Here is a 144,179-nt window from a genome sequence, read left to right as displayed (position 1 = left end):
AACAACAACAAATCCCTCTGTAGCTCCGAGACTCACAAACGGATTAAAGCGCGCACAGAGCACATACAGACCGGCTGTGAAGCGATCCGGGAGCAACTTTGGCACCTGGTCTCCGTGTGGGGTGGTCGTGGTTTTTGTTTTGTTTGTTTTTTTGGCGCAGATGTTCAGTCAGCTCCTGCTTGTGTCTTCAGCATCTTCAGGCTTTCAGCACCAAAGAGGATCCGCACACGGTCAGTAAACGGTGACTAGAATTTGGTTTGCTTTTCCCTGAAGCTAACATGCTTTAATATAGAAACAGCTCCTCTTTGCCTTTTATCCACTTAGGATTATAATTATGTAGGATATGTTTGGGGTGGACATTTCTAAGTTTCCATATTGCATCTGCTGCCTTTTCTTTTTAATGTTAATAATTTAATATTGGCTGTGAATGATGCTGCTGATTGTCTCTTCTGTTTAATCGCAAAATGACACTGATTTTCCCAGAGTGACATCCTGCTGTCTGTACTTAATAAATGAATAATTAATAATAAAGCTGTGCTGCAATCCGTGTTTCCTAAAATTACAGCAAACCTCAAGTAATTTCCTCACTTCCCCCTCACCCCTGAAATGTTTAAAACTGGAAGCAGCTGTGATCTAAATGCACTGTGAGGAGATGTTAAAAGCTTTTCAATGTTTCTCTCTTCAGCAATGTGTCATGTGCTGTTGTTTGGTCCGCTACAGTGCTGTTAATACAGCTGCAGGTGGTTCCAGCCGCTGATATCTGTGCCGTTTCTCTAAACAGATCTGATTGCATGCCTGTGATGAACTGAAGGTGTGAGGATAAAGACAGTGAGGAGTGAGGAGGAGGAGGAGGAAGAGGAGGAGGGAGGTCTGCATGAGGTTTGCTTTCCTTGAAGGTGAGAAAGTCTATTAACAGTTGGTGCGCGGATGATCAGGTTCAGACAGCCACTCCCTGGAGGAGGGAATGTACATGTGTTACATAAAGACTGCACTGGGACCAGTGCTGAACCGCATCATGACTCCAGCTGACTCTCAGGATGTGGCATAAGATGGGGGACTATGATTTACTTTTGCCCACACAAAACAGAAGGAGCTTGCAGACCACAAGACTGGAGCGAGGAACTTGACGTGATGTTTGTGGTGAGGATTTCTTGCCATTTTGGATTCTGATGTTGGATTTTGGTCTATGAATGGGTTTTAATGAGGACCAAAGGAAACCAGTTCAGTAAGCCTTACAGTCAAGGGATTTTCATACCTCTCTGTTGCCTCTCTTGCTGTGGTTTTGCTCCCACCGGGAAAGCAGCATGGACCCGCACCAGGACCAGCTGTCAGACTGGAGCTCAGTTCAGCCCAGCTTCTCCACCATGCTGCAGTATGATGGCTCTCAGGGAAGACAAAACCACACCTACAGCTTCCGTGGCTCCATAATGCTGCCCTCCACCTTCAGCACACCCACTGCCTCCCTCCATCAACCTCTGCCCTCTCTGCTGCCCTCCTCCCTCATCTCCTCCCCTTTATTCTCCACTATCTCGACCTCATCCTTTCCACCTACTTATGCTTACCAACCCTCCTCCTTTCCTTTGTCCCTGTCGCCCTTTTCTACTAATGACTTGGCAGACCTGGAGAGCATGCTGCTCTGGACTCTCCACGAGCCCAGCACTATCACTCTGACCATCATGTACTGTCTGTCTTTCATTCTGGGTTTCGTTGGCAATTTGATGTCCCTGCGCGTCCTCACCAACAGGCGGAGCAGGCGGCTAGTTGGCGTCAGCGCCACGCGCAGCCTCCTGGTGAACCTGGCGGTGTGTGATCTGGCTGTGGTGTGTGTCTGCATGCCCATCACCCTGGGAAGCCAGATCTACACGGCCTGGGTCTACGGCGACCTCCTGTGTCGAACAGTACCCTTCACACAGGCCGTGTCGGTCTCAGCCAGCGTGTTGACGCTGACGGTGATCAGTGTGAATCGCTACTACAGTGTTCGATCACCGCTGCGAGCTCGCTCCATGTTTACCCGCCGTCGAATCTTGGCGACCGTCGCCGTGGTGTGGACGGTGTCTTCTATCATGTGCGCTCCTATTGCGGTGATGAACAGGCGACGGGAGATCAGCTTTGGGACATTCGCCATCTTGGTGTGTCAGGAAGAGTGGCCTCAGCATCGCCTTAAACAGGGGTAGGTACTTTGACTAGACTACCAGGGTTGATCTAATCCAGGTGTTTTTGAGGTCTGAGACTGTGGGCGTCCCCTCATACAAAGCTTGCAAAAAAGGCGCCTTCACAGCTCACCTCACAATTCCTGGATGCCTGTGATGATTATGTTGTTTGACTGAGGCAAGATCACCTAATATTACCGTTTGTCACAACTTCAGACGACACCAAATACTTAAAAAGCTCTGTCCTGAGGCATTCAATAGTTTCTGAGTCTGGGAAAACTGAAAACAATTCCCCCACACTCCTGTGTCTTTTTCCTAACTCTTTAACCAAATGGCACACATTTAGAATATTCGATGTGATCTCGTTTTGCTAACTGATTTCAGATTTTTCACTTGTGTTCTCTGAGCCTCCCTCAAGCAGCCCAAACTGTTTGGATTCCCCCTTGGGAGGTCTTCCCCCCGCTTTGGAAAACTCCTGTGCAGATCGTCTGCTCTCTAGCTCATTTTCAGATCTTTTGTCCACTTCCAAACCACAAGGTTTAGACTGAGGGTTCTGACACGCCAAGAGGTGAGCTGTTGGTTGGGCCATAATTATGCTTCTCGACCATCCATCATTAGTGGTTTTTGTCCAACTCCATTAGCAGTAATTGGCTCTCAATGGCCAGCTGAGCGTGTGGACTGTGGATTTGCTGTTCAACTCAGCGAATCTGTCATACAATACCACGGCAAAACACAGTGAAACTTTATTGTGCTTGTTAAAACGTCTCCCAGATGTAGCCGCAGTTGTGAGAATTGTGTTTTCCAGTGGCATAAAGACGTACTCTGTCTGCCTGTGATGTTTTTTAGATCACAATCAGGCGCGTAATTTACAAGCAGGTCACTTTCTTCTTTTTATCTGATTTTCAAGAACACATTTGTTATTGAGACCTGTAAGGGTCTTTGGGGTGTTTGGGGTGCTCAGACTTTCAAATTCAACACTATTTTATACTTAACTATTAAACACCGGTTTAGAGACAGACTTTTTTTAACTTTTCATTTTTTTGTCCATTTTTAGAATTTCACTGCTTTGTTTTTGCTTAATCGTAGGCTGTCAAATGGCTCGTAACGACTTCTGCTGTGTACACCCTGTACTTCTATTTTGACTGACAATGTATGCCATTACTGCTTCATTGGCTGTTCAATGACTTTGCAACGATATGTGCAAAGTGTCAGTACATTATGTTTATTATTCCATCAAATTGAATTTTATCAAGAGTTCTAATACATATAATATTATAAAATTATCAGAGCATGAGTTTGAGCAAGCAAGTGTTTCACCACACATATAGATGTATATATTAAATATATTTCACTTAAAAACATGCCATGAGTTTATCTTGTGGTAGTGCACATAGTTCATGAGGGAATTAAATCAGTGTCTCATTTTAAATTCTTCCGCAGATACAACGTGCTGCTGTTTGTGATGCTCTACTGCCTGCCAGTGACCTTTAACCTCACCATAGGTTTCCTAACTGGCAGGCGGCTTTGGGGAGGGAAGAAATCCACTTTTGCTGATCTTGACCCTCGCAGCCAAGCTCTGCACGTCTCGCGCCTCAAGACGCGCCAGAAGATAGCCAAGATGGTTGTGTGTCTGGTGCTGTTGTTTGCTGTGTCCTGGCTGCCGCTCTACTTGGCTGACCTTTGGATCGACTGCGAGCAAAGGCCACCATCTTGGCTCTTGCAGACACGACCATTTGCCCAGTGGCTGGGCCTGACAAATTCCAGCCTTAACCCCATCTGTTACTGTTTCATAGGGGATCTGTACCGCTCAGCAAAGGTGATAAGGACGCGATACTACCAGAAAGTCGCCGCTCTCTTCGGCAGCTCCTCGTTCTCCAGCTCAGCTGCAGTGGCGAATCCTGTCGCAGTGATTACAGACACCAAAGTGACTGCTGCTGAGCGCCACCATATTGCTGCTGCTGCTGTGGCAGCATCTGCATCCATTGTTACAATCCCCAGATTCTTGAACTTGGGTAGGAGCCAGGGCCTGGGGCAGAAGGTCAGAGACAGTTCAGACGGACGAGCAGGATCAGACCACAGTATCTCAGACTGGTGTCGGTCCAGTCCCAGTGTTTGTGACAACTCCATGTTCCCCTGCCAGCTCCACACAAGCCAGGATACCACACAAAAGGCAGACCTCCTGCCCACAAGAAGACACTCTTTTAATGAGAATGCTGGACCATTACCTTTAAGAATCAAGTCTGTGGAAATAGACATGCTGCCTCTGAGGAGGCATTCAGGGGACAGAATATATGGTCTGTCAGCCAATAAGACAGACATCGTTACCATGGGCAGAGATGCTCTCTGTTTCCCTGGGCAGCACAGAAGCAAGACATCACAAGCCTACTCTCTGGTGGGAGACAGGGAGGATGAAACAACAGATACGACCAGCCTGTAAAACCTGCAGATGATCTGATCTATCAGCAGGGAGGAATGCTTTCTTTTTTGTGACATAGAGCTCCTGATTCACAGTTTGCAGTTGACAGCGTGAGTTAATCCTTTGCAAAAACCATTGTTTGTCTTGAGGCTAATCTGACTTGGTCCGCACTCTCCGTCCTTCTCTGTGTAGTGTCCTCTCTGTATCATTTGGAAGCATGGTATTCAGGACCAATGATTGCAACAACGGGATCAGGCTTTCGAATGCAAGGGAGAGGGAGCCATGATGGAGTGAGCCCTGCAGGGGCTTGCAGGGGAGTGTTATTTAGCCCCGGGCTAGAAAGCCAGTTATCTGTAAGAAGGATGGATGGCAACAAAGCGGCATCCCATGCGGGTCACATCATAAGCGATTTGTTTGCTAGTCACGGCTGCGTCAAATGTTTGCTTCAGACAGGAACCCAACAAGACGGAAATGCGTGATGAATTCTTTCGTTTCGATTCTTCGTTCTTTTTTCATTGCTTTGCTAATGGTTTCGATTGTATTTGTCGCTCAGAGAAAAGGTCAGACCGCCTGTTACGGTGCAATGTACCCAACACAGATAGAGTGTGTGTAAAGACCTTCTGACAGATCTTCACGGGGTAATGACACCATCTCTGTGTGCAGTCTGCGAACGAAACAGACAGTAGCAGATGCTGTTCACGTGTGCAGTGATACAGGTAATTTGCAGGGAATGTGAAACACACTGTGTATGAGGCAGAAAATGAGAAATCACAATAGAATGACTGGTTTTGTTTTGCGCATAATAACTTTGCAGGTTCGTTAGGCTTTTGAAGGCAGGTCATGTGAAATGAGCCCAAAGCAAGTTCATTCAGAGGAACTTTAAAGGGTCAGTTCACCCACTAAACAGAGATTCCCCCAAGTAGGATATCAGTGTTTTTCTAACTCTGGATAACCCTGTCAACAGTTTTAAGAGGGAATTTTTCTTTAGTTGAAAGTAGTTCTAGTGAAAATAAGATTATTAAATTACATCCACTCCCAGCACAAATTAAACCAAAACTGCATGTCCACATATGACCAAAGATGAGAGAAAATGCTTTTTGCTTCATGATGAACTGACCCTTCAAACATTTCATGTATTGCTAATATCGCATTAACTGTACTGTGAACAGCTATTAAAAAATAAACAAAGAGTTATCAGCTCTAATACTTGATAACAGGAGAGTTTTGGTTCAATCATAAACACTGCCTGTTTAAACCAGCACATGTGCTGCTGTGTAAAGAACTGAAACAAGGTGCCGAAATAGCTTGAAAGGTTAAAGAAATAACACACTTACACAGACACACACACACATTCACACATACACAGATGCATGCACACGGACAACAAAATCTAATCTACCCTCAGGCTGCTTCCAGTTGTGTGCAGGACAGAGGTGGTGAATAGCATGAACTGCTGTGACATCAAGCTGCTAATCACACTTGTCCTTGTAGGAAAAGTGAAGTGGTGAAACATCCAAGACATCAAACTGTGTTGAAACTGTTCTATTTATGTCATTAGATAAGGTTGCTTTGTACCTTGGTGCCATTATGCTGTGACTGTGTCTTTCATACCTCCTTTTGCTTTCATCTACCTCTCTATCCGTCACATTTTCGCACTGTGTTAAGGTATGTGTGCTAAATAACGTGCATTTTGGTGTTTCATTAAAAAAAAACAAAAAACAAAGAGATTGTCGGTGGTCACCTGTGACTGTGACTGAAACGCACTCATTTTTAAAGAGCCTTAACAAGAGCTTCAGTTTGAGCATTATGTAAGTTCTATTTGGATAATGGGGATGTAATAAATGGTGGGAGGTCTGGAAAAGAAAGATATAAGGTCTGCACGGTTCTCTGATCCTTTGTCCATTCTTCTCTCGTTCCCTGCAGGCTTGATTAAATCTTAATGGGATCTGAATTTAGTTATGAGTAGCTCTCATTTCTTTTTCAAATGAGTTACAAAGAAGTTGAAGGGGGGGGGAGTGACGCAAATACAGTCTCATCAAACTTGTGGAATGGACATCACTGCACCTCGAATTTGATTAGTGATTGCAGAAAAATTGTGCACGCTAATTTTACCTTTTCGTCACACAGAAAAGTAGATTTCAGACGCCAGAACCTCTTTGGTTCAGGCTCATATGCAAGCAACCCGGTCTAGTTTAACCGGGTTATACTCGATATACACTATAGAGACAAATTGATTATTGACATACCTCTTTATAATTGGATTCAGGTGTGGTATGGGGCTGCTTTTCAGGGGTTGGGCTCAGCCCCTTCCAACTTTGTGGCGACTTAGTTTGTTGAAGGCTCTTTTCTATTCCAGCATGACTGTGTCTCAGTGCACAAAGCAAAGCTCCATAAAGACATGGTTGGATGAGTTTGGTGTGGAAGAACTTGACTGGCCCACACAGAGTCCTGACCTCAACCCCATCCAACACCTTTGGGATGAACTGGAACAGAGATTGTGAGCCAGGCCTTTTGGTCCAACATCAGTGTGTGGCCTCACAAATGCTCTACTGTATGAATGGACAAAAATTCCCACAGAAACACTCCAACATCTTGTGGAAAGCCTCCCCAGAAGAATGTTTCCCTGCCAGCTCCACACAAGTGTAGCTGCAAGGTATTTAGAATGCAAAGCTGTTAAAGCCCCTGTTGGTGTAATGGTCAGCTGTCCCAATCATTTTGTTTTTAAACAAAGGTCCATTAACATTCACTGTTTTTCACTTAAAGGTGCGCATCCTTTTGAATGCATTTCGTCTTTCTGCATAAAGCATTGGCTTTATGTTTGACGTTTTAGTAAAATTTAAAAATATGAAACCCTTATCAATTGCTTTTACTTGTGCACTGGTATTTGTCTTGCTGTGCTACTTCAACTGGTTAACCTGAGTATGAAGCCACTGGGAGCCATGTGCATCACATCACCCATGTTCTGAATACATAAAGAGGGACCTTCTCATCAAAACATTACTCCAAGGCCTTGTGGTCGAGAACTTCACTGGGTGCCTTTAACAAGTCGAGAGTTCTTTCACCATAAGAAGGATGCTGTCATATGAGCGTGCATACGGTCTGAGATTGACTGATAATATTGCAATTTTCTGAAATAATCTAATTTTCAAACCTTGTGAGGTAAAGAGCTACTGTGGTCACACTAAAATATGTCACTATCTGAATGAATGGAGACCTATGACAAATGCTGATGTTTCCATATAGCTGTGTTGCACGATCTTTAATACCGGACACGTATAGAAATGCTGAACTCGGCATTCACTTATGATTGTAGGAGGCAACGATCCAAGTCAGTTAGAAAGTGGATTTGGGCACAGATGGCAGGAGCTTTAGTCTCAAAAGGGAAAGAAAAAGTCTTATTGTCAGCTGAGTCAGTTTTCACCATAACCTTGCCAGGTGGGTGAGCATGTGTGTGTTCAACAAGTTGTCCAAATTAGATGAACTCTAGACTTACAATGGTGCTCTGATTGGATGCTCTCGCGGGTCATCATGTGACATAACCATAACTATCTGTAGCTTTAAAAACTGTTACAAATCGCAGCTGCAGAAATAATTCTTACACTGCTTTGGTTAAGTTACACATACTCACACTCAGTCACTCATGGATGCCAGTCTTTATGGAGCTTTGCTTTGTGCACTGGGGCACAGTCATGCTGGAATAGAAAAGGGCCTTCAACAAACTGTTGCCACAAAGTTGGAAGCACAGCATTGTCTAAAATGTCTTGGTATGCTGAAGCATTAAGATTTCCCTTCAGTGGAAGTCAGGGGCCGAGCCCAACCCCTGTGAAACAGCCCCATCCTGATACTTTTGCCTGTGTAGTGTAGTTTTAGGTTCCACCATCTGCACCATTTTTATATCAGTACTTACATCAATAAGTATGAAATGGAGGCAGGATCAGGTGGAACTCATGCTAAATTATTCAGTGTAAATGAGACTGCATTCTATTATAATAATATCTTCCATCCCTCCTGTCAGAGCCTGTCTATGACATGGAGCACTGAACTCATCATAGATGAAGAGGTTTTATAATAATGTCATATTATCCACAAATTACATTTATTTTACTATGAGACGAAATGATTAAATAGTTAAATTTCGCGATACCCGTTTCTGATTGGGTGCAATGTGTGTGTTGTAATAGTACTTAGAAATAAACTTTATTTGTGTGGCTCCTCTCACACAAGGTCTGTAGCTCAAGGTGCTTCACAATGAAGAAATCACAAGTGCTTTACATAAAAAGACATAATGAACATGAAAACAGGGATAGAATTTTTAGCTTTCTTTCAACTACATCCAGTGACCTGACTTACCTGATCTCTGCAGTCTGTTGCAAAGCTTTGGGGCGTATTTGACAAAGGCTTAATATCTCCGATTTTCTTCCAGGCTGGTAGAGTTCACTGCAGACATCCTTGTTTGTGAACTGTCGTCTGATTCTTGAAGCACTCACAAGGATGTGATGAGCGCACGCACTCACATAAACACACACACACACAATTTCATTCCACAATTTCAGATATCCCCCAGACTTATGATGAGATACTTCAACCCTTGATTGCTTTCATTTCTCCAGCCATTTTGATTCTCTCAGATCTTTTTACCACATCCTGTCATCACTCTCTGTTTTTCTTTGTACACTCGGGCCCTTTCCCCCTCCTCCTCTCCACCTCCCCTTTTCTCATTTTTCCATCTCTTTTTTGGCCATCTCCTTTGTCCTTGCGCCACTGCTGCACCAGTGTCAGAAACCTGTGGTAACACTAGCCTGTCTCTTTCTCTTCCACTTCCTTCATTACCATCTCCATATTTCTTTTTCTGGCAACAAGACAAGGACCATTTAACACTGAAGAGCATAGCTGTAGGGGTGCATTGCGCACTTACAGCACAGAAACAGTGAACAGAAAATGCCGTGCAACAGTAACACATGATTATGAGGCCTATGCTGCAAATCCAAAAACAGCACTTATATTTTATTGACGAGGTTGATTACAGTGGCCACAGGATTCACAGTGTTTTTAATGTTGCCTTAAAAGGATAGTTTGGCTTTTTTGAAAGTGGTGTTATGTGTGGCTCTTATCTGTAGTCGGTGCATTACCGACATGGCAGTCGACACGCCCCCAGTTTGGACAAACAACATTTGTAGGAAGCTAAGCAACATACTGTTGAGGATGGAGACAGCAGCAAATTGTTTTTAAGTCGCCTAAAAAAATAATTAAAAAAAATATTCATTGCTTTATTTTGCTGTCAGAGAGCCGTTTCAGATGGTGGAACCTGAAGGTTTTATTGCTCTCTCTGAATCCATCACGCTCCTTTTGACACGAACAGTAATTTGCTGCGACTCCCTTTTTCTGCAATCTATAACTTCAGCTTTTGTCAAATGAGTCTGGTGGCTTCTGCAAACTAAATGGAAATCAGGCATCATTAATTTCATGGCTTATATTTGTGCTTTTCCTGCTGTATGTCAAATGGCCGAATGGATGTTCAACATTGATGTCTCACATGTGGGTTGGACACACCTGAGATGATATCATCTCTTTACTTTAGCAGTGATGATTGGTCAAAATGCTACAGCATACTAAACAATTAATGTCCAGCCTGCGCTTTGACTGTATATTACAATTCCAATGCGCTCCTTCACCTGCGGTCCTGCAAATAATCTGGACCCTTACAGTATCTGATTGCAGGACCTGCAGGAGGGTTTGCTCCATGCAGACCTTTACAATTTCACCGTCTAGTTTTTGCTGTAGTCCACTGAACTTGCAACATTTTCTCTCTTTTTGCTGTTTGTTTTTGGGGCGTTTCATTCCTCTATCAATGAGGGAAATGACATGCGACAGACTCAAACCAAGCAAGGTGTGGTTCATGATCTTCACTAATTGTTGATGGTTTTAAAGAACTTAAATTTCTTAAGATATTGCAGCATCTGAGGATTGTTTTAGTCAACTAATCTTTTGAGTTCTTTTCATTTTTCTGCTTTGTTCTTTTACATATCAAAAAAAAAAAAAAAAAAAAAAAAATGCCCATCACAATTCCCTACAGTGACATCAAGGTTTTCAGGTCTTTACAGTCTTAAACCACAAGGTAGTTTTTTGCAGTCTACTCACTCATCACTTGTTTAATTTGTTTCAGCTCCGCTTAAGTCCCAAAATACTGGGATTTGGGGCGCTATAAAAAAACAGAAATTGTGCTAATAATAAGGTATCAGATATTTAAATATGAGTGTTTCTGCCCGAAGCAGAATGCTCTTCTCAAACATAAACCTTTCAGGGTTGTGCTTTGTCATTCACGGCTCACTTGCTCTGAGCAACTGGATATGGACTGCTGTCAATCAATCAATTTTTTTTCTTTTTTTGTCTTCTGTTGTCCCTGTTGGTTTTAGTTGTTTGTATTCTCACTCTTAAACCAAACACTGCTGTGATATTGATGCACTCCACTGCAAAACAAAAGCAGCAGCACTGATGCTGACTGGCAAACCGCTGAGGCACCTGATTTGAAGAGCACTTCGTCGTATTTTGAGAGGTTTAAACCTGGCAGGACACCGAAGATGTCCTAGGAGGTGTGAACTGAGTAAAGGCTGAAAGATCTTTATAAATACATTTTCAAAAGGAATGAACCCTGGTCTTTCTTGAATCACATTATCTCCAAAAAATAGACTTAATAAGCTACTACCGAGACACTAGAGATCAGACCAGACGAGCAGGAGGTTCATTGTTCTACCAAATGTAATTTAGCCAAATAAACAGACGACATTATCCTGTTAAATTTAGGATGTCAATATAAGTCTGTCACTGCTGAACTCTTTAACTTTGTCTATAACCATTTTATTTGCCTGTTTGTTGAACCTGAGCCAAATCCCCTTTGTGTGTTTTTGTGCAGAAGCCAGAAAATGTGAAATGTGGTTAACCAAATAAATCACTTGTACATCACTGAAAAATGGGTTCTAATTACACAGCACTGTTGTAATTGTAATCGATTCAAAATGTGGGAATCATTCAGAGAGCTTTGGCCAGATGCCAGTGCTGCAGCCAGCTCTACGCCACACTCAGTTGCAGCTTGTGATAATGGCTTCAGTCAGTTGGCAGCTTCGCATGTAGTCTGTCATTCTCAAAAAATGGATTGTTGTATTTAAAGCAATGGTAAACTCAGGATCCTTTTATTTATCTTCTAATACATACGTTAGCTGTGTTGGTGATCTGTCCAACACAAACTGCACTTCTCAGCTGTTCCTTTCATTTTTTTCATCCTTGAATGACTGACAAGTTCAGCAATTAGCTAATTGGACTTTGCTTACTGCAGCTGGCAACACAGCTGCAGCAAGCAAAAGTTGAGCCAACCTTGTTAGTTTCCTTCGATGCCTTTAATCTGACATAAATCGCCAACTTTAGAAAGTCTTGGAGTTTAAGAGCTTTGATGGAATTAAAGTGAGTGAACTTGACAGTCTTGGAAGGAAATTCATCTGAACGTTAGGGAGTCAGGGGTCGGCACCACATGGTCAGCAGCCCATCAGCTAAGTGAATCCCTACTGTGTGTAACTAAATGATGACAGGTGAGGATAGATACATCGAGAACACTAAGAGCCTGCTGCCATGCTGCCAGCACTGCGAGGCTGAGCGGTGAGCTTAATGCAAATGTCAGCATTCCAACATGCTCACAATGCCAGTGCTAACGTGCTGATGTGTGGCAGGTAGAATGTTTAGTATAATCTTATTTTAGCATGCCAACATTTGCTATTTGGTAAAAACCGGTTGAGGATGATCAGTTTTGCAGGCCATTGACCAAAAAAATTTCATGGCAAGCTGTCCAGGAGTTATATTTCACAATATAAAACAAAAACCAACCTCATGGTGGTGGCAGAGCACACGTCAGAGGATCACCACAGTAATTAGCACTGGGCACCATGAATATCTGTAGCAGATGTCATGGCATTCGTTCCAATAGCTGCAGAGATATTTCAGTCTGGAACAACATGGTGGTAGCATGCTGATATCATCAGATCTCTCTTTAACATTTTGTTTAAAATCCTTGCTTTTCTTAGTTTTTTCATTCTGTCTGTATTTACCTGAGGAAAAGTGTAACAGCAAAAGTATTATAGAGCCGCTAACAGATGTGCTGGAATGATGCGTCCTCAACTAAATGAAGTTTATTGTCCCATTATAAGGTTTTATGGGTTTGTTTGGCTTTAGGCCCGAGAAGGTGGCCATTTCTAGTTTTATTCTATGTGAGGAAAGTGATTCACAAGCTGCTTTAAGTTTGCTGGGCCTTGCAGTTTTCTGCTCTGGTTCTAAGGCGTCTTTGCAAATGTAATGTGACTGAGCAAATTAAGCAGAACTCTCAATATATTCATTAAATGACGAACGCACACTGACGCCACCACAGCCGCATCGCTCATCTCTACCTCCACCTTATGACATAAAATCGTCTCGCCGATACATCACGCTAACCACATCTGAAAGCAGAAGTACTGCGAGAATATCCACTGCTACACTGAACAGATAGTTTGAATGACTTTAATGGGATGAAAGGCTCAATTGACATTTTCAATATTCAAACAAGATAATGATTTTTTCCTATAATAACTACATCAGTGTAAAATGCATTGCGTCAATCACTCAGTCATTCACTCATGAATACTTACTATGGTATATTCATTAAAAAACTGAACTGAATGTCCTTGAAAATGTATTTGCTTTTAAAAATTAACAGTATGTAAATAGATTTTCTAGGAGACCAGTTTACTCTGTGAATGTTCCCTCCACCTCTTCTTCACTTCCACTGAATCAACAAACTCAGCTGGAACTCGATCATGTCAGAATTCAGCTGCTAAATCACATGGTTTGATGTGACTTTTAGTTAATAATAGGGGAGCCACTGATTCCAGCGACGTTCAGTCACCCTGTTTTGTATAATATTGCACTGCAGCAATTCTCTGCTCAGTGTTTCCTGATCACCTGTGTCCAAGCTATGAATTATCTTCCTGTTTGGGTGCAGTCATTTGACTGTAGGCAAATCTGACCACAGTTTAAGTGGTTTGAACTTCCCCTGCGACCAACCAAACCAGCAACTGACTGACACTGCTGTGCTCATTTTTCACTTTGGAAGCCAAAAAAGCACATTAAATGTGAGGACTGTGGACTGTTTTGTCTTTCCTTCGGCTGTCTTATTGATTGAAAAGAGCCTCTGCAGTGAAAACTGTGAGTGAAAAGCATCACCCGGGGCTTTGCAAACACACAAACTGCAGTTTACTGCAGCCACTTAAGAGGTGTTTCAAAGATGCACTTGAAATTCTGTAACTTCTGACCCTGAAAATGCTTGTTTATTAAAGAGGTGATGGGTATGCAATCACCTGAATTATCGTCTGTATCACCTATACGTGCACACACAAGCTGTGATCTTCTGATTCATTTTCAGCAGGGCAAACAAGCAACCTTTCATCCATCGCTCTTGCTCTTCCTAATTTATAGAGTGGACAAACACACACGAACCCTGAGTGGACTTTGTGAGTGTGAAATGATAAAAAAAAACATGTTTGTACAAAGACGACATAAGTGGTCTAAACAGCACACACACACACACACACACACAGACACACACTCACACATTTCTCATTGAGCATGTGCTTATTACCACATTATTATCTTATTACAATGAACCTTTGATGAACCTGAATGAACCTAAATTTATTTCTAGTAGACCACAGAAAGTTCTGAGAGAAGCAGATAACGTTTTCTTATTTTCCCAAACACAATAACCAGAATATGCATTTATCTGTGTGTGTGTGTGTGTGTGTGTGTGGTGTGTGTGTGTGTGTGCGTGCCTATGATTGTCTGTATCTGAGGATTCAGGGGCTACGGTACTATGGCTGATAAAAATCATGAGTTTTTCCTTTTCCAGCATTTCACAGATTTGCCTTGTTGATGGACTCACTGTAGCCTGAAGTGAAGGCAGTGCTCCCCAGATGGCAGAGGCTCTGTCAGTACGCTGTTGTGTGTCGCCTCCACCACCGATTTCCAATACTCAATGTCCAAATCAAGTGAAGCAGAAACCATAAGATTTTCTGACTTGGCGCCAAAAGGAAGACCACAACCTGCAGAGATTGGCTTGCCCATAAAGTTGCAGTCAACAGTAATGAAGACTAATGAGCTCCAAAAATAGCAGTTTCCTGTTTTTCCAGCTAAAAAGTGAGGAATATCTTCCTGCAGCAGGAAGTCAGCAACATTGACTTTCTTGGAAAAATCCTCAAAAATGCGATTCAAGGACGATGACGATAAATGAGCATATGTTAAGCTTTAATGTAAGATTTATTGATTCTTTCGGTTGTTGGAGGCTGTAAGAACACAAAGCAAAGCACAAGACACCAGCACCACACAATAATGAATCCCACCAACTCTGGGTCCTTCAAAGTGTCTTGAACAGACATCAAAATGACATGAAAATAAATCAAAATTAAGGCATAGTTCCAAGTAGACACTATATGGACAAAAGTATTGAGACACACCACTTTATTAGTGAATTAAGGGGTAGTATGGGGCTGTTTCTCAGGGGTGACCCAGCATGACCCACTGAGGGTGGGAGAGGCACACCCTCTTCAACACTGACGTCACAGGGTCCTGCAGTACATCAGTACATCTCTGTGTACCACCTCTGAAAGGAAAATAGAGTGAGAGTGAATGTGTTTCTCCACAAGTTTGGTAGTCCTGAGTTGCAGCAGTGACATATTGTTCTGTGTATTTTGGAACTGGTTCAAGCCCCCCGTGAGTCTGAATAGCATGAGCAGTTTAAAAGATGGATTAATGAATTTAAAAGAAAGAGTCCAGGGAGCTGGCTGGTCCTCAAGTTGTTATTTACATCGGCTCCGTGCTGTCGAGAAGCTGAATAGATTCCCGACGCCATTGTTCAATGTATAGAATTTCTTTACTTGCCAAAAAACATCCCAAATGTCTGCCAAAGTGTCTGAGTGAATAGAAGGAAGTCTGGTTTATTAAATCACCCGTCCTTGCTCATAAACAGGAGGACCAAACTGTCATGAAAATGCAACAACAGGATGCAGATGCCTCCTGAAGAAACTGCACCAACAGAGAATAGGTGTTCAGCAATCGTGCCTTTTGTCGTCTGTGCTCTTCCTGCAGAATATGATCATGTAAGAAAAATCTGAAATTGTCATTTGTTAGAAAGAGCAGGTTGTAGCTTACAGTTTAATGACAACTGTCATATTTGCTGCTGTCATTTTTAGTCTTGTGGTAGGAGAAAGTGAATCTGAACAGACTTGAAGCCCTGACCCCTCTATTAAAAGCTCTATATTTTTACACTGTGGCTGTAGCCAACTTGTTAAGTTAGTTAACTTAGTTATTTATACATGTATGAAATCAGTACAGAAATCATAAGAAATCAAATGAAATTCATTAAGTGATTAGACTTTTTTACGAGACAAGAAGTCTGATAGCTTGTGTTGTCTCTCCGATGAGACGGTGGAAATACACCAACACTCCAGTGCCAGCTGGACCAATCAGCTACTCAGTCAATCACAGACAACTCCATCTGTTAGGGTGGTGCCTGTGGCACAGCCAAAAAACAAAAAGGCAAACTCATATACTGCCAGTGTGAAAGGAGCCAGTCATCTATTTTTTTTATTTAAAAAACTTATGTATTTGTCTTTATTGTAGTGTTAAAAATGCTTTAGAATAATCCCGGCCCGGGTCAGTGACACAAGCCTTCTGGTTTAGCTGCAGAAGTGACGCCATAGTAGAGAGTTATCCATCCAAACAACAATCTGCTGTTCAGAACACTGATGACAGCTGCCAGTTTCTGTCTCCCTCCTCCAGCCCTCCAGTCCTTCTCCCCAAGGCTGCCATCAGAACAGAAATAGTGCCATTAAAAAACAGTCTGTGCAGGTGTGGGCGTATTGCCACGAGTGAGAAAATGACACACAAAGGAGGAAGTCCTGTTTGAAGTTTATTTGTACTCCTTATGGCAGTATTTTACAACAGAGGTGACAAAATGCTGCATGATGCGCATCTAACTGAAATTTCAATAACTTTTTGTCTGGCAAAAGTTCAGGCAAGTTCAGCTGCTTTGCAAGACAAACCTGCGTTGTGTTCGAGCCTTCTGTGTTGGCTCTCAGGCAGGATTTTGTTGGCTCTTGTTTTTGTGCCATTTGTCTGAACACAGCTTTAATGTCTTCCGTCTTGCTCTTGTTTCTAATCCTCGCTGGTCGTGCACAGCTGAGCTGACACTACAGCCAGTGCAGCCAGCAGATCTGTCTGCTGATGGAGGCAGTCAGGTTGTTTGGGTGGCCTGTGTATCGGCGCTTTTTCCTAGTAAAACTTAGACCAGGGCTGTAACACAGATTTGAAGAGTGTGGGGGTGCACAATAAAGAGTGTGTGTGTGTGTGTGTGTGTTTGTGGGGGGGGGTCTGTGGGGGTCTGATTATGATCAGACGTCCTCACTATAACTCCCTTTTTAAAACATATGAAACTAAAAAAGCACTACATAGCCGCTGTATGACTGTCTTAAATTTAGTGGCTTATACAGGCACATAAGAAGTCTTACCTTCATGTATCGCTACTTAATCTTCACATTTTCATTTTAAGACGTAAACAACATTAATTAATGAGCTGCAGACAGAATACAATTCATCAATCATCATTTTACTTCTCTTCGTCAATCTCGCCTTCTGAATACAATTAATTGTAATGAATCTAACACAGTCCCTTCAGACCATCCTTTCTATCTTCTCTCTGAAAACTACGGTGGCTGAGAGAGCTTGGCAACCTAAGAAAAGACACACAAAGGGAAAAAACACAAGCAACTTCAGAAAACATCATCAGTTTGACAGCACGTGGCACTGATATCTTTTCTTTGGATGTCGAATGAATGGCCCTGCCCTACTCTGCCTCTAATTGGCTTTCTCTAATATTCTCACCCCAACCAATCATCTCTTTTCCTGCCTAAACCTGAGCAACCCAGCCAATGAATGCGATGGTTATTACCCAATCAGAGCCAGAGTAGAGTAGGTCACAAAATTGTCACATGGCGAGCAACCACCCGTCTTCAATAAATACATTAGTCACCAACCGTAGCCACAATCAGTCACAGCTGTGTTCAGCACTACTGTCCTCTGGAAACACCCCTGTTGTCATTTCCTGTATTTGTATTGCAACGTGTTGTGTGTATCTGCTCTTTTGGCAAATGCTCCAGTCGAGAACTCACAGATCAAGAGTGGGTTCGCTTGATTACCGTCCCAGCGTACTCTGGTGTTGCATCAGCTCCACTGAGTTTCCTGTCAAATTGATGTAAAATAAGAACATCAGTGACTTGGCATTTTGGCTGGATTTCAGAAAAAAAAAAAAAAAAAAAGTCAGAGTAACACACACACACACACACACACACACACACACACACACACACTCTTTTCCCACCTGTGGTAGATGCAGACTGTGTCATCTCACCTTGAGCACAGCGTTCCTGACCAGACACTGAATCTCGGATGCTTTATCCTGTTCGTCATGCACCCCTCACTTTTTCATTGTCACAGAGTCCGTCTCATGCCTTATTGCAATTTACCTTGCTTTTATAATAAAGAAAATGTCATTATAAAAACCATATTATTATCTTATTACAAGCTCTTACAAAACTGCTCAATCATCCTCCCATTTACTCTCTTTGTTACAAAGATATTTTTTGTATGCATGTACGAAGGTGTAAACACGCTTGGTGTGAAAGATATTGAACCATATCTCAACATTAAAAACCTCTCAGTGCGATAAACAAAACACTTTAATATACAAAGATCACTATTACAGGATGTAGTTTATATTTGTATTGTACCAGATTTTTTTTCTTTTTTTCTGAGCTCTTTTCAGTGACTTATCCTCAAGCTAAAGCTTTTTGTTCACACACTGAATGGTAAGAAAAGACATATAATTGTATAATTGTGAACTCCTGCTGTCTGGGCGGGAGTATGAATAGCTGAGTGTACCGAGGTAGACATGAGCATTGAATCACAAACACAAATCAAAAAGAAAACCTTCAAATCTTCACCTTTACATTTCCTGGAGGGGATAAAATGTGTGACATGCTGAAGCAAGACTGTAACATTTGAGAAAGGAAATAACGTTTGAATTCATTGGCCATAATCCATCTTTTTACTCAGTTAAATACACTTAACTGCTATAGATGGTATGTGTTAGCTCAGCCGCTCCTAAACTTTTTCATTTCAAGGACTCCAAGACCGAAATTATACCTGGAAGATGCTGTTCCAGTGTCCCCCACCTGGTGTGAATGTTGCTGTCAGATTATTCATTACAGAAAGTTTATGAATTCATGAGCAAAACAGTTAAATGTTCTGTCTTTAGGTGACGACCACTGGACCCTACTCAAGGACCTCTGAGGGTCCCCAGACCCCATTTTGAAACCACTACCTTAAATCCCAGATGCCCGTTGTAAATGAGAAGGTTGTTTCAACCATTCACAGTGAGTTATAATTGAGTTTTCTCCTGTGTTATCATTTGAAAGACTCACATTAAAGAAAGAAAGAAATCACAGGTTTTAACGTGAAAATAATCAAGCCTCGTTTACATTTTTAGTTTATAACACTGATGTAATTTCACGCTCCAGTGGGCCTCTGCATTAATCATCCCATGTGTTTCCTGTCCCCATGTGAGCATACTGTGAGTCCTTGTAATCCTAGAATGTTTAGCAGCATTTCGAAGTGAGGAAAACACACAATATGAGAAGGAAGAGCAGAAACAGTTCAGAAGGAGCAGAACAAATCTCACAGTGATCTTAAATTAATTTAGACAATGACCGTCAGGAATCTCTTCATTGTAGCCAGTGTGCCTGTCACTATGTCATCTCCTCGTTATTTATTTAGAAATAAAAGCCCTGTTAGTAAAACTGTGTTTAAATGTTCGTCCACTGAGTTCTTGCTCCTCAAAAAGGTCCATAACATTTTTTTTAATGTTAGTTGTTAATGATGAAATAGTATTTTAAAAATCACTCACAGTATTTCAAGAATAATAAATTATTTTTTTGATATATTGCAAATTAACAACAATAAAAAAAGAAGATTATCATGGTTGCAAACTGAATTATAAAGTAAAATACCAAAATTATAAGCCGTGTGGCTGCACATCTGGCAGGCATGAACTAATGTTGCCATTCATCTAATTTCATTTCTCTGGCCACCTCATGAACATGAGGCCAATATTCACTTTTGTTTTTGTTCTGTTTTGGTCTCCACCCATTCCAGGTTCTTCAGCTGCTGAATGCGCCTCCATCTATTTGCTGTTTGTGTCTGCTGTGTGGTGCTGGACCTGTAGCACAGTTAATTGGTTTATTAGAACCGTTTTGCTCAAAATATGCCTTCTGTGGCGATTACAGTGCTGAGAGTGAAGCAGACAGTAAAATTGCAGGCCAGAATCATCCAAAAACACTCAGCAAAGCTCAGGGGAAAATGCAGAGTCTAATTATAGTTCTCGCTTGGTTCGTTACTCCGAGTGACCCCTTTCACATCGTACACATTTGATTCATTGTTGATGGCATGTTAATTGATAAAAATATTAATTAGTGCAGATTTTATTTGCACAGTTTAAATGCCTAAAGTTTAAAAGTCAGACAAGTGGAGGCCAGTTTATACATCAGTGGCTGTTTTTTTCTGGTTCTTCCACTGAATGAATGGTGGTGGTGTTTTTCGATAACATCATGAAGCTTATGAAGACTATAAAGATCACTGTGTTTCCGCTGCCTGCTGCTATGGCTTTTCTGTCTGTTTCTGAATTAAGCAACCTCTCTCTGCTACATCATTTCACCAGGCGAGACACATCTGTTTCACCAGGTTGGAGCCTGCTGTGACCTGCTCCTATCAGGTAATAAAACCATGTTACTCGCTGCAGGCTTGATCTAGTGGGAGAATTTATAAATTGCCAAATTCGCCACTATAAATCATCATCATACAGCTTCTCTCTGCAGCTGTACCCAGGAAATCAGATTTGTCTTATGAACTTTGTGAAGACTGAGCCGTTTGTTGCACCTAAGAAAAACTGTAAGTAAGTGTAATGCTTAAAGTCATGCTGAAATGAAAATCTCTTTAGATCACATCCGTGGTCATGTTGTGCTCATATTACACAATATAGCCATAAATGACAGAAAATAAAGTTCATTATATTTTTATATCAAAATCTGATTGTGCTTTCTCCGGTAAAACAAAATATAAAGTGTTCTTACTTAAGCTGACACCAAACTTTGAGAGGCACCGAGCTTATGTTGACGTATTAGAGGAGTGTTTCTGGGCCGTTGGGGATCACTGATTCCTGTACAAAAGCACAACTGCTGAAAGGAGATGATATTTTATGAGACTGCCTGATCTCCCATAGATCTCAGAGTTAGTTGTCGCTGAAGTAAATGCTAATGCTGCTAATGTACCGTGCTCAGGAGCCTGTGTAAGGAAACACATTGAAAAGGTTGAAACAGACTTGCACCCTATGCACGTACCTGCCACAGGTAGAGCTTATCCAAAGTATGAATCCAGCTTAACACTAATTGCAGATGGTGAGACAGCCTCAATAAAACAATGAAACGTTAAATCTTTTACAGACACATTTTTGTTACATTTAATTGGCAGTACCTTTCCAGCAGTAGTGTGACTGAGACTCACAAGATTGTTCTGTGTCAAACTTGAAGGTTAGATTGCTCTCTGGTCTGCTGCACTCAAGCCATAGGAAGCTGATTGGCTGAGAGAACACACAATTTAAAAAGGGCTGTGTCACAAATGGTCCATGCAATCTGCTCTTCTGAGGCCCTGCACATTAAGAACAATGATAAGGTGATAGAGAAGGCTCCAAAAGTCATGTTGGTCTCCTTCGGGGCCTGGAGCTGCGGGGAAGCTGAGCAGGAGATGAGCAGGGGCAGAGCTGATGGAACCGGTGACCCTCCGTGATAGAGTTTCTGAACCACTCTATAACAGGGACTGTCCCCATTATAGAAGATTAATTTTACTTCTCTCAAAACTCTTAGCCCTGGTCACCTTCCTGGCTGTCTGTGCCCTCAGAGATCTCTAATACACAAGCTTCCCCCATCTTTCAGAACTCCAGACTCATGGCGGCTGCAGGCGTCTGGAAAAGGCTTTTCGTTCCCCTGCTTGATTCCAGGCTCTTTTATCTGCTGACTTTGAGGCTGACAAAGCTCGGTTAATGACCAAACCAACCACCCAGACCCCCTGGTTTACTGCTTTTCGTTTGTTTTTGGTAATTTAATTAAATGCTAATTTGTCAGGCAATTTGTACCACATAATAATTGGCCTCCATCGAATTACTGAGGCTAAACGCTTCTCCTGTTATCTACTGGTTAGCACTGGGCATGTAGTGCTTTCAGCTGAAAACATCTGATTGGGTTTGAAAAGCTAAAACATACTAAGAAACAGTCAGTAGAGGCAGTAGGTTTGTCACAATGAGCAACCTCCTTTGCATGCATATAGTCATTTCACCCATTTTTAATATTAAGATACTGATTTATAGCAGCCTTATTTATTTTATTTGCTAATAATTCCTACATTTATGTGCTTAATCAGTCACCAGGACATAAATGGCTCAACATTATTAGTACATTATTATTTTTAGTGTCCTGTTTACTTTGATTTTTGAAATGTTCTGAGAAACATTTTTGAATGTTTTGTTCACCTCACTGAATTGGTTTCATAACTTTGCAGAATTTAAGGCAAACATCTGTCAGCCACAATATTTTTTCACCTTCATTCTGAATTTCTCGAGAAACTGATTGCCTTGCTGTCTGTGTGTACTGACTTGCTGATGTACGCCACCGGTTTACAGCACAGCTAGAGTGAAGACAACAGAATTGCACTAAGCGTATGGACTGATGGAGTGACACCAGTTAGTGCCAGTATGTCCATTAGCACTGACTATTTGTCCCGACTGAGACAAGAACCAGTTGCTATTGTTGTGAATAACATCGCTGAATGGAAAAAAGATGAATCTGTAGTTCCGACTACACAGATGGCAGCTTGTATGAAATTAACACTGGGAATAAAACACATTTATACATGGTGGTCATTGTACCATAAAGACTTTGTTGGAAATTGTTTCTGACTGCTGTTGAACATGACAAAACGGAGCTGGGAATAATTAGGGTATCTATTCACTTTTCCTCTTTCTGCCATATATGACAGATATAACAGTACATGCTGCAGCAGTCTCAATGACCTTTCAAAGGCGCTCTGTATGACACTGCACCACGTTTTCTCCACTGGAAGAGCACCCTGAAGGGCATTTCATTTTCTTGCGTGCTGAGTCACTGTAGTGGACACTTTCAGTCATATTTTTTCTGCCACAGGGGAATTCTAGAGGGTGTATTTATCGTACTTATTTCAAACATGGTGTGAGAAAGCTGCTCGTAGTGATGAGCCATACTAAAGCTATTATCCCATCCCGCAGTTCTACCCAGATTATTAGGACATTTTAGCATCCTTCAGCTTGTTGTTTTGGTTTGGTTTGGTCCTTGTTTTCAGCCATGGAAGGCTGCAAACAGGCCCTAATACACCCTGCTTTGCACCACCTGACCAGCTCCAACAATGTCATAGACACAGTTAATGACTAGCTGGTGAACCCAGTTGAGCATTTACAGGCTAAATGACCAGATATTTCAATCAGACGTTGAGGGAGAGTAAAATCGGGCTGATAAGACCAGATTTACCAGAGTGACAGAAATATGACTCCAGTTGAATGCTAGAACTGCTCTGCATCTGCTGGATGTGTAAATTGAGGGCTAACATAAACTAATAATCAAACGATGCCGCTTTGTCATAAATTTTATTGTTGTGCAAGTGATATGAGATGGTAATACTCAGGTAAAGCACCTCTCGCACAAATGTCTACTTGAAAACTGTATCTCTGTGTGAACGCCCTTAGTTTCATGCCACAATTATCTTGTCCTTGTCAAACAGTATTTACACTCTTGGAGAGATTTCAAATAGCCCTGACTCACCTAGTTTAAATGAATAGCTCAGAGAGATGGACCGACAGACAGAATAGGCGATGCATTGTATATCAAAAGTTACTTCTTTTATAGGGAAACTCTTTAATGCTGATCATTTTCACCTTACCTGCCACACTTTGTTGTTTGTACATTGAATATTTTTGTTTGAAGTACAGAGAGCAACTGCTGACAGGACCACAGAAGAGAGAAAGACTTCAAAAGCCGGCTGCTAGTTATAATCTGTGAGGAAATGATCGGCTGGACCTTTTGGTTATGGAGAACACAGAGAAGCTGCATGTGGGTGCATGTTTGATAATAACAGAGAATAATCAAAATGAAACGAACACTAGCGACAAAAAAAGGAAAAAATTCTGTCAGAACATTTTATGGGAGACATTTGGCAGAGATAAAATCCACATTTAGACAGGGACATGAAAGTCACTGACACACACACACACACACACACACACTCACCTCTGCTAATGTCAGAGGACGTTTATGTGACGTAGGCCAATCTATTAGACAAGGCTTTTTATGTTTCCCTGATTTATTTTTCCTTTTTCTCTGTCTGAGGGCAGAGTATTTAAAGCTACAAAATCAGCAAACAATTTTTGGCACCGGACTGATTCTGATGTTTTATATTTGTAGTCTTAGCAATAGACTATAAATATAAATGCAAATATATCTGTTGTCACCTGTAATTCCTTTACGGATGAATTTGTGAAATTATGACATATAATGTGCGAGAATTTTGTATTTGTATTTGTTTATGAGCTGAAAAGTTTGAGCACACAGTCTATCTATGATGTGCATGAATGTTTTTTCTTTATAAATCTCAAGTATATCACTTAATTATAAAGCAATGAGACAAACACATGAAGCTTGTGTATTCACACTGCAATGTCCTGATAGATAGTAATTAATTCTCAACAGGCATGACTGCTCTGTGTGGATTCATGGTCGAGTGAGAAGGGTATAAATGTACTAAACCTGAATAAGCAAACAAATCAATGTTAGACGTGAAACTTTTCCAAATGTGCAGATATGTGAAGCTTGTGTTTGATCCAGACTAGAAAGTATTTGATTTTTTTATCTAATGGTTAATAAAAATTATTACATCATAAAAATATGAATGTATAATGTTACATTTTCTATGTTACAGTGTTAAAGGAGATGTGATAGATGATTGATTGGTTTACGTTTCCAATATATAAATAATCTTAGATGGACTTTTACCGATAACTAAGGTGTCATCAGTGTGTTTCGTAACAACAAGACTAAAGGGTTTTTCACAATGCACTTAGCTAAGGGCTGAAAATATTCTTAGAAACTTCTTAGCCGCAGGCTAAGGGAGCCTTTAGTCTCAGTTATGAACGCTTTCACCCTGGCACAATCCTGGCACATTTCAAAGTGGGCTGACCCCAACCTAAGTCGAGGTCTTGAACACAGTTAACGTGGAATTTGCCAGTTACTAAACACGGGGCTAAATGGTGCCAATGAGAAACAGGGCTAAAATTGAACGCTAGCAGTTGTGCATAATTCCAAAATGTGAATCATGTGTTTAGACGGACTTTTAAAACGCAACTAGTAGAAGTGCAGTGTGAATCATACAGTGCTGGGCTTAGGCTGACCCTGGGTGAACAATCTGTGTATAAAAAGGGGTAAAATTATCCCAAGATTGGCTCTTAATCTGGATTTGCCTAAATCAAGCTAATTCAAGTAATGATGTTCAGCAGGCGGAATGTTTACCGTTTTGTTAGCACGCTAGCATTTGTTGATTAGTGCGAAACACAAAGCACAGCCGAGGCTAAAGGGAATTTTGTAGGTCTCTAACAACAATGGAAGGAATATGTCTGTCTGTCCACCTGGGCGTACAGACGCTTCAAAGCAAGCTACCACCTGGGGCTCTGCAAATGTTTTCTCAAAAGCCCCAGATGTTTCTGGCTTTTAAATTAACTTCAGCTTTGTCTGATTTTCCCTCCAGTGTCTGTAACTAGACTGACTAATTAATGGAGTAAAAGTTCTTACACTGGGGAAATATCTCCATCTGTAGGTCTGCTCAGACATTGTCGTGTGTGTGTATCTGTGTGTGTGTGTGTGTGGGGGCACTAAGGTATGTTACCTTAGTGGGCAAGCTAGCTAGGAGCTTATGGGCTGTGGCAAAGCGACAAAATCTCTCATCCATATCTGTCAGTGAAGTGCAGACACAAGCGTGAAAGAGAGAGTGAGGAAAATAATGAAGGAGAGAATCGTAAATGAGAAGTGAAAACTTGTGGAGGAAGCAGGCGACCAGGTTTAAGAGATAAGGATGTGTAGAGAAGAACGGAGTGCGAAACAAAGGAGTAAAGGAGAGCAGGTGTGCCGGGAGCACATGAAAGGATAAGGAATAAGGATAAGATATGAATTCATGCTAATCATTCATTATCCAATTAAATGTGTGCTAATGTGAATAAATCTAATCAGATCATCTCAACTGAAATGAACACCTAAATATGTTTTGGGCATTTTCTTTCTACTAGTTTAATAGGATAGAAAGCACACATGGTGACATGAAAACAAAACAGTCCAAAATCTCAAAATTAACCAGCACATGAAAAACATGTTCGCCTGTCGTGTGTGAAGAGGGGAGCTTAGAGAGTGAGTGGATTTTAAAGGCTGAGAGGGGAGAGTCAAAGAAACTATCATAAGATGATAATATATGCCAGTGTTGTTTACCTGACTATGCTATTCCTTAAAGAAACATAACATAAATATGAGTAAAGTTATTGGCACAATGTTTAATTCAGTCTATTGAAGTCCACATTATTTGTCTTTGTTGAGGAGTTAGATCAGCCCTGATTGTTGTTGCATGGATTCAAATACAGCAGATCTGTCAGCTAATCATTAATTCAGTGAGCTCTGGTTCTGCATAGCAGGTTTCCAGATTGCTGTCATAATAATAATCATAATAATAACTCTGTTTTTGTTAAAACCCTACCTGTGTTATGTAATGTAAAACTAGTAACATCAGACAGTTTTTACCTCATTAGCATTAGCATCCTCAGCATTTGTTATATTCTGGTTTCAGAATGATGAAAACAGTTGAAGAACAATTAAACACCAAAACAAAAACCACAAAAGGATGATTTGCCCCACTGGGTAGCTATCATTCCCAAATGATGCATAGATTTTTGGACATTAAGTGGCTTGAAAAATAGGGCATATAGTGGCCATAAATTGGGAAAGAAATCTTGCCAGGCACCTCTTTCTGGACACACACACACACACAGAAAAACACACCTTACAATTGTTGAACTGACCTATATCTGATCACCCAAAAACATTAATTTAAAAGCACACGCTCAAGTCGTGGTTGAAAGTCTGACCCATTATTTTTTTTTTCCAAATGAGCCTTCAGATAGTGCAGAACTATCACCACTTATCACTGACAAGGAAGGTAATGAGAAAAGTCAGAAATTACCATGGTATGGAAGGGGAGGGGAATCTGGGGCTATGAAAAGGAAATATGTCATTTGTCGAGGTTTCAGATAATATCTCATGCTGTTTCTTTCACCTTCGGGTGTGTAAATGAGCCTGAAGAGAAACTGTTGTCCGCTGAAGCTTCTGAATCTCCTCAGCGCAGGAGCAGGATGATGATAAATCGACCCACCGTTTGCCCTTAAATGTGGTGCATTTCTTTGAAATAAATCACCACACATACACAAGCACAAAATGATAGCGACATTCACAATAACAACAGTGAATCAGAAAATACATATCTGTCAATACCTGTTAGACACACGCTGTGGACAAACTGTGGAGAACTTTTCCGAATTTTCTTTGAGAATAAACGCTGCACACACACAATATTTTGGGGTCAGATGACTTCAGCTCACAGTGAATGTTGATCCAACTCCACAGCTTCCATCAGCACTGACGTGTTTCAGCAGCTTTCAGGCCCTCGCTTCACGATTCAGTGATTGATTAATATGTCTTGTACCTTGCTGTTTGACATGTATGCCAGCACAGAATAAAATTACAGGACAAGATAATAGAGGGAACAGTATTGCTACAAGTAGGAATGAAGGAATAATAATGTTCTCAGTTTATCTTTTTGATTTGTTCCTATGTGTTTTATGAGCTGCAATACTTTACTACTTCTTGCACAGACAAAACCATCCAAGCAAATATTTATTCATTTCAAATAAACTGCTGAAACAGCTGCTGGATCATTGCAATGTGCATCCAGTTCCAGATGTTCCTGGGGACCAGTGACATTATGATCATTCTTTCTTCTTCATTGCTTTTGTAGGGACTTTAACCATGGCAGCTGTTTCTTTTTCTGTGCAAGTAAAGCTCACCCACATGTGAAGTTTAACCACAAATGACACTGTTGTCCTGAAGGTCTCTGGTTGGACGAAAGAAGGAAGAGAGAAAATCAATAGGGCTAAAGTGTTGATTGATGAACTAACTGCCTGAGGTATGAGGGACCTCACTTCTATTAGAAACTGGTCCCTCATACAGTAGCCCAGTCCTCTTCCCTGTTGTGAGACTGTGAGGCTTGCACCTAATCCAGCCAAAGCTTTCAGATCCGTAAAGGTCGCTGAGGTAAGTGTCATTTTCTACACGGGGTCACACTGATCACACAGCACAGCGGACTCAATTGTTGAAGCTTCACTGATTACCAAGGACAGTCCTCTCCAGTCTCTTTTAAGTACAGGAACATCAGTATTCCTTGTGAAGCTACGCGCTGTGAGACAGAAGAGAGGAATGTAAATTAAAGGAAGAGGTTGTATCAGTTTATTACATTTTGAGGTACAGTTGCTTGTCAGATGCTTCTTATTGCTTGGTATATATATATACGTGTATATATATTTTCAACACAGAATATCTGACCATACACAAGCATCTTCCAAAGCTACTACTACTGTGAAAAAGGATTTACATGTGTGACGCCACCACTGATCAGACAAACACACTACTGGGTCTTTACTGTGAACAAACAAAGCGATATCTTCCAAAAGTAAAGGTCATAAATCAAAATCTGAAATGTGGCCGGAAATTATATTTCCTGACGCATACGGTATGTGCATATGTGAAACCTGAGATATGGGAAATACCGCGGTGACTTTCATATACAGAACAGTGTATTTTCCTAACTGACAATTTTTCTGCCTCAGCCAAGTTCTTCACACAAAAAAGCAATAATGTGTTGGGGTCTTAGTAGCCTGAAAGCTGCATATCATATAACGGCAATGTCCCTTATTCAGTCCTGGTCAGTGCTGTTTGTTGCATGTCAGGCTCCTCAGATAACGTCCCGTCCATCCGTCCGTCCGTCCGTCCGTCCATCCATCCATCCATCCATCCATCCATCCATCCAGCCATCCATCCATCCATCCATGCTTGGCTGGAGGTAGTCCAGATGTCCTTCTGCCCAGCCATGTTTTCCAGCTCCTCTTGGGGGACCCGGAGACATGATGAGATACAGAGTCCTTCACGAGTCTTCTGTGTCTATGGTTTGGGTTAAACCTGCTATCTCCTGCTTGTCCTACCTGTTCTATCCCTGCTTCAGATGAGGTGATGAGACAAACAGGATTAAAACATGCAGGCAAGGCTCATTTTCATGTTATGCAATCAGAATTAATTTTTATGTTGTAGTGGACAGGGAGGCTTCAGATAATGGATATTGACTAATATGACTTTGAAACTGACTGACGAGAATAGAAAAATAAAACCCTTTATTTATTCCCCAACTGAATAAGTGGGGAAGCGGGGTTACGACTGATAACATTTGAGGTGGACCTCATTTTTATGTTATGCAATCAGAATTAATTTTTATGTTGTAGTGGACAGGGAGGCTTCAGATAATGGATATTGACTAATATGACTTTGAAACTGACTGACGAGAATAGAAAAATAAAACCCTTTATTTATTCCCTAACTGAATAAGTGGGGAAGCGGGGTTACGACTGATAACATTTGAGGTGGATCACTGGACCATAATCAGGTGCTAACCTTGAAGAATTTCATTACCCTGGGGTTATTGATGATGATATCATCCATTATTGACTCTGCAGTTATTGACATTCGTATCAGCCTTAAAAATCCAATATAAGTGGAAGTGCAGTATCAGCACACTACATTCACAACACACGTCACTCCATACAGACTTAATTCTCGTCTGCTGCCTATTGGACTGTTGGGGACAGCTGTCCTTCCGCATCTCACTCTCAGTCCCCGCCACAGCTTGTCTTCCACCTCGTTGGCCCTTCCTTACCTCCTCTGTGTATTCCCCTCCATCTCACGTTCTTGGTACAGCACAGCACGTCTACTCCCTCTCTTCCCACTCCGTGTGTTTTATTATTATTTTTTTATTATTGTTATTCTCCTTCCAATTCAGCAACTCACCTGCAGCACAGCGTTGGTGATTTTTATTTTCGGGTGTCAATCAAGCCACCCAGCGGATAAAAGGCATCTTTGTGATTGGTCGTGTTCTGGCTGATGGCTCACAGTGGACACACACTTTCACACAGCTACACACACCATCGCAATACACACATGGTCCTATCTGTCACAACACAGAAAGCAAGTGATTCCCAGTGGCCTGCTGTTGGGTTGACTGATGAATGAAAAACAGGTGAGTGACAGCAGTTCGTGGAAATATAATGCAGACCACACATAAACAAAACACTCCCACAGTCGTACAGAATATAATACATATTTTAATGAAATGACCGTGCATTTCATTTGCATTTAGGCGGCGTGCAGATGAAGATGAACGGCCATAGTTCTGTCATGTATTCTGCAGCGCTGATATTGCTGCTGTCTGGAGGGCTGCCCTGCGGACTGCAGAAAGGCTGTGAATGCTGGAAATCCCTGGGGCGAAGAATTCAGAAAGTCATGTGATGCACACATCCACCCCATCTTGACTGCTCCACTGAGTTTGCTTATTTTATTAATTAGTAAGCGCGATTTATTTTTAATTCCTCCTCCGATTATGGTTTCTTTATGCATCATCGGGTGCTTGTGTGTGTGTGTGTGTGTGTGTGTGTATGTGTGTATGTATGTGTGCATGTGTGCATGAGCATATGAGCATGCACGTCACCCATAAGCTAATATTGTTAAAGTATTCCCTGGGGCTCGAGAACACAGGAAGCCTGAATCAGCTATTGACTCTGTCCTCCTTCATTAGAAGAGTATAAAATCACTACTTTATTGATTCCTCTCTTTAACCTTTGCCTCATTTGATCTCTAACATTGTTTTCTGTCCCTCACTCTGCTTTTATCTCCAGTTTCCTTCCTTTTTTTTTGCCCCCTTTGCTTCTTTCACTTTATGGACACATCGTGAGCAAAAATTCCCATTTGTCTGTCCTCACCTTCTGCTCCCCCTAACGTATTTAATATCCTTTTTTTCTCCGAAATGTCCATTTCCCACATCTGTCTTCCCCTCATCGATTTACAGTTACAATAGTCACTGACGCAACACGCAGTATATTGGTGACCTTGATTTGACCTTTCCTTCCCTGTCTGCTGCACAATTCGTCTAATTTCTATTTCAGGTCAGCACTCAGCAGTTCCCATTAGGGGTATTTTCTAGATCAAGATGACGTCGTTACTCAAAAATGGAGGGTAATTTTACTAAACATGAAGCTTCCCAGTTTACAGTGACAAGACTTGAATATGAGAGTAGTTTGGAAATAAAAAGACTATTCAAATGCACTGAAGCAACAAGATATGTTAAAAAAACAACCAAAAAACAAACAAAAAAAAACAACCCTTAATAGTCTGTAGTAATTACCTTACACCTCTTCATATGACTGGAGAAGCTAAAAGCTATTTGAATCATGATTATTAATTCTCACCATTCTGCACTGAATTAAGATGTAAAAGTCAGTATTGATATAAAAAAGACAAGAAAACAATACGACATCTTTTTTCTAGATGTCAGCTGCCTAATAGTTTACAGTTTAACACTGGGGTGTTTACATCTGTGGTGATGTTGACATGCTGTGCATGGAAAAGCCACATAAATGTAAGATGACTCTTTGCTTTCATATTTTTCACAACAGATGGCAATGAAGGGCACATCTGCAGGCACTTCTGCTGATTTACTTCCTAGGGCGTATGTGTGGGAGTGTGAGTGTGCGCACAAGTGTATGCACATCTGAATATGTGTGTCTTTTTTTGTGCATTTACGTCATCTTACGGAGATCAGTGCATTCAGGCTGACCTCAGGTGGGCGAGGGCAGGTGGAGACCGTGAGGAGGGCGATAGAATACCCGGGAGAGGAGGGGGGGAGGGGGCGGGGTCAGACTGTGACGGATAAAGAAAGACAGTGAGGAAAGAAGTGTTATTAGTCAGTAAGCAAGGGAGACAGAGTGTCCAAGAAAAGAATACAAGAGAGGCGGTAGGGACAAGGGGTGTGAGGACAGCGGACCGAAACAGGCACAATACTCTTGGGGGTGAGAGGATGAGAAAGAAAGAGACAGTGACAGAGAGAACGATAGCTCCCGTGTCACTCTGAAGAGGACACGTCTTCTGTCTGACCTTTTCAGACGAATTCACACCCCCTCCATCCTCTCCCATTTGGAGTGCACCCAACTTGAACAGAAAAAAACCAAAAACTGCCTTCTGTGGCTCCCCCTAGCGTTTCTCTCATGCACTCCAGCTCTTTTATTGGATAAATATCTGATGAGCGAGGGCAGCCGCTCTGACCTCTCTGTAGCTGCTCCTCCACTCCACTGGGAACCTGGTGTGGCAATTTAGCAATTAAAGCTTATTCTGCTGTTGCTGCAAACCACTCTGGATTAGACCCTTATCTAATGGCCAAGATGTGAAAGTGTTGCTTCCCTCCAGCGACAACCCTTTCCCTCATTCATCACAAGCACTGTGCTGGAAGGTGATTTATCTGTTTGTTTTGTTTACATTTATGTGAGGGTAAATCCTCTGAGACTTGCAGCTTCTTCACACATTAAATAATCATGATAATAATAATACAATAAAGAAAGAATAAAAAAAATTAAAATAAAATAATGTGTGCTAAGTATAAGGAATAATCTGGTCATTGCTTCAGACCACAGTGCTTGTCACACAACTAGAATCGGTCCTTGGGTGATATAGCTGTGGCTGTCATATGAAGAGGATGAATTTCCTCAAGGTCCATAAGGTCCTGACCATAACATTGCAGCAAAAATGGTCTTATTGCATGGTACAAACTGTGCTATTAGTGCCAGACCTGGGCCATTATGTCTTTTGTCAGTGCCAAATAAGAGCTTGATCATGTAGTCATGTGGGTACAGTATCCATATTGATACATATATTCACACTGAAGAATAGCAGGTGTTTATTTTTATTTTTATTTGTTTATTTATAATAAAGTAGCAGTCACAACCTGCTATTGACCAGTTCACTCATTCTGTTGTGTAAAATACAGACTGATTAATATGGCAGTGCTGCTCTCTATGGGACAAACTACGCAACTACAAGTCACACACCTTCACATACACGTGCCAACCTAATTGAAAATACAACAGTAGACCTGAACTATACTTTTTCAGAGTTCGTTTTTTATTTTCTCATCTTTTGAGACCAAAGCCCTACCCAACAGGCTAACAGCTTTGGTGATAATTATGTTGCTGGTGATCTTCATTACTTTGGTGAACTGTTTGCTGGTCTTCCCATTCATTTCTCCTGAAGTGGAATCGCAAAACGGTCTTAATGGGCTCATAGGTTCCCTCCTCATTAAAATGTATAAAACTGCCCCAACAGCTGCTCGACTAAGGTCAAAGGTCTAAAAAAGCGTGAAGGCTTTTACCTGAATAATCTTTAACGAACCACTAACGAAGAAAAATGTGTTACTTGGGTATAATGACTTCGGCCGCTCAACAGCTGACATTCTCGCGATGCATTAAGAAGCATCGCGATATCACACGCATCTCATTCGAGATACACTGGAGGGATTTCTCCGTGTGTGCAGTGAGCTAAGCTAACGCGCTATCGTAGTAAAGATAACCTATCTAACTGCACCACTAACCTCTTCTTGGCAAACAAGTCAGCTCCGAGGTGAGGACATATGCTTCTAGTCGAGACCTTATGAAAGCTCCGGTTCTTTTTAGAGTGTTAGCTTGCTAGCACCCTCTGAATAGCTGAAGAAACTAGTTAGCCCTCGCTGTAAATCTAACTTAATCTTAGCGGGAGCTAACTTAAACACAAACACGAACGTTTGAAGAATAACTTTACGTAATGCAACGACCCAATGTTAGCTTTAACCTTTGACTGGTAGTGCTAGTTTAGTTTGGATATCTTTTGTTACTCTGCAAGGACAGTAATATCTATCTATCTACCCATATGTCCTTTATTTCAAACTCATATTTGGACTTAATATTAGCTGCTGGAATAGTGAACTAGCTGTGTCTAATACTGATGCATAACTTCACTGACTTTTGCTCTTTCTCTGATCCATCCATTTGTACACTGCAACACCAGAGAGAGTCAAAATGGATTTAGAAGATGACACTACTGTTTTAACAACCTTGAAGTCCTTCAATTCCTTCATCAGCTGCACTGAACCTCCACAGCGGCTGTCAGAGCACTCAGTGGGGACTGGAAACCTGCAGAGTCAGTACAAACGCAGCATGGAGGTATACAGAAACTGACGGCATCAACAGCACCGTTAAGGTGCCTAATGACGGTATTAACATGCAGCCTCTGCACTTACTGACTTGTCTTTTCTTTTAGTTGCTGGAGGCTGCGGAGAGGCTTCACTCTAAGAATCGCTACCTTCAGTTGGACCAGGAGAAGAAGCAGATGGAGCTGAGTCACAAGCGAGCTCGATTTGAACTGGAGAAGGCTGCTTCTGACAGCGCACGAGACTTGGAGGTACAGCTCACACAGCCTCTCACATTCATATAACACAAATGAATACATGATTGAGGTTATAGTCGTAGAAGAAAGTTGTCTTCAAGGGATTCGGCGGATGTATGCATCTGAAACCAAACATCATATTAAAGTAAAAATGAAAACTCTTGCAGACATTAGCCTGCAATACAACAACCAAGCAGAGTAGTTACAACACAATTAAGTCTGTTAAATTTCCCAAAAGTTTGAAGGTGTCCATTTTAAAACATAAACACATTAGTACACACATTAGTACACTATTGAATTTCCCTCGGGATCAATAAGTATCTTTCTATCTATCTAGCTATCTCTACATTACAAGCCATCAAACACATGATCATGATCATTGACAGGGCTGAAGTGCCTCCTGTCCTGTCTGTTCTCCAGGGGTGGCCCAACAAAAGTTTAAGTTTAATTGACGGAGAAGAAGAGAAGTTCACCGCAAACAAATGTGGTTGGAAGCTGACACAATGATTTGTATACAGAGTAAACAAAAAGGGTGAATTCATTCATCATTATGTACTTAGTGAATTGATTGCTACAGTACTGCATTGGGGAGTGCTTCACTTTTTATGGCCTGTTAGATAGAAGATAAAATAATACTACCACTAAAGACAGCGGATTCTTCCTGATCTCAATATGTTGACGTGAACATAATAAGTGTGAAAAGAAGAACAAAAATGAGTAAAAAATACTGGCATATGCAGCAGAACTGCTTCAAGACAAAGTGCAGTGTTGTGGAATTAATGCAGTTTGTGCACAGACTTGGAATTCAGATTTTTTTCCTCTTATCAAGAAAGTTTCATGTCAGTTAATCAGCGTCAGTGCAGACACTGGGTGAAACTTGTTTTTTATTTTTTTTATTTTTTTTATGATGCAGCATGAGGTTGACCGGAACCAAGAACTCTTGGGGCGAATAAAGAAATTGGAGGAGAGGGAAACTGTGGCAGCCAAAAACCTCTCGGAGCAGGTGGAGGCAAATCGTGCTCTCCGCAAGAACCTGGAGAGCCTGAACAAGAAACTGGAGGAGCGAGATATTAGACTGAACGCTTCTAACCAGGTAAACGCACACACACACACATGATGTGTTTGTACGCTGCTCATGTCTCTTATCTTATGTTGGCTTACACTGATCTGTTCCCAGACCATCAGTTCTTTGAAGGATGAGATCAGAGAGCTGAAGCAGCGGATTCACAATCAAGACTCGACAATTTCGACTCAAACTCTTGAAAACCAAGAACTACAGGAACAGTTAGATTTACAACGCAGGTACAGACACATACAGAGACTACATTGTAGCTAACTCTGTTTCATGCCATTGGAGAATGGGCTGTGCTGCATGAGATAAAAGCTGACCCCAAGCTTCTGTCTGATTGTTATCAGGAAGTATCAGGAAGTCTCTGAGCTTTGCCAGAATCTCCAAGCTGCACAGTCCACCTGCTCAGAGCACATCGTGAAGATTAAGGTATATTACACATAGTGGTTTAGCCATGGTGGACCAACTCGTCTGCTGTGTACACACTGAGAGCTGAATATGCTCTTGTCCACAATTCAGATTCAGAAATGCACTAGATGAAATTGTTAGTCAGTAAAACAAAACGTGATGATGATGAAAACTAAATTATTGATCTGCAGTATGAATTGAGCGCCCAGCGACGTGCTGTATTTTTACGTGGTTAATAATTATGCTTGTAAGCTAGTTAAATACTTTCGATATTCAAGGATGTATTTGACCAGTATGTGCACTGAATACGTACTGTGGCTATTTCTATTGTATGATTTCTCTCCTCGGCTTACAAGGAGTTGGAGAGGCGTCTTGCCCTCCAGGAACAAGACGTCGCCATCGTGAAGACTGTGAAGTCAGAAGTGGCGAAGGTGCCAGAGCTGGAAAAGGAGTTGAAGCGCCTCAGAGAAGATAATGCCTTTCTCAGGTCAAATACATTTTTAAGTTTTTCATGCCTTCTAAAGTGTTTTCATCTTCCAATAGAATAGACAGGTTTTCATTTTTTAACACTGTAGCCTAACGCGACCCCACAATGCTCAAAATTTTTGCTTTTAACGTTTTGACATTTCAGTGTGACTTTGGGTCATCATACCACACTATGAAGCATTAGGTGACGAGTGACTTTCCTCACTGTTTTTTGAATAATGCTACTAAAACGACTATAATTCCGGTGAAGATACTGTAACTTACTGCTTGGTCATGTCAACCCTTTGCTACATTTAGGACCATCTCTCTTAGGGAAATGTGCATGAAAAAGAAGGAGAATGTCAGGTCAGAAGTAACCTGTTAATATCTGTTGGCTGTCCTCTGCAGTTATAAAGGATCACGTCAAAGTGTAAATATAGCCATTGATTCAAAAGCAAAACAAACAAAAACATGCCACTCCTTCATCAGGTACAGGGTCTGAAGCGTTCACCTTACTTTTGTGTTTTGTTTTTGTGCTTTTTCCAGGGAGAGCAGAGAGAATTGCAGCCTGTTGAAAGAGGAGGTGGAGGGGCTAACGAAGAAGCTGGAGAGGATGGCGAAAACAAAAGAAGAGCTGGTCAATATAGAACTGGAGAAGGAGGTAAACGGCATATAGATTGTATGTTGTCTCTCTGTAACTTATTGATGTTGGCATTGTTATCATATCCCACTAACTATGAAACAAAGAGAGAAGTGTTTTTAAGGTTTATCTATGTATATCATGGACTTCCTACACATGTGACCTATTGTTTCTTGAATCCTCAGAGGTTGGCAGAGAAACTCCAAGCCTGGGAAAACCTGGGCCAATCTACAGGACTCAACATCAGGTCAGACGCTGTGTCAAAATGTGCCTGCATGTGATTATGAGACAGAAAACCTGAGGCAGACAAAAGCTTTTCCATTACATTGTCGAAATTATGAAACATGATTAAGCACCACTAGGTGGAGCTGTGGTCATTCCAAATAAATGTCCCTCATCACCGTGGCTGGATTCCACCGGTGTGTATAGGTGTGTGTGTGTTTGTTTAATACCTGCTTGCGTGTGTGCTGACTGTGTCTCAACGCATCCAGTCAAAACTGGTAATGAGAGAATGATTTCATGTTTCTCTGTGAGTAGTGGAGCAGATCTGAATATAAACACTGTAGCCTTGTCCTATTGCTTGCATGCATGCAATCATGCACGCACACACACACATGCACACGCACACCGCATTTTCTCTCTGATTAATTCTGACTGTGATGTAAACAGAATGTTAAATGAACACATCCACACAGCAACTCTGGTTTGTCTTACACTATGTGTGAGTGTGTTGGAGTGACTGTGTGTATGAGTGTGTAGTATGTGGTACACCTTCAGGCAGGGCAAGGTACTTAAAAAATATTAAGTGAAATGAAATCTTTCCCCATATATGATTTAATTTTAGTCTTATGTAATATGTTATGGGATCAGATTGGATTTGTAAAATTTGCTGTTATTAAAAGACCCGAGAGGATCACAGGAATGCAATACCACCCTCATTTTAATATACACAATATTTGGTCGGGCTGTCCATCATTTTTCTGAAAATTTAAGCCAGTCTAGACTGTCATCCTAAATTGAGCTGGAAAGTTGGAACTTTTAAAATTCAGGTGTTCTGCCATGTCATTGGCTGTCTGAGTGCTTTTTCCACTGGAAAAAAAAAAAAGAACTGCGTTGAACATACGGCTTCTAAAGGGCAACCATATGTGTGAGGCTCATAGTGATCAAAAGTAAAGGTTAATGCAGCTTGCAAATCAACAGTTAGAAACTCCTTCAAGCTGTTTTTACTGTTCACTAAATGGCCAAGTTAATTGTCAGGATGTTGTTTTCCCGCCGCAGTCCTGTGATGTGGAAAACACAAGTGTTTCATTGAACAGCCTGTTCACCTTTTTTTCACTCGAGGCGACAGTGTCGTGTGAAAATTAGTATTGATTTGCATTCATTCCGTTAGTGGCATATTTTGATTGCCTCTTAGACTGTTAAGCAGTCATTATCTCATAATTTGCTTGCTGAATCTTTGCAGGTATGCAATTTTGAACTTAAATGTGAAAGTTAAAGAATGATAAAACTAAGTCTGGATTCATTTCATTGTGCTTTTTTTTGTAGTATCATCAGCAAATTTGAATGCAAAAGAAAACTGATGACACTTCAGTGACAGAATGATAATATCACAGTGCCATCAGAGGAAACGAAGCCTCCTGTCCGACGCCGTTTTTAGGCTGCTTCTTGATTTGTCAGTAAATATGAAATGCCTCATAAGGACTGTTCTGTTTTGGCACTCTACTGTGTATTTGTATTGTTGATTTGTTAATGTTGCTGTCCTGCCAGCTGCTGATACTAACTGATTCATTGTTCATTGTTTTGCTTTGGTTGACATATTGTAACTCCTTTTGTGACCAGACATTTCGGGGTGGTCATTAGTGGTGTGAAAAGAATATGTTGTAGAGCTGTTGTTAATGAGGAGTAAACACATTGGCGCTTTAGTTGAGGAGTCTGTCTCCTACAATCCAAGATTTGGTTTCTTACCAGCTGTCTGTGGTGATTTGCCAGGTGAAAATAACTTTTGGACAGAAGTTAACACTCCCCAGCAACAGTCAGTGTGTCTGCCTGGTGGAGAAGACAAGCCCCACAGCCCCAGCCTGCAGTTGGCTGGTTGCTGGTGTTTATTTCCGTTCCTTCTGTTGCACAGTCTGATAACATTGTGCTTGCTTATGTGTGTAACCATGTGGTTGACAATTGCAAATAAGATTGACAGAAACTGAATGAAAATATTTTCACTGTGGACAGGACAGACGATGAAAATATACGGGCTGGTTTTCTGAAAATGGATTTCTTTTCCAGTGTTTTCGCTGGCTGTAGAGAGAGCTGAGACCATTTGATGCATGTGTGTCTCAACAAGAATAAAAGGAAATTTGAAATACAGTTTGAGGTGTTTAAGTGGTGTGTGTGTGTGTGTGTGTGTGTGTGTGTGTGTGTGTGTGTGTGTGTGTGTGTTTGTTATCTGTGTATAGATTATCTTCTCCACGATGATTGATTGTCTTTTCTTTGTCTCCTAATCTGCTCACAATTCTCCATGTTGAAAAAGTTTTAAAAAGTTTTTGAAATAGTTTTTTTTTCTCATATTTTGTGAGATATATGTAATGTTTTATTCTGCTATTTTAGACAAATTTTCATACCACTAAATGATATAAAATCAAAGTTTCTCCCAGAAAAGAGCCAGTGGCAAGTGGACTGAGCTTTGAGTTATACCATACAGACAAAAGTATTAGGATGGGGCTGTGTTTCAGGGGTTGGGCTCGGCCCCTGACTTCCAGTGAAGGGAAATCTTAATGCTTCAGCATACCAAGACATTTTGGACAATGCTATGGTTCCAACTTTGTGGCAACAGTTTGTTGAAGGCCCTTTTCTATTCCAGCATGACTGTGTCCCCGTGCACAAAGCAAAGCTCCATAAAGACATGGTTGGATGAGTTTGGTGTGGATCAACTTGACTGGCCCACACAGAGTCCTGACCTCAACCCCATCCAACACCTTTGGGATGAACTGGAATGGGGATTGTGAGCCAGGCCTTTTGGTCCAACATCAGTGTGTGACCTCACAAATGCTCTACTGCATGAATGGGCAAAAATTCCCACAGAAACACTCCAACATGTTGTGGAAATCCTTCCCAGAAGAGTGGAAGCTGTTGTAGCTGCAAAGCTGTTTGTGTGTTTAGAATGTGATGTCATTAAAGTCCCTGTTGGTGTGATGGTCAGACATCCCAATATTTTTGTCTATATCGTGGGCTTCCTTCGCCATAGGGTTCAGTAAGTTGTTTAATGCTACTGCGTGTGTCTACTGGTCTGCTGCTATGCTAAAGTCTGTGGGTGATGATGTTGAATGCTCACAATGTACTTGTGAGTACTACACTCTGTTCTTGGAAGTATAATTATTTGGACATAACTAAAAACATGCTCACAACCACTGCCTTATGTAGTATTATGTAGTATAGCTGTGCTATAGACTGTTTGAACTGCGCTGTCCTTCTGCAGTTGAGTTCCACCTTTTTTGTTCTGTCAATGTCCCATTATTCACTAACATTTACAAAATGAATTTTCACATAATTCCCTATGCTTAGCACCCACAGGCTGCTGGGCTTGCGATGCACTACTGGAACCAGTATTAATATCAACAATATCAATACTTAGTTTGTCATTAAAGAAAAAGCGCAAAAAGTGTTTCTATGTCTTTGTAAATTGAATGTCTTTGTGTTGGGCAGGAAAAAGCAAGCAATTTGAACACATCCCTTAGGCTGTGGGAAATTGTGATGAGCATTTTCAGTGCAATCATAAATGAGTATATTTATAATGAAAATAAGTTTAATTGTATGGTTGAGAAATATTCGCTGAAAATGTAGCGTCCTTTGCTGCTCCCAACAAAGCTGATCTTAGTGTCCATCTGAATGGACTATTAAATAATTTTAGATAACTTACATATAATATATAAATTGTGGTTTACTTAAGGTTGGCTTTGAACTTTCAAAGGTAAAAAATAATTAGCTGAAGTGTCTGAAAACACATGTTGGTTTGCCTTCGGGTTTGTTGAGTGGATTCCTTGTGACCGATATTTTCTGAAACTGAACCCACAACACTTTAACCAGGCTGTGGATTGAATTCTGGTGTTAGAAATATTTCTCCCAAAGTGCTCAAAACTTGACTCACAGTAGATTTTCACCACCCTACCACTGCATTTGCTCACTGTTACCTCGTAGTAGTTCACGACATCTCACCTGATAATATGCAACCCGCCTGTTATTTGCAACATCAGCAGAGATGTCTGGCTCATGACCTGTGAAAAACCTCCAAAAACCAGGCAAATACAGAAAAAGAGCCTCTCAGATAAGCTTAGGAGAAGGCTAATCCCTCTGTGCTCCTGGCAATGTGGAATTACCCACTTTGGGTACAATAGTTATTCCATCATATGATTCATGAACTCATATTTTAGTCATGAGATTAATTCCACCCCTCAGGCTCCACCTAGTGAAAGTGGAAGGGGTGATAAATCTACGCCACCCAACTTTCACGTGGCGCATTCTGGCTTTCCAGCCTTGATGTTCACCTCAACTGCTCAGCCTTTTTAAGTTGTCATGTGACTGAGCGGATTGCCTAACACTGGACCACAGTACCAGATCTCAGGCTACCGCTGTCGGTCTCTAGTGAGACCTAAAGTTCTGTTACATGCTTGATTTTTGTTATGGACAAAAAGCAGCATCACACTGACCTCTTATGGGCTAAAGATTTCAAGTTTTTTGCTCTCAAGACCACATCTAACCTCGCGATGTGGAGTTGCATTACTTTTCCGTTGTGCAATTTTTAACTGCTTGGTGGCAGCTAAATTAAGATTTTGAGCTTAACTCCCATAATATACCGCTCCTCCCATTTCACAAGAGATAAAGAGATAATGGCTCTCATTTCGGTGGACAGATCCATAGTTTCATAGCTTCTCTGCCAGAATATTTGACCTTCTGCATTGTTACCTTTCCAGTGAGTGCGTGTGTGTGTGTGTGTGTTTTAGTAATCTGTCAATCTCTCCCACGGAGTGAGTTTGTTTTGTAGAACTGTGACCAGTATTTAGCCCACTATCCTCCTCTCATCTCTCCCTCTGCTGCTCATGCCATTTTATTTCACAGCTCCCCACTGGCCGACGAACAAAAGAATATGGAAAAGCCGTCGTTTTTATCTATTCTCTGTCCTTTCTGCTCTCTTAGTCGCATTGATTTTTCATTGTGTGTGTCTGGGAGTGTGTGTGTACATGTGTGTAAGCTAACTGTTCTCTGTGTGTGTGTGTCTATAGGAAACCAGAGGATCTGTCCAGGGAGGTGATTCAGATCCAGCAGAGAGAATTTGCTCTGAAAGAGCAGAACTACACACTCAACAGCCGGTAACAGACTTCTTCACATGTACACAAAATCCCTCTCTCTGCCTTCAGACCTTTTTTCTCTCATTCTGTCTGCCGGCATGCCTCTTTCCCCCCATGTATCTATTAGAGCGTATCTCTGAGTAGTCCTTAATTGTCACAAAGTTAATTAAACTGGTCCTGATTCTGATAGCACTCCTGACAGTAACCACTGGTATATATGTGTATGTGTGTGTGCATGCAAGAGATTGCGATTGAGAGAGAGGGAATTCACTAATTAAACTTGTCCTGTTTAGGCAGAGGTGATGTCTGTAGGGAGGGAGCTGTGCGCATGCTCTGGTATATTCATGGTGCAGCTCAGTCCAGCTAAGAAAGCTTTCATTAGCTAACAAGCATCTCTCCTCTCCTGAGCATATTGGGCTCATTATGAAATATTAGAGACTGCAGAATGGGAGAGTGCTGAGTGTGAAGGGTGGTGTGATTGTTGTCCTCTGGTATAATTATTGTCCTATTGATCAGACCTGGCTGCCACAAATAAATTCTGGACATTTGTCTAGGAATTATTTGAGCTCAGTTAGAGTTGTCTGGCAGAGGGTGTTATTGTAAACTGACTGATTTTTTTTTTGTTTTTCTCAGAGTCAACGTTCAGCACTAATCAACCTGTTTCCCCCTCCCCCTGCCCTTTTCTCTCCCCTGTAATTAACCTATGCACACACACACACACTTGCTGTCCTCCTATTCATTTATACCGGTCCGTCAGTGTGAGGAGTGCCGAGCGTTCGCAGGCTGAGATCCATGCAGAGCTTTCCCAGCAGCGCAGCAAGGCTCTGGAGGAGCAGAAGAAGAGGGAGACACAGGACGCTCTCGTCCGTCGACTGCAGAAGAGGCTGCTGTTACTAACCAAGGTGTGCCCCCAACAGTCAGCAGCACACACAAAAACAAACCCATACATGCAGAAATTTGAGCAAAGTATTCATACCCTCAAAACAAGACCTCTCTATGCACCGTGATCCAGTGTCAGACATGTGCTGTAAACACTCGGAGAACACAGTACATACTTGACTCTCAGGGCCAGCACAGAATTCCTAATCTGTCCTTCTTCTCCTCTCCCTCTCTCTGATTGGTCGATGGATGTCATGTGACTCCTCAATCTGTCTGGCTTGCTTCCCCCTGCTCTGCAGTTCCTGACTGGACCTCCCTGTGATATCGATTTCTCAGTGTGTGTAATTCCCTAGGTCAACATGTTCAGTCTCTTAGTACACAAATCACACACACACACACACACACACACACACACACACCATAACTAAGCGGCGCTACAGTCATACTGAAAATATGCTTTGACCCAAGACTGCAGAGACCAAAGACCAGACTGTTTTATTTAGTTATTTACTTATTCATTCATTCATGACTGCTTAGCTGGCTCTAACCAAGTTATTATAAAACTTAATGACTATGGTTGAGTCGAGTGATGCCTCTCATCCAACATGCACCTGCACCTGCTCAACCATATTCACTGAGTCTTTTAGTCGTCATTATTCTTTCATTCATTTAGTGTATTTACAGGAAAATTAGAGCGTATTGATTAATACATATGCCAGGGCTGCCACCAGTGGTTTTATTATTAATATTTTGTGGTATTGTGCATGGTTTAATTTAACTTGATTTTCAAGATGTAGACATTTTATACATCGTGCATTAGCACAAAATTGTTATGTTTAAGGAGCTGGAACCGATGACGTGTGCGACATTTTTGGTTGAGAAACGAATTCATCTATTAATCGCTAAATCAAAATTGCTGTCAATTTGTTTTGCATCTATAAAGTATTGATTTGAGCACTGAGGTATACGGCTCTGCAGTTCCCGCTCCAACTGTGGGAATGACTGTAGCCACATACGAGGGCACAAATCAATGATGATTAAGTGCCTTGCTCAGCTGCACCTTGACAGCAGTTATTAAGGAAGTGGAGAGGAGAACAAATTTCAGCCTTTCCTCTCCTCCACAAGGCTACGTATCCTCTGTGATGCTGTTGCCCTGCTTAGATGTTTTCTTTCTCACAGCCTTTTGTGGGACAGACTCATTGACCCATTAGATTCACAGTCACATCTTTACACACTAGATAAAACAGTTGAAACAAAAGCAATTTTTAAAAAAACACATGATGAAAAGAGTAATGATTTTTTGTTATCACTCTGTCCTCACGCTCCCCTGTTTGTGTGTTTTCTAAAATGAGAATTTTTATCAAAGAAATGAAGTCAGATTTTTGATTTAGATTGAGTGAATTTCATTGCACGTTAATAGCCAATAAATAGCCAAAGGGCTTTCTGGTTAGGATCGGCAGCGGACACGTACACGCTGACCTCTAAATGTGTTTCTGCCTTTTGTGTTTTCTGTTTACTTCTGTTAAGTCTGTCCTCCTGTGGGTCTTCTTCTTCTCTCCTTTCCACGTTCCTCACAGGATATACGAGTATTAGACAGTTGTGTAATGGTGCATGACAAATGATGCCATTTCTGTGCCAAAACAAATAAAGTTAAATTAAGGATGATTTCACGTATAGTGTCTTTTTAAAGGAACCAGGCACAGTCATCTTTAACTGGATTATGCTGGTTTTGATCTGGCTAATTACAGGCTGCATCTGATTAGGTTAATCATGGTTTGTTTTCAGATACTAGCCTATGAGCTAATCTGACAGGGCAACTGCAGCCTGTTATTCACAGAATTTTACATGCAGGAATTACAAGGTGCATTTAAGCCACTCACAAAAAAAAAAAAGTAAATAAAAGAACAGCGCTTAGGAATCAACATATACATGCAGTTATCTGAACTGGTGTTTACTATTTATCACCCGACTTCAGCCTGAATTCGCCCGGTTAATAATAGACTGTTGAGCTTTCAATGACCCACAAAATTCAAGGATGGTCCTAAGCAGCCTGGCTGTCTGTGAGATGTTTATTTAATGCCTGATTGCCACAAAACGCTGCCTGCTTTGCTTTATAATACAGAGCAGACCGGCGCGGTGAAGGGAGGGGAGGAGCCGCATCATTTCAACAGTCTTGGTTGACAGTGAATTTGCATTAATAGCCGGGTTGTTTGCCAGTTTTGAAACAGCTTGTATTGTTCTCGCTCATCATGTTGCTTGGCAGTCAGTGCAGATTTACTTTGTTAATGCATGAATTACATGTAGTAATCATTCATTACTGTTACAACTTTAAATGTGGTCGCAAGTAAAATGTTCATATTTGTTGTGGATTATTAAGTGGTCTTCTTATAGCGTCACATGTACCTAACTAGTGGCTGATGATTTTGTTGCTCTTGTAAGATGTTATACTTTGACTCATTGACAGTATTGGCAACAAATAAAAAATGCAGTTTGGTTTTGTTCACTTGCTGCAGTTAAGATGACTGCATATCCTTTCTCTTCAAACATCCTGGGTAAACTGAGCATGCACTGCAAAGAAGAACTTAACTTTGTTAAGATTAAGATTATCTAAATTTTCATGCAGACTAGTTAGTCGTTTAGTTAGCAGTTTAGCTCGACTAACTGGCTGATTTCTACTACTTTTACCTTTTTTTGTTAATTCAAATGGCTGAAATTGACCATTGGTTTCGTACGCATTCCTTCTTTTGACACTTGTCATTCATCTCGTAGATGACTGGCTTCTCTATCCATGCATTTTTGTTAGTGGTTATTTTGGAAACCGTTCAAACACACACATGTTCTCGTGTGTGTGTGTGTGTGTGTGTGTAAACGAACATACAGTCTCAAAAATCAAGCAGACAGGCACACTCTGATGGAGACCCGTGAGCTATTTGGAGACGACACGTCAGTCTGAGTGACACTTGAGAAGACGCTGGCTTGAAGAGGTTTTTATCCTCTCTTTTCTAAGAGAAGCCACTGCTTGGCGTGTTGATTTGCTGGACAGAGTACAGCGAGGACACATCTTCTGTTCCAGTATTATGGAGGAAAAAATGATGGAAAAAAAAAATCATTTGAGTTTTTAAAGCATCACATCTCAGCTAAGAGAGATGAGACAGCATAGTATTATATGCTTAATTTCCAAAGACATTTCTCTGTCACGACTCCCTGATTTAATTTTTTGATTTACTCTTTATCCTTTGTCTACAAAGGAATTTTCTTTGATTTGATTAGTATATAAGAAGAAATGCTGACGAGCATGACCATAACCTTAAGCCTCTCTTTTCACAGATAGGATGAGGAAGGCACAGCTGCCTTGTACTTTGTTCCTGATTTACAAAGACAATTGCCTGTCATATTACTGTACTGCACAGGCATATAGACAGATCATAAAAACATCAAAGAGCTGTGAGATTCTCAGTTAATTCCCTCTCATGCAAACAAACTTTGCATATCTGATAGCACAGCAATTCTGTAAGGTTGAGGTGTTTTTTTTTCTTTGGCTACATGGACATTTGTCGCATGTATAGCAGGATTTTTCTTTTGTAGTGTTATGTCAGTGGGTGGTTATGTATGTAATGTGTGTTACAGGAGCGTGATGGAATGCGTGCCATACTCGAGTCCTATGACAGCGAGCTGGCACCTACTGAGTACTCTCCTCAACTCAACAAACGGCTCAGAGAGGCGGAGGACGTACTTCAGAAGACACAGAGCCACAATGCGGAGATAGAGGTGCGTGTGCTGTCGTGTGTGCGTGTGTGCATTTAGAGTATCCTACTTTAGTGTGCGTATAACCAAGTGATTTGTTTTCTAAACAAAATTTGAATATAAAAGTGCTTATTAACGCTCCTCTCCGATGATGGCCAATTTAGTACGCATGTTGATGAGTGACACTTTTCTCATCGCTAAAGGTGCTGTAAATGTGTGCTGCTCAGCTTCTATTTGTCAGCACGCGCTGTACTCTTGCGTAGTGAACAAACTGACAGATATCTGCTCTGTTTTGTACTTTGTATCTGTAACTTTTTACTCTTTGTCATGTTCTTGATTCAGGCCCAGCTGAGCAAAGCACAGGAAGAGACGGGAACCCTGAAATTGCAGCTGCAAACAGTAAGTTTTCATGTACACTGACACACAATGGTGTTTTTTTTATTATTGTGATGTACAAACAAAACATATTTTTACATTGTTTAACATATTTAAACCTAATTCACTTCTGTTTGTACTCCACCCATAACTACAAACAAAAAGCAGATATAAAATACTATTACACTATACACTATTTGGACATAAGTATGCGGACACTTGTCTTTACACAAACAGGGACTTAAGCAGGGACATACCATTCTTAACACAGGCAACTATGCAGTTATAACAGCTTCCACTCTTCTGGAACGGATTTCCACAAGGTTGTTTCTGTGGGAATTTGTGCCCATTCATACAGCAGAGCATTTGTGAGGTCAGACACTGATGTTGGACCAAAAGGTCTGGCTCACAATCTCTGTTCCAGTTCATCCCAAAGGTGTTGGATGGGGTTGAGGTCAGGACTCTGTGTGGGCCAGTCAAGTTCTTCCACACCAAACTCATCCAACCATGTCTTTATGGAGCTTTGCTTTGTGCACTGGGGCACAGTCATGCTGGAATAGAAAAGGGCCTTCAACAAACTGTTGCCACGAAGTTGGAAGCATAGCATTGTCCAAAATGTGTTGGTATGCTGAAGCATTAAGATTTCCCTTCACTGGAAGTCAGGAGTCCTCACAGACTCAGCCATGAGCATTTAAGCTGTCTCAGGTGCCATTTTAGTCATGACTGTTAACCGTGCAGGTGTACAGTTCCTTTCTGGGAATTAAAGATTCTCTGATGCATCTGTAATTAACATGATGATGGATTTCTTTTCTTTTTCACCGGTGTGCTCAGCAGTGACGTTGGTTCTGTAGACCTCTTTTAAGGAATGCTCTTATCTTGTCTTGGCATTTATGGTAAAATTACTGCAGTTTGCTGTTGTTGAGTAATATTCTAATAAAGGAATTCTGATTCTGATTCCCTCCTGTTTTCTTGTTGCCAGGTTGCACAGAAAAGAAAGCACAGGTTGTGAATAACATTGACCAGGCTAACCTGTGACACAGGAAAGTTACAAAAAAGCTGATAGTTTTAAAAGCTGTATGAAGCTGTATGAATCCAGAATGAAGCCGGGAATTGGCAAGTGTGACCTAAACTCTCTTCCACGCTATGTGTATCTGTCTTTGTGTCTTCACTTGTTTTATGATCTCCCCTCTTTTCATGGCTCCGTGTTACCGAGGAGACATCAGCATAGCCATGGCGATGAGTATTGACGCGTGAAATCCACCTGTCTGGTATAGCTGTAATTACTTATCCGTCTTGGGAAGGCTGAGGGAGAGGAAGAGCTGAGAGACAGACAGATGCCGTCAGAAAAAGAGGAAAATGGGTGTGCAAATGGAAATGAGGGATAATTGCAGACAGGAGTGAGAGATCAGAGAGGTGCTAACCAAGACACAGACAGACTGAAAAGTACTCAGGGAAAAAAAAAGATTGTGAAAAGTAAAATGAGTCTGTGGACTAATGGTGCATAAAAGATGCACTTGTTTGTCTCAACAGGTAGCAGCAGATTTGAATAGAGTACTCAAGATTTATCTGTAGCCAAAAGGTTTCTACCTGGCACATTGCCAAGGGTGGTCTGATGTTCCTGCACCAGGCCCATTTTCTGCTCTGTCTGTCCCAGATGGAGCTGGAGCTGGAGTCTCTAAAGAAGCAGCAGGCCTCTGTTGCTGACAGCAGTTCTTTAGTGACCAAAGAAGAGGTCAGCGTACTCAGGTAGGTAGCACACATACACATCCAACCTGTTGCAAATACCAATTCGAAACTGGGAACATAAAAGATTCATGAATATACCGAGGGTGGATTAACTCACATACATTGTCTGTGAACAGAGCTATACCTCTGGGATTAACCTATCGGGCCGACCATGTGGATGGTTGTTATTCTGCATGGTTGATATGGGTAAACAAGCAAGTGTGTGTGTCTGTGTGTGTGTGTGTGTGCATGTGCATGCATGCATTTTTCAGACAGAAAATTGAAGATTTAGAGGCAGAGCGGCAGCGTTTGGAGGAGCAGAACAACAACCTGGAGATGAGACTGGAGAGACACAACCTTCAGGTAGGCACCAAGACTTTCCTCCAACTGTTTTCGGTGATGGATTTACTCGTCTGGCACAAAGGAACCAATTTAATAACCCCAGTGGCAGCAGCCTAGCCCATGTGACATCGCAGATTGATTCACACAAACGTTTCCCATATCTGACAGTTTTTCAAGCACAATTGGACCCAGGTGTGATTCCAGCACTGCCCAATGGAAAAGTTGTAGAACCTGTGGCTGACTTAAAGTCCTTCTTTATTGGTTGAAGGGATTAGAGGGGACAGAGCGCAGTGGGGAGAGAAATATCGTCAGAATAAATGTGGACCTTTCCTGGTGTCAGCTGGGAATGAAACTGGCTGAAATGAAATGAGTCCTGGTTGGGAGCCACCTTGATAATACTCTCACACACAAACACACACACATGCACGAATTTGTGCATCTAATCCAGATACTTTCATCTTGAAAAGTTACTTAACTAACTCCCTGTGTTATACCTGATCCCTTCTCCTTTTTAAATTGGCTGTATGTGTGCACGTGTGAGTGTGTATGTCTGTGTGTGTGTGTGTGTGTGTGTGTGTGTGTGTATGTGTGTGTGTCCGTGTTTCATCACAATCAGGTCCTCTTACTCCCCTGACTCATACTGTGCCAAACTAAGCCTACCAGGGCACTTTAATGAAACGTGTGTGGGCAAGCGTGTTGGTTCCATTTAGCCAAGGGCTGAATGAAATTCATGTGTTCTCAAGCATGACTACCACTTTTAAGGCAATTGACAAGTGAGTGTGTGTAGGAGTTGTGTGTGTGTGCACAGGTTTCAAGGTTGCACGGTCAATGGATCAGCTCTTAGGAGTTAATTCTTATGACTGCTCCATGGTCTAATGCACACCAAGAGACCTCTACATCAGACCGAGTGAGGAGATGAGTGACTGAATGGAGAAGCATTTGAAAGGGGATATGAATGGCTGAATCAGTAGTATGAATGACTTACAGAACCGAATGCTTGAATAAATTGACATTGGGATTTTTCTTTTTATCAATTTGCACGTCACATTCTTGTGGCCTAATCCATCATTTCAACCCTGTCTTTATATTTAGATCAAACTGACTGGGGTGACTGGCAACCATTCAGATTACCAGTGTCATTAGACGGCTTTTCATGGACTCAGGCTCAATCATCCCCACCAGTAATCTGTCAGGAGGCACTCCTGTATATATGTATTAACAATAAGCACATTTAAAGACCAGGCAACATTTTCTTGTGAAATTGCAATAAGTGCAGCTAATAAAATCTTCTTGCGATTTACCCACTAAAGATGGAGCAGAATAAAATTTTGCTATGATTATTGTCACCAAAAGTAAGACAATCACATTACATTACAACAAACTTTCCAAGATTTATTTTTGTGTGTTACAAAGCTGACATGTAACCTTTATCATGGGCAGAGATCATTTTCTCTGCACCAGTCATGTAAAATACATGCTCTCGTTGTTCTGCTGGCGTTGTCATGGTGGCTAAAGTCACACATTCACTTGGAGCCTAATTTGCAACATGCGTGCTGCGATTTGGAACATGAGATAATTTCCTCTGGTAATTTACTTTGATCGAAGTAAAATTACTAAACATTGTGCTGTGTTCACAGTACCTCCGGAAATTACATAGTCGTGGCTGTGGGTGCAATAGATAAATATATTTTATCAGCTGTTTTTTTTCTTTATTTTGTTTCTGTTGTTGATCATGTTAATGAATGTGTCCTCTCCTTGAGAACAGAGAAAGCTAAAATGTCAGCTTGAAGGTTATGTTTGGAAACAAGCACAACTGCCAAGCTTTCATGTTTTTATTTTCAGAACTACTAGATTCTTTATTTATTCCAGACATTCATTATTGATGACGACAGAAACGTCAACATGTTACATCCTGTGTATCTGACCGCTCCCCACCTGCTCAGTTGTTCAGCATATGAAATGTAGGGGCTGTATGAATTGGTTATAGGTGTTACCAGTTATCATTTGGCACCAAGAGAAAGATATTATTGCTTTGTAGACTGAAACTGTAACAAAGTAGATTTGAGGAGAGTGAGCTGGATGTTTTCTGTATTGCATCTTTAAGGGTAATTTCAAGGATATTTGCTCCAAATTTGTCTGACAAGACCATCTCAAAGGACTGTCGGTATTCAATTCATTCTTATTATGAAGAACAATAATTGCATTTGCGAACATGTTTTCAGAACCTGTCATGGTCAGCTCTCTTCCATGTTTCCCCTGTCCTAAGTAGCCCCTCTGTGCTTTGAACCCCGTTTTTTTTCTGATGAGGAATCATGTTCATTAGCATGGAGGTGAAAGACCTCACCATCATGGCTACAGCAAGTGAAGCGTAATTACAGCCATTTGGAATTTAACTGCTAACAGATGGACAACTTTATATTAATCCATTTCTCAAAATTTCTTGTTTTGTTTTGGGTTTTCATTGATTGCGCTATAGACTGCAGCTGCAATAGTGGTAGACATAATACTGGAGTACTATGCTTTTGCTGTCATGCCGGTGTCTGGGGCAGATAATTGTGCCATTGCAAGAGGTTGCATCAACGTAGTCGCCCATTGTATAATATTCAGCCACAGCTACATTATGTTTAGACGTTGTTCTCAGATAGAAAGAGACATCATACCAGATGAAAAAGCTGATGATATGTTTTCTTGACTTTGACATGCTTGTAGCCCAGGTAAGGTGTTTCCAGTCTAAATGTATGTCTTAATCTGTGCCCCTGCTGTAGTAGTGATGTGGGTTGAAGGTTTGTGTGTTTTACCTACGTAAAAGTTTGACCAAATAAATGTTTAAGTCCTACAACCAATCCTTTGAGGCTGCAGTGTTGACATAGTTAATGCTGATTTTTATTTTGGCAATGTGGCAAGTAGTTTTTGCCTTCCATTTATTACTCTGAAGCTTGTGTTCCAGTGTTGTTGGCTGAGTTTTCTTTCCCACCAGACATTTGGTCTTTCCATCGGAAGATAAAATGTCCCTGAATAAGACTGATATCAGCAATCTGACTCTTGAGCTGAAGAGATGATGGCATTGCTGCTCTGTTTTTAAGGAGTAAATCAGTGAAATGAGTCAAGAGGAAAAATGATTCAAGATGTCAGAAAAGAGTGCCTCATCCCCCTTCAGCCTGCTCAATGTAAGATGCAGTTTGAGAGAGAGGTGTCAGAAATGACAGTTATGGTGAAGCACATTTGATTGAACATTTGAGTACTTTTTTGCATCTTTTTCAAGACTTCCAAAAGGAAAAGGGAAAGAAAAAAGCATTTCCCTGTGGGAGAAGTTTCTAAATATTGACAGAAATGATCCCGTTACCTTATTTCCCTTAAAGGCTATTACGCAAGTATATTCTGTCTGACAGATAAATACAGTAGTTTTATTGATAAAACAGATAAAACCAAGTGGTTGTCCAGTGGTTGGCAACTGCACCAAGCAACTGTGAGAGTCCACTTATCAGCCCAAAAACCAAGAAATGTCGCTCCAGCACTTCACGTGAGATGTTTCAACATGACCAAATTGTCTGAGGTAGAGGATGGCATATTGCTCAGTCCATCTTTTCCTGAGGGAATATTTGGCACTGTTCTTGTCTCCATGTTGAAAACCGGCTATACAAAGAAGGTAGAGGAAAGACCTTGTAGCTCAGTCCTCCATGGAAGATGCTGCAGCTCTGCTGATCTTTGCCTTCAGGCTTTCTAGGCACAACGCCAAGTTCTTTTGCTTAGAAATAAAGTCCCAAAGGTTTCAGTCCCTGTGGCAGAGCCTACCAGAGATTCTGATGGTAATACCACATGGTCTAAACAGCTCAAACTTCATCTCCACATATGCTGCTGAGCAAGTGCTGTACCCCAGTTGGTATGCAAGGAGGAGGAAGTTGTCTTAGCAGTCCACACAAATTTGTACTTGGCAGCTCGATCGTCTTGCCATCTTGTCTTTGGAAGGAAGCTGATCTGCTTTTTTTGCTATTTTATATTGACTCTAACCTGTCAGCAGACCTTTTTCTACCTCTTGGGATTTAGCAGTCACTCTGTGGACCCTCAAAAAATCCAACCGAAGGCAATAATGTCAGTGTGTTGTTGTCTTTCAAGATATCTCTGCTGTTGGCTCTAGCCATAGGGAGGCAAGTTTAGCGGTAGTGGTAGTGCTCTTCCTGTGCAACTTGCCAGTAGGTTGTTTCCAACAGGAAATCTGAAGGCAGCATTGTTAGAACTCCAGGATACACACAATGCCTTTTGAGAGTATAGCACTGAATGTAAACTAAACTTGGTTGTTTACCAGCAAATTCAGAGGGCCTTTTTTAATTTGAGATTTTATCAAACTGCACCAGATAGTTGTGCCCCAGCACAAGCCTTATGGGGATAAGCCCCTAACTAAACAAACCTTGCTTAGTGCATAGTAGATGCTGTTGCACATCTACTACCACTCCACCTTGAGCTGTCAGGCTCCAATCGGTTTAGGTCTACCTTCCACCAGGGACCCAGTAACCTCCCTGGGTGCTTTTTAAGAGACTCCATCTGTGCTATAGCCAGCTGGTTAGGCTCAAATTTTACCCGTGCAGGAAAAACCACTGAAGCGTAACCTCCTTTTAGGTTCAACCATGGGTCCTTCATTGCCTTTGGGATGGAGGTACAGTACCTGCTCAACAACTCATCTGGGAGCCCATATAATAAAAAAAAGCTACTGGAGGGTTTGAGCATGATTTTCTTTTTGCCATTGCCATTGTCAAGTAGCAGTTCAGTAGGCTGTTTCTCCACATATAAAGGTTGATGCACTTTTGCTGTAGTTAAACCCAGGGACAATTTGGACTGAATTTTAGGACAAAGATTGGAATACTCTTCGTGCATTAGCGCCAATAGCTACTATACAGAACAATTTATTCATGCAGTTTTTGCTCAAAGAATGGGTCCATAAGATTTCAGTTACTACCATAATCCAGTTTTTGTTTGTGGCACTTGCAAACTTAAATTTTTTTCAATTTTTGTTATGAATTATAGGATGTGACCCGTAGATATGTAAAATCTTACACGACACTTTTTTTCATTATCTTTTGTAACATGTCTTTAGATTGTTGTTACCAAAAATTACAGTTACATTTCATCCAGAAATGGTCTGCTGGATAGAGGACTGGTTTTCTGCAAAATCCACAGAATTTGCTTCCAATAAATTTTTCAATGAAAAAATGCAGACAGCGATTTTTGTTTATTATTCAGACCAGAGCTCTCTTTCTGGAAAGTCTGGATGATGATGTTGAAGATGTGTTGCTGTTCATTCGTAATTTATTTATTTTTAAAACCGCATTTTAGAGGGGTTTGCGCTCCACAAATGAGATTCCTAGCACCATAAATCCTACGGATGAACGTCTGTATCTATGGTCAGTATCATTAAGTCAGTTGTGTTCTTTTCTTTGTACTAATTTACAAGAAGTGATCCTTTTAAATGCATCTGTGATTTCCTCTGGACATTTTAGTTCATTTGTAAGGGAAAGTGGGTAAAACGGCCAGCATCATGAAAGGAGCTCCGGTCCTGTTTGTCTCTGCAGTGTCTCAGCTGCCTGTCCATTCAGCCGCACTCCTTCAATTCATGTGCTTCAAGGCTGTGTGCGTTTTCCCTTCATTATTTTTTGATCGTACCCCTCCGCCCTCACACTCGCTCACCATTAGTGTGTCACCTGTTCCATCGGTGACTCGTGTCCCTCGTGGTCGATGCTGTATTTAGTATATAAGTGGATGTTTCAGAGTGATTTGTGCAGCTGTGTTAAAAACAGACATTGTTCCCTGGACTTCCATGCCCTTCTCTCTCTCTCTCTCTCTCTCTCTCTCTCTCTCTCTCTCTCTCTCTCTCTCTCTCTCTCTCTCTCTCTCTCTCTCTCTCTTTTGATCTCCTGCTCTGTTGCTCTCTCTCCCAGCCTCTTACTCTTTTTTAAAACAGACTCTGCTCCCTGGTATTAGATGTGTTGTTATTGTTGTTCTATGAATAAGAGATATGTAGCCTCGGGCTCTTAAAATGGCACTCCACCTTGCTGCACTGTAAATACTGTGTGGAAGAGTAGGCTGTATATATGCAACACACACACACACACACACAAATAGGCCAACCGAATTACTGTAATATTAAGTAGTTTTCTAACATTCACTTTGAAACTCAGGCAATTTGTCATTTTTCTGTTATTGCAGCGGCAAACTGAATTATAATTTACAAACACATGCATCACTTTTCCTTTTTCTCAAATGCAGACCTACCTGGTCCATGAACGGATTTTATTCCTGTCTCCATTTTAGACATGATCTGTGCTTTAGACTTTTTTGAAGATTTCATGTTTTTCATTTCAGTGGTTCATACTCATTCACTTGCTTTTGTTTTGTCTCCTGCACAGAAGCTAAAATTTATGAAGACTAAAGATGGCCTTTTTCCATTTTTCCCACTTTACTCTGATATATGAGGAGAGTTCAGCCAATTAAAAAATGATTATGCTATTTTTTGGCTTACTCTGAAAGTGATGTACTTTAATGCCAAAGAGAAATAAATTTCTTTTGTTTTTGCTGCTGAGCAGTCAATTAAAACTTTGCCCCTTGGCTCAGTCCAGACTTTCAAAAAGCTAAAATATGAATTGCACTGCAAAATCATTTTAATTTTCTTTTGCTTGACCTAATTTTTAGGAAGTATGTTTGAAAGAGTTTTGCTTTTTGACAGCATGTAGCTGTTGGCATTTTGAGGACTTTTCCTCTCCTTATTTGTGCTGGGTTTACAGCTCTAATCTACATATCTGTCTTATTCTATCTGGCTCTTCCTTCCATTTCCTCCTGCTGTTTATCACAACACATATACAGATACGTCCTTGACTAAACCCTCTGTATACAGATGTAGAACTTCAAAAAAATATATGCAAGAAGAAAATAAGGAAAGACTCTACTCGGCTGTGACGTCTGTGTAGTCCAGTTGAAAATGTTTTGATATAAATAAACACATTCTCTGCTCCTCGTTTTTGGAAAGCTCAACACACACCATTACTTTTAAATTATACAAAGCGATAAATGTGTGTGAGGCTTTTTTTTTCCCTCCTCCACTCGTGTTACTGCTCCTCTACGCCGGAGGCAGTGATACCCCAGCCCTCTTTGTTTTCACCGTGTTTTTTCCATGTCCTTCACCGTTTCCCATCCCCTTTTCTTTTGTCTGCCTCTTGCTCTCCCACACACCTGTAGTTTATTTGGAATCTGTCACTTGAGGGCATATGAAATCTAATTTAGGCAGTAATCAAGAGCTCAGATAGCTGTGTGTGTGTGTGTGTGTTTTCCTATATTGGCATTAAGCTAAGATAGACTCTTCTCATTTGCCCAGGCTTCATAGAGTCAGAAGAAAACAAAGTAAGAAAAGAAGAAAATCATGTTTGCCACAAGCAACATTTCTATTTTTGCTTTATTGGCTTCTCATTCGTTGTATTTTCTCTTGTAGCTAACGTCCGTCTGTATTTGCTGCTCATTGTATGTTATGTAATTATGTGTTAGTCTGTTTGATGGATAAACTGTACTGTTAAATAATGTAATAATGAAATCAAGATGCAGTAAAACATTTACTAAAACACATAGTTCACAGTGTATGAAACATTCAGTAAAACTATTTTACTGCATTCATATTTTATGTTGCAGTATACGTATGTAGAGTTTGAGTTTCACTATTGATTTTTGAGATTAAAACACAGCACAACAGCTCACTGATACATAAAATAATAAAAATAACTTGAATTATTTCACTTTGCTGGTAAGAGTTTTTACTTGATCGTCTTACTCTTAGTAAGACTTAGTAAGACTACAGTTTTGTTCACACGTGAAAGCCAGAACTCTCTGCCTACAGCAGGGTATTGTGTTAAGGTGGTCTGTGCTGCTCTGCTGAGGACAAAGAGTAGCACACTGGGAAATAAAGCAGGTAGGCAGTCTGATGTTCATAACTCCACTCCTTCCTTCCTTCGCTCTTGTAGCCTCTGTAGAAAAATTTTTGGCAGGCTAGGTAGAGCAGAGCATTCAGAGGTTCCACAAAATAAATATCTTTAGAAACATAAAGTTGGAAATAAAGCTGTTGGTTTGAATTCCAAATTCCCCGTCTCCCACGCAAGCATTTAGTAGCAGACTTGCTTCACCCATGCAGTGCTGGCATATCTAGTTCCCCCGAATAAACGTGAACTCAGGCTACAGCTTGTGGTTGCATGTGTGAGGTATTTCATGTGTGCTTGTATGTATATGTGCATGTTTCTGAACTTATCACTTAAAGCAGTCCAGTCAAGAGCTCCAAACTCTTCAGCAGCACTTGAGTAGAAAATCTTCTCTTCATCTGATGTTTTCCATAGAAAAATGTCCCTGGCCTTTTAATTGTGAATGTCTGTTCAAGCTTTTCTGTGATGTCCACGTTTTTATCACATCTTGCGGAACAAAGAATTCAATTCTTGTACAAACATATGGGGTTTATTGTGCAGGAACCCTGAGCAGCACACTTATTCTGAAAGCCTGCTGGCTATTATGAGTGAGAACATTAAATGTTGTTTACTGGATAAATAGTGAAAAAAAAGGTCCGTGGGGAAGGACATTCTCCTGGATGCAAATACTTTGGGGCTTTTTTTCCCATTCAAACGAAGAACAGACGGACCTGAACTGATTGTGTGATCTGAGGACTACCACGTAAATTTGAGATCTTAATGTAACACAAGATGCGTCTCAGTCCAAAGTACAATGGCAGCTGAAGACTAATCTGTCGTTTACACCTTATACAACTAACTTATGTCCATCAATAGAAAATGAATCAATGATAACCGGTTAATTGTCTAAATAATATGTATGATCAAAAGTGTCAATTGTCTGGAATTTATTTTCTGTTTGGTAATTTATCGTATTGCCAATAACACCATGTAATAACCGTATATCCTTAATTAAAGAGCATTCATAAAAGAGAACTCAAGAATTTATTTTACTTAAGTCAAAGAACTAAAAAGAAAAGCCGTAGTTGATGGACGTTTGATCTTTGTCTCTATCCCTCTTTCTGCCTCAGGGAGACTATGATCCAGTTAAAACCCGAGTTCTGCACTTCAGAATGAACCCCACCACTGTTGCCAAGCAACAGCGGCAGCAGGAAGTTGAGTCCCTTCGAGAGGAAGTGACACGTCTCAGGGAACTTGTGCACTCGTTGCAGGACGGAGGTGCTGGGGTCCGTTCACAAGACGACTCCAGTATGCACACTCCCAGCCTCGGTCTCAGTTTGCCGCCATCGAAGGAGGTGCTGGGTAAGATCCACAACACAGACTCACTTGTACTAAACTGACTCGTTGGCTTGCGCTCGTCTTGTAATAAATGAACAGGGTTTGGGCAGTTTCATTGACTTTTTCATTGTCTCTCACAATTCCATTACCATAAATTTTTATAGAGCTGAACATATGTGCCACAGCTGAGATAAGTGGCCGAGCAAACAGGAGAAATAAATCTTCTCCAGCAATGTGTACATTAATGCAGGTCACAGTGGGTGCATGTACATAAAGTGCTTAACTTTAGCTGTAATTTGTTGTCACCAGTCATTGAGTAGTGCAATGCATGTAACATATAAATTCTCTGTTCAGTACAATTGGATAACTGAAACTGACTTGTGTAACAGCACATTATGTTTGGACGATTATTATACTGTTAGCTGCCGAGGTTAAGAAGACCTTCTACCTAAGGTTCATTTATTTATCATTCTATTGGTGCAGGGTTGTGTAATGAAATGCTGTTTACTCAGAAAATAACAATGACATAAAGAGATGACTAAATAATAAGTCATAGAAATACACTACCGTAATTTCCAGACTATAAGCAGCTACTTTTTTCACACGCTTTGAACCCTGCAGCTTAAACAATGATGCGTCTAATTTATGGATTTTGCCTCAAGATGAAAGTGACATTGAGAGCGACAACGAAAGAGAGACTGACAACGTGGACACCTGCGGCTTATAGACAATTGCGGCCTATATATGTACTAGTTTTTTTTTTTTTCTTTTTAAATTTAGTGGGTGCGCTCAATAGTACGGAAATTACGGTACTTTTTAGGGTGAATCACAGAGGTTGAACTGAGAAGTCTCACAGCTCGAAGAAGGAAGCTGGTCAGTAGTCCGGTGGTACGGCAGTGAATACTTCTGTATCCCTTGTCAGATGACAGCAGGGTAAACAGGCCATTGCTGTGGTTGCCTTTTAGCATTGTTTGAGCTCTCCACAAATGACGTGGGTGGTTTGAATCACCGCGCTCACTGAGTCCTTCTGCCCTTGCACATCTCAATTATTGATCCTTTTAGTCGCAAAGATCTCCCAGTGCTTTCTATTGTCCCTCTGTACAAGCTCACAAGAACCTGGCATGGAAATTTAGCATTTTTAAGTTTCGTTAAGAAATGCATTTGTGGGACTGGGTTGGAGATCTGTCATGACTGATTGTGATTTTAGTTTTAGTTAGTTTAGTTTAGGTTTTGTTCCCTTTTAGACTAATGAAAAGAAAACAAAGGAGAGAAACCTGCGCCTTCTACTGGCTGAGTCCTGAAACAAAGTAAAGAGGGAAATTGCTCCATTGATATTTAAATTTGAGCCCACTGAGGCTTTTCTCTTCCAAGGTGTAAGTATGAGACAGACAGTTAGAGAGGGAAGCTTAGTTATGACAGGGTTAAATATTTAATTGGAGTTCAGGCCAGTTCAGCGCTGGACGTCTGTTGGCTAATTTGTCTTCTGGGGACCACAGTGCTCGCTCTCTCCCTGTCTTCCTCTCTCTCTCTCTCTCTCTCTCTCTCTCTCTCTCCCTGTCTTCCTCTCTCTCTCTCTCTCATTCACTCTTCTTCTGTCTCTTGCTAACCAACACTCTTCACCTTTGCCAGCTTCCATGCTTTTTTTCCCACTTTCTGTAGCTTTTGTCTTCATTATTTTCCCTGTCCTTCATTTCCATATGTTCCTGACCCATTGTCTTCCTGCTTTTTTTTTTTTTTGTCCTTCATGTGAAATGATAAGAGTTTCTCACCATTGTGCTCAAAGCCCTGGAAGATAATGTAGATCTCATGTGTGAGATCTGTTATCTTCACACCAGGTCAATGGGCTGTCTGAAAAAGTATCAATTAAATAATTTTCATGTCTTTGAGATTGGCACAGATTTATTAAAAAAAAAACTTACTGCTTCCTACACTAGCTATGGAATCACTGGCCCTGAGTAATGGGAACCTCACCATGAAATAAGAAATTACAAAGCTTTTTGCTCTCAACGGTGGGAAGACTTTTAATGGCAGCTAAAAAGTTACAATAGGCAGACACTGTTGTTGACACTGTGTGTGTGTGTGTGGATGAGCAGAGCTACCAGTGACCTGTAGAACTGCACTTAAGATTTTAATTAAATTATAAACAATAATGATGGCAAAGAATGTTAAATGAAGCTTTGGTTTAAATTATTCCTTAATCTGTCTCAGTTTTTCACTGCATTACTTTTCTATTACATTCATTAAGCACTTAAAAGAAATAAACCAGTGGATTGAGGTGTTGTTAGTATTATTAAGCAAATATTGTCTTTAGTTTTACACATGACTGCGTTTTGGGAATTGAGGATTATTTTTGCTCCTTTTTGGAAACATCCTAGGAGTTACTTTGGGTGGAAAGTTCCATCTCTACTTTATTATCTCTATTCTTTATTATCTCTATATTATCTGTTTCAAATGCGACAGTTCTTTACTTACTCATTTATGTTGTAATTTTTTTTCATACAGTCTTAGTGTAAAATAATTGTACTTTCTTCAGCTCTTCCTTTCAACTTGAATCGTCTTTAGAAGTCATGACAAGCAAAGTCAGAAGCACATTTCACTTGTGATGGGTTTCCCGGGTAGTTTCCTTGGCTGTAGTTCACATTGAAAATGAGCAGGCAAAAATATACAAGTAAGAAACTTCTTCAGCAGTGGAATTTTTTTGACAGCTTTTAAGAGACAGCATGCCCAGACCCGTCGAGACCAATTAAGTGCAAAAGTCAGATGTCACAAACTTTCTCAAAATTTGACAGTTGGTGTAAAAATCTTCTAACCCTGAATACTTTGATCTAGTACCAACTGAACGCACACATCGGCACATTTGTGTGTGCACATCAGTTTTTTTGATTGCATAGGCAGTAATATGCTCGTGCCCCTGCGTACATGTTTATTTGTTTGCGTGTTGCACTAAATTTAAACACCGTCTGCTTCATGCTGTCACTTGAGAATTAACAGCCATTTTCAGGGCACTCTGATAGCTGTCAAATAATGACAGTTTTGTCACAATGCTGAAGTTTTGAATCATTATTTATCAGCAGTGACTGACGCTTAAGAGGAGTCCAGTCATTCAGGAGACTTACTGGCACACTCACAGACTCTTGAATTTATAATTTTTAGCCATTTACTTCTGTGATAACGACAGATTAAAATGTAATAGGTTGAGATTTATGGAGAGAAGACTGACGGGTAGAAATAATTATCAGTCAAAGCAGGGTTGGAGGCCTGGACTCTTAAAATGCACCACTGTCACTACCAACTGCTCTGGCAAGAATATAAAATATATGTGTGAGTTTTAGCACAAGAAAATTGAGATCTTGTGACTGGTTAATGTTGGCTGTTAGAAGGTGAACAGATAAGTAGATGCTTTTTACTGTAAAAAAAAAAAAAAATCATCATTGCAAGATAAGCTTTTAAGGGGTGTTAAATAAGTCTTTTATCTTGGTCAAATCATTTTTTCATGTTTTTAGTTCTCTTCCTCATGCTCTTGCCTGTTTTTTGTGAGTGTGTTTCTGCTCTGCTGTGGCAGGACACATTGTGCTATTGTGCCTTTGGGTTATGCTAACATCTGTACGTCCGTCTCATTCTTGTGACTGCGATGTCTCAGGAACGCCTTGAAGGAATTCCTCAGATCTTCAAATTTGGCACAGATGTCCACTAGGACTCAAGGATGAACTCATCTGAATTTGGTCATCTGGTGTTTTCTTTTTGTTTGTTTGGGGTTTTTTGGGCCTTAACTCATGAATTCAGACCTTGATTATGACAAAATTTCATCCAAGTAGGATGAAATCATGAAATAATGACTTTTTATATCTCAAAGGTCAAAACTCAGCTTCACTGTGACATCATAATGTTATGCAAAAGAGATTTTCTGTCCATTATTCAACACCATAACTATTTCACATTCATCTGCTGACCAGCTTCAGATCTGATTGTGTAGCTGTTGAAGGAGAGGGTAAAAACATCCACGTTTGAGAATTTGGAGTTTTTTTACGTTCTGTGAAAATCAGCTTTACTGGTCAATTATGTGAACAGATAGGACAAGGAAAGATATACAAAGGTAATAATTCTAGTGTTACCCATGTATTAATATTTATTTTTCTTTAACCTTAATGAAACAGAGATAAAACAGCCAAGAGAAGAATTTTATGTGGTGCAAATAGCCATACCAAAATTGAGGAAAATTGTCTATGATTTATGAGGAAGTCCAAAAAGCTTTCTGTCAGTTTTTATCCTGTGTGGACCTTTTGACAAAGGTAGAGCATACAATCCCATTAAATATGTCTGGGTTGAGATAAAAGCTCCAGCAATCAGATGGTGGTGACTTTTGATGACTGTATCAATGGAAGCCACACTGTGTGGATAAAATTATCCTGCTGTCTCTGGTTGCATGTTTTAATATCACATGCACAGACATCGAGAATAAGAAAATCAGCAAATGTGTACGTTAACATCACGCAAGCGTTTACCTCTTTGTGGTTGTTCTGTTCTCCGCACTCCTTTCACCATTTCTAATTTCACATTGCATTCATGCACGGCCACACACGCTCACTTTTAACATTGTAAATAATTCCCCTCATAATGGCTCATTTTAGCGCAGACAAACTAATTTCTCTGCCTTCTCAAATCAAGTCCTCAAATTAAAGTAATTATTGCAAATTGACTTTCGACAAATTAAATTCGAGCCCCATCCTGGATCTTTTCTCCATGAATCTCTGCTCGCAGCCAGGAGACGCAGCTCACTAGTCAACGCTGAGCTCTATGCATCATAGTGTTTTGTAGACCCTGAGTGAGCAGATGGAGTGCCTCGGGGAGTGTATTTCTGATAAGGAGTCGTCCATCTATGCTTCTTTAGCTAAATGGGTTGAGGATGTGCTTGTGGAGCTCCATGGACTAGACATTTTCCACATGCAGCTTGGTCTTGTAGGGGAACGCCTGAGTTGCTCATGTAAATAAAGAGTGATGTTTCAAAAATATAATTTTATACCATACTTCCTTACGTTCCAGACCAGTAAAAGCATGTGACCGATGTATTCTGCCATCTTTTGTGTGTGTGTTGCAGATTTACGTAAGCAGATGGAGAGCTCAGAGCTGAGGAACCAGAGGCTGAAGGAGGTGTTTCAGAGGAAAATTCAGGAGTTCCGCACAGTCTGCTACGTGCTGACCGGCTATCAGATAGATATCACCACTGAGAACCAATACAGGCTCACTTCAGTCTACGCAGAGCACATGGACGACTCCTTGCTCTTCAAAAAGGTACGCTTCATGCTTCGCATTTAGGGCAAACAGCATCGTGTTGATGTTGCAACTTGCTTTTAAAGACAGCACTGACACACGAAGAGTTAAAAGTTAGGAGAAAAAATTAAGAAATGGCAGATTTGCGGTCTCCTGTACTGATATCAATATTACTGATTAGCTTCACATGCATCTGTTCCTCCAGACATGCTGAGATTAGATATGAATGCAGGTGGCTATGAGCCACCTGCAGTGTGTATTTCTGTAAGCATATGCACATTATCGTTAACATTAGCACGGAAGTGTGAAGCTTAAAGGGAAACGCTGTCAACATCACAGTTCCTACAGGCTGTGGCATCTGTGTGAGTGCTGATATCTTTCTCTGTGAGATGTTTAACGAATGCTTCAGGAAGTGCAAATTTGACCTTGTGAGGTGCTGCCCCCCCCCTTCCCTTTTTTTTTTTTTAAACTGTATCTTCCATATCCATGTTTAATGCACCATTACGCCACGTTATAGCTTTGTGCCGAACTCGGCCGTGCAGGGAGAGGAATGCTATGCCACAGAGACTCTCCTCTGCTGTGTATATTGAATGTGTGCGTATCTTGTGAGTGGAGGAATGATTGTGTGTGTGTGTGTGTGAGAGAGCGGGTGACGACTGGGCAATGTCACAGGGATGGGCTGCATTAATCGATCAACGCTCCCCATGCGCTCATTGAGTGGGCTAAATAAAAGTTGTATGTGTGTCTGTCCCTTAGCTGTTGAGCAAATCCTTTTTCTTAAGTAGCTTTACAGTGAAAACATCCTGTTGTACTCCCATCGCACTTACCTCTTTGTCTCTTCCCTCCCCCCACCCCCCATCGTGCCCTGCCACACTTTCCCCTCTCTTTATCTCTCCCTTGTTGTTTATCTCTCACCCTCTCTCTGCTCCTCTCTGATCTGAGTGTGTAACAGTAGCTAATCGCCGTGTTGTTGCTGTGTTGTGGAATGATAGTGGGGCCTCTAGCTAGAACAGGAACCGTGGAGAATCCGTACTGGCAAGGTGGAGGGCAGCTTTATTATCTTGGCAGGGTAATTACTGTGGTCAAATGCAAGACGACTGCACCTGTGCATTAATGCCTTGCTCAAAGACCCGCTCAGATGCTAGCAAGGAAGAGAATAATATGAGAATAAGAAATATTTGAACGTGCTCGTGCGCGTCCATGTGCTCTTTTTTTTTTTTTTTCTTGCTGGTGTGTCAAATCTGCTCCATCGAACCCACCTGCGACCCTGCCAGAAGAGATAATTCACTGTCAATATTGATTAACCTCAGACTGCGTCCATAGAACACACACACGCACACACACATGCATACACACACAGTCGTAATACCCTCATAGTACGCACTGTCACACTCAAGTGCACACATACTCCAATCTCAACAGTCTCCGTCACACCACACTTCACCACACTGCTCCCACCCCACCCCTTGCCTACCCCTCCACCTCCTCTGCTGGGTGCACATGCATACAGATGTACAGAGACAAACACACACCAAACAGATGCTAACACCTCCTATATTAGTATTCAGGGTGTTCTCCACTGTTTGAGTGTGTATGACACACACGCCTGGTGGCCTGTGGGAGCAGAGAGGCCTGTACTACTAATGGAATCCGACACTCACAAAACACACACACAAGCACACATGCAAGAACACACGCGAAAATACACATGAATACAATATACATAACGTGCGTAACTTGCTCTTTAAGTATGTGAGTGTAATCTGGGTTATGGAAATGTAAAATGGACTAATTGTAGGATGAAGCAGGACTAAGTGGAGAGAAAATGGGGGATTTTGGACAGGAAGCACAGAAGTCTTTACAAATAGGATTCTAATGTTATTCACCTCAGCAACAGGGTTGCCAGATAATCCTGCTAATATCCCCCTGTAGCAGTGGCACCCAAATCCCCCCTGTGGTGTAAGCTGTTAAACCTGCAAGTGTCTTCACCCACCCAATGCCCCCCCCCCAAATTTCTTTTCTCAAGCATTCATTATTTCACGCGCTCTTTCAAATGATTTCTTCACCCTTTATTCATGTTTATTTTTCAGCTTGGTAACACTGCTGTAATTTTGGTAATTGAAACATTTCAAGTTGAATTGTCAAATGAGATTCTTTTCTGACTCTGTGTGATTCTCAACAGGGATGGTAGAGAGACACAGTGATGGCGGTAATTATGACTGCAAGAAATGTTTTGTTTATTCAGTCTTTGTTACTAACTTCTCTCAGATGCTGTAATTGAAAGTACTTTATCCCCATTTCATCTGTGAGTGGCGTCAGCACAATTGAGGGTTTGGGGAAAGAAGAATACTGAAACAAAACTTCAGTGACTTTGTCTGTATGGTGTACTGATGGCCTGGCTTCAGCGTCCGTGATGTTTGTCGGTTGTCAATCAGTCAATTTGCCCAACTTCAACTGAATACTGAAATTTCCCTTTAAAATGACTTAAGCAGTACATGTGAAACATTAAAACATTAAGGTTGAGTATGGGGCATTTAAGACTAGGACAACATGTGCCATATCAACATCACCAGGATGTGAGTGATTGAATCTAAATGTTCAACCAAACAAATGATGTCGAACTTCAGATACTCCTGAAAATAATGACTGAATTCCTACCAGCTTCAGTCCTTAATGCTAAATGTTTGCATGTTATTGTATGCATACTAATACAATGCTGTGCCAAAGATCAGTCCTGTTAGTCCTCCTTGAAGTTTATTTTATTACTTTTTTTTTGTTGTTGTTGCATTAGCTTTATCTGCCGCACACCTCCCCAGCATTTACCACAGACTTCAAAGTCAAAAGGAATCTCATTATGTCAACACTGAAGTGCTGTCGTACAGAACAGAGTCAGAAGTTAGAAAGTGTGTTTTTGTTCAGTCTGTATTAGAGTGGTGGGAGATCAAAAGTTGTGTTTGTTAAAGTCGACTGTGAATGTATGGTCCTTGCTCAGTGTTGCAAACAGGAACCAGTATGGTGCAAAATCCACTTAGTCATAGCTAGTTTATGTGTGGAAATTCTGTTTGTCAGTTAATAATGGATTAATGCAGTGTTGTGTTAAAATGGCTGTGATGCCAGAATTGTTTTGATGGGGAAAAGTGTGCGTAAAACATTTGTGTGTATTAGCCTGACTTGAGCATGTGTGTGACTTATATTTTTAGCTCACCCCTAGGTGAGAGGGCTGATTAGCATCAGTGATTAGGTATTTATGAGGCCCTGCTAATCAGCGAGATAAACACCTTAGCTGTGCAAGCAAGTCAGCCATTTGAACATTTTTCATCCAGAAGTTTCAAGGAGGCACTTTTTGCATTTTACAACTTTAACATTTGCCTATTTAAAGGTTCAGATTTTCTGAGATAGTCTGATATTACAGGATATATACTTTGTTGGCAGCTTTTACTCATACAGTGATTAGTCGGCCATCACAAATCACAGACTTTGTTGCTTTTCTTGTTTTAATTTCCTCAGACGTATTTATTTCCCTCATTTGATCACAAAGGCTTGATGCATGTAGTACCGATACGTATAGCGGCGTGTGGTTCAAATGAAGGAGATGCATTTGTCAGATGAAGACTTGAAATTGGCTCATGGTGTTCCTGGTGTTCTACTTTGTATGTGGGAAACTCAAGTTTAGCACCTTGAGGTGAGTCAGAGCAGTTAAAAAAAAAAAATCAAGAGGCACATTGTAGACAAACAAGTCTTACAAGTTGTGTGTCTCTGTAAGTAATCTCCCAAAGCAGACCCACTGCCGGGCTTACACACCTCTGCTATTGATTAGCTCATTAACAAATAAACAGACATGCACCGAGCTGTGAAACCCGCAGCAGTGACTAAAAACTTCTACGATGTTCTCTATCGACCTGACTCTTCCATCTCTTTCTTTCTTTCCTTCCCTCTCATGCTCTCTCTTCGCTCCTTCCTTCACTTCCTTGACACCCTCTCCCCTGTCTTCCCTTCCTAATGAAAGGAGAAGATAGGATCTCATGGCCAGCTCATTAAAACCTACTCCCAATTAACTGTCAGCCCCCTCACCAGAGAGAGATGGAGGGAAAGAAAAGATGCATGTATGGGGGGAATGGTGGAAGGGAGGTGATGCGTAGATGGAGCAGAAAGTTTAAAAAAGAAAAGGCAATGGTTTCCACAAGTAATGAAAGGGGCCCTTTTGAAAAAGCTTAAAAAATTGTGTCTGTGTGTGAGAGTGGGCGAAGGAAGAGGACAGTTAATAAAGCACAGTTTATGAACACTGTGGAGCCTTAATGACCTGTCTCTGTTTTATCAGCCACTTGGGAATGATTAACGCCATACAAATGTGTGTTTGCCTGTGTGTATGTGTGTGAGACAGATTGTAAGCCATCACTGCTTGAATGATTCAGTCATTTGTCTGTTATAGCTTAATTTTAAAATAACTTTGAAGCACAGCCCGACTGTCAGGGAAGCTGCTGGCTGGAGCTCCAGTAAGACTCGAGTCTCTGGAGCTGGTGCAGGGGGGTCCAGCTGGGCCAGTGGCCAGAAACGTTTCAGGTGTCGCTCTTTCTCACCCAGTGATAAGACTGCTATCTCGGCCTCTCTCATTTTCTAACCAACCACATTTAGTTCCACCTGAGCGTTACCATTACTTCCAACAGGCATTGTGGCAGCTACTTAAAACGATAAGGACAGATAAAGGTGTTGCATTTTCTTTTTTGTAACCTTTTTTTTTTATTATTGACTAGAGTGTAAAGTGAAATGAGCGTCACTTATTGCACATTCATTAACCACAACAACACTATTGACAGCAGCCAGCAGGGTGTAAAAACACCAATACAACTGATTTTCTTTAAAAGGAGGATAGTTAGAGAACCGTTCCATGTATAATCAGGAGCAAGCCAATGTTTTCCTTTTCCTGTCGAGTGTCACTCTCACTCTCTCAACCACCTCCATCCCATATGTGCATCTGATGTATCTCCCGTTATCCCATAGTAGCGGCAGGTCCAACAACGGGTAACATAATGAGCCTTTCTTGTAATCGATAATTACCCAGTGAACACGCTGGCATGCGGTACTTTTTTTTGTTTTGTTTTTCTGCTGTTAAGGTATACCATTGCTCTATTTTACGATTCATTTTATTTTCACATTTATTATGCAGTCATTCATAGAGACCTTTACAATGGTTCTAAAAGCCTAAAATTTCAGTTCAAAAATAATCATAAATCCAGTTGCCAAGATATGGTCTGTTATGTACATGCATGCTGCTTGCTGAGTTATTTGCCAAAGCCTAATATAATTTAATATAGGAGACAGCAAGTAAAGAATGCAAAAAAAAATGTTGGTGTGCTTTGTATTGTATGATATGAATGTAATATTTTGTGATCATGCTTGAGAGATATGCAAAGACTGGAAATAATGTTCTGGTGTACATGTGGCAGGTTATCTAATCAGGCCATGCAGACTTAGTGTATGTTCACTTCTTTTCCTTTGCCTGTGCAAAATGGGTCTTGTATTACTTACTGAAACAAGATTAGTCTTGCATTCCCATCATACATTGGTTATAGTCATCCAAAATGTCTGTATGTGTGTTTGTGTGTGTGTGTGCGCGCGCACATGCATGAGCTCTTGTTCGCGTGTGCAAGACGGAGAGCAGTGGAATGAATATGAGACTAAAAAGGATACATGAGTGGGTGTTTGGGAATAGAAAGAACACTCGCTGTGACTGAATTTCACTTTGCTCGCTGACTGAAACAAAACACTTACTGATGTATCGCTGATAGCTATGAAGATAAACATGAGCAAAGCACTAATAAACAGTAAACACAAAGGCAGATGGGAATACAAGAGTGAATAAATTAACTGCATTTTCGGTGGATATGACTTAATGTGCTTAAACCTTCAGAGAGAAATCTTCAGAGTTGAAATCCCTGAGAACGAAGAGGATGTTGACTCTGATTTCTCCTGACAGTTTCCTGTCCTGCTTGCCCTCGGGGTGTGTATGCGTATGTGTGCGTGTGCGCGCGCACGTGCTTGTTGGCGTCACTAGCTCCTCTGGTCGATGTTGGGAACATATGTCTGCTGTCTCCATGGTAACGTGATACATCAGAACCACACATAAGTCCACCTGAGGTCATGAATATTCCTGAGCGGGAGAAGGTCTCTCCAGCTCAGTGCAGACTCCGTGGTTCACACGTCAATGCTGTCTCCATAACTCTGTGGTTATTACTTCACCCAGTCGGTCGCATGAATTCGGGAAAAGGAAGTGATTGAATTTTTATCTATTATTTATCAAGATTATATACAGTCCAATGGGTCTTGATGCTAATTAACGCACACAGAGAGAATCATAACTGTATTCATGTAAGCTCCTCAAAATATTTTCTGTGCACGTTGCAGTATTTTTTGTTGTAGTAAATATAAGAAAAAACATCTTGTTTTAGATAAATGTAATTGTAATCCATACAAACTCCGGTGAGTAAGTAGTAGTTAGTAAGAAGCTAGCCTGCCACACATCAGCTTACTCCTCATCACTGATTGAGGCTAGCAGCTCAGGTTACATTAGCCGCTGCTAGCATAGCGTAGCCGAATCCTTAGCCCAGATGTTGGCGAGTTTTACTGTGGATAATGAGGGAAGGTTTTGACGAGGACGAAGAATGTGTGAGATAAAAAGGACAAACTAACGTCACAGGATTGTCGTGCTAAGTTGAAGGAGTTCTTTTTGTTTGTCTTCACGTTACACTCAACAAGTGAAGATAAGAGAGCTGCTGAGGGTGAACTCTAGCACCATATTAGCTGCAGTGTATGTTGTAAATGTTCTCTGTGCTGCTGTTGGGCAGTTAAAGTTCTTATCTTATGAGGTTCCTCTTGAAATTTTGCATTTGCTACCAAGACCTGTAATTAGCCACCTAATCTCATTGCCTCCCAAAAATAACACTTTACGTAGGGTTTACAGAAGACTATTTAAATTCATTTGATTTAGAAAACTCTCTTTATAGCTACATATAAATGATTTATGACAATTTGAAGATTTCTGATTTAATTCTTCTGAGCACTATTGTGATTATCACTTCACCTGTATATATACACAGTTTTATTAACATCATTTCAACTTCAAACTTGACCTTTCATATAAACTTGGCGAATTTGCTAGTGGAAAAGCTTCTAGGTTATCTCACACTTCACATGCTGGAAAAAGCTTTTAAAATGTGATCTTCAACTTCACCAGCAATATCATCAATCATATTATTAGTTGTTGTGCCATTACATTAGTAGTGTGCTCCCACTGGTGTAATGTGGGAGTAAAGTGGTGTAAGTTATAATTTAAAAACTGTGGAGCCAGTGATGAACTCTCACAGCCACAAAGTTTAGGAAAAACCCAGACGAGCCTTTAATAACCAAAACCAAAAATGTTAGAGTAGCCTTGCCACATCCCAATATGTAGCCAAATGAAAGTTTCCTGAAGCTTAAGTTATAGTATCTTGAGATAAAAGGCACATTTAGATGTGTCAGATACACCAAGTTACTGAATAAATAGCCAAACAAGGTCTGCACAATGCTTCACTGTGTGTGTGTTTTTGAGGCAAAGTGAGGGATGCTTTATCTTAGCGATTCCAACAAGCTGCTTTACACATTTGGCCAAAACCGCACCAGTAACAGTAAATATGTCCAGGAAACAAACATGGTATCACTGCAAATTCATAGTTAATTCAGAAAAACTGGCCTGTTGCACAGCTTCCAACAGCTAAATCTTGTTTACCAGCCCGGTTTGTTTTGTTTTGTTTGAGCCCTATCTGAAATGCATGCTGCCTCTCACGTTTTGTATCGAGTCCTGGCTGAAATTCACAGTGCATATAAATACCCTTTTCCCTCCTCACTTGGAACACAATGCATGGAATTTTAATGGTTAGAAATCCAGCCCAACAGATGAGTTTCTTCGACAATACTCCCAGCTTTGTTAAATACTACACGGAGGTCAGCACAGTGTCATTCGCTCATCTCGCTGACTAGCTAATTAATGACCTGTCACACATCGAGGGTGACGCCCAGGGCAAAGCAGTTTTGCATTATTTGGAGTGTTTTCCTCTCTGCAATAAAATGATTCACAACTGTTGAAAATCAGACATTTGGACCAAAGGATATTGAAGTTAAGAACCAGCAGGGAAGCGGTTACGGATTACTTTTCTGGAAGCTTCCAATACCACTACACTTAACAGCTATTAAGTTATGAATGCAGGAGTTTTTGAGTTTCCGCTTAGCTTTGAAATGCTCAGAGAATGAAGTTAAGGCGAAGATAAGAGAAATCCCAAATAAACAACACAACAAAGAGCTATGATGTCTCTGAAAATCTAGACACATGTTTGGTTTTAATGTGTCTTGTATTGACAACTGTGACTAATTCCATGTTTAATGTATTTATGCTAGTGAGCTTCAGGTTGATCAGTGGTTCGACTAATGGTGTTTACTCCTCACAAAATAGTTTTCTGTGAGATGTATGTAGTCATTAGTTATTTATTGCTCAGACACATGAACAGTGCTTTAAAAACAGTAAACAAAAAGCTGATTAGAATATAAATATGGATAGAATTGCTGCTGATTTAATTGTTTTGGTGGGAGCTTTATTCCGTCTCCTTCTCTCTTTTGCTCTCTGCTCTTCTCTGTGACATCCTCCTCGCGATGGCAGAAAAATGCCAAAATCTGCATTTAAATTGAAAGCTATTCATCTGCATATTTTTGATTATTCAATTAATTTGCCTTCTGTTTTTTCGCCCCCACCAATCAGCAGCTATACACTGCACTGGAATTGTTTATCGGCAGTGATGATGATGCTTTCAGAGGGCTAGTGGTGTGTTTACGTGCCAACACTCTGTGTGTGTGTGTGTGTGTGTGTGTGTGTGTGTGGAGCAGAGGTGGGCGAAGGTGGAATCTGAAAAGAGGCAAAAGGTGCAAATGAGAGTTGAATAAAATGGAATTTGAGAGAGATCTGTGCAGCGGAGGGAGGAGAGAACAAGATGGAGACGGAGAAGAAAAGTCCCCTCATTAGCAGTGGAGAGCAGTGACGGAGGTCAACTGATTTGTGACCTGCATGTCATCACCTCAATAAAGACCCATCTGTCACATCCATGCAGGAGCACACAGGCTGAGGACTCTATTTTAACTGTACAGTGGCAAAAACCAGCTCAGAGCAGAATGTCACGACTCTAAGGCCTCGTTTAGGCCTTGTTCAGCACAGACCCGTTTGGTCCACGTCTCCTGGCAGCACGATGTTGTCCGAGGCACCAAGCAGCATGATAGAAACTCATTTTGGGCAATCTGGCTGACCTCTGAAGTTTGGCGAAGATAGTTAAGGCGAAGATACATGTGGGGTTTTTTGTTGTTTTTGTTTTTTGTTTTTTGTGTTGGTCTGCTCAATCAAACGTATCATCTCAGTCGGCGCTTATAATTAAACAGAAAACTTCCATTGTAAGTATTATATTAGTGGGATTATGTGTTGTGTTATTTATATATTTTGCAGAAATGGCTGCAACAACAAAGTTTACTTGCTGGTCTGATCTCCAGTTCATGTGATTGGCTTTTTTTTTTTTTTTTTCCCCCTTCATTCTCTTTGATGTATTGACTTGCAACCCCAGAGGTCCACACCACTGCAGCCTAAACCCACTGACCCTCACTCAGAGTGAATGGCAGGACTGGTGTTTTCACCACAACGCCTGATCCGATCTGCCTGAGGCCTAAACACAGTGAAACGATCTCTAAGCATTTAACATGGGCGCAAACAGCTCTGCGAATATTAATGTAGATTGTAGGAGAGTGTCGATTGATTGATTATCTTTTCTTTTACATTACTTGTCTTGCCAGTCACGCTTACACATAATGGAAGCAGCTCTTAAAATGGAAATGGAAATTCAGAGAGCTTTTCAAAATACAAAAATACTCCCAATAAGTTGGCAACAAAAGCAAGGACATAATGAAAATATGCTTTCAAATGCAGATGCACATTTACAGTAGTTTACGTCTGAGGAGATGCCACATTTTCTGTGGTTGATGTGAGGCTAAGAGCTTCTTTAATGTGAGGATTTTCTGCTTTCCAGAAAAGTATCATAACACAGTGCATCACAGTCTGTTGTGTATAGGGCTGCGTAGCTGCAGACTGGTCATGGTTCCCCATGCTGACACCAAAAGTGCCTACAATGGACGCGTGAGCATGGAGCAATGGAAGAAGATGGCTTGGTCTGAGGAATCACATTTTCTTTTCCATCGGGTGGATAGCCGGGTGCATGTGTCTGTTGCTTACCTGAGGAAGCCATGGCACCAGGAATGCACTATGGGAAGAGGGCAAGGCAAAGGAGACAGTGTGATGCTTTGGTCAGTGTTCTGCTGGGAAACCTTGGGTCCTGCCATTCATTTGGGTCTTACTTTAACACGTACCTTCTACCTGCTCGGGATAATGGGCCCTGCCACACTGCAAAAATGGTTCAAGAATGGTTTGAGGAACACAGGAAGGAGTTTGGGGTCTTGACTTGGCCTCCAAATTGTCCAGATCTCATTCCAAGGGTCTGTGGGATGTGCTGGAAAAACGTGTCCTACCCATGGAGGCCCCACTTCGCAGTTTACAGGACATAATGATACTGATCACTTGGTGCCAGAATTCACAGCACACCTTCAGAGGTCTAGTGGAATCCATGCCTTGATGGGTCAGGGCTGTTTTTAAGGCAAAAGGGGGTCCTACTCAATATTAGGCAGGCGGTCATAATGTTGTGACTGATCAGTGTACATAAAACTAAGTTAAGAATCAAAAGTAAAAATAAATAAAGAAATTATGAAATGTAGACCAGCAGCAACAAGCAGCATTCCCCTCCTTTCCTTGCTGGCATTAGAACCGAGTGCTCAATTATTGGTTTCGTGCGTCTCTAACTGTCTGAGGGCGTGGGTTTGCACCTTTACTCCGACCCTGTCTGCTTTGGGAGGGGAGCATGATTGTCATTCAGGTAGCATGCAGCTCCTCGGTTTGATGAGGTCACTATAAAGCCCCGCCCTGCATTTCAAGCCAGTATCGATTTCCTTTAATTGGATAGACAAATGAAAAGAGGGGATGAATGGGATAGCACTGCTCCTCTCCATTGTTGAGGTTTGTCCTTCTAAGGGTTTGTGTGAAAGTTTGTCTCGTTAGTTTCTTACCGCTGATCTCGGAGGGAGCAAAAACAAGTTGTCTTCCATTTCTGTCTGTTTTTTAACCTGGATAAGGTTGGTGTCACCCCGTAGCAGGAACCTTGTGGGATTCATATTTACCTTAACCTCGCGTTACATTTTTTTTCTGCATCTCGCTCCCTTTGCTGAAATCGGGAAATCCCTTTGTTTTCAAATACAAGCAAGACACTTTTGTTTTTCAGAAAGGTCAAATACTGTTTAACACACTTACTGGGGAAGTGCGACTATGCAAATAAGCATTGATAAGGTCAATATTTGAATAAAGCTGATTTAAAAAAATAAATAAATAAATAACCTGCTGTGACCTTTTTATTTTTTTTTTTTCCCCACACAAAAAAGAGAAACATGAGAACAAATCAACAAGTGTTGCTGAAAGGACCCTGTGGGTTACATGTGTTTAAAATCTGCTTCTCTTTTCATCAGAAATGCTTCTTTTTTTTTTCCTTGTAGTTTGTAGAAGAATCCTCACATCAATTTTAATCGAAGTCTGTTAACAATTTAGTAAGTCTGACCTTAATGTTGGTAACAAGCAGAAATGACTCAAACTCCATCCATCTGAACTCTGGTGCAAGATGTTTTACCATACGTGAATAGAATCACATTATTATAGTGCCAAGTACTTCATTAGGCAGATTACTCAATTTAAGTACAGCTAAATTTACTGTAATTTAGGCAGCAGGCAGCTTGTGGCCCTCTGTAGCACATTACCAGAACAAGCATGCTAATTTCATTAATTCATTCGTAAATCAATTATGCACTGATATTTTTGCACCAAGTGTCAATCAGTTCAAGAACACTTTAATTTTTCTTCCTCGGAACAACATGTCGTGTCTCTGTACAAATCAGTAAAAAGCTGAGCCAAAAATAAGCGAGTCCAATAAACAAAACACAATCTTATCTACTTTAACCTGCTCAGACACAAAAACACGACACATTCAGCTGTGATGCGCGTGTTTTGAAAAGGACAAGCTAACTCCTAGAAAGCTTTTAAAATCAGACTGTTTACATTTGGTCAGAATTTTGTTGGGTTTGTGTGTGTGTGTGTCTGCACGCACATTTGGCCAGTTGAAATCCAAAATTATGTGTGTGCGATGGCATTTCTCCAGACGATGAGGCTGTTGTCTTAGTTTTCCACTTCCGACCCACTGTGGGAGGCCTCAGCGTCCTCGGCTCCCATAGGCCTCCATGAGCGTGTCCACTTTGTCTCTCTCTCTCTCTCTCACACAGACACACACCCACACACACCCACTCATACACTAAGTCTGTTCTGAGGACAAACTTGGACAGAAGGTGTTTCAAACACCGAGATCTCCATGGTAACTGCTCGCAGCGTTTTCCTTTGATGTTTCGTGTTCCCGGGGCCCCAGCAGCTTCTAGAGCCGTGTGCACATGCGTGTTTGTGTGTGCTTCTGTGATGAGAGCGGCGGCCTGAGGATATGGCTATGGCACGGCTTTCAGAAGGCCGCGCAGGGGAAGAAAACACCAGGGACCGTCAGAGAAATAAAGCCACAGAATGAGGCACTTAGAGCGGTGGACAGTTGTCGTGAGAAAGCTGGTGTGATCAGAGAGCTCTTTGGTTTGCCTCGCCGCAGTGTGCAGGCCTGGATAATAAAGATTGATTCACACTGAAACCAAGACCGCATGTAAGGACTAGGTGACCGTGTAGCTGTGTAAAACACTTTACTGACGCCTCTCTGGCCGGTGTGGCTGAGTGAGATGGCTCTCGGTGTTCGATGTGTTTTGTTTGCCACTCTTGAAGTTGGTCAGGTTACATCATCATGCATATGTAATTGATTATTGTATGTTCAGATCGTCACTGCTAAGGTCAAAGTAGACATACTCGGCAGATTATTGAACATGTTTGGATTTATAGGAGCCTCCATCCTTTAAAACATTTCTGAAGTGTAATGTCATCCTCATTTGAGAAGATTTTCCACCATCACCCTCATCCCCTTTTCACGAGTCAAACCAAGAAGAGGCAACTTTTCCTATAATTAATCAGGAATTATTCATGTTTCCTTCTGTTTGATAAGTTTTTGATAACGAACCAATTAAAGACCGTAATACAGGTTTAAATAGCACTTTGGCCGGGTGTCACGGTGGACTAGTAGACTAATACGCTTACCACGTAACCGCGTCGAATCCAGCTGGAGTTCTTTGTTGCATGTCATCCTCCCTCTCCCCCCTAATTTCCTGTCTGCAGCCTCTTGACTGTATGCTATCCAAAAAAATTGCCCCAAAATGCTAAGAGAAGAAGAAAAAGCATTATTAGAGTCATATCACGTATTAGAAAGTATGAAGAAAATTGCTTGAGAGCAGCTTATACCTTGTATTAGTTTGAACACGCTTCCTTCATATATATATATACTGTATATATACATATATGTATTTAAAAAAGAGCTCCCCAAACAAAATGTCATTCTTTTTATTCTACACGTCTGTTTTGTTTTTTTTTTTTGATCCCATCTATAGTGGTGACCTCAGAGTGAAAGTTTCCTTCTGCTTTAGGGGTGGAAGTAAAAGACAGCGTCACAGACTGTAATAAAGACAGAAAAGTAAAGAACGGCTTCTGCAATGCATTAAACACTCTGATAAAAGATGTAACTGCACATATAATTTCCCCCCTGAATAAAAGAGAAATAAGAACACTCCCATTAAAAAGAGCATCGATCAACTGAGCTGAGATAGAAAGAAGAATGGAAACTTTTTACCATAAGTGCCAGACTTTCACTGTTAAACATCAGCCAACCCTGAAACATCTTGGAGCAGCTGGCGGGTTTGTACAGTTTGCTAAAGAACGACATTGAAAACAGCAAGTCATTCTGTCTGTGTCTCCTGAGCGCTCTCCATACAGCATTTAGCCTCTCTTTGGCATTGTGCAGTCAGCTAGCAAATTCAGTCATTAGTTCAGTTATCCTCTCCTCTCACCCATTAGATATTTGTGGCTGTTCACACAAACCTGAGCAGCTGAGTTCACCTCATCCTGTTGTGTGTGAGGAGGCACAGTAATTGGTTTATCAAGGAGGATTTGCTTTTATTTATTTATGTGTTTATTTGCATCAGCTACGCTGCTTTCCACTGTCCTGTTGCTGTGTTTGCTTTTCAAATAAAGCTCAAGTCAAATCACGTTTTATCATATTTTTCGGGAAGTTATTCAGCTGCAAATCACTCTCCATGGGTGCACATTCACCGAGTTGGACTTTGAGTTGGAAAGTGTTCATGTGGGAAATAATGTAGTGCGGTATCAAATATTCCTTTGCTGATCTGCTTCCATTCATGCTTTTTGGCTTCTGGTCTTTCTTATTTGATTTGCTTTCCGTTCGCCTTCTCGTGATACTTGTGGAATGAAGATCTGTGTCTCTTGCGCTCGTTGACACAGGACATTTCTCAGACGTCTCCATGTCTTCCCAGCATGTCATGGGACTGAGCCCCCCCCCCCCCACACACACACACACACACCTGCAATGCTTTAATTACTTTATCCCTCGTTTCTCTCCTCATCCCTTTCTCCTTCACTCCATCGCCCCGAGCTGCTCCTCATTCCTTTTAATTAATCCACACAGATTTAGACACCTTCACCCTGCTGTGAATGCATATACACACACACACACACACAAGCTCTCACAGACACACTTGACAATCCCCTGTAGACAATAACAACTTGAAGTGATCTTACTTCACTTTGAAAGTTTTTCTCTGGAGATGGATGTAGACGAATACACAGGTCTTATTGTTTGGTGTTGTGTATTGTCTTTTGATGCCTGTGTGTGTGTGTGTGTACATGCGCACAGGGCTCCAGCGGAAGCATGCAACTCATGGAAACCGAGTTCTCCAAAACTCTGGGGGAAATGGTGGCCCTTCATCTCCATCACCAGAAGAGCATCCCGGCGTTCCTCTCTGCTGTGACCCTCGACCTCTTCAGCCGACAAACCACAGTCTGAAGGAATCAGGACACCAACTCAGACACAGGGCTGGAAGATTTAAGATTTGAGAATTAGTTTGTGTTTTTTCTTAAATTTCAGTTTTTTTTTATCTCTCATTTTTGCTTTTTTTGTCTGCAATACTCACTGAGTAACTCAACAACTTGCAGTTGGTGCCGTATGGTGGAGGCAACACTTCCAACTAAGATTCAAAGGGCCAACAAAGCTGTTTTGTATTCGCTATTTGTATCACTGAATATTTCATCAGTGCAACAGATGGAATAAAACTGCCATGAAAATGATGAACAAAGGACACCGATACACTATGTAGACAAAAGTATTGGGACACCTGGCCATTACACCGAACCAGAAGGCCTGGCTCGCAATCTCCGTTTCAGGTCATCCCAGAAGTGTTGGATGGGGTTGAGGTCAGGACTCTGTGTGGGCCAGTCAAGTTCTTCCACACCAAACTCACCCAGCCATGTCTTTATGGAGCTTTGCTTTGTGCACTGGGGCACAGTCATGCTGGAATAGAAAAGGGCCTTCAACAAACTGTTGCTTCCCACTTCCCACCATGTTTACTGCACACCGAGAGGAGCAGAAGAAACATTTCTTCGGTATATGTGTTTCACGTGGCCTTTACCGAGGCTGCGTCTTTGTTGACTTTTTAATACTCCCTTTGTGTCCTCTCTCTTGGGGCCTTGTATGAAAGGTTTCACGTGGATGTTTTGTGGTTATAGCTAAACCAAGCCAATCCGAACACAGTGTTCAAGGAACCCATTTGGTTAGAAGATCACTGGATTTGACTGCTTTTCCTCTTGTCATTTGTGTGGTGGGAAATATCAGAATTTGAAATTAGTTTTGATCATTCATCTAATTTAGTCATGCCATACATTTATTATTTTAATAAATGATTATGTGTTTGAACTGGAGTTTAAGTCTGAACTGAAACTTCCTGCTTTTGTTCCTTATCTTGTCCTTTTCTGTTAGGAGAGATAAGAGCCAGCACTGATACCCTTACAGCACATTGAAAATTCATTCTGTGGTTTGACGATGAGGAGAAATCCAACATTTTATCTGTACTAACCTCACAAAATTCCAAGTGCACAGTGTGTAAGTGATTAGATTAACGTGTTGAAAAACAGGGAGTGATTGAAACTGTTTATGTGCCACCTGGATCTGCTGCATGCCTTAGTAAGCTAGTCTGTTGTTGTTTTCTACATTAGCACAAAATAGAGAAAACTAAACAAGTAATCATGACACCAAACCCTTTCAGAAGTGAATGTGTGGAGTCATTTCGGAGTTTATAAACGGATTAAAGAAAGGCTGTTTGCTGCCTTTTTAAAAACGCACCTGCTTTACAGCGACGTTAGTGCAAAACGTTAGCTTGTTGCTTAAGTGAGGCACATCAGCTTTACAACATTGTGTTAGTTTTGGATGAGATTATATGGGTTGAGTTCAAATTAGTTTGATCAAATAACATTTAAGTGCCAGCTTTATCGAAGAAGCTTTTATTTTATTTTACACATTTGTTCTCACCTCAGCTGCTTCGTACACATTAATCCCGCTGTGTCTCCCCCTTCAGGCAGTGAGAGTAATTACACAAACAATGGTGCCGAACAGGCTCTGCCATACGTAGTCTACTTAGTTGCTATGGTTCCTCTCTCCAACAACTTTGGCAAACTAATTTCTTTGAGATGAAACACGTCGCTTACCGCTGTGCCAGTTTTGAAGACTCTGATATGCTGTGAAATTCCAAGAGCTTCGTCTGGCAGTGAGAGGCTTAATCAGTCTTGTGTGAGCTCATTTGGCAATGTAATGGACGTTTGTTTATATGGAAAAGGTTCTGAACTCCAGGTTTAATACATCAGTGTATCCTAATGGAGGGATTAGACTAAGAATACACACACGTTCAAATACCCAGGGATTGTCTAATGTATAAAATGTAAACATGTGTAGAAACTCACTAGAAATAAACACCGGCTTACTGCTGTAACCTTTGTGACACAGAGAGAAGTTTCAGGTTATGAACTTTTATTTTGATCAGCTGTGAATTCTTCATGTTTGGATACAGATAATGATGGTGCTGGCGCGAGTTCAAACACAAGATAAGACGAGGGAATTTTCCAGGCAGCAATAAAGAGAAATGGCAGAAATAGACACGAGGTGAAGAGCAAGCAAGGGAGCAATCCAATAAAACCGAGAAACAAAAGGAAGTGAAGTGAGAATAAAGCCACTTATCACAGCAACAATATAAGAATTCCAGCTGGTGCAGCCATATGTCTCATGAGGAAACAACAGTACATGCCACATACTGTCTTTGTTTTGTTTTTGGTTTTTTCCTCCCCACACACTCGTCCATTTTCACGAGGCAGCACATCTTCTGCACGCCCCACTGCTCTCACCTAGAGGTAATATTTTAGAAAGTTTCATGTAAGCTGTGCAATACACACAGCACCCGGCACGATGACACTCTTTCACCGGTGTGTGATGTATGCTGGCTTTGTCTGCGTCTTATTAAAAGTACTGTAGTTACCTTCTCCCTATTTGAATTTGAAATGCAAATGTATTCAGTAAAGCATATGAGTGTGATTTACTATCAGAAATACCACTTGACTTGAAAGAGCATAATGTTTGTGGCAACATGTAACTGGAGCAGCTCACCCACTGTACCGCATGCTGTGAGAAACAGGAAGCTTACCCGACAGCTCTCATGACCATGTTGTTGCGTGACCCTGTGACCCTGGGTGCTGTGATCTCGAAAGGCTACTAGTCTCAGGTGAGAATCCAGGCTAAGTGTGACAGGGTCTTCATGAAAGCAGGGGGCTCCTTCAAGGATAGCTTACAGGGACTCATCTGGACTGTTTATAACATAACTCGTTCAAAATTCTGAATTTTTTAAAGAAATAAACCAATCATACAAAAGCAGTGTTTTGCTTGGTGTCTGGAGCAGGTTGGTAGCACAGCCAAAATGTTTACCACTGAGAGAATGAAGCAGCCTTTATGAAAATTTGAATTAATTTCAAAGGAAATGCATTGAAAAAATATGAAGCTGAAGTCTGTACATTTGGGTTATGTAGTGATGTAGTAACCAGAAATGTTTCCTATGTTAAGGGAACCACACCTTTATGGCTGCGTTTCCATGGACACAGTGTTTAAACAAAGCTGCACAGACGGTGTGAAAAAGCTTTCTTCCACTTATTTAAAATTCTTATGTAAAAAAAAAGTTAAAATATGGGACAGTAAAATATTTACTCAATATACTAAAGACCAATAATGTGTCAGGTAGCACAGTTCAGTTTACTTCCTCTTTGGGCAGAGGTGTTTGATAGTGGAACGTCGTCCTGCTTTTTCGCGTAGCAGAGTATATTTTATGGCCACGACGAATAAATACAAGTTTTACAAGGCAAACGTAAAGCCTGGTTGGTTCAGGATTCCCAATGGGGAAGGAAAGCAGGGTTCAAACGTTGCGTCGTTCGACGTCTTCCAAGCTGGAGGAGTCAGCCACTGTCACAGCATCGTATGCACTCAGACTCACAACTTGAACCCAACCTGAAAACCGTCAATTCTTGTCTGAGAAATATACCACAAGACCTGGAAATTTGAGTCTGGAAAAGCATGAAGTTATGAAAAGAAAAATGTTTTGCTGTGCAGCAAGTAATAAAATGAGCAGTAGAATCTTCGTTATAAACCGCTATGCAGGTTTTTTAGCATCTAGATAGAACAGCTCTTAGATAAATAGAAAAGATAAACCTTCAAATCAAGGCTCTGTCACTGCAGCTTGACTTGTATCACAGTTTACTGTCTCACCAGTACCTGAAACATCTCCTCTAACACAGCCCGCTGTTTTCTGTCTGAACGCCCACAAAATGTGATTCAAAGACCTCTGTCTGCCTGGACTAGGATACTCAGGGCCCCCCGGGACTTGAGCTTGTAGGCGAGTGTCTGGTGGCTGAGCCTGTACCCATTTGCCTGCTCAGCTTCAGCCTGAAGAAGTAGCATGGGGGCAACCACCCACAAGGTTGTACAAGTACGCAGGTCCAGCGCATTACCAGTTGTGTGGCAGGCAACTTTGTATGCTGGAAAAAAACTCATCTCTTTGTCACGACTGTGGAAGGAGACACAGCATGTTGAAGGTAAAAATTGCCAATGAGATTAAGTTAAACATCGTCTCCAATGTCAGCACTTATTTTAGAGCCAAACTTCCACACAAAGGCTGAACTTTTGTATTTTCTGGAGTTGCTGAAGGTGAAAGTTGCCGGCAGATTGATGATTTTTGGTGTCTGTCTTTGTGGCAAAAACAGAGCTAGACAAAAGGTTGCGGAAAGCTGTCAAGCAGAAGAACAAGGGTTTTCGGGCTTAGTCACCAGACAAGTATCAGGAGGGCAGGAAAACAGAGGTCGCTGTGGCCGGGGAGCAAAAACTCAGATGGTGGGAAGCGTACGAGGAGGTCACGAGAGGGGATTTATGTCACAACCTGTCAGTTGACTCATTCAGAGGTGGAGACGTTGTCTTTGCCAGGCCGCAGAGGAGACTGCCTGACCTCACGTTGGATGGCAGAAGGAACACCTGAATGCTGTGGAGGAAACAAAGTCAAAATTTCTCTTTTTTTGTGTGTGTGTGCCTCTACCCCAGCCAGACCATCAGCACTCCTTAGTGTATTGTTATGCTTACACCACGGCCACAAGCTACAGGCAAAAAGAGAAAGCGTGTTTAAACAATCATAGGTTTTTTTGAAGTCTTTGCTTGTAGCCAGTTTGACTCACAGTTAGCTCGATTTCACCAGTGAGAATTAACCAAAGCACAAGAGATAAAACTAAAGAAACAACAGACACTTTCTGTCCCTGATCAAGATGTCAGCTCCATAATGGAGGGTAGCAGGACAGAGAAAGAGAGAAAACAGTAAGACCTTCTCTATTCACCTTTCATCCATGTTATTTCCTTTTCTGTCTCTCACAATCTGTTAAACTCTAATTTTCTTCCTGCCCCTCATCGTCTCTGCTGTTCTCACTTCTTCCCACTCTTATATTCATTCCTTTATCTTTATTTCATCAGCCCATCATCTCTCAGTCAAAAACAATTAGTACCCCCCCCCTCTCATTAACTATAAATGAGGTGGTAGAGTCAAGGCAGAAATGTCAAAGCCGGGCTTCATAACTTGGCATCCTACATCAGATTTCACACACACCAAGTCCTCGTCGAGTAATAAACAATCAATTCTTGAAAGTCGTGTTTTTAAAAATAGGCAGCAAAAATCATTTTAAGGGGGCGCTAAATATTTTAAAGCGATTCTCATGCATGTTTAATTCATTAAGAAGTATAGGAACAGAATTTCAGCTTCATTTTTCAGCTTTTCAGAGAAATATTGATAAGCGAGACCTGCTGAGAGGAGACATTCCCACTACAGAGGAGAGTCTCAGCTGGAAACCAGAAAGGCTTTTGGGACAAAAAGAGAGAAGCGGACCTGTCACTACTTCCTTTTATCTCTCATCCTTCCACTCTTCCTGTCTATGTCTTCCTAGCAAAACTCTCCATATGCTTGTTTCCACTCACACAGGAAGCTCAGTATCTTTTTCTCTGAAGAGTCTTTCTCCCACCTCTTCCTCCAGGCTCCCACTCGCTCCCTCGCTAAAATCCCAACAGAGAGAGATGGAGCAGCTGTCATGCTTTCGTACAGATCCAGGTTTCTTTTCCTTGTGTTTTCTGTGAAATAGAAGCAGCATCTTAGTGTATTCACCGAGTATTCACTGTGTGTTCACTGACAAAGCAGCCACGTGTACACACATTCATTCGTGGTGGGACAGGTCGCTGTTTGACCTGAATTCAAACATTTACCTGAAATTACATGGGGGATTGTAGCTCCTGCTCACCCTTTAAAGGGATATTGCTGTTTATTGCAACCTGGGTCTTATTTTTATACTTCTGGCCGTCATTTTAAGCCATAATAATAACACTGTACACGCCAAGTTAATTGCTGACATCGAGACATGACCCTAAACTGCACTGACCAAATTTCTGGCCAGCTGTTGTGCTTGACTCAGATTTGTGCTGTGTGTAACAGAACTATTGTCCACATTTAAGGTAGCAGAACGATGAGAAGAACCTGGAAAGAAAGTAGCAACAAACACAACTGGTATAGATGATTGTGCAGGTGTTACACAAACCTGCTGGCCTGACTCGCCTTTGGGGCCAGCCTCAAGCGGCCATTTGAGTAACTGCAGTTCCCCGATGGCTTCATCTTGCAGTCCTGGGGGTTGCGGCTTGCTGATAGCAATGGCCAAAACTAGAGGTACACCAATAGTGGATTTTTAATGGCTGGTATAATAACAATAGTTTTGAGCAGGAGAAAGCCCATAGCTGATTGACCGAGCGATATCACCACTACCGAGTAACCGGTCGACGTCTAGCCTTAGATATAAAAACAAGATCTAAGTTTGAATAACGAAAGTGTACCTCACTGGTGTTGGTAGACAACACTGACGCACTTTTTAACAAATGATAAGAATTGATGCAGAAGAACCAAAGATATCAGAGATTCGGATTTGTTCTGCTAGCAAAATGTTGCTGTTAGCCTCAAGAGGACTTTAGCAGTGGAGCTACAGAGGTCTCATTAGCTCACAAGTCCATCATGTGATTTCATTCATTTACTTAATGAACAATACTGCTGTTTTGTGGCCAACTCATTGCTTTAGCTTAAAAGCACCAACAAGGAGAGTTTTCAAAACGCAAATACGACAAAAGCTAAAGGCGAGGAAGCGGTTGTTGTGATGGATGAACAAACTCAACCACATTTAAAGTTTCTGCAAGTTCAGTTTCTTACATTCCTGACATGAACTGGGATCAGAGACTCCCTGGAAGGCAGGAAATCAATCTAAAAGCATGAGGTATTTGAAAAAAAAATGCTCAGCAGAAATTTAATGCAGATGGTTTTCAGTTTACATAGTGGATCACAATCTGATGATGAGTGTGTAGTGAAAAGGCAGAAAGCGACACAGAAACTCCTCCAGCTTTTATTGAAGTATTATTTATTCATCCACCAATAACATATACAAAAACGTCTTTTAAATTCAACTTAATGCTGAAAAACGTAAACTAACTTTAACTAAAGTAAACTAAACTACTTTAAAACTAAAGTATCGTGTCTTTGTTGCAACATTGGGGTATTACTGGCCATTACCAGCGGCTACTTCATGATCATTGTCTTGTACAACAATTAGCCGAAGTTAATGGTGCAATAATGCGCTCAGAATCGATGCCAGACCAAAAGAACAAAGTTGGAAGGAGCTGTAACAGAGCAAAGTTTACACCTCTGATGATGGAGCTCCACAGAGCAGCTTCATTAACACTCATCTCTCCATTCATTATAACATTTTGGAGCCGCTGCAGTGCTTAACGTCTGGCAAGTGTAATTCTCAACAGCTGCTGCATCTGAACCTCACTCCCATGCAGTATATATGGCTGTTCACAGGGCCAGTGGAAATGTGCAAGCAGGCAGGTCTCCAGGCAGACTCCAATATGGCTGCCAGAGCAGGAGAGTGACAGTTTGGCTAATTAGAGCGCTTTTAATTTGCACTGCCTTGATCTCCCGTCTTAGCCTCTTTCAATCTGGGAGCTTGTGTGCGTGTTTAGGAATGCATGCAGGTGTGTGTGTTTGTATATTTTCAGCCGGTTCAGTGTCACCTTGTGCACTAATTTGGAAAGGTGAGATAGTTTTTAGGAAGGCTAAATGACAAAACAACTGTCATTTAGCCTTCCTCAAACTTTGTCGACCCCTCCGCTTCTTGTTCTCCCCTAATGCATTTGTCTATCCACGATTAATTTTCTTGGTGGCTCACATCTCCTCCCTTGTTGCTGTGCATTTGGCTCCAAATTTCTCCACACACACACACACACACACACCTCACGCTGTCTTAATGAAAGCAGCAGTTTCAGGGGCCAACGATATCCAGTTCTCCAGCACTAGTTGTTTGCTGTCTTTGTTTTTGAACTGTAATATGCAATTAGTCTGATTTTTAAAAATGATTGAAATGTTACTGCTCCGCTTTGAGATTTTTAACTCCTGGATGGTAGACCTCATAAGATACCTCATAAGATTTTTAAGAAACATTCATGCGGTCAAAGAGAGGATAAGCAGAGTAACTGCTGACCTAATAACTCACAAGTCGTGGCGTTCGCCTCTCAGCCAGCCTCGACCTTTCCACAGTGTTCTCTCACTTACACTGTACATTATTAATGCTGTTTGGCCTACCGTCTGTGCGCGTGTGTGTGTGTTGCAATAAGAGGCAAGGTTTTTAGAGGGTTTATTTTAAGATGTATTAATACAGTGGTGAGAATGTTTCTCATTATCACTCTTAACATCATGCTCTATCAAACAGCCTCCCTCTACAGGCTGGCCCACATTAGGCTGTGATCTTCAATAGAGACAGCGAGTCTAATTCCCATTTTTAAACGAAGGTTATTTCACAAAGACAACCCCCAGGGCTAGGAGGGAAATCAAAACTCTGGAAATGAGCAAAGAATCCCGTCTTTCTGTCTTCTTTTATCTTCCCTAGCCGTTATTCTTAATTCAGTTTCCTGCTTCTTTTTTTTTTCTCTCCCCTTTCTTTCTGTCCTCATATCTCTTCTACCCTCCATCCCTGCCGGAGGTGTCATTGTAAATGCCATGTGGAGAATAAAGGATGGGGGGGTTGGTTGGGGAGTGGGTATTGTTTGTGCCAGGGGAGCTTCTTTTTTTTTTTTTGTACTCGGGCAGGCATCAGTGTGGACAGCTAAGGAGTGACGGGGGGGAGGCAGGCAGCACAAACACACATATGAAGACATGTTTTGGTCACTGCAGCTCTGGCTTTGACAAGCCTGACAACAACTTGTGTTCCACACTCCGACACCGGGGCAAGCTGGAGGCTCTTTCTCCGCTCTGCGTCAGACTGCTTTGATAAGACCACATCTAGAAAGGGCAGCTCTCAACCACAGTGCTTCAGAACTAGACTTAATGTAGGTTCTCTTCCAGCACTAATACCAGGAGTTGTTTGGCTGCCCTTTTCAACCACCCCACCGGGTACAGGACTGAAGTCTTTCGTTCTGCTGGCCAGGAGTGCTCTTTAATAAGCTGCCCTGCATCATGACGCCGTTATGTGCATTCCTCTAAATATCACATGTAATTTTAAAGGTCCAGTGTGTGGGATTTATGGGGATCTATTGGCAGAAATAGAATATGATAATATTTTTTTTTTTTCATTAATGTATATTCACCTCAAAATAAGAATTGTTGTGTCTTTCTCTCCTTAGAATGAGCCTTTTAAAACTACAGCATAGATGCATTATAGATAATCTATATTATAGAGAGACTATAGTTTAGATACCAGACCCAAAGATGGCCCCTGTTCAGTTCGATGAGAGTCATTCGACTGGTGCATACACGAAAAAAAAAGTTAAGTAGCTTCCAGATTAACTTCCTCATTCAATAGTGTTTCTCCTGCTGGCTCCACCCACAAGTTCCCACATGACCCACCCCATAGCGAGGATGTCAGTTGTTTTTATAATCACATTTCTCTGTTGTACAATTAGAAAATCACCATGGAACAAAAATTCAGAATAAAAGGAGTCAAAAATGACTTAATTTGCACTTTGAGGTGTCAGCAGTTGTACGGTGGTGGTCTCTGGATAAAATGCTCTTTGGTTCTCAGGGGAATTTTCCACTGAAGTTCAGCCACCGAGAACCCCCTCAGCAAAATTTGAAACAAGATTGAGTACGGCTGACGTATCCAGTTCTAAGTAATACATTCATGATCCACGGAGGGAGCAGGTCCTCTTCCACCACGTCCACCATGTTGCACTACCATGTCTCTTCAGTAGCCCAGAATGGACTTGAGAAACAGCATTTTGCATTTTTGTCTTTTCTAGCAACCACAGTAGGTTCTACTTACTCTACAAGCTTGGAACCAAGGGTGAGGAGTATTCAGTTGATTGCAGCCTGCGAGCTCACCACTAGGTGCCACTAAACCCTACAATCTGGACCTTAAAAGTTCAACAATAGTCAGAGAGGTTTAAGTTAGATTTTTGTAATGTCTCGGAGTAAAAAGCGTGTCTCAATCTCCTACTGTCTGAATTTAAGTTTGCACCGCAGCATGAGCTCTTGCAACTACACAGAGCGCCGCCAGTGTGAGTGCGAGAGTGAACGAGAGATTCGAGGTGTCACAAAGGGAGGAAAATGAGGTTTGGGAGACAGATGATGTAACTGTGGACACATACCAAATTCACCTGCCCTGGGTTAAAATCACACAGGACAGATACGAGATGGAAGGATAATGAAAAGACCCTGAAGGACATGTTCTCTTCGCACCGTCTTGATAGAAGCCGCCCACCGTCAGGCCCCAAAACCACTTGCACAGCAGCAGTTTAAAGATAAGGTGTAATGAACCTTGCCAGTCATGTACTGGAGTTGTGATTCTCAGTCAGTCACTTCAGGATGGAATAGGATTTGGCTCCTACACATAAATTACCCCACCGTTATGAGTCTAAAGGGTTATTTTACCTGGAAAGATAAGCCCCTGGTCAGACTTACTGTACTGCAGGTCTGTGACATTGCCTGCATGTGCACTTGACTGTACTACAAGGTGGCAGAGTGGGTGTACAAAATTTCTTTACTAGAATCTTATCAAGAAATTATAATTGGATTGGATAATTTTGCGTCGTCTGGAGGCAGCACAGCGGCTCATTGGTTAGCACCGTTGCCTCACCGCAAGAAAGTTTGATTCCCACTTGTGTTTGCGGATTTCCTTTGGGTGATTCTCTGATGTTTACCTTTTATTCTGCTGCGTTACAGACTGTGCTGACAAACTGCAGCTGGCAGCGTACGGGATAATGTTCAGCGAGCAGGTCAAAAAATTAAAAGATAAATAAACGACAGGGTGATGCACGGTCCTGAATCACCTGACGATATAAACAATTTGACACAAAATATTATTTATGATAAGATAAGATAAGATAATCCTTTATTAGTCCCATTACTGGGAAATTACAAAATTTTCATATGAATTTTTGATTTTAAAAAATGAGTTTTTTGTTTCAGCTTAAAAAATAAAAATAATGTATTGGCTTCAACATTTGGAAGAGAATCCATAGCAACTGCCTCCGTAGCATTGTGCACTCTGTAGCCTTCTTAGCAAGATTAGCATAATTCACATTAAAGTATACATTTCCATTGAGGGAGACAAGGTGAATGGGAATTCTTTGGGAATATTGACTGTGATGTTTCTGTTTTCATTCATGTCTACACACTTTTACCTTTTTGTTATTCCACCAGGAAACTGCACAGAATATTTTTCTGTTCTATTAGTTTTAATTGTTGTTGGACAGCAAGAAACTTTTGAATCATGGTTCATGGCTGGAGAACAAGCAAGTAAATTGTCAAAATATATTAAAATCAATCTAAAAAAAAAATTCCATGGTGTTTCCTGATGCAGTTAGCTGTTTAGCTCTTGCCACAAGGTGTCGCCGGTGAGCTGATGCCGTTAAATTCACCAGATGTCGTCTGGTGGATTTATATGATCTGAATGATACTGAAATGTAGCTTGATAGTCTCTTGCTGTTAGAATTTACCTGCCTCATAAACACTGACATTTTTCAGACTCCACATATTCAGTTGTTGCCCAGGTTTTGTGTTCAGTGTGCAGTCACCAGGCAAGACACCCAGTCGATGTCACTTTAGTGATTTCTTTTTCAGACTTGACAAAACTCCCTCCTGAGCCTCCAAAGATATTATACAACTGTTTTCAAGGGCCGAGTAGCACTCCTCCTGATCAATAAACTAATCTTGATGTCTAAAATCGCTGGAGTTCAGCACTGCAGTGCAGGCATTTTTTTGTCCTTCTTTTGTAACTGCAGCATCAGACAGAACTCCAACATGTGTGTGAAAAGTGAAAAAGTGAAGCTGCTGCTTTGTGTTGCATTGTCGATGTCTCTCAGAGCAAAGCACTTACCTGCTTCATGCACAATAAAGTTTCACATTAACAGCCCCTGAATGAAATTGGATGGTGTAACTACGTAGAAAATGGCTGTGTGGTGGAAAAAGAGGAACTTAAGACCCCTTTTTGTAAGTAAAGGTAGCCTGGATTTCTGACGGTGATATTTAAGCTGCCGACAGTTCAAACTCCAGACCTTTTGTCCGACACAAAACGTCCCAAAATTGCCATCATCAAAGTCGTACTGATGAACGCTGTGTAGCTCCTAGCACACACAAAAATTGATTGTGCTGCATATTCTTGACATTATATACCATATTTCAAAAATGCATTTTATCTCGGTCGATGCTGAGGTGCTCTTATCATTAGATGGTTCATTCGGTCCATTCACTTGCTGCTACCGAATTAAAATGCAGCAAAGTAAGCATCCTAATTCATCTAATTCATTCTGGAAAATAATCCAGATTAACAGGTATAATACTACTACTACTTCACTACTAGGGGAACTGCTTTATTGAAAAGCTTTTGGTAGCATGTTCTGAGGATTGTCAGAGTAAATGGGACCACGTGATGGATAAAGATGTTTCTGTTGACAAATTGAGTTCTCCTCCATTGTGTTAAGGCGGAAGCAGAAAAGATCTCAAACTGGACACCATAAGAACCGAGTGAGTTTTATGGCTGATATGTGAAATGAAAGACCCGAGTGTGCTGCAAACGTCTGTCGTGCGTGCAGTCTCTCCAGGAAAGGAGACAGTGAAAGAAAGGCTATTTTATTGTGCTCATTTTAATTTTTTTGACAGTAAAGAAAAGAAAGCCTCTGAGAGATCCTATGGCAGAACGTTCTCTCTTTCTCTCTCTCACTCGCTCGCTCCTGAGTCGTTCACATCACCAGAAGAATACAACACAAGCTTCCACTGAGGAGTCCCTCACAACACGCTCCATTGTCACGTCTGTCTGTTGTCAGTAGGACCTCTATTTATTTCCACTTTCTAGGCATTGTTGTCTCAAAAACACAGTTACTCTTCATCACGCTTCAGAGAATAGCAGCGCTGATTAGGGTCACTGTCGACCGGTCACCTCGACCGTCGGCTCATTGGCGTCTGATTCTAGACGAGCTCTGCTACTCTCTGTGGCACGATAAATTCAGGCCATTATTGTTCATAAACAGAACGGAGGAAAACAAAACAAAACGAAACAGTAGTTTAATACATCGCTACATTTATATTACTGTTACTCAAAGAATGCTCAAGTGAGGCTTAAGAATCAAGCAATTATAAAATTGCAGTCAGGAAAGTATAAGCTAAGAAACCAGGAAATCGTTGGATTTTCAAAGCAACGTTGACGTTAGAAAGATTAAAGAAAACTGAATGTTTTAAGGCTGTTGTTTAGTTAAAGCCACAATCTGGGACGTGTAATGCAGAAACAAACACGGCTCATCAGTTTCCTTTCTGGATCAGAGTTGGATCATTTTGCCGCAGCAGCAGAGGAAACATTTCATAGCTGCTGCAGAACAAAGAGAGAAAGAAAAAAAACTGCCTTTCCCTCCACACAAACCAATGCGTTTTGCAGGGCTACAAACAGCTGCAGTGATTGCACTAACCCACGATTATGGCTTTAACCGGGTTTAATGACTTGAGCATTCTGAACTCATTATAGCAGAGAGAGAGAAAAAAAAAAGATTTTATACACGTTTCCATTCAGCAATAAACTTTTCATTGTTTGCCAGCTCTGTTGTTTCTATTGTGTAGTTTTCAGTGTTGTTTCAAGGAGTCGGTTCTGTTTCGATTCAGAAAGCAACGTGGGTGAGATTCAGTCAGTATGAGCATTTGTAATTACAAACTGTTTGTCAATACTGAATACTACCAGCTTGTTAAATTCAAAATCCACTGAATTGTTTTTGACTCCATCCCTGTTTTGCAGTCACGAGTTGTTGTAGCAGAGTTGTGTACAGAACAAACATCAGTGTATTTGTTATCACATTTTTCTCCACTTTTCAGCCTCCAGTATTTAGATCCTGCAGATGGTGCAGATATACATGTAGTCTCTTTTCACAACGCTAGTGATGCTAATCACACTTCACACTGGTTATATCAGGACATTTTTCATTTGAAAACCTTTGATAAGGGAGAACCCCATTGCTATTACTTCAACAGACGTCTGTAGTGGCAGTTTTGCACCGCTTGTGGACTCAGTTTGGTTCACCTTTTGACACAAACAGATGTGAGGAAAGTCATCCACGAGTACCTGCCCCGAGCGGGTCAGATTTAGTTTTTTCGAAAGCCAAATATTCCTTATTTATAGCCAATTTTAGGACACAATTGACCATCTGAACAAAGTTTTCTATCAGTTTGAATACAGCTTGCACATCCGAAACAGAAAATCCAGCTGCTGAACAGTTTCTCGAAGAATACATTCATCTGTGTGTGGTTGTGGCTGTGTGTGCATGAGTACACTTGAATGTGTTACCTGTAAGGGTGACGGTCAGTAATTGGTCGGGGCCGGGTCAGGGGCTATAAGGTTCAATTTACTACCACAGTACTTTGGTCTTAGAAATGATTGGAGGATAGAATGTGAGCAGTGAGCCAATGGTGGTGGATCTTTTTGTGCAAATAGTTTTTCTGTTTGGCAAACGGATGTGTGTCAATGTGAAGGAGAAGAGGTCTGTAAATAGTAGTATTTAAAATCATTTCAAATACTTCTTTGTGATTTATCAACTTGGCACAATGGCACCACAGTGGAACCAGAGGAATCCAAAGAAATTAAGAGTAAAAAACCTGGGAGATGGGAGGCGACAAAAAAGTAATGAATTGTTGATAAAACACAGTGGATCTACAGTGTATCGGGAAGGAAGCTGAGAGTTTTAGGTCTTTTCCTAAGAGTCGTTTTTTGATTTTGAACAGTGCAGATATGTTTCCCCCTGTGGGAATTGAAGACATTCATTTGAAGATTAGAATTTTTAGTTCGATTTCAAAATCAAAAACGTACCATTGTAAGTGAGCAGGTAGGTAACTAACTCGGGATTCTGGTTTCTGAAAAGTCTGAAAGATTTCAAAACCGTGTTGTACAAACAAAACAGTCACCTCTGTTGCAAATATAGAACTTCTTTCTCTCATCTGTACAGCGTTCCCTCTTTAAGGAGGATGACGAGCAGGTGTAGCAGGGGTTCACCAAGAGAAAAGACGGGCTTGTTTTTGGCTCAGCGGAGAGCACACTCCTCTTGGTAGAAAAGAAGTACTCAAATGTCTCGTCCATCATATCGTTTGTCTCTGTTGGTGTGCACTTCTCAGCTGAGAGGTTCAAAAGAGTCAAAACACAGTCACACGACAGAGCCATGCCATATTCAAATAATAGAGTATTAATGATGAGGAGCATAGGAATAATAAGAAGACCAGTAATGTAATAAGAATAATTAATAGTAATAACATATCATTCTAGGTTTTTTAAATTCTGTATATAAAAACAGTGGCGAGGAGAAGTCGGTACACAGTAGGGCTCTATTATCCCCATGGTTGATTTGGCACATAATACTCACTCTCTAGTGAGAGCTACCTACTCATTCTCAGCACAGTTGAATATTACTGTTGCCTGGCGACCCATCCAGAATTGGTTAATTTCTCGTTTTGAATCTACCAAATTGCCGCAAATCTTTCAAAATGTCTTTTTTCGCAGCAGCATCGCAGGGCGCGACGCAAAATTCAACCACCCCATGTAAGCCAAATCCTGGTCAGTCTACCACCATAATGAGAACTGGTGCGGTTAATCTGCCGTGGTCAGGTTTGACGTCTCAAGGCAGATTAAAAGTGTAGCCAAGGCTCTTCAGGATGGGTTGTCTGGTAACATTTAAGGTTTCTGTTTATTAATGTTTTTTATTGTTATTATTTTCTTCATTCAAAACTTAGTACAAATAGCTACATAAGTCTGAGCTATAATTTCCATTACATTACAAAAAGTAACTCAGTCTCTCTATAAGTTATGATTTTTGTTGTTCAATATAATATATTAGTTTGGTCCTCCTTCATGTTCTCCGAAGCAAAGGCTTGGTTTGTGTTAAGTGTGAGAGTGTGTGTGTGTGTGTGTGTATAGATGTATGTGTGCAATTTGATTTTGTTGATCCTGTAAGTTTGTGTGTGTGTGTGTGTGTGTGTGTGTGTGTGTGTGTGTATTTACAGGTCATTTTTGTGTCAGTCTTTGTATCTCTATCAATATGTTATGGGTGCACCGTTGATATTTTCCACCTTCCAAGTATTTTGGCTCTCCAGGTGCAGGATCAGGTCTTCTGCTGGGCGGACACACCCTTCCAGTAGTCCAGTATGTCGTGAAGATCCTCATCCTTGGCAAACTGAACCTTTCGCCTCAGCGCGTGTCCAGCTGCCACGTATCCTTCGTCCTCCATGGACGCCTGCCGATGCCTCTTGCGGTGTAGTTTGAATCTCTCCCACAGCCCCAGGGTCGGGGTGCAGAGGAGCCCTTCCTCCTCCTCGTCTTCATCTGGGCTGGAGCAGTAGCTGAGGTTGTGGTACTGAGGCGAGAGTGGGTAGTGTGGCGAGAGCTGGGAGTAGGCCAGCTCCCGCTGCTTGGCCTGCCTGCTGAGCGTGAGGGGATCTAACACAGAGGGCTTACGGCCTCCTGGGTGGTGGTGGAGCTCCTGCAGGATCTGGGGATGGTGCTGCAGCTCCTGGAGGTGCTGCTGGGAGCCAGGGTAGGAGTGACGGTGTTCATTGTACTGGCGGATTCTCTGGGCTTCAGCTCGAAGGATAGCTGCTGCCGGGGTGACTGTACGGATGGCCTCTCCACCTCCACCTCCCCTTTCTCCTCTCTCTCCGGGTGAGGTCCTCTCGATATAGCGGGTCTCTGACGAGTGATAGCCTCCCTCCGAGCGGAATGAGCGAGGGCTCCGGGCAGAGCCTGGAGAAGAGGAGGTGCTGGGCCTTTTGGAGGTGGGAGGAGCCTCCATGCTGTGGTGTCGCTGCAGCGAATGATGGTAACTTCTCCCTCTTTCTTCTCTTCCTCCTCTTCCTCCCTTATACACTGGGGAAAGGAACTCACCTCCTCTTTCTCCTCTCTCCACTTGCTCAGAGAGAAGCACCAGCTGTGGCTCTGCGGTGGAAACAGCCCCTCCGCCCGCAGAAGAGGGGGATTTGATCCCCTGCTGAAAGGAGGTAGACTCAGATTTGAGAGCATCTATGCAGTTGTTGATGATCTGGTTAACTTTATCAACTTCTTTAGCAATGGTCGAGATCTCAGCTACTGAGCCCTGGGGATTTGCTTGTGGCGACGTCTCTCTTTCTCGCTCTCGCTCTCGTTCTCTTTCTCGTTCTCTCTCCCTTTCAATGCCAGAACCTCTCACCTCCATGTAGTTAAGTTTAGCAGGCTTGTGTGGAGGTGTTTCTATCACCTCCTGCAGCTTGTATGGATCAATCTCGCCACCCTGAGGAAGATATGGCATTCTGGACAGACTGTCCCCAGCACCAAGCTTCTGGGAAACAGATCCTCCACTCCCTCCCTCTATATCCCCCTCTCCACCATACTTGAGCTCTATCAGTGTCCTCTGGATCCTGCTCATCTTCCTCTCCTTCTCCTCCATGATCCTCCTCCTCCTCAGGCAGTGGACAACCAGGCCAAGGAAGAGTAGCATGCCAAACAAACAGCCCAAAATAGTCATAATGTAGTGGGTGGCTGAAGATTGGTTGGCTGCCCTCTCGGTCCCAGCCCGGCGGCCGGTGGAGATGGTCAGACAGGTGTGGTTGAAGCGCAGAGAGTTTCGTATAGAAGCCACACAGTATGTGTAGTCGGTGTTAGGTTTTAAGTTCTTAAGCTCAATATCTTCCCTTTGACTTTTCAGATTTTGGATATCAGTGAAGAAGCTGTTGTTGTAAAGCACCAGGATGTACATTTTCCTGTAAGGGTGAGGAATCTGAACCGTTATCACAGCGCTCGAATGTAGCACCTGCTTTAGCGTCATGATCGGATTGGTGTCAGAGAAAATTGGGCTCAAGTTGATTACCTCATCAGGAGGGGTCCCTGAGGCACAATCGTCCAATCCGCAGGGAGAGGCAAAGTCCGGAGGCAGGGTGGTTGAATCGACCACGCCAATGGCGTAGAAGGGCGTCACACTGCTGCCATCGTCCGTGCATACAAGACTGAGCACGTGCAGAGCGTTGCGTTGCGTAGGCATGCGAGGGTTCTGGCTCAGGAGGTTGTAGCCAAAGAATCCTTGAGGGGAGTCACACACCATCCTCTCACTTGTCCTGTTGGGGAAGGCTGAGAGCCAGCGCAAGAAACCCAGCAGCTCACAGGAGCAGTTGAAGGGATTGGTGTACAGTTCACATGTCGTGAGCTTAGAGAGTCCAGAGAACAAACTTCCATCCAGCACCTGAATCCTGGACAGAAACAAAGAGACAAATCATAGATTTGAAGTTCAGCCTCAGATACACTCATGTCAGTCTTTATTAAAAATACTCCATCAATTCAGTATTGCACATACTCAACATACTCCCTCCCATACTCCTTTTTTATACATTGGCCACCATGCAGTTCAATGACCAACAGCTGGTACTGTGTTATGCTAGTACAAGCTACTGTAGCCCCTGGCTGTTCGCGACTCGTGAGCTTTATAACTCCATATCTGCAAATATGTTCATTTTCAAACTTGTAGTCTTCGGCCTGCTTGAGTGACATCATTTGTGACAGTTCATCAGACTTTGCATAAGTCCCTGTGGAGCCACCAAAGACTTTATGTTTTCTGAACTTTTTTCACCTATGCAGTGGTATTTCCCAAGACCTGTACACAGACTTTGCTGTGGAAAAGCGCACTTCTCCTTTAAAAGAACCTGTTACTTTTTATAGTTGAGTTTATGGTTTTAAACACCTCTCCCACAATACATTTGAACAAGCCCCACAGTGCAGCTAAACATGTTCCATTCAGCTGTTGCTTTTACACTGAAGTCAAAAGATCAATACCAGTTACAATACCCATACTAAGAACGAGACAGTTATTCCCACTGAGAACAGAAGGAATCTCAGCTTTTATCGAAAAGATGGTTTGTTGCAGCATTGCATCATGGTTTCCTTTCTCCCAACAAGTCTGGCCAATATGAGTACAAACTGGTGAATTTAGACAGCAGCCCTTGGAGAGATGACACCAAGCCTGACATTTAACATTGATGTTTTGACCATGTTTAAGAAACTTACTACAGTCTCCAAAGTGGCTCCAGTGTTGCTCAGTTAGCATCATAAACCAGTGAAACGTAAATTATGATCCCAGGAAGGCAGATTGTAAGCAGCCATTTTAGTTTTTGAGTTAAATTTTGTTCTCATATCATGTCACTAACAAACAACAAGACAGCTACAGGGATGCAATTAATCAAAACAATTAACTGTTGTACAGTTTCCCACCATGGTAGCTTTTTCAAATTGCTTGTTTTGTCCTACTGTCCTTTTTTTCTTGATTAGTGTCTTCATTGATTAATCAATCATTAAAATTGCTGTGATTTTCTTTCCTCTAAGCCACTTAACTGATTAATCAACAGGTTGTTTCAGCACTACGACAACATGTTTTCTCTCTTTCTTAACAGACACACACTCATACCCAGGTAGATACCTGTTCATGGACAGATCTATATTCTCTATGTTTGGGCATTCCCAGAAGGTGTTGGGTGTAACAGTCTCGATAAGGTTGGCCTGCAGGTACAGATACTGCAGCTTGCCCAGGCCTCGCAGCATCCCCTCTGTCAGGTTCCTCAACTTGTTAAAACCCATCTGGAGAACCTGGGGAGACAAAGACAAGTAGGATTATTCTAATCTCTGAGGAGCCGGCCAGTGTGAGGCATCACTCACTGCAAGCTGGGAACATTGAGAACAAACAGACGACAGTTCTGTACACTTCATGTTTCACATGGTGATCTAAGCCTCTATGCTGTGCTGAATTTGCTAAGATCTTGTTCGCATTTTACCTCCTGGCACAGCTCCAGCAGCTGGGGTAGATGTGTGAGCATGCCAGCTCATTATGGCCGCGTTCTGCTCAGTTTGGTGAAAATACTTTTGCCTCAATGTCTCTGAAAGCCATAATGAGTGGGTGTCGGGTTTGTGTGTGTGTAATGCTGGAAGAATTTTGGAAGTTTTACTCGAGTAAAAGTAGCAGTATCACAGTGTAAAAAGAATCCATTTGATTACAGTTAGAAGTCCTTCAAAAGTTATATAATCTTGCTTTTTGCATAAAAGTCTTTTTTTGTCATGTATCAATAAAAGTTTCCAAATACTAAAGGTTGTCTCATAAATATAACATAAACATAACATAACATAAACTGAATCACAAGAACTTTACCTAAAGGAAATTTTAAAAAACTGACTTAAATTTATATATTTCATTAAAGGGTAAGTACACAAGATTACAATGCTGACCTTGCCTAACATCAGACAGAAATGTTAACTCGTTACATTTTGTTTCCATCTTCAGTTTGACATTCCCTTTGGACTTCAAAGAAATTGGTACTTTCAATCAATTTAGACCAGTCTCAATAGCAGCATCTGTCTTGTGGACAGCAGTCAGTCCTGTTGTTGGTACTCCTCCTTGGTCCCAGTGCACTCTTTGGATGGATTGCTTTTTCAACCAAGAAAACTCAGTTTAATGTCACGATGCCAGACGAATCAGTCAACTCGGTGGAGTAGGCGTATTAAAGGTCTGGCCCCAGACAAAATCTGACCAGGCATTTGACAAATCTCGGTGCTACTGTACAAATTTTGGACAAAGTCAAGGAAGTGTTCAAGTTTAATACCAAGCGTGATTAGCCTCCAAATGCATTTTAATGTTTCAGCTATTTTTAACTACCGGTACTTCATATACTGTAGAGGAGTTTACTCTGAAAGAATGATTTGTATTTCATTCTGATCAAATCTTATATAAAAGGTACAAAAAACCTGAATCATGCTGCAACACTATCTGATGCCATAAGTCTCACATAAATGTTGGTAAAGTGAACTATCCCTTCCCCCTGAAATGTAGCTTAGCATATGCAAGTAGCCCAGTACTTTGTAAATGTGCTTCCACCAATATGCATATACATTATGTCTTGGCACACCTGCAGGTTGAATTGTGCTGAGAAAGCTCCATCTTCCACGTAGCTGATATCGTTCTTGGTGAGGTTCAGATAGGTGAGGTTGCCAAAACGACTGAGTGAAGAATAATGGACCGACCGTATCTTGTTCTCGTTCAGCCTCAGATCCACAATCGTACTGTTGAGAGAAGCATGAAGGCTGAAGATGTTTGGCAGGAAGAGAGTAAAGAATATCTAGATAAAACTCACTCTGTTTCTGTGTATTCTTACCTGTTAATGTGGGAGGGGATGGCCTCATAAGGCGGCTGGTTCATACTGCAGATAGCCAACCACACGAAGCCTTTCTCCCCTTCGATAAGCCAGCAGTCGGCTGTTACCATTGGCAACCGCATTACTGACAGCAGGACGAGCCAACAGAGGAATGAGCTGGCTGTGGACAGGACCACTGATGGACAACCTCCAGTCACGTTATGTCTCTGCCGTCCCTGTCCTGTCCTGAGGGCCATTTGGGATGTTGTCGCAATATCCATTGGAGAAAGCCGACCAGAGATGCTCGCCATTTAACATTTATTCATGCAGGCTAGCGCCATTTGAAAGGGAGTGAGGGCTGGTTTATAGAGTAATATATCGGTCTGCGGTGACTTGGGAATGCCTTGTTTTGTCAGATTTGTTGTCTGTACTGACAGAGGTATAGCCACAGCACGGTAAAATGTCCCTCTTTCCACTTAACCTGTCTTGTAATTATACAGCAAATTGAAGTTTGCGTTGAACTCACGTCAGGTGATAAAGTATTTGGCAAAGTAGAAATGAGCTCAGGAATGGGATGTATCACTTCATTGGCAGTATGTGTGTTTAGGTAAACTATCAATTGTTTAATTAAGGGGTCACATTTGATTTGTTATGTATAAACTGGCAAGTGGAAGTCATCCCGGTGCCAGATTGGCTGGTACTCATGTCTTCTGTGGCCATCTGCATCTCTGATTGGACAGGCACGTCTTCTCTTTCTTCCTCATTGCTCACTGCTCTGTACTTGGTGTGAGAAGTCGTCTCTGGAGGGAGAGAGGAAGGGAGGAAGGGAGCGTGTTTAAAAAGAAGTGCTAATGAAACACAGTGGTTTATTTTATTTTGTGAGATACCAACAAACACAACCCTGTTACCCACATGATGAGGGAGAGGTACTTATTTATTCTTATATAACAGTTTGGCGCACGCACACATGCACAACAAACACAAACATATGCACGCACACACTTCCTATACTCCTATACGACATTCTGTGACAAGTCCAATTAGCCCACATTGGCTCAGATACACAACAAACACCTGCAAATCTTAAAAACACACACAGCTTGTCGCTGCTGAAACACACACACACACGCATTTTCTGCTACACCATAAGCCTCAGGGGCCTTGATAGGCCTGGGCTAAGAATGGCCATTACTCTGATACTGTATCTAATTAATTAATCTGCTCTAAATAAAACACTTCCTGGGAAAACAGCTGATGTCTGATGGAACAGGAGAGATGGAGGAAGGCAGGGCACAGAAAGAGGCTTGCAAAGAGCTCTGAAGTGGCGAGGATGAGGACGACAAAGTGGGCGCAAGAGAGTGGTGAGGAGTGATGCTTTGGGGGGGCCGAGATGGCAAGATGGAGTAAAGAGGGAAGTGGAGGGAGGGATGAGGTGAGAAAGAGGCAGTGATTCTGTGAGAAAAAGAGGAGGCTGGGAAAAGAGAGGCCTGTGGAGTGGCCCTCTGTCTGTCTGTCTGGGGAATTTGTATAGTGGTATAGTGGCTCTCTTTTCTCTTTCAGGGACCTTTTTTTGTCCAAGCTATAGGAGCAACAAACAGGATGTGACATCATAAAGGAGAAGGAGAGGGAAGGAGCCAAAGGTCCAGTCTTCCTCACAAGCATCTTTTGGCTGCTGTTAGCTCCGTATTGATTACGGATGAATAGCAAGGCAGAGAGGTGCTGATGTGTCACCTCTAATCTGAGAAGGAGGGCAGTGATTTTTGTGAATGGGACATTTTTTGTGTCGGGAGGACAAGCTGCTGCCTCGCTGGTTTCTGTGACTGTGTGTGCTTTATCTCAATGAAAGCCTCTTTGGCTTTTCATTTAAAATAAATGTAAAATATTTTTTCTTGTCCTTAAGACAAACGGATATCTGCTACAGCACTCTGTAGGATTTGAATCCTTCATGGTTTTAATGAAGATTAAAACAAAAATTTGTTGTGTGATCAAATGATCAAGGTTAGCTGTGACTCAAAGAAACTACAGCTCCCATGATGACTTCGTCTTCTTCAAATATCATCTTTCCGGCTTCTTAGCTGTAATCTCCAATGTCTAATCAGCACACAGATTCTGCAGCCACATTAGCGGCTCAGTGTGATACCAGGCTGATGTTTTGAATGTATCGTGCTCACCATGTGTGTGTGTTCATATACTTTATATCTGGTGATAATGAAGATCTGTTCATGAGCCTTTTAATGATAAATTCACCTCATAGACGACACATGGCTCTCCCTTACACAACACAACATCAGGCATTTTAATAATAAAAAGTAATGATATTGGTGGTTCTCGCCACTGGTGTTACTCAAGATCATACTGAAATCAGATTTTGTGACATGGCCCACCCCTTCTTCACTCTCAGCTCGTCAATCAACAGGCCTCAGTCTCTCAACCTGGTGACATTTAATCTGCCACAGTCTCAGGCTCGTGGGAATTGGCAAAATGTTTTTTAAAGGCGACTATAAACAGAAATGTTAAACAAAAAACATTACTCTTTTTTTAAAAAAAAAAAATATGGACCTTTTCATCTTTCTATATAAACCTCAGAAATGCACACTTGTACGTGTATGCGCACATGCAAAGGCTTTTCCATCCAGTCAGCACAATCTATAATTGATGGTGAGACTTCCTCCCACATGCTGTAGCATGAGACAATCTACCAGAGGCCACCAGAGAAAGGGTAGGAACTGCTGCCAGCTACACACACACTGACAAACAGACAAACATATGCACAGGAAGTGTCCATTTTGCTGACCAAGGGTTAAGCTCGGGCAAACAAGCTGTTGAGAACGGAGAGCAAGGGGGTGTAGCGAGGATGCCGAGCAGGCGGGGAGACCAAACCGTTTAGTTAACATGCAGAGACGGCTGATTTCTGCCTGACCTCTTTTTTTGTGCCGAGGTAAGTGATGTCGGCTGAAGGGCCAGAAGACAGAACAGGAGTGCAGGGCAGCAGAAGGAGATACGACAGCAGTTACTGGCTTGTACTTGACCTCCTTTTGTAGTAAATACACTTGTAGTACTTAACACAATATGCACAAGGAACTGTTAGAGTTTGTCGACCTCTTTTACATTTTGCATCATTTATCGCTTTGCCCTACCACACTCGAGCTCTCTGTGCGTACATCCCGCATCCTCGGCCACTGAGAAGGATCACGAGGAAAATTCCAGCACTCAGCATCATCACCAGCTCACTTTCCAGTCATGTCACACTCAATGATTTATAGGGTACAAACCGTCATACAGAGGGGAGGTATTTACAGTGTGCTGGCCACGGTGGTTCTATGATGTAATGTAAAGACGTACTTGTTTTCTGGAAAAGAACCTGGAGATTGTTGAGAACTGGGTTTGGTACTCTGATGCACACAAACAGACAGCATTGCGTCACCTTTCTCACACACGCTCTGCCAAACAGCAGGGCACTGAGCCTCTCTACAGGGGTGTGTTTCTGTATGACATCCCTATTTTAATCAGCACAGCTACACATGCACAAACACACGCACACGCAGAGTCAAAAGCAGGCAAACTTGATATTAACAGCTCAAAAAAAAAAAAGAAAAAAAAAAGCCAGCAGCTTGTCAGAGAGAAATGGAAAGTGGCAAATGAGGTTGAAGTTTGCAAAGAATATTTTAATCTGAAAGGCACGCTAAACGTTTTAAGCTTCACCAACGGGAAGCAACATCTTTATTGTATTTCTGATGTTCAGTCCTCCTCGCAGACCTCTTGGTCGTAGAGTTATCCAGAGGCGAGCTCAAAAAAATACAATAAAGGTGTTGTATGCTGTTGAGGAAGGTTAAAGCTTTTCTTTCTTTGTCTGCCAAGGATGCTACGCTTTCAGTCATGTTTGTATGATACTCAAAAGATTTCACTGACATCTTGTTCGGGGGTTAGGCTGTGGGCCAAGAGAAAAGTGGTTGCAGTTTGATGCAGATCCAGGGGTTTACGACTGCTCTTACTTGAATTAACTGCACATGCATTCAGTGTTTCTGAGGCTGGTTTGCTTATTACGATGTTCCTTTATTAAAATACCAAAATTAGATGATTGTGTTTGGTTTGGTTGAGATATGCACTCTGTGTTTTCTGATCTGCTGTATTAACTTTCCCTTTCTCTCGCTGTTCATTTATGTACGGGATAAAGAAATATACTGGCTCATAATGCCACAAAAAACCTCAACAGTGAAGATTTAAAAAATATGACATAACATGTTAGTTAGACTAAAGTAGTTTCCTCCTCCTTTCAGTCTTTATGCTAACTGTCTCTGTACTGCAGCTGCATAGTTAACATACAGACAAGAAAAGCATCAACCCTCCATTTTATCTCTTGGCAAGAAAGCAAATAAGCGTAGTTTAAACAAATGTCTAACTTTAAACATCTGCTATATGTCACAACCCGTACCCAGTGGTTCAGCCTAAACATAATTCTAATTTTGAACTTAAAACAAAGTCATACTATTTGTGGTATATGATTTTTGAGGCTTTATTATTGTAGTTTTGGCTTCTTTTAGCAGCTACGATAACTTCGTCCTTGTCAAAGTAATTGCTCAGATCAGAGAACAAAGAACATTTCCACATCATACACATAGTTTAACAGGACAAGAAACATGAGAAATGTCAGTAAAAATCCTTAAATGGCAGGAAAATTGTGTGCATACTCAACTATGGTAATTACAGGTAATTACAGCAGGTCAAATGTGGCAATGTGGCATCAAAAATGTAGTGCTGAAATTTCTATAAGACCAAACCCCATTTTTAATAATGATGTCATCTTTTACAATTAGCATTTACATTTAGTAATAACTCTTAATAAGGCAGTTGTGGTGGGATCTGCCATTCCCATGCTGAATTCAGATTGCTACTTAAACACAGGAAATGATGCACAGATTTAATATAGCACACTTATATCTAATAGGAGCGTCACTGTTTATGGTTAACTCCCTTTATTCAGCCACAGCCGTATTAACTCACTGCTAATGCAAACCAAACATTTCCTATTGCTGATGTTTCATCCAACAAGCTTTCAGTTGGTGAAACACAGAGCGTTGTTCATCAAAAATGCATCTAAATAACACTACCAGCTCACTTTCGGTATTTTTAGTGAGCGGATCAGGTTTAAATATTGCAGGAAGGTGTAGATCACGATAAAGCAGCCACAGTGAGATGTTGCATGAAGAGCTGCAGGTTACAGGCTACAGTGTTAACCTGCTGAGGAGTTACTACTTCAGTGCATTTTAAGTTTTATTTACAGTCCATTTTAGTATCTTGTATATCAGTGTAAATCACTTAGTCCATGCTGTTTATACAGCTTGGTTATTTGCAGTCACCATAAATGGACTGATTAAAGAGAGACTGTTAATGCTAGCTAGCAGGCCTGCAGGCCTAGCTTACACGTTCTGAGTGAAAGCCAGTTAGCCGAGCTTGCTATCATTAACTTTTCAATTGAAACACAAAATTAATATCACAATGGGTCCTCCCAAATGTTTATACATTGTAAAGGAACAGCTGCATTAAATCACTAACAGTGGACTTGGAGAGCAATGGGAATGGGAGCAACCGTCTTGTTTGAACGCTCATATATGTATGTACAATATATAGACAAATTAGTATTTTGATGGAGCTGTTTTTCAGGGTTTGGGCTCAGCCCCTGATTTCCAGTGAAGGGAAATCTAAGCATACCAAGACATTTTGGGCAATGCTATGCTTCCAACTTTGTGGCAACAGTTTGTTGAAGGCCCTTTTCTATTCCAGCATGACTGAGCCCCAGTGCACAAAGCAAAGCTCCATAAAGACATGGTTGGATGAGTTTGGTGTGGAAGAACTTGACTGGCCCACACAGAGTCCTGACTTCAACCCCATCCAACACCTTTGGGATGAACTGGAACAGAGATTGTGAGCCAGGCCTTTTGGTCCAACATCAGTGTCTGACAAATGCTCTGCTGCATGAATGGGCACAAATTCTCACAGAGCCCCTCCAAAATCATTTGGAAAGCCTTCACAGAAGAGTGGAAGCTGTTGTAGCTGCCGAGCTGTCTGTGTGTTTACAATGTGATGGCATCAAAGTCCCTGTTGGTGTAATGGTCAGGTGTCCCAATACATTTGTCTGTATAGTGTATGTACATATGTATGTGCTAAGTCCAAAAGGGTTTGATCCTCTTTTTAACAATGCAATATTATGCATCATAGCTGCTCAATCATTTTAGTTTAGAGTTCATGTCATAAGAAGTGCAGAGGATTCAAGTTCTCTTCAACTGCTTCTAACTGCAAAGTTCTTGATTTTGCTTTGAAACACACTCTGGCTGCTCTGCAAACGCTGTCACAGGCAGCTTCTCTCAGTTCTGTATGTATCCTAAAATTTACGAGGCTATTTTAGGATTGCTCCCAAATAATTTAGGTATTTATGTAACACAGAAATATGGACGTTAGTCGTGTACAGTTTTTCCCTTTGTTGCTACAAGCCCTGACAGAGACGTGCTCGACAGGCTTTATGATGCTCTGAGTTCATCGTGTAAATTTGTCTGCTTAAAGGCTTGAAAATTCAGAAACTCATTTCTCCGGCAGAGTTCAAAGCCTTCATTGGCGCTGTGTGAGATGTATCCACGAGAGTTGTCATTGCTTTGAATAAGTTGTTGGTTTTGTGGGTTTTTTTTGTTTTTGTTTTTTTTTTTGGGGGGGGGGGTGGTACCAGGCCACTGTCTCTCTGTCTCTCTTTCCTTCTGTCCCCAGAACCTTGTGGATCGTTTTATCTAAAGCTTTGTCTTCCACTTTGTTGTTGAGGTCTCTGTGAGATTTTGGTTTTCAGGTGGTGTAACCTGGTTAAATATGGATTTATCCAATAAACAAAAGAAATAAGTGAACCATGTTTTTACTGTGAAGCCTATTGATTCCCCAAGACGCGGAGATGTCAGACTGTGGACGAGCTTGTGAAGAATTAATCTTCCCTCAGTGTCTTGGGACTTCACATCAAACCAAATTACACAGTCAGTTCTGGACAGAACAAAACTACTCATCCCCTGGAGCATATGCGCTCACGCACACACACACACACACACACACACACACACACACACACACACACATACACATACTTTCTTTACATGGCATGAATGACACATGAGATTTGTGCAATCGATGAAAGTGAGTCATCTGGATTAGATTAGGTTACAGAGCAACGAGATGTGAGGAAGAAAGAAAGAAAGAAAGAAAGAAAGAAAGAAAGAAAGAAAGAAAGGGAGTGAAAGTGAGTCGGATCAAAAAGCAGCTCTGAGGCGAGTACAACTACATCTCTCATGACGGGAGACACAGAGCAAGTGTCTGTCTCTTGTCCACACGATTCAGAGGCTTCTATGAGAATGTAATTTGTTTTGATTCCCAGTCTCACCCATCTTCACTCGTCCATTTTACAATCCTCACCCGCTCAGCCGCCCTGCCTCCATCCCTCGGCGTGATTGACTTCCACTGAAATAAGGCCTCAACACCACACAAAATCACACATCCCTGATGGGGAGCACAGGCCTGCGTCCTTTCTCCCCAGCCCCCCCCCGGGGTTTTAAAGGAAGTGGGGGGTTTACAAGTGTGTGTGTGTTTGGAAGTTGAGCTGACGTCCAGACTCAGAGTGATGGACGTTTCTATAAGAGATATGGAAACACTGAGCGTGACGGACATTTCTATTATAGAAATATTCCTCTGCCTGCTGCCCAGGCTGTGGTGTTGACAGAGAGGCGTTCACTGCTGTGTCGTAGGGGACGGGAACTGGGACAAAATGGGAAAAATAACAATGCTATTGATACAAGCTCTTTTATTTTTCTCATCACAGTATAACATCTTAGTCTCATCTGTCCCTGTCTTTTTTCCTGTGGCAGAGTCTCTCGCTGTCTGTCTGTCTATCTGTCTCTGCCTCCGTCTCCGCAGTGTGGGGGTTACGCTATAATAATAGGCGCTGCTGATATAAATCTCCTCCATCGGCCCTGCGGTGCTCCACTTGTCACTCCCCTGCAGAGAGAAGTGAACATGTGAGATGCCATGGATGATCCTCTGTGGCGAAGCAATGTATGGTTACGTAATCCGTTTAGTATTCAGTGAGGAGAAGGGAAAAAGGAAGAGAACGGGAACAGAGAAAAGATGGGAAGCAGTGGTGGAACGAGTCACAGGGACATGAAAGAGAGTCAAGTGAATGAGAGTGAACGCCAGAAATATGTCAGATAATAATACTGTACAATGAAATGGAGGGTAATATGTGCTATATTGCAAAACACTCACCTCAATCACATCAGCTTCATTAATGGGCAAAATTGTCAAAGTTGCTACGGTAAACTCAAGAACAGCCGCTAAATGGCCTTTCAGGTGGGACTGTTTTGTCAATTGCTGTTTCCAACCTCAATCTGAAGCTGTTCATTTTAAATCATTTTAAACTGAATTTAAATTATGAATATCACACTATATGGCCAAAGCCATGTGGACATCAGCCACAGCCTGTTACATGCTTTGTGGAGTTGTGGTAGGCAGCTGTTTTTCATGGTTTGTGCAAATTTGCATGGTTCAAATTTAAGGTAAATCTCCAAGCAACATAACGATATTTTAGACCAGCGTTACCCACACTCTCTTTAGATACACTGTACACGATACACTTTATAAACATGATAAATCACTCACCCCTAGATGTCTAATCTTAAATGCTGTTTCCACAACCTGCATGTCCAAGAATGGTTTTGTCCTCTTTTTTAAAAAAAAAATGGTAAATTATCGTTTCATTTTAATTTCCTTATACAAGAAGTGCGAATGATTCAAACGTCTTTGATGTTATTTTATTATTATTATTATTTTTTTTTTTGCTTGTCATACTTTTGTGTAGTTATGGTATGCAGCTGTTTTCCACGCTGGCTGCCATGGTTCAGATTAAGGTAAATCTTAATGCTACAGCATGCTACGTAATGATATTTTAGCAAGAATTATTTCTTTTGATTGCTTGACATAAAGGCAAGTTCAGACACTTGTGTATTTGTGTGCTTGATAACAAATCTCATATCTATGAGTTTTGAGCACATGAGCAAACAGCCAAAATCTTTTTATTTATTTTATTTTTTTAAATCAAAGATGGATTTTTCCCATCCCAGACTATTTTATTTTTAGGTCTTCAAAGCATTTTTAGAGTTCAATCATTTTAGTGTTTAACACACACCAAAAAAACCAACTAAAACTAGAGAATAAAAACACTTAATTTTTTTGGCTTTTAATCATTTATTCATCCATATAAACATCCAGGGACCCGTGTGTTGGTCCCAGTCCCCAGGCTGTGAGCCACAATTTTAGACAACATGCTTCTATCTTTGTGGCAGACGTTTCTTTAAGGACCTTCTCTATTTCAGCACGAATCCCTGAGGCCGGATTTCAAAAACCTTGCGGGAAGCCTTCACAGAGGGGCACAGCAGCAAACAGGAAGGCAAATCTATTTTAATGTTCGTATAAAACACATACACATGTAATGTTTCTTTGTCCATATACTTTTGGCCACATAGAGTACCAAACAAACAAACAAAAAAAGTGAATTAAATAATAAGATGAACTACTTTTCCAACAGTACTATATTACTTTCACTTTAAAAATGTATTTACTCATGCAGTCATGTTGCATGAGTAAATAAGTAAAGTAAAACCCCCTGTATACTCCGTTTCCTGGTTTCATTAAAATAAACTACATTTAGTTGACAAATGCACCGATCCTTTCATCATTTTTGAGTTTTAATTCAACAGTTTATAATTATGGCTTTTAAAATGTGTCGACTTAGTCACTGATTGTAATTTAACGCTGAAAACCACTTTGAGGGCACCATAAAGACTCAAGATGGCAGAAAGATGTAAAAACTGTGTCAGGTGTGAGACTGACAGCAGTGTTGAGTGGTGTAAAACGTACATCACAAAATTACATAGCAGTCACACACACACACAGATTCACACACTCTCATACATGCACACACAACCACAGGCCTGCACAGGAAAACATACACGTACTCAGGTGTGATAACTCTGTGTGTGTGTGCATGTATGTGTGTGTGTGTGTGTGTGTGTAAAGTCTCTCTCTCTCTCTCTGAGCGGGCAGTAGGCCAAAGAGGGTTTTAACACGCTTAATGGGATTTCACACTCCAAAGTACACACTCACACACACATACACACACACTCTCTTGGACACACAATAATGTTGAAGATAAACATGTCTGAAAGCTATGTGTGATCCCAGACAAATAAACACACACCCACACATGCACAAACTCTGATATGAAAGGATTTGTCAGGCTCCCACACTGTACACATGCAAAACTAATGGACTCCAATATCCACAGAGAAACATTACTGTTACTCGCTCATTTCCAACAAGACGTGGCTTCACACACCTGCGAGACACACGGGCAGCAGAATCCTCCGCACAAAGCTGCCTTTATATGTCTGTCCAGCATCAGTGCTGCTTTAGTGTTACAGTGGTCAGTGTGACCCGTTACTATTCCCGCGGTGGTAAAGTAGTCCTCCACTGCAAATCTGTCTTTTGAGCATAATGTACTCGCTGCCTGAAGGGCATGAAAGGTAACTCCGGGAAGTCTGTAGCTTGCTTTTTTTGCAGAGGAGGACAGATGTACTAAGAGTGGGTTCACAGCACAGCATAGACACTTTTCAAACTACTCCTGTGCCATAGTCCATTTCTTCGTCTTTGTTCTGTGCATTCAGTTTTTTTCCGAGCACTGACTGCCAATGAAATACTAAATATAAAACTTCTGATGGAGCGTTCGAGCAACTGTACAGGAAGGCGATAATAAAAGTAGTGTGAATACGCTGCGTGTGTCTGGAACATACTGAACACCACAGCTTAACACCAGAAAAGTTCCAACAGCGATCGTGAGGAAAAGTGTTAAAATGTCTACTGAAGCTTTTTCACGGTGTCCCTGAAGGTCAAAACACAACACATCTGTGAAAACTACTACTATTTCTGTTGTGATTTGACCCTCAGGGCCACCATAAAAAAAGCTTCAGTAGACATTTTAACACTTTTTCTCAGGGTCACTGATGGAATACATTGTAGAACACAAAACACGCCAGCATTTAAAATAGCAATAGTTCAGAGCAAAACAAGAACTTCCATTGTACCTATACTATATAGACAAAAGTATTGGGACACACCTCTTTATTATTGAATTGGGGTGTGATATGAGGCTGTTTTTCAGGTGTTGGGCTCGGCCCCTGGCTTCCAGTGAAGGGAAATCTTAATGTTTCAGCATACCAACACAGTTTGGACAAAGCTATGCTTCCAACTTTGTGGCAACAGCCCGGGGAAGGTCTCCCTCTACCCCAGCACGACTGTGCCAAGCGCACAAAGCCGATGAGTTTGGTGTGGAAGAACCTGACTGGCCCACACCGAGTTCTGCCCTCAACCCCATCGAGCACCGATAGCCAGGTCCCCCACCATTGCCACAACAACGTCCATGCACTTGTCTTGTCCATGCAAAGTCTGTGTGGGCATAATGGTCAAAGTATCCCAATACTTTTGTCTATATATTGTATATACTTGTACTTATAAATCAGAAAACTATTGTGGTAAAGGCACACGCGATATCACTTTGAGGCAACGTGATATTAACCTCTCTGAGCTGAGCAGGAAGGTGGAGGAAGAGCATTGTCAGCAGGCTGGACACGTTTTAGGATGAGCGATTATCTCAAAATTAGAGCGAACTGCAAACTGTATTCTGCTAAATTGTCAAGACTCCGGTAAGACGTGCAGACCGGCTCTGGGCTCTGGGAATATCTGAGGCTGAATATGAGCTCCACGACAATCACTTACCACTCACCACTCGTATTTGCCTTTCACATAATCAGTTTACTTTGTTAGGTGATCGTGAGAGTACTCATATGGGTACTCAGTCTCTGCAAGTGCCTGAAAGTAGATACTTCTATAGTTAGAAAAAGAGGTATCATGCATCCCTAGACCACAATATAGTCTTCTCAGTGGGACCACTGCAGTCTGATGATTCATTTATTCATTCACATTCATTCACTGATGAGGTTATAGTGCATGAAACAAACACAAGTAAAGTATTTACATCTTGTTTTATGTTGTTTTTGTTTCCTTGAGGTTTGGCTTCAGCATCTCATTACGTCCTCCTCTTCTGCAGTGTTTTGAAGGCACCCGACTGGAGAATTAGCCCCGCCTACTGTTTTGATTCAGCCAATTTGCATAATAACAGCAGATGGAAACTTTGCTGGAAATTTGGTTAAAATAAGCGTAAAATTTTGATGGAGACATGGCTACTGTCACCTCCTTCTCTCTCCCCATGTCTCTTGTCTGTGCCATAATCCATTTTATAACTTTTGCTCTGTACATTCTCAGTCCGTATCTAAACTGTCATCCAATAAAGAAAAAAGAAAGGAAAAAAATATCTTAAATCTTTTCTAATATCAAGTGTATTGTTTTATCCATTTTTATACAATCCTGTTATGCCAAAGTATAAACCCGTCCACAACACATGAGCAGCACAGCTTGCATTACACCTGCAAGCAGGAATGCAATGTACAAATAAAGTTGAATTAAGTGTGTAACTGGAACTGCTCCTCCCATTTCACAAGTGGGCAAATTGATTTCACTGTGCTGCACTCTGATGTTAACGGGACAAAGATAACTAAAGCTCCCAATCTCCACCAAAGAGCAAGCTGCCAACTTTTCAGACAGACAGTGACAATTCAGAAGATTCTTTCCTTTCTTTTAAATTTACTTTATTCATTTAGACAGTTAATGCTCAAATACAGGTGTGTTAGGGATCAATCAGGAAACTCTGGAAGCGGACTGTGTTTTTCCAAACAAGCAGCTCTACTGTACTTTTCTGTTGTCTTCAGAACAAGCAGTAAAATATGGGACCTCTGCACTCTGAGAGAGTGAGCACAAGAGACAAAGAGACGGAGAGAGAGAGACAGGGAGAGAGAGAGAGAGAGAGGGACAAACAGAGATGGAGAGAGAAAGACAGAGAGAGAGAGGGAGAGAGAGGAGGAGAGGGGGGGGGGGGGGGGGGGGGGAGAGAGAGAGAGAGAGAGAGAGACCAGCAGAGAGATGGAGAGAGAGAGAGAGACAGAGAGACGGAGAGAGAAAAACAGAGAGAGAGAGAGAGAGAGGGACAAACAGAGAGATGGAGAGAGAAAGACAGAGAGAGAGAGAGAGAGAGAGAGAGAGAGAGAGAGAGAGACAGAGAGACGGAGAGAGAGAAACAGAGAGAGAGAGAGAAGGAGAGAGAGAGAGAGAGACCAGCAGAGAGATGGAGAGAGAGAGAGAGAGACAGAGAGAGAGAGGGGGGGAGAGGGAGAAACAGAGAGAGAGAGGGGGGGGAGAGGGAGAGAGAGAGACCAGCAGAGAGATGGAGAGAGAGAGAGACAGAGAGACGGAGAGAGAGAAACAGAGGGAGAGATTTCTTGGTAATAGAAAGCAGAGCTTATGTGCTCTGGTAGGTGGACCGTGTTATGGCCTGTCTGAAAACTTCTGCAAAGTTTGACTTTAGAACTTCAACAGACAAATGACCAAGGCCTCATACCATAACTCATAGAGGAAAGCATTTCTCTCTCTCTCTCTCTCTCTCTCTCTCTCTTTCTCTCTCTCTCATACACAAACACACACAGCTAGCAGCAGCTGAAGAAGCATCACTCAGACACCTCAAGCTGTTAATTTCCTTCCTGTCTCGATGCATGCAGCCAACTGTGAAATGTTATCAAAGCAACATGAGTGTGTCCGCTGAGCACAAACACACACAAACAGCCAGAATCGTCTTTTCCCCCACCACCACCACCACCACCACCACCACTTCCTGATAAACACATTATGGTTAAAAGTATTCATACGACCCATAACTCTGCCGAGAGAGCGTGTTTGTGCCTCGGCATGCCTGCCAGCTTGTGTTGTTTGTTTTGCGTGTGTGTCATGTGCATGCGTGTGTGTGTGTGTGTTTGTGTGTTGGTGACTGAATCGGGGAGGTCGAACATAATGGAAGTGCTGCTCACCTGCTATCCAGGTTGTTGCGACGTTGACAGACAGAGAGGCAGAGAAGCTCGGCTGTGATGCTGGGAACAGCCATTCAGATAAATGATGGGGATAATGGAACACCGTGTTACAAACTTTTTTGTACCTCTCATAGTTGTACGACCTCCATCTCTCTCTCTCTCTCTCTCTCACACACACACACACACCAAAAAATAAAGACAGCATAAGTTGAGAAATGTTTTGTGCGGGAAACACCGACGCCACACAGTGACACTCCAGGTTCTCATGGATCGTGGTTGGACCTCCTGCTGCGGTCCTGCTTGAAACCTACTGCGATTACTGTTTAGTCATAACTTATCTTCATTCTCTCACTACTCTGTACAGCTACTACCATTATTATTGTTACTGTTATTGTTACCCACCCTTCTCTCCCTTGCTCTCCCCCTCTAGCCCTCTCTCCCTCCACCCAACCGGTCAAGGCAGATGGCCGCCCATAATATCACTGTCGACTGTGAGCATGGTTTTGTAAAGACCACCGGCATTTGGTCCCCCCCTCCTCCACAATAACGGCTTTACCAATATTTAAAAAAATATTAAGCAGCAAATCAGTTTTGTTCTAATTTAGTCGCGAATAGCAGGGCATTTGTGAAATGTAGATGAAGATTGTATGACAGGCCACAAACTTTCGTGCTTCCTTTATTTTGTGGCGCTAACACTGCAGTCTGTGTCTTGTCTTTTGTCAGTTTGCCTTTAATTATCTACTTTGAGATTTTTCTCCATCCATTTTTGTCATAATGCACCTCCTACAGTTTTGCCTGAAATGACAGCAGCTGTCTCAGCTTCACTGCCATTAAAACTCGTCTGTACTTTTTAATCGCTTGGTCTGAAGTTGCACTTGGCAGTTCTGCACACTGGCAAGTTGCAGGGCTTTAATACCAAGTAATCATGAGTGTCAGTAAACTGCACATGGCTGGTCAATGCTTGCCAATATTGTTAATAAAGTCCAGCTTGCACATGATGGAGCTCTGACTCATCTCTCGAGCAGTAATGGTTGGGCGTTCTTTGAACTCTGGATAAGAAATATTGTCAAATATTTAACTCAATAGGAAAAAGAAAAAAAAGGTCATATGCTGGATGAAGATAAATCTTTGAGATATTATATAAAAATCTCAGCTGTGTTGATTGCACAAATACCTTGCTGTTTTACTTTGAAACTCTACTTTGCTTTGATGCTTGAAGCATCCAGCATTGAGTACAGTCAATAAGTTTTGTACTGACACCAAAACAACAAGAATTTGGTGAAACTGAAAGCAACATCTCTGTGCTGCATTTACACTGGAGTTCTAATGCTGCTGTATTTTGGCTGATAAACTGTTTGCAGTCTTACATAAAAATCCTTTAATAATGAGATCAAGCATTTCTACATCCTGAAATCAAAGCAATTCCAGCAGCATCTTCTGAGCTGGGTTGTTTAAATTCAGTCTTGTCCTCGAAAATCTAATCGTTTATTGTTCCCTGATCTGCACTACACCACCGCCGAAATCACCGATCTGTAGCTGCAGGGAACCGACAGTCGCAATGACCCAACAAGACAGTCAACCACTTGCTCTCTCTCTCTTCTCTCTCTCTCTCTCTCACACACACACACACACATACACACACACACTGCATAGTCAGGTGAGGCTTGGAACATTAGTAAGCCTTTGTGGCTGTTCATCTGTGTGCATAGAGTCGTGTGCCAGCAGAAACCGGCCATACAGTAAATATACACAAGGTACACAAATGATTTTAAGAAACACTCAAAGGACCTTCAAGAGCATAAATTTAATCTGAAACCCTCTGAGAATAAAAGAGAGTGACTTCCGACTGGATGAGTGGATTTCTATTCCTTGAAAACCTCTTGTTACATCGGCTATATTTCTTCACTGAATTAAAAATTAGTTTCTCAGTAAGGTTGTTCGTTAAGTTAACACAAATTAATTAATGAATGTAAATCTGTATAGCTGGAATTTGATCGTATTTGATTGACGGCGGCTCGGCTGCAACATAAACAAACAACCCAATGACTGCCATTGGATCCTATGGGTGCTTTCAGACCACATGCGATCGCTGTTAGCTCCTCTGTTGTCTCTGACGTAGACACTGCAGACAGAGAGACAATCCTGCTGTCACTCTCTTCAGCTGAGCACATGACCAAAATATCTGCTGCTGCCACCCTGCTTGCTGCATGTCCATAGCAACCGCAGAAACCACATTACCCTGAATCACAGTTGCCATTAATCCCTGTAGTCATTGAACTGAAAGCCCATTCATCCCACAGCCTGTTATACTGAAAATAAACACCCATTTCCCTAAAGGCCCATTGTGCGTGTTGAATGTACAGTCTCTGTTATAACCCACCCACATATATAACTTAGCTGACATTGCTAACATATTTATTTTAAACTTGTAGTGCCAAACTTTTGTCTGCCCTTCTGGCAGTGAGAGTAATTACACAAACACTGTTGCTATGACCTATGCCTCCATCAGACTCGTCACTGCTGTAGCCTGCTCTGTCGCAACAGCTGCTCCACCCCTTCAGCTCTGGCAAATCAATCTTTACCCGCTGACCTAAAATGAAAATGCTTTGTTCCACCAAAGTATAAACTCCACCAAAGACACCTCAGAGTCCAGATTTTAAAACTGTGAAATACAGAAGGATTTATCTGTTGACTATAGACTTAATCAGCATTATGTGAAGTTGTACTGAATGCAGCAGTCCTGCACAACTCAGGGGTAACTTATCCAAGCATCATGTAAAGTACACTATACCTATGTTCCTCAAATCTAATAACATGTAACTAACTAATGACGGCTTCGCTCAACCTTCCTTTCAATTTTGCCCAGAGGTCACTGGTGGTATTGCAGCAGAAAAATTCCCCCAAACCAACCCAGTACCAAGCATCTGTGAAGCTGATGACAGGACACAAACTGCAAAGCTGGTCAATTATGACACTTTCTATCATGAATTTTTCATCCATGTAGGTATTATAATTGTAAAACTTTCTTTGAGATAAGAAAAGCAATTAAAAAATCATCGCAATGTAAAGAAAGAAGATTATCAGGGCCTTTAAAAATCCCCTTAATTTGTATCAGTGGCAGGCATTTTTTTTTTTTTTAGAAAAAAGGAGGATAAAAACTTTAAAAACCATAAAACAAATTTAACTGAATTTTTATTTCATGTTTACATGAATGTGCTGGTGCTCTGCTGTGCATGCGAGACTCTGCGTGTGCCTGCTTTGTAAATGTGTGTCTGGGTAATGGAGAAACCAGTGATTGATGGAAAGGTTAATCATTCCAGACAGATGGTATGTGCTGCTAAATCAGTATTAGGTGAAGTCAGACTCTCACTCCGTGTGTGTGTGTGTGTGTGAGTGTACATCAGTGTGTGCATGCCTGCTTAGGCTGTAATGAGTGGGTGTCCGCCACTTGATTGGCTGTGATTGGAGGGAGACCCGGCCAGTCAGGCATCATGGGAATCAGCAGCCTCATTATTTTTAGTGTATAGAGACAAGGGGGGCAAAAAACTGTGTGTCCCCCTCCTAACCTGTATTGTGAGTTTGCGTGTGTGTGTGTGTGTGTGTGTGCGCTGCTGTCTGACATGAGAGACAAAGCAGCTATCAACCAGGAGGGAGCCGAGGTCAACACCTCATCACACTGCAGCTTCATCTGACTCCATACAAGCCTGCAGAAACCTCGCCAAGGTCATTTCATAGCAACTGTGACTCAAGTGGTTATTGAAATGACCTTACGGAAAGGCTGTGTGTGTGTGTGTGTGTGTGTGTGTGTGTGTGTGTGTGTGTAACCAATCTGATGGGACTCAGTAAACCTTTTGACTAAACCTCATAAAATCTGTTGACCTGAGGACACCACTTCATTAAATTGGCCACACATGCACACACACACACACACACACACACACACACACACACACACACACAGTTTTAGTGCATAGCTTGTTGATTTTTTAAGACATGTGTTTTAAGCCACAATGCTTCCATGCATTACATACATAAAACATGATTTAGTGTAAACAAAATGCCTTCGCACAAGCAGACTCACACACAGCCTCCCAACACGAGTATGCACACACACACACACACACACACACACACACACACACACACACACACACACACACAAACGGTCGGTGAGGGAGATGGAGGCAGAAAGCCACAGCTAGCACAATGTGATGAATGTGTTTTCACATCCCGTAAACACACAAAAACGCTCTCGCACAAACAAACACATGCATTTACAGAAGCGGAAGAAGAGCCAAACAGAACCAGGTTTTGAGAAGGAGGGGAAGGAGAGATGAATGCGAATGAGATGAGGAAAACAAAAAGATGGGAGATATTTCTATGTTTAAAACACACAGGCGCTTTTACTGTATTGTGAAATTCATACTGCAAGACTGCATCTGTATGACACTTGAGGGATGACATGCGTGAGCTACCTGAGAGGATCACTGCGAACGTAGATTGTGATACAGAGTGATCATATTGTCAGCCCAAGCCGAATGTCCTATCTTACACTATTAAGCAAAGTGAAAAACAGTTTCTACAAGTTTTGCAGCCTGAATCACTCTCATCAGCATTTGTTTTTCTTTCTTCCCCGTCTTCTTATGTAGTACGGCTCAGCTCTTATCGTGACTGTCAAACCACGCCCTCCTCACACCTCAGTGCATGACTACATGCTTAACACAACGCGCCTTTACGTGTACAGACATACGAAGACACACAGATTAGACCACAGTTATTCATATAAGCAACGCCACAGTTTACTCTGCACATCGCAAATATTTTCTTTTTCTTTTTCGTCCTTTGTCTTTCCTAATTTATTTACTTTTTCATCTCATGTTTTTCTTGCCATATTCTTTCACGTCACACTTTTGTCACATTTAAATAAAATACAATTAAAGACAAAAATAAAGAAGTTCTAGCGCTGAAGTCCCTTTGAAATTAAAACTATGTATTTTTATCTGTGCTTCTAATGGTTCAAGAGCAGCTTTAGGGAGGAGGTGGATGGTTGGGTTTTAAAAGCTTTAAGACTATACAAAAGTTTGGATGCTATTTTCTACCAACAGTTAACATTTGCCTCCTTTGTCAGGAAGACAATCTTCCAAGACCTTAACAGAGATCATTTTGAATTTTGACGATATATTTCCTTATGAGATTTAAACTTCTTTTACATACACCGAAATTCTTCCTCAGCATTTAACCCATCACTGATTGAAACACACACGCAACATGCAGTGAAACACACAGAAGCAGTGAGCTGCCATGTCAGACACCCAGGAAGCAATTGGGGGTTAGGTGCCTTGCTCAAGGGACTAATGTGCATGGGGGGCGAAACTCTGGTCACAAGCCGTTTCTGTCCATATACTTTTGGCCATTATTTGACAGTAAACTGGCGAGGTTAGATGGAACTGAAATTAAAAACGGCCTTCTTGAGCAGTTAAGTGACGCTGCACCTGAAAAGGCGCTTCGAGTAATTTGCCACAATAATACAAAAAGACATTTCTGCATTCAAAGCAGCTAAGAAATCATTTCTCACCTCCGTGATGCGTAAACACTCTGTGAAGAATCACTTATGCAACACTACAGCATGACACAGTTTGATTGGCATCTCTGAGCGAGCTGGAGGTGCTGCATCAAAGCTTAATTTCCACGCTTGCAGTTCCACTCAGACACAACAAGCTGCTAATAATCTGTTTGACCACCATCATATTTCACCACCGCTTCGCTCTTTGTTATACCAACCTCCTCATATTCTCTGCATTATGTTTCACCAATTGGCAAACATGCACACATTAAAAGGGTCATTCAGCACCACTCAGATGCACTGAAATGCCTGCTGCTCTTTTTTTTTATTGTTGTTGTTTTTACTTCCTCTGATGATTAAGTTCAGCCATAAAGTCTTTGCTTCTTGCAATTAATCCCCAGAAGTGTCAAATCTGATCACGCAAGTACCAGAAAATAAAAGACATAACTGTCTTAATGATTTATGATGTTTTGTATCGATATTTTTTGCCCATATTTCAACCAAAAATACATTTATTTCCTTCACAGATAAACCAGCTGCTCTTGACATATTTGCACCTGACAGAAGTCAGACTTAACTGTGTTTCCGGATGCATTTTGTTGATAAGTCTTCATAATCCAGCTCTGACATGCTTGAAAATTGTGACTTAAACACTTCTGCAACAGCAAGAAAATCCATTACGTCTGATGATTTGATGCTCCTGTCTTTGAGGTATCACGTCCTCTTGAAAACATGTGATGTTCTGTCATACAAAGACTCCCCCGCTGTGGATTATAAACCTGTATTTATCAGTTCTCCTGGATCACATCACACACACACAAACACTGCCATGCAACACTAGACTATCTTCACTATCTTGTTTCTATAGCAGCAAGTGACCTTTACATTTCTATGTTTGAACATGTAGCTATTATTAACACAACAGCATGTTCTAATTCAAATGTAGCTGTGAAATGTAACCAGGCACATTTAATTTAATTTTATACTCGTTTAAGTACAAATTTAGGTACTTCCACTTCATTTCAAGAGTAACAATTGTACTTTTTAGCCCACTGTTTACTCAGCAGCTGTTTGGTTTTGCAGAACGTTTTGCATTTAAACTATTCAACATTATATAAACTTGTTAACCAGGCAGGCAGGCTGAGCAGAGGCACACAGGGAAAGGACGAAACCTGACAGTATTAACAATTCACACGAAATATGGAGGTCTGGAGGTGTGGGTGTGTTTACATTTACAGTTTACATATTGTTTCTCTGCTTTATTTGCACTATCTTCTGCTCTCTCTGTCTGTCTGAGACACTGGCCTATGGACGAACAGCCAACTTTGAATGGGGTGTTTACAAAAAGCAACCCAAATATTCTACATAGGGTGCCTTTAAAGTGGCCACAACCACTATTTTACAGTAACATGTGTATGGAATGACACAAAAAGTATGTGAAATGTGTCAGTCGCAGTGATTAACCTACAGAGAATTATCACTTGAATATGCAACTCCTGTCAGGTTTAAGGAAATTTAGAGAGAGTTTCAGCTAAATGTTTAGCTCTCCAGGAAAAACTGTTCTGGTTTACTCTCACAAGTTTCATATTGTTTCTCAGTGGACACAGTCAGAGACCTGCTGGTGAACACAGTGAAGCATTTAGCAGCAAAACATAGCTAAAAGAGTGAATATTGGACTGATAATGTGCAAATTAGTGTATCGTTAATTTTTTAAAGAGTTTTTACACTGAAAACATTTGCGGGTTGTTGAAGAACAACTCTGCGGGAGTAGAGAGAAGAAATCATAACAGTTGCCAGCCAGAAAACAACAAATCAAAAAAAAAAAAGGAGTAGTTGAAAAAGGTTATGAAGGGCTGAGGGAACCTGTGATGAGGCGGCCACGTCAGTATGAACGACATACCTTTACAAATTGATCCATTATTAACATAAATATATTGATTATCTCTACTTGTAATTGTAGCTTGTAAAGTAATGATCTGAATATAAACGGTATACCAAAAACACTTTTAAAATCAAAACAAGAGCTTTCCCAAGGTGATGATAAATTGTTGAGCACTTTTAAAATCACTTTCGAATCTATTCCCAATGAAGCACCTCGCAGCTTAATGCTAAAAATGAGGTTTTTCTTTCATTGCACCTCAGCTGCCTTTGCCACCACAAAAACATCTGCACAGTTTATTTTTGGTTTTCCTCTGTCTCAGACGGGCATTGTTTTGGATTTGTGGAGTCTGTTTCTAAAGCGACGATGAGGGATTATTCTATTAGTCATTTTTTCCTCACCAAAATAATGTACTGGGGAAGATTTAATACGGTTTTAGGTGCTGGGCTGACTAGGATGCAGATTTACTGCAAGGTTTCGACCATTTTGCATAATCCCAGGAGACATCTGTCTGTGAGTGTGAGTCCTACCTTGCACATTTGAAAAATTCAAATTAGTTGCTTTAGGACACATAAGCAGACTTTAGCAAACACATACAGGCAAAGATTCAAATTTCCAGCAGATAATCGGCTGTTTGAGTCTAATCTTTGTTGCCCCAAAGCATGTTCGCACTCTGAAATCAGATTTCGCTTCAAAATAAACCATGTCTTTTTTAAATGTATGTGTTTTTTTGAAGTGTGTGTGTGTGTGTGTGTGTGTGTGTGTGTGTGTGTGTATGTGTGTGTTTATGAAAGGTAAACCCTGAGTCAGAAACTTTCCAGCTGCAGATCTGTTTATCTCTTTATCACAGTTTATATTGTTTGTTTGTAGGTTTTTCCTTGTTTGCAGAGCTCAGTAGATAAGAAACACTTTTGTCTCAAGCTATCCAAGCCCTCCACACACACACACACATGTGCACACACACACACACGTGCACACACACACGTGCACACACACCCCTCCATCTGTTATGCTCTGTCCCTCTGTCTTGTTCCTGGTAGTTCCTCTGCACACAGAATGCACCTCCTCATACTTTGTGATTTGTTTTGTTTGTTTTAGGTTTAGTTTCCCGCGTGCGTCAGTAGACAATCGTCTGTCACATCTCCGAGGCGTCTGCGCACGTGTGGCGTGGATGTTCGGGTCCGTGTTAAAGCGAGGAGAAGTTATGTGGCTGATTTTGATCTTATTTCAACTGTCAGACGCCTCTGCATCATCTTTTTTCTTTCTGTCTTTTGCTCTGTCTGTCTCTCTTTCTACACCTGTCACCGCCACGCTGCGGAGACAAATGAACCACAAGGATGCTGACAAGATCTTCCCGAGACATTTTTTTCCTCTCATGCGTGCGCTATTGCTTTCTCTAATATGAGCATTTTAAAACACACACACACTATTAGCACCTCCATTTTAAGGCGTTATTGTAATGAATGTAAACACAATTCACAACATCACAACTAAAACCTTCCCTCTGCATCCCTCTTCTACAGTGCACAAAACAAAGGGGGCTGTTTTATCACTTTGGAAAATATCCAGCAATTTTTCTCTGTTAAAGATGTACAAAACAACAAACTTCACATATCGAGGAGCAGTTCTGATAATATAATGACATATCAGGACAAGCTGGTTTCAGCCCTGGCAGTTTTAAGATTTCAGCTCCCTCATCTTCATGAGCACCAACATTTGTTTGTTTGTTTGTTTGTTTGCTTGTTTGTTGGTTTGATAGATATGCCAACATCTTTTTGGACTTGTTTGTTTCTTAAGACAGGTGGGAGAAAAATCTGCCAGTGCAGGCATTTTGTATGAATCAATCTTTAATAAAAAATAAGTCTGATTACATTCACAGACAGAGAAAGTCAAATATTGTAACGCTCAATTCTCTCAAACAGTTTGTTTGGTTTGCAAATAGGCTGAAACTAACGCACTGCACTGGCAGCTTTTTTTTTTGCCCACAATAATTAATGACGTGATAACTCGGAGATTTGTGCAGTGCATACAAACAGATTCATTGTCGAGTTTGAAGGGAATGAAAATATTGTTGGAAAATAAAATTCCAACATCCTTATCTCCTGCCGGAAAGTCAAAGAAACAATAAATGTGAGCATATTTATGCCTGGGAGAGACAGAAAAACAGAATTCAGCATCTTTACAGCAATATTTATGGGAAATGATTTTAACAAAAATCACACAAACAAGAAAAACTGAAGCTATCAACTGTCGTTAATATACTCGCCTTTGTAATTATACCAAGATATGGCAATTCATTTAACTAAAATACATTGATGCTTAGTAATGGCACACGTAGCACCTGTTCAGTCAGGTGGATGCTTGGATAATTAAGAGTGTGGAGCTGTTGATGGCTGAGTGCTGAAATGTGTGTGTCGCTGCATTTATCAATAAACCAGGATGGATCCGCACTGCGAGCTGTAATACTCATCTAACTCGGATGTTTATGGGAGCCTGCAACCCAACCTGAGCAATACCTGACCACCCGGTTGTTTATGAAATAATATGAGCTGTGTTAGAGGAAAATCGTCACTGCCTACATTGGCTTGTGTCAGATTAAGGGAAAGTCTGCAGTCAGATCCATGAAAATGAGCATTTTGGTTTGGAAAAGTTGTCTGTGCACAGACCTAAAATATGCGTATGAAGTTTTTTTTCCTGAGGTTCCTGAAAATGGTCTTTGTAATAGATTTTTGACTGGGTTGAAACAATTTTCACCTGAAATTTATGTTCCCACACACTCAAAACTGTTGTTTTTTCTGCTGCTAATCAGCATTATAAATTATGGAGTTTTTTTGATGTTCAAAACAGTTTGAATCAGACAGAAAATGAATATAAATGAAAAGTTGGACTTGAAAGTGTTTCACCTTTGGCAAAATAAAAGTTTACTCCCTGTAATGTTTTTGTTTATGTAAAAGTTCTTGAGCTCAACCTGTGCAGAGTTCACAGCCGCTGCCATAAATGAGCACTGACACGCCTCCCTTAAACCTGCTCTGAGCACAAACTTAAATCATCGTCATTCGCCAGAAAATACGACTCGTGCTGTCCTCAGCCTTGCATAGTCAGCACACACTAACAGCCCCGCAGCAGCCATTGTATCATTACGCACCATTACATACTGCGAGCCATAACAGCCTCGTGATTGATCACACAGGAGAGGGGATAATTTATGATCTGATGTGTGTTTTACGGCACGTCTGGTCTGACAATGTGGAAAGCTCTTCCCCCCTGCTGGAATGAAAATCACACCGCGAGGAACTCGACTGAGACCTCAGGACTTAATTGAACAGATTAAAGGGACACTGCGGAGATTATGACCACTGGCGGCACTGCGTGGCAATACTGTGATCAGCCTCAAAAGAGCATGTAAATAATCAAGCTGAGACCTCGCAAGCCCTGATTGTTGCTATTTTTGTTGTTTCAGTTTATCAGGTCAAATGTGAGTTACTAGGGGGTCCGTAATTGAGGTTTCTTTTGTGCAACAAGCTTGAGTTCAGGTCTGCACCGTAACCTTTTCACAGGAAACATAAGAGCTGCCTGGATTGTGGGCACAGACAAAGCTTTTCAATTGAAATAAGTGCTACGTTTACGTACCACACGTGCTTTGCACAAGAACTTAAAGAGAAGATACCAGTTCCAGAGTTCACGTCCTCAGTCCTGAGTGTAGTTCGCTTTAGGTGACAGCATGAGTCAAGGTTAGCATCTTGTGCTTCAAAACAAGTTTTCCAAGTGCGGAAACACGAACATAACAAGTTGGATGACGTTTTAGTTGCTACAAGTGGATATTATATGATGATGATATACATCATTGTTCTGTTAGACTGCATGGGTTTTAACTGATAAAGTGTCAGCTGAGTGACTGCTTAAAATGTTAAATAGGAGGTTTAAAGTGTACTTTTAAGACACCAAATAGATAGATGGATAGATGCTTTATTGATCCCGAGGGAAATTCAAGATTCAAATAATACATTGCTCAAATTTCATATCACATAGAAGTCTGTCTGCACTGATGGAATGTGTGTATGCGTGTTGTGTGTGTGCGTGCGTGTGCGTGTTTGCCTATCATGACTTTTTGACCAGAAAAGTGGCGCCTGTGCATTGTTTTGATGCGCATGTATCATTTATTTATCCGCCCGCCAGGTTCTGCAAGATGCACAGAGCGGCACTTGTCTCTCCTGTCAGATTTATCTGCCCTCGTGTAATCTGAAATTCAACTTTCCCCAAAATCACTCGTCTCTTAAAACTCTCCTCTGTTCACACCCAGCCACCCTCCTCTTCCTCTCTCCTGCCCACTTTGCCTCCCTCTCTCTTTTCTTCTCTTTTCTCTTACACACACTCTTCTGCGTGCCAAGTTGTTAAGTTTGAGCTTTCCACCTCCTTTCCCACACACACGCACACACACACACACACACACGCACACACACACACACAGAAAAAATAGCATTCATCTTTGCATCCATCTCTGATTCTCAAAGATGAAAATCCTCTGGCAGAAATCTCTCTCTCTCTCTCTCTCTCTCTCTCTCTCTCACACACACACACACACACACACACACGCACGCGCACACACATACGCACACACATGCATGCATGCACACAGTATCTCTCTCTATCTCAGCACACAAATTGAATCTGTGGTCTTGACAGGACAGGAGGACAGGAAGGACAAATAAAAATCACCTCATTACGCACCCCCTTACACACACACACACACACACACACACAAACAGACGGGTCGTTCGTGTGGATTAGGCCTTGAGTCCTGGTCAAATATTATTTGTTGTGTAAATGCTAACAGAGGAGGGCAGGAGGCAACATGTGACTGTTTGTCAGGGAGAAGACGGGAATAACGGACAGATGGACGGAGCAACAAGTGATGTGAAATAATGACGATTACACTTAAACTGATGAATGATGAAGGTCGAGCGATGAAACCGACGATAATGACGATGTTCTCTCAGTCTTTGTCTCATCCCTGTCCTCAGTGATGAAGACTTTCCAGCCGCACGTGAATGTGATCTGTCGATGATCTTTGTGATAAATCCCGGCTTGATTGACGACTTCCTGCGGCGCGACCGTGAATGCAATTCAGAGTTTAAGGTGCAGCTGAAGAGATTATCGATCACGGCACCCCGGTTAGGTGTTATCATAACGAGATCTTAAAAATCTCCTGCTGGTAACTTTGTTTTAAGAATCTTCCTTTGTTCACAGCTCTGGCAGGTTTTAGGGGTAAAAGCTTAATAATTTGAATGACTTCAGTTATTTGATTTATTCCACTGCATGAGACTGGTGACTCTTTTTAACTTTTTCAAACAAATAAATAAAAGTTCAAACAACATCCACTGCAGCAACGGTAGCTTAAAGGTGAATGCAGCTGGTTACTGACCAGCAGTTCAATCCTTGCTCTGGGCTGTAAACTAAATTTTTGAAATACTGAGGTCATGAGTTCAGACCTCCCTCCCCAATGCACCGTAATAATTTTAATTTTTCATGTTTTACTCACTGAGCTACCTTTCAGTAATATCCTTTTACACATATTTTTCTGGGCTTCTTCACAATGCCCACAATAACCTGCTGGTGGATAAATTCCTCAACATTTATCCAAAAAAGGGAGTGAAATTCCCTCTCAAAACAACCAGTAAAACAAAACAAAACAGACAGTTTGAAAATACAGAAACACTTTCATGATAAAGCTGAGAGTGGAAAGTGAAAGAGCAGCATAACAGCTGCTGGCCCTCTTAACTACTGCTCCTCGCGGCTCCTGCGGATCAGGCTGTGGATGTACTGGGCAGCTTCCAGATGTGAATCTGGCAACTCAACAATATCAGTTTGTGAGAATGAATTCAGTAATTTGAGGGAGCCTCAACGCTGACAAACAGCTGCTAACCTGCTGCTGACACTCTGGATGCTCCGCCCGCACAGGCTGGAGTGCAGCCACAACATCACGTGAGGAACCGCGTTTCATACTGCCACACTTGATGCTTATTAGAGGCAATAATGAATACACACTCTGACACACGAGATGCTGCAAAATGCACCGCATTGTGATGTTTGAAGAGGTAAATATGATGAATACACAGCTTTAAGCTGCGTGTACACTGAACGTCTCTGTTTTCCTCTTACAAATCCTGCCGTCCTTGAATGGCTGAAGACCTTGAACCTTTGACAGCTCGCAATTTCTCAAGATGGGGGAAAAAAAATTGGTTTTCTGTCCCTTCTCTCTCCCTCTCTCTCTCTCTCTCTCACACACACACACATACATAGTCACACAATATGAAATACGCCCTTGTATTTGTGTCATGAGCATTTACTCAAAGGTAAATCACATGATGAATATCCTGTTCGCTCGAGTGTGTGTGCATGCCTCTGTACAACTGCACGCCAGCCTTGTGAGCATACTATAGGCGTAAAGTTTGTTGTTAATATTTGCTGCCTGAGATTTTCTGTCTGGACTGTTAAAGCGATGTTTTGTATTCTGCTGACATCTTCTCATCTAGTGGCAAAGGCTGGCGTTCAGAAGCAGAGACACACAGCAGAATGGAAAACAGACAGAAGCAAAGAGGAAGGAGGAGAAACTTTTTACCTTTGTAGATGGAGGACCTTTCCAAACCAGCTGAGTCTCTGCGCGCTTTTCACATCACTGTGAAAAAGAAAGAAAAGGGGGGAGAGGGGAACAGGAAGGGGCAGGCGGAGACAGAAGGTGATTAGAATGACAAAGGTGAGACATTTCTGAAAATGTGTTTGGCAGCTGCACATTGTCCCATCTTTTGACAGTCTGCCACATTAAAAACTCCAAACAGGGACAGCGAAGCAGCATCAGGAAAGTAAAACCCAGGAGTGGAAATTAAGTTTGGACTGAGCTTTATCCCCTGGTTACCGTGGTAAAGTGAAACTCTTTAAATAAAAATAAAAAAAATTGGATTTATATAACACAATTAATAGGACACCTCTAAGCTCGATGTGTGTCAGAGAGGGAGGAGAGATAGACTGAGAAATGGGACACCGAAGAGGGGAAAAAAAGCAAGGGATTGTTGAAATAAGGGCTGTGTGAAGAGAAAACAGAGGGGGATTCCCATTAGAGAGACAGATGAAGGGACGGCTGAGGATGACAGCAACATCTGACAGTTGGCAAGTCAATGATGGACAGAGAGGAGGAGGCGGAGAGAAAATGCTCCTATTTCAGAGGCTAATCCGTGGCTTTGCCTCACAGGAAAAACACTGAAACAGTTTACAACCTTCACGTGACCGTTCATCCTCACAGAGGTGTGTAGCTCACACCACATCTGTAAAGGGATATTAAAAAAGACTTCAGTCGTTCAGACCGTAGACAAAACAATAACACTAAGCCCAGCAAAGAAAACTACACCTGTTGCTGGAATGTTTTCATCTCATTTTGTCCAAGCTACCAAAATATGACAAACTCCTGCTATAAATGCTATCCACAGACTCAAAAATATACCACCAACTTGACATGGCCTCATAGTTTGACAAAGATGATCATTTTGTAAGACTTGCTGTTAGTGTCACTACATGTGTCAGGCGTTCTCTTCTGCAGTTTACGATATAATGGTATAATACTTGAACAGTGGGTCCTTAATCTTACAAGTAAACTCATTCCTCTTATTTCTAGTGGATTACTGTATGTTGTGTTGACCATAACGTCTGTCGCCAGATGATTTGGTCGGCTTTGGCTACCTAGTGTATCATAATGCTAAAGCTAGAAATCTATGAGTTAGCTTAAATCTCCATTTTCAGATGACCTCTTGGATGTTTAATCCATCCATGACGCTTTTGCACTTTGAGTTTTCCATGGATAAATTCATGCTGAAGACATATGGGGTAGAGTTTGTTAGCCTTAGCGTTAGGCTACAGATAATCGTTGTCCTGCAAAGCTTTGTTTCCATGTCTGTTGCCTTTGTATTTTAGAGCTGTAAGCAAGTTAGCAGCATGCCAACATTACATTTAGTGCAGACACACTGTTTAATCCATCCATGACACTTTAGCTCTTTGTGTTTTAGATTATGGGAAGAATTATGGCAAGGCTACATAAAAGACACTGTGCTCTGTAGTCTTTATCACAACAGTCACATAGCACACCACTTCAACATGTTGAGAAATCCAAAGCTTGACAGATCTGCTATTCCTGCTTACAATCGCTGTTCAAGAGAGGGGTCTGGAAAACGATAAATTTGTTGGAGAGCTATTAAATTTTATTGCAACATTATCAAGTATGCATGACATTTTATTCACCCCTGTAAGTCTGTTAATCTCACTCCTCTTGATAAAAAGTGTTATTTGGTTCATTTGCAGCACATTTCCAAATGCCAAGTGTCTTTGAAGAATTACCTATTGAATTTAAAAATCATGAAATAATAATGTAAGCTACATAATGTTATTACATTACATTTTGTGGTGTAATTTAATGCAAATTGACTGCATGTTTATATTATGCAGGCACTGTTCTGACGAGTCTTCTGTCAAGGTGCTTTTCTGGATCATAACCTTGTTATGGTGTAATTTGGCAAGCAAATGTCTGAGCAGCACTGTGATACCAAAACCCGTCGTTCATTCAAATGAGACACTTGTTACTGTTGTCAGCACAGAAAAGACATGTAAAGTCAGGCAGTATGTTAGGCAAAGGAAAAATAAATTCTATTGTATGTGAAAAGCCATCATCTTTCATATTTTGCATCAGTCATCAAACATGCATCTTAAGTTTGTCTTTAGTTAGACGTGTAGCCTATACTGTATGCATGTTTCTAAAACCACAGTTGTCTTTAGGTCTTTGGGAGCGAGTCCAAGTCAAGTCCTGAGTCATTTGACACAAATCTAAAATCAAGTCTCTCAATCTCTCTTACTCTCGAGTGTGGCAGTTCATTCCTGATCCTCAAATTGGATGCTTGCCAAAGTAATTCCACTGTATATACACCAGGGTCCATACGCATAACAACTACACCTGTGTGGACGCAGAAATGCAGAAAGATCTGTGCACATTCAGATTTATATATCTGTCTGGAAACGACTTAATCATTGTGGAACCGAGTGCATGCACAAGAGCCCAGTTTCCACTGCAACAGTTAGCCATAAATGAGTGTAGAAATGATCAGTACTTTGGCTTGTACTCCTTAGACCTGTCAATGTAAAGAAGGGCAAACAAAGAAGTGCACCGATCGGGTTGCGTCAACAAGGTTCTCCAACCACACCAGGGCAGCTGTCTTTACAGGAGAGCCTTATTTTTAGTGCCCACACCACCAATTCATCACATGTATCTGTAAACCATTATCATGGTGATAGCTCAATCATCATTAGTAAACGTTAGTGGGATAATCGGTGATTAATTAATAGAGCTCACGTTGAACCAGACTTTAAAAATTGCTTCATCATTCAGGATAAAATTAAAAGATTAACAGAGTCAAAACAATGATAAAATTCATCAGTCATAAATCATGTAAAAATTAAGTTTATAAACATGCGTTTGACTGCCATTTTACAGAATGCTGTCATACCAGTTTATGTGTGGGACATGACGTGTGCGTGTTTTTTGTTCTCAGTATTCGTTTCAGCATCTGGCCACAACGTTGAATAGTTGAATGGTTTTTCTATTGTGCTATCAGTGCGTGGACCAAGAAATGAGTATTTGGTTTGTATTTGTGGCAATCTTCCAGACCGGGTCAGAAGTTACAGGACACTTGCACAGGACAGTTGCTTTTGCTGTCAGATCTCAAGTCTTTAGTGAGCAAAGTCTGAGGGTAGTCAAGTCTTAAGTAAATTCATATGTCTCTAGTCTCTCTACTTTGAGCTAAATATATTATCTGCTCCTGCTTGCACAATCAAAAGAAAAGAAACTATGGAAATAAACAGCCCTGATACACAAATGAACATCAGTGCATCCACTCACTGCAGCTATGCCTTTTTTATATTTGCAAGAGAGCTGTTCAACGGAGGTAAACTCCTCAAACACATGACTGTACACACATACTGTACTGCAAATCATGTCCCTGGCTTTAGTCCCCCCCTGGCCATTACCTAACCCATTTGACCTTAAAAACCCTTTGAAAACAACACAAGCAAAAATCATTCAGGTGAAGCAGCATGAAGTGCAAGAGGAAATGGAGAAACAACAAAAGGGAAACAAAGGGGAAAACACAGGGGGAAGGATGGATGCAGAGCCTGCAGAAAAACAAGGAATAACTAAAAACAGAGGCTCTGATGCATTACTGTTGGCAAATTAGCCAAACACAGAAATAGTGAACTGTCACACACACATACACACACACATGCGCACACTCTTTAGCTATTCCTTGTGCATCAGCAGTGCGTCGCTCCTCTGTAGTCCCCTTGACTGCGAATGGAGAGGACAGCAGAGAGAGAAGCTGGGTGTTTATTGTTATCCTCACTAGAGTCTGTAAAGGCTAAAAACACTGTGACCAGCGAGCCCAGGAGCAGTGTGAGTGAGTCAGACTCAGCTGGTCTCCATCAGTGGGAGGTCTGCAGTGTGGGATATCTGATTTGTTGTGAAAAAAAAAAAAAAAATCAGGTTGGCTGCAGGCAACCTCAGGGCACACTGAACCACCCGTGGCAGCCTCGGTCTGACTCCTCTGAATGTCATATCTCCAGACTGTTATGCGACATACAGTATGTGTGGTATGTGTAAATTATACTATGTGCTTAATGTGTTTTTACTCAGATGTCCTCCTTTGTCACACATTAAAAGAAGGGAGATGAAAAGCATCCTGCTATCAATGAACATGACAAGTTTAAAAAAAAAAATGATTTTAGGAAAACAGATAAAATGGATTTTCAGAATTAACCCCTGACCTCTACAGCCTGTGTGTTTACTTGGACCAAACCAAATTCCCTTTTCCTCATTTCATGACCTCTTGCAACTCCATCCTCATTGTCCCATCCTTCATTATCTTTGACACTGCTTTGCAAAATAAATAATGCAAGATAGTGAGTTACTGCAAATTTGGCATTTTAAAGACCCAGAAAATGGAATCTTGACTTCCTTAACACGATGCCCTTGCTTCAGGTTATAGTGTAGCAAAAGACTTTTGGCTTCGGCTCATTTCGTTGTGCTGGTGTGAAAGGGTGGGAAAACCCATTCAAATTGTGTGAAGGCAGTGCATCAGGTGGCAGATAGCAGGAGGTAGTGAGGATGCTGTATTAGACTTTAATCTTTTCACAGCTTTTAAATGTTGGCAGAGGCGCAACTGTACCTTCTCTATTTGGATTCTGCCAAGACAAGGCTTGTGAAGCATGTGTTCGTTAGCATTTGTTATTAAAAACTCAGTGACATTTGTTTAATCGACACACAGTAGGACAGTGTCGTTCCAGGTCGATATAAGCACCGTGGAACGCAGTGAAAGTGATGTCTCTGACAGCAGTCGGACAAAGTTACTGACTGGCTTGTGAACATAATGAAGCATTTAGCCGCTGAAGAGCCTGATTTTTAAGATATTTTCCCAAGGAGCTTTTGGAGACCAAACCAAAGCTGTAAAAGTACAAAAAAATTCCACTTGGACATTTGCATTTAACCAGAAATGCACCTCAAAATACATGCTGATGTTTCTCATTAGCTTCTGGATGCGTAAATAAAACACTGTTTGTTAGCACGTTCACCTTAACAACTGTTAGGTGATAATGTGTCAGTGAGTGGCCACTAATCAGCTTGACCAAGGTCAAGTGCACTTGATCTAATTTATTCTGATTCAATAGCAGACTTTGAATGTACCTGTACAGCTGCATCACCTTTTTGTCCACTCACAATCAGACCATGACCTGATCCTTCTTGGCAGGCTGGCAGAGCCATGTTGCTGTCAGGACTGTGACTGTTTGGTCTGAGCACTGTGTGACGGCCTACAGGACCGTTAATGAATGCACAGACTCGGACCTGCTCTGTGGGACATCAAAGGACTCTCCCACGGCATTGCGGATTACTTCACTGTCTGTATGGACACTTAAGTTTCCAAAAAAAACACTGTTTTCCAAAGGACAAACTCTGCATGACAAAGCCATTAAATCCCTTCTAAATAGGAAGAAGAGAGCTCTCAGGGCTTTGGGATGGGGAGGACGTTAAGACTGTCCAGAGGGAGTTAAAGAGGAGAATGAAGGATGGGAAGAACACCTACTAGGAGAGGACAGAGAACAATCTGCAGCAAAAACAGTCTGAAGGAGGCGTGGAGTGCGATTAGAACAATCGAGCAGGCAGCCAGGCCAAAACGAGAGAGGAACAAGTGGACTGCTTCCAGAGGAAACAGCCATCTTGACACCTCCCTTCCCACTCCACAACCACGAGAGTATACACTCATAGCAGCACTATAGTGATACATAAACTCAGCCCTCTCTGGAGTTAAAAATCACGTCAGAGTGCTTTTCAAGTTTGTTGCGATTAGATTTTTATCACTGAAAGAAAGAACAGCATCTGTGGAGAGATGTTTCTGCTGTGGCCCGAAAGCCTCTGAGGAGGTGGGCTGGAGACTGACAGCCGAGCAGGCAGGGACACGGACACACAATGTAAATGAATTTGCGCTGGTAATTGTAGCTTACAAGTCAAGGACAGGCAGTGTTTTGTTAGCAGTGGCATGGAAGTAGGTGGAAGGAGTTATTTTGGGCAGATTTTCTGTAGTGAAAGTTTCATCAGTTTTCTGCAGGTGACTGGCAGTTGGAGCTGCTCTAAAACTTGGATGGGCATTAAACTGTCCCAGGCGTATCATAAAAACAAAAGATGAACTTTGCTAAAAAAAAATAAATAAATACGTGGGTTCTTTTATTAATAAGGCACAAGCAGCAGAACAAGTTTGGGTTTATGCAGAAATGTTGACTGTGTGCAGTTCATTTCAAACTGGTATTTGCACAGACAGACACAGGCACAATCGAGAAACCAGAAAATGTAAAATATTAATTTCTTTCATTTGGGTACTGATTATTTATAACATAAGTTATGAGGAAGATCTGTCTTAGAGAAAAATTCAATTTAACTTCAGCTGGACTTTAATATAAAGCACAATTAGAGCTGCAGCAGTCAAGATCATAATTGAACTCCTTCGGTCATGAGGCAAAGTGCCATTGTTCTTTGTCATTACTCCCAGCATGCTCTGCTGGGTTTTTCCCTCTCTGGCAGGGCATCAAACCTGCTTCCCTGCATCGCCTGACGATGTTTTGCCAGGCGTGGAGCTAATCTCTCCTCCAAACAAATGAAAATGGATGCAGAAGCGGCTGCAGGTACAAAATGCCACAAATCAGAGCTCACATTTCTCTTTTCTATCTGCAAGCACAGTCACAGGAAGAAAAAAAAAATCCATTTCCTGCTAATAGCAGCACTGCTAGACACACTCACACACACACACACACACACACACACACACATGGCCGGATCAGCAGTCGGCTGTTGTGCACTGGGCAAAGTTATGAGGCACTGCTGCTTCACATGTCCGCAGAGGAACACCCAAACACGTCCACACGCGCCATGAAAACACTCTGCCTTAAAGCCGAACGCTGATTTGCTAATGAGCTGTCTTGGTGACAGATACTGCCATTTAATTGGCTGGCAAAGGAGGCAATTAGAATTCAGTGCATAGACGTTCAGCACGGAGGGAGAGAGTTGGGGAAATGGCTTCTATGCATTATGTGTGAGAATGTGCGCTTCAAAGTGAGACGCACATCGGGAGACCACAGCCATGTCACTCACTTCTTTAAATTATTAATTCTGATGATCCTATTTAACTGCTCTGTGATCTGCTACTCAGTGTGTGTGTGTGTGTGTGTGTGTGCCTCCCTTCGTCTCTCCTCTGCTTCGTTAGTTTTTTTTAAACAAATTCCATCACTCTCTCTGCCTCACTCTACTCCTCATCCTCATTTCTCATTCTATAAGGACAACCCTCTCTTCCTCTGTCTCTCTCTTCCTCTGTCACTTTCTCCCCCCTCCATTTCTCCTTTTTCCCTTTCAACTCCACCATCTCAGTATGCAGTATCTGTCCAACTCTTTTCCCATCGTCCCTCCTTTCTTTTTCTCATTTTCTCCCCGTCTTTCTCCGGACATGTCACTCTTCCCGTCCGAGTGTTGTCATTTCTTTAATCCTCTCTCTCTCTCTCTGTCAAATTAACTTTACTGACGTCACCATAGTTAAGTACAGTATTGCCAAAGGAGGTTAAACGAGGTTTACAAAGTGCAATAAATCAGGATTACACCCTGATAAATATGATTTGTGTTAGACTGATATTGCTACTGTAAATCTCTTTTTTCTGTTGCTAATAATTGGATAAAAGCGACTCCACCTCCATAAAGGTTACTTACATGAAAAAAGGGAAATCAAAAATGAGGGGGTCCTCGTCTACAATATTTGGCGGATGTAAATTTGCGTAAAGTGACGAATGCAGCATGTGAGTTATAAAGACAGATGTACACGAGGTCCTCCTTTTATAACTTGTTTGTCCCCGTCGCCGTCCCTCATGCTGTGTGAATGTGAGCATTTTCTTCAAGGTTGTTTGAAGACATTCATAGAAATACTGCTGTAAGAGTAATTCAGGATGTTCATGCACCGTACTTCATGTCTTTACGTCACAGAATACAATAATGGAAAGAAAAACAATTTCAAACAAATCACTAACAAAAAGAGGATATAAAGGTTTTCATGTGTTCTGTTGGTTTTCCTTCAGGCTCCGGCAATCTCTGACATACTTTTCTGCAAGTAAATACCGAATTTTCTTTTGGATGTTGAATTCTTGATCACTTGGAGTTTTATTGTGGTAAAGACCTTGGCTCTCATGTCTTTGCGGTAGCAGATGAGCTCTGCTACCATTTTATCGCAGATTTAAATCTTTCTGCCTTCTCCACAAGTCTCAGTTGTCAAGCTGTGATCATTCAGTCTGGATTTAGTTTTAGTTTCTTTCTCCGTTTGTCTTAAGGGTTAAATAGAATTGAACTTTTTGTGGAAGTCCAGCAATCTATTTGCTTTGCATTTTCTTTGGCTATAATCTCTCTCTCTTCATTGTCTCTTTCCTTCTCATCGTCTCTCGCTGGACTTGCACTCAGCCACTCTGAAAGACCGTAGTCTCAAGCCTCATGCATAATTTCCTCAGACATTTCTGTGTGTTATTATATTTGTTTCTTTGTGTTTCTGAGCATATGTGTGTGTGTGTGTGTGTGTGTGCGTGCACAGTGCAAGATAGTAAGGGGCAAGCACAGATCAGTGACCTTCGGACTGTTACATTTTTAAAAAAGCCCGTGAATAATAGATTACGTTGGAATAAAACAGCAAAGAATGAAATATGAATTAAAATAATGAGGGAGAGAAGGAGGGAGGGAGGGAGGGAGGGGAGGAGAGCAATATGGGTGTGTGTGTGTGTGTGTGTGTGTGTGTGTGTGTGTGTGTGTGTGTGTGTGTAGAGGAAGGCAGATGGAGGGAGAAAAGGAGTCAAGCGATCTCAAAGAGAATGGGCAAGCAGATGTAGACGAACGACACTACAGAGGATTGTTGGCCGCCATCGTTAGTTAAAGGGATAGTTCACCAAAAACAACATCCGCACACTTCACCTTTTCCCCTGAGCGGAAATAAGAAACTGTTTCCAACACAGTCTGCTGATTGTTGTGATTAACAGAGGCCTTTCAGGACGCTTAGATTGCACTCAAGGTAAGAGGAAAAAAAATAGTACTGTTGAAAGAAATTTCACAAATGAAATCCCCCTGGAGTGAATATGAAGATCATTGAACTGCACCAAAAATTAATCATGTGCTTATTCAAAGAGCCAAAAATGAAATGTTTACTTGTGTTGATTGAAATCATGGGAAAATAAATCTGACCCCTTTTCTCTCTTAGTCTTCAGATAAATTCTGTTCTGTGGGAGAACTGAGACTCCTCCCATGATGAATTTTTCCAGACAAACACAACACCAAATAAAAACAATTTCCGGTCTTTATGCAGAAAAACAAACACGCACACTACAGACACCCTCCCACAGGCCTAACAGCCGAAAGCACTACAAATAAAACAAAAAAATGCCCAAATTACCAAGTTATGAATGTGAAATTGGAAATAAATCAATATATTCAAACAACAATAGCCCGAGTATTCAGCATGTCACATTATTTAACAAGACAAATGTAGAGTGTAGTTGTGTTCAACAAGTGTAAACTTTGGGCTCATATTTTGTTTGGTGGCTTTTATTTTGTTATTTCCTTTAACGCAGAAGTACCTTATTTTGAAAGGAGTTTATTTATATGTAATAAATGGAAACTGGTGGATAAAAACGGGACAAGAAAACACTAATTTGTAATTATAATGAGCTTAATAATTTACTTATAATTATCTTTACATGTCAAGTGTGATCGGTTTGAACTGCTATTAGCCATTAATTAATCTTCTTGCCTTCTGTTTATCTTTCTGTTCACCACTTTTAATGAGGTGCTCAGTACATTAACAGCATTAGACCATCAGTCAAGGCTCTCCGTTTTTAAACTTGGATAATATGCAAGAGTTTTGCAATGTGCAACCAACAGCAAAATCTTCTACCGAACAAGTTTTTGATGGTGGTTAAATATAGAAAGAAAACTGTCTCAAAATAAAAGTTTAATTCACAGCAACAAAACTTAACTACATGAAGCAAGAACTGCGGCCAGTTTATCAGACTGCTATAATCTTACATGAACCTCTTGACCTCCATCTGTCTTTACTTCATTCACGGATTCATGCAAAATTAGGGCTTTGCTTTCTTCTTTGTGACTGCAGCTTTGATTTGACATTTCAGGAGGCGTCCTTCTTCACCACAGCTGTGGAGATCTCCTGCCGCTCCATCCCGTAGAAAACCTGCCAGTTCGTTCAACTTTGAAATCCTCCAGATAGGTGACGATCAAAAACAAACGAGTTCTCGCTCATCGTCAAGCCATCGACTGCTCCGCCGCAGATGCTCATTAAATTCACACATTGTAAAAATTAAGTCTGAGAGGGAGAGAGACAACCTCATGGCTGCTATTTGCCTCGTGCTGGTGCAGAGACATGAGAAGGGAAGAAGACCCTGAGAGAGGCTGAAAGACCGTCTGCTGACAAACCTCATCAGCTCGGCAACAGATCATCCTGGGCAAAGCAAACTCTCTCCTCGGATAGTTAACGTCACGTTGAAAGCCAGCTTTGCTTCGTTTTGTTGAGTTTGCTTCACCCAAACAGCCAGCTGGTGACGGCGAGTTTTAAAAAGAGAAGCTGACAGCAAAGTCACACTCAGTCAATCAAACAGTCCATGAGGCGATCAATCAGCAAATCAATTCACGCCACAGAAGCTCAAATGAACGGAAACAAACAACAAACAATGTTACCTCCACGGTACCGCGGTCATCGTGATAAATTGAAGTCGCTCGGTGTGGGGCAAGATGCTCGGCTCCTCTGTACCTTTGTGCTAACACCGATGACATATTTCATAAATCATGTCGTATTTTTTATTGAGCAGTGAGAGGGAGAGAAAAAACACCATTGAAAACCTTGTCACCGAAGGAGCACAGACTGTGGAAAGAAGGCAATTTAGGTGACACTGAGGATGAAATGCATTTCGCTTCCCATTGTCCTAAATGTGAAACTGCCACAGAGACAAATTTTAACAAATCTCAGTTCGGTGCCAAGCGGTTCGATTCAAAACAAACCTTGCAGAAACAAGCAGCCCACCTCGCTGCAAGATTCAGTTTGTTTACGACACACTAACTTCACACATAAGCAGCGGTGGAAAGGGACTACGTACATTTACTCAAGCACCGTACACTTTTGAGGCACTTGTTCTCTTTATACTTTATACTTCTGCTGCTTTTTATTTCTACTCCACTGCAATCAAGAGGCAAATATTGTGCTTTTTTTACTCGACCACATTTATTTGACTACTTTAGTTACTGGATACTTTGTATATTTACTGTAATAATACAAAATATAATCAACAAATAAATTATGAATAAAATCATAGATTGGATAAAACTTTAATGATATCCTGAGGTAAATTCACAAGCTGCCCAGCAGATAAACTATAGAAAGTATTTATACCATCTTTATCAGCCCCAACATCATAGTGATGATGATTTGTGTGATGATCACACAAATTATAATTCAGGAAGCTATTTTGCATAACAGATACTTTTGCTTTTGTTTCATGGTAAAAAATGTAACATTTAGCATGACTGAGTATTTTTAAACTTTGGTATTGCTGTATTTACATGGCTATAAGAACTTGGTGCTTCTTCCAGCTCTGAAAATAAGCACCTTGAACAGACAAATAATGTTTATGATGATCATATGATACGTAATTGACGTAAAGAGACGTGGGTTAAGTTTAGTTTCTAATTTCTTTTCAACTCACAAACTGTACTCACTTACTCAGAGTAAAGTATCCAACACCATCGTCCTTGTAATTTGCGTTCACCGGGCTCTAACACGGTCATGCATTATGTGAGGACAAAGTTCCTCCAGCAAAAGAACATGATGTGACAACAAAGTCGTCATCGAACCACATAAAAGGCAAGACACGTCAGTCCACTGGGTTAAAATAACATGCTGCGCTGCTGCAACACTCAACACAAACTCTGGTTAGTCTAAAAGGATGTTCAGCAGTGTTATGTGATCTTTAACTTGTCGTGGAGTATTGTTGCGTTGTGGTATTTTTGCTTCTTTTTTTTTAATCTTAATACATGTTCACAGAAACTAGAGGCGACAATAAATTAAACAAATAATGGAAGTAAGTCACGTGTTTGGGTTTAAATCAGTGTGCATACTGGATTATTAGGCAGATTAAGATTAACGCTTTGCCTTGTAGTTGCTATAAATAAGAGACATGACAAAATTATGGCTGAAAATGTACATTGAACCAGTTAAAAGAAAACATCGTAAAACGAATATACTCAAAACTCTTGAAAGGACTTAATGTGTGGATTTGAGCAGGAACAGGTTCTGTTATCAAGACTTATTTCACAATATTTTAATACATTTGGCATTAGAAATATCCACTTTTGGTTGTTTTTGCACCTTAAGTTAAGGCAAAGGATAATAACAAGCAACTAAAGAAGCCAGAGACCCTGCAGTCCACACTGACACTTTCAGCACCAAACTATAGTGTTTTAGAAGCTACAGGGCTGCAGGTGTACACCTGGTCCACAGAGCATGTTTACACCTGAAGACAGTATACACATTTCTAGACATCATGTCTTAGCTGTTCTATAATCTTTTTTTTGGTTCTATTCCTGTAACTTTCAGGTTCCCTCGGCAGCCCTCCCCTCATCTATTGTCACAGGAACACACAAATACACACCTCTGATTTCACGTCTCATCACCCCTGTGACCCACATAGTCCAGGAATTAATTCACACAGGCCAGAAAGAGACAGAGAGGAAGAAAGAGAACCAGAGAGGTGACAGGAGGCAGACCAAAACAACGAGCACAGGAGGCCCGGCGCTAAATGAGAGAAAGCAGAAAGCCAAAGCAGAAAAGACAGGCAAGATGCGAGGGGATGCCGACGGCGAGATGAGAGGAGGAATTGGTAGGAACGCAGGGCGAAAAAGGCGAGAGGGAGGAGGAATGGAGCTGGATAATGTAGCCGGTAAGTGATAGACTGAGCAGCGGGAGAGGTAGAGCGAGGTCAGATGGAGAGATGGATAGAAGGAGAGGGGGGGTGGAAGGTAAATTTGGGTCGGCGAAGTGCAGCTGCATCGGGAGAGAGCTGAGATGAGGAGGGTAAAAGAAGGGGAGAGAGACAGGAGGCAGGAAATCAGTTGAGCAGACAGAATGTAGAGTATGTGTAGAGAGGATAAATGGGGGGGGGGGGGTGAAGATGAGGGAGAGGTAGAAAGAGAGGAGGAGGCGCAGGAGGAGGCTCAGGGGGTGGGGGGTGAGGGGGGAGTAACCGTCATCAGTATTCCAGCCTTGTACTCAGTTTCCAGCCAAGACAAACGAGAGCCAACATCAGGGAGGAAGTGGATCAGCTGAAAACACACCAGCCTCTCCCTCTGTCACCGTGCTCCCCTTTCTCTATTTTTCTCCATATCTCACCCCCCTCCCCCTTTTCCCAAAACACAGAGAACCTTATAGCTGCAGTAGCTCATACCGAACACACACACACACACGCAGCAATGTAAATAAACAGTGCCGTTTTGGTGTGTCACGTTCACCATTTTCCCAGCGTGGGCATCCTGTTTTGAGAGGGGGAGAACTTTTTCTCCTCACCAGGCTCCCATCTGAAGCACTTAATTGAGAATGTCATCAAGTGAGGATTTTATTTTATTTTTTTTAATTGAAATTGTTTGCGAGTCTCAGAGTTCGGTGCGTCTCAAGGGAAAAACAAATTTGTGCTCTGGAGTTTGTTAAACGTTTCACAAACAGCTGTACAAGAGCTTTGTTAAAGAAAATATAAAACCAGCAACATTTCGATTTCAGCCGTGAACTATCTGATCTCTGAATAAGTTAAAAAGATTACAAGATTTAATTACAGCTTTCAACACTGAGCAGTTTTCACACAAAAAATTAAATGTGTTAAAGTACTGACTATTAAAGTTTGATACCCAGCTGTACTCTTCAATTACTTTGAACAAACTGACAAGACGTCATGTCAGATAAGATTTATTTTGTAGATTAGCTTGTTTTTCTCAGGTTTATTTAGAGAATTTGCATACCGTATTTTCCGCACTATAAGGCGCACCTAAAAGCCTTAAATTTTCTCAAAAGCCGACAGTGCGCCTTATAATCCGATGCGCCTTATCTATGGATCAATATTGGTCAATCGTGGCTACCGTAGTCAGGGGGCGTGGCCGAAGTAACAGATTTAAGCGCACTGTGGATAAAACGAGAGCAGTACGGTGAATGTTCGCACCACAGGGAATGAGAAGTCGTCCTTCACTGTAGTTCTCGCTTGCTAGGCTAATGGCCAGAAACTACCACCCATGGTTATTTTCAAGAGGAAGACCTTGCCAAAAGACTTTCCAGCCGGCGTCATTATCAAGGCTAACTCGAAGGGATGGATGGACGAAGAAGAGATGAGTGAGTGGCTGAGAGAAATTTACGACGTTAACGATGTTAACGAGCCGGGCATGTTGGATGCCGTATTCGCCCAGCTGTTCAATTCGGACACTGAAGAAGAAGAATTCGTGGATGAGGAATGAACTGATAAAGTGAGCTTTACGTGTTTCTTTTGTGTGTTCACAACTGAACAAGGTTGGTCATATTGTGAATATGGACAGTAACGTTTGAGCAACATTGAGTTATTGTTAAATGGTTATTGCTTTGCACTATTTCGAGAGTTACTATATTGTTATTGCACTTACGTCTGAGTTACCGTAACGGTATCAGACTCTTTTACGTGTTTACTGAATCGAGGAAAAGTTCCCGTCCACTACGTGATAAAAATGTTGCACTACCTGTTATACCGTGCTGTTGTTAAAAGATAAACTGTGTTGCGAAAATACTACACCGCTGACATTACCTCGGGAAAAATAACACAGCTGTTTATTCATTTTGGGAGTGAACGGGGTTGTTATATTGTTATTACTTTGCACAATATAGAGAGTTACTATATTGTTATTGCACTTACGTTTGAGTTACCGTAACGGTGTCGGACTGTTTCTTTTACGTGTTTATTGAATCGAGGAAAAGTTCCCGTCCACTACGTGATAAAAATGTTGCACTACCTGTTATACCGTGCTGTTGTTAAAAGATAAACTGTGTCGCGAAAATACTACGTCGCTGACATTACATCGGGAAAAATAATAACACAGCTGTTTATTCATTTTGGGAGTGAACGGAGTTGTCAGAACGCTGGTTTGTATTCTATTAATAAAGTTTGACTGACTTATCTGACTGTTTTGTTGACATTCCCTTTAGCGCAGCTCCATCTAGTGGACGCAAAACGCAACCCGAACCACTGCTGTAGCTTCTATCCTATGCGCCTTATAATGCGGTGCGCCTTATATATGAAAACAGTTTTAAAATAGGCCATTCATTGAAGGTGCGCCTTATAATCCGGTGCGCCTTATAGTGCGGAAAATACGGTAATCTAATTAATGGTAACTGCATTATATTTTGTGGTAATTTAGCATGTGTTTATGGGATATTAAAGGCAACCCGGGGTTGTTTAACAGGCACAACTTAAGTATCCATACCTCTCCATCCTAAATGAAATCAAATGTGCATTAAATCCAAGTGGCATCTCATTTGGATTACTTCATGCACAGCCTGACAGCTCGAACTTCCTATTTTGCACAGCAATAAGGTCACATTCATCTTCTGTCCAACAAAATCGGCCCAGACACGGTTACGGATTTGGTAATAAACAAATACAGAACACGGCGTTCACAAACCTCA

General features: G+C 41.4%; 3 protein-coding genes across 3 annotated transcripts in view; 2 read left to right on the top strand and 1 right to left on the bottom strand.

Moving 5' to 3' along the window:
• Positions 1-6,138, top strand: part of LOC124049312 (neuromedin-K receptor-like) — a 6,319-nt gene extending 181 nt beyond the window's left edge. Inside the window, exons 1-3 of the mRNA XM_046370801.1 lie at positions 1-230; positions 782-2,170; positions 3,591-6,138. The exon at positions 1-230 is cut by the window's left edge and continues 181 nt beyond it. Coding sequence (XP_046226757.1) covers positions 1,305-2,170; positions 3,591-4,587 — 1,863 coding nt within the window. The 5' untranslated portion in view covers positions 1-230; positions 782-1,304 and the 3' untranslated portion in view covers positions 4,588-6,138. The remainder of the gene's footprint in view (positions 231-781; positions 2,171-3,590) is intronic.
• Positions 6,139-33,469: 27,331 nt separating this feature from the next.
• Positions 33,470-80,004, top strand: mad1l1 (mitotic arrest deficient 1 like 1). The gene is made up of 18 exons (XM_046370787.1): positions 33,470-33,626; positions 34,050-34,204; positions 34,302-34,442; positions 35,341-35,520; positions 35,605-35,729; positions 35,844-35,925; positions 36,261-36,391; positions 36,916-37,030; positions 37,195-37,256; positions 42,280-42,366; positions 43,103-43,247; positions 46,852-46,992; positions 47,311-47,367; positions 48,998-49,089; positions 49,341-49,431; positions 58,469-58,700; positions 63,772-63,965; positions 78,944-80,004. The coding sequence occupies exons 2-18, from the start codon at positions 34,061-34,063 to the stop codon at positions 79,091-79,093; spliced, it is 2,169 nt and encodes a 722-aa protein (XP_046226743.1). The 5' UTR covers positions 33,470-33,626; positions 34,050-34,060; the 3' UTR covers positions 79,094-80,004.
• Positions 80,005-95,273: 15,269 nt separating this feature from the next.
• On the bottom strand, positions 95,274-101,072 carry LOC124049304 (protein ELFN1-like). Its single transcript, XM_046370772.1, has 4 exons — positions 100,356-101,072; positions 100,110-100,263; positions 98,633-98,799; positions 95,274-97,412 (listed from the first exon to the last, which is right to left on the bottom strand). The coding sequence occupies exons 1-4, from the start codon at positions 100,643-100,645 to the stop codon at positions 95,300-95,302; spliced, it is 2,724 nt and encodes a 907-aa protein (XP_046226728.1). The 5' UTR covers positions 100,646-101,072; the 3' UTR covers positions 95,274-95,299.
• Between the last annotated feature and the right edge of the window lie 43,107 nt (positions 101,073-144,179).

Source organism: Scatophagus argus, chromosome 2 (assembly GCF_020382885.2).
Source record: "Scatophagus argus isolate fScaArg1 chromosome 2, fScaArg1.pri, whole genome shotgun sequence".
NCBI classification, from domain to species: domain Eukaryota; kingdom Metazoa; phylum Chordata; class Actinopteri; family Scatophagidae; genus Scatophagus; species Scatophagus argus.
The sequence above is the reverse complement of the archived record's forward strand: the minus strand, read 5'-3'. Positions and strand labels throughout refer to the sequence as shown.

Excerpts from the sequence above, each read along its gene's own strand:
- mad1l1 (XM_046370787.1), top strand. The coding sequence starts at position 34,061 with ATGGATTTAGAAGATGACACTACTGTTTTAACAACCTTGAAGTCCTTC. Across the intron at positions 37,257-42,279 it reads TCTACAGGACTCAACATCAG|GAAACCAGAGGATCTGTCCA; the intron begins GTCAGACGCTGT and ends GTGTGTCTATAG. Across the intron at positions 49,090-49,340 it reads GAAGAGGTCAGCGTACTCAG|ACAGAAAATTGAAGATTTAG; the intron begins GTAGGTAGCACA and ends TGCATTTTTCAG.
- LOC124049304 (XM_046370772.1), bottom strand. The coding sequence starts at position 100,645 with ATGGCGAGCATCTCTGGTCGGCTTTCTCCAATGGATATTGCGACAACA. Across the intron at positions 100,264-100,355 it reads ATCCCCTCCCACATTAACAG|TACGATTGTGGATCTGAGGC; the intron begins GTAAGAATACAC and ends TTCTCTCAACAG. Across the intron at positions 97,413-98,632 it reads ATAGATCTGTCCATGAACAG|GATTCAGGTGCTGGATGGAA; the intron begins GTATCTACCTGG and ends GTTTCTGTCCAG.